Source organism: Oncorhynchus kisutch, linkage group LG5 (assembly GCF_002021735.2).
Source record: "Oncorhynchus kisutch isolate 150728-3 linkage group LG5, Okis_V2, whole genome shotgun sequence".
Classification (NCBI taxonomy): domain Eukaryota; kingdom Metazoa; phylum Chordata; class Actinopteri; order Salmoniformes; family Salmonidae; genus Oncorhynchus; species Oncorhynchus kisutch.
Window position 1 is genome coordinate 20,061,509 of NC_034178.2, and position 144,179 is coordinate 20,205,687.

At 42.3% G+C, this 144,179-nt stretch overlaps 1 protein-coding gene and 1 pseudogene across 1 annotated transcript; one reads left to right on the top strand and one right to left on the bottom strand.

Annotated features, from left to right (window-relative positions):
* Window positions 1-24,906: 24,906 nt before the first annotated feature.
* On the top strand, window positions 24,907-92,853 carry LOC116374082 (zinc finger protein 180-like; annotated as a pseudogene).
* Window positions 92,854-111,851: 18,998 nt separating this feature from the next.
* LOC109890748 (zinc finger protein 568-like) lies at window positions 111,852-115,693 on the bottom strand. Its single transcript, XM_020482760.2, has 2 exons — window positions 114,865-115,693; window positions 111,852-112,758 (listed from the first exon to the last, which is right to left on the bottom strand). Exons 1-2 carry the CDS (start codon window positions 115,406-115,408, stop codon window positions 111,992-111,994), a joined length of 1,311 nt encoding a protein of 436 aa, XP_020338349.2. The 5' UTR covers window positions 115,409-115,693; the 3' UTR covers window positions 111,852-111,991.
* Between the last annotated feature and the right edge of the window lie 28,486 nt (window positions 115,694-144,179).

Genomic DNA, 144,179 nt, shown 5'->3' on the forward strand with positions numbered 1-144,179 from the left:
AACTGTTCTGCCTTATTATTATTCGACCATGCTGGTCATTTATGAACATTTGAACATCTTGGCCATGTTCTGTTATAATCTCCACCCGGCACAGCCAGAAGAGGACTAGCCACCCCACATATGCTCTCTCTAATTCTCTTTCTTTCTCTCTCTCGGAGGACCTGAGCCCTAGGACCATGCCCCAGGACTACCTGACATGATGACTCCTTGCTGTCCCCAGTCCACCTGACCGTGCTGCTGCTCCAGTTTCAACTGTTCTGCCTTATTATTATTCGACCATGCTGGTCATGTATGAACATTTGAACATCTTGGCCATGTTCTGTTATCATCTCCACCCGGCACAGCCAGAAGAGGACTGGCCACCCCACATAGCCTGGTTGCTCTCTAGGTTTCTTCCTAGGTTTTGGCCTTTCTAGGGAGTTTTTCCTAGCCATCGTGCTAGGAAGAAACCTAGAGAGGAACCAGGCTATGTGGGGTGGCCAGTCCTCTTCTGGCTGTGCCGGGTGGAGATTATAACAGAACATGGCCAAGATGTTCAAATGTTCATACATGAACAGCATGGTCAAATAATAATAATCACAGGCAGAACAGTTGAAACTGGAGCACTTCGTGGAAAAACCCTCATTGTCAGGCTGATGGCAAAGCTTGCCAAATAGCGTTTTAAGTGTTTTAAAAAAAAGTATAAAGCAGTTGATTTGCAACAATAACACAAAGATTATATTAAGCAGGACATTCAAACAAGGTTTACAATTATAATCCAAAAGTAGTGTGAAATGCACTCATTAGCAACCTGTAAATGGAGGCTATATTTGCTGTCAGCCTATGAGAACTCCCCTGAGATTTCCCCCACGGTGGTGAATTAGTGAATAGACACAGAGCTTAATGAGTTTCCTTGAGTAGCACTCCTGATCTTGCGCTGATAGTGAGCTGTAATATTCAGAAAACGTGGAAATCTTAAATCTTCGCTCAGCATTTTTACTCCAGGCAGATATACTACATCCATAACTAGAGGTTTCCTCATTAGCATGGAGGAGTTTCTGCAACATAATTGCATGTGCATCGCCCTCATGCTCCAATTTGAGCAAACACAGAAAGGGGCCTATATTGGAGACCAATAGTTGTCTGGCACACTGCTTAGGATTTCAACAACTTTAATAACTTATTTCTAGTTATCACTAATGTGAAAACAAGACAAAATATGACTTGTTGCTAACTTGACTGTCTTAATTGAGAAATAATGTAACAGATGTCAATTGTTGTACAACTTCATGGGTATGATCTGGGCATCACCTTTAACCTCAAATAAACAGTGGATTTCTGCTGTTTTGGCCTTTAACGATCTGTCTGACTTTGGCATTCACACAGGAGAGAGACGCGACGATCGTGGGTCCTCTGTGGAGTCTCAACAACATCATGATGCTGATGAGGCAGAGAAAAGTCTCTCCAGATCAGAACTCAAAAAACACCAGCGAGTACACACAGGAGAGAAATCTTACTGCTGCTCTGACTGTGGGAAAATATTCAACTCTTCAGTAGACCTTAAAATACATAAAATAATTCACACAGGAGAGAAATCTTATAGCTGTAATCAATGTGGGAAGTTTTACTCAGCTAAACAACCTGATAGTACACCAGAGAATGCACACAGGAGAGAAAGGTTATATATCTGTAATCAATGTGGGAAGAGTTTTACTCATTCCACCAGCCTGAATTCACACCAGAGAACACACACAGGAGAGAAACCTTATAGCTGCGATCAATGTAGAAAGAGTTGCGGTACATCTGGCTGTCTGACAAAACACCAGAGAACACACACAGGAGAGAACTCTCTTTGCTGTGATCAATGTGACAAGAGATATTCTGATAAAAGATCTCTGACTAAACATCAGAAAATACATGGAGTTGTTTCATGATATCAATGACATAATGTAGAATGTTTTTAATATTGTGGAAGTATTTTAATAACGTCACAATATAGAATGTTTTAACATTGTAGTATTTTAAGGAATGCCAGAATGTAGAACCCTAAATGTTGGCTCCGAATTGAAAGAGTACTATTTATGAGATTTAGCAAAAAGTGACTAACAAAAATAGAGTTCTGTTACACTTACCCCTTTGGTGACCCACTTGAATCAAAATACAACACTTCAAAATGTTTAGGTTTTCAATATATCCCAAACTGTTTCTACATATTGGTTATTGATTTGGACATGTTAAAACTGTGTTTTGACATTGCACTATTCCCATTTAGCAAAATGTAATTCAAAAGACGTTGAAAAGAAGACTATGTCCGACGTCCAATATATGTTCGGGTGAAATTTGAAAAGATGTATTTTCGGGTCGTTTTTTCAATGGCTTGAAAACAACTTAATTTCAACGTACTTGCAGCCTATACACATGGACTCAGTATAATAAATTGGTCTATAATCAATTTTATTAACAATCTTACATCACTCCAGTATTTATTGACAACATTCAAGTGCTAATTGTCTTTATTCCACTACTGAAGAAGCATGAGTCAAAGCACCTGTTACAGGAATTAAATTCCTATATGTTTTAATACCCAATTAAAATTAAACACTCTGTCAATTCCTAAGAATTTGTAAGACTCTTATTTGCATAAAATGGACAGAGACCAGTCTCAAAATCAACCAGCAGCGTTTATTCTCGAGATTACTGAACATGATACAGTTTACCACAGGTTATAAACTGAAAATGACGTCATTAGTTTTCGAACTGTCCAGTCTCTTCTTGACACTGGTACAAAGGCTGTATAGTTCTCAAGCCTTCCCACATCGTCTATCCTAATTTACGACCCGAGCCAAGGTCTGCCTGTGTAGATAAGCATTCTAGCCATTCTAGCGATAAGTTTATTAATTTCTACCAAGGAACAGGCAGTCATTGTTCTAATTCTTGATTATATTTACACACATTATATTCAGTACTAGGATTAAAAGAAAATTCATACATATACAGTAACATAATAGTATTCTGATTAGTCAGTCCTGATTGAAATGTATACATAATTAGTCATTATTGATAAAAAATCCCTTAACAGCACCTCATATTTCAAACATTCAGCCTGACAAAAGATACATGTTTTATTATTCCATGCCTCACCCTTAAGTGAATTATTGCCAACACATATTAAAAAAGGGGTGTACATTTGCTTTTGATATTTCATATTTACAATTCATGTAACATTTAGTAATCATAATTATTTATGCAACCAACTGTTATGGGATTTTTTTAATCAATAATGACTAAACGAGGTATACTGCACTATAACTGGCAAGAATTCTACCCTGTCTTTCTTGTAGTATTAAATCATGTTTGTCCATTAGGAAGGGGTTTTATGGCATGGACCTAGGAAGAAAGGAATGTATGTGGAGATAAGAGAGGACAGGGAGGGCTCCTCCAGAGTTATGGTGTTTGGGGGAGCCTGGAACGGTCAGTTTAGGGGTTATAAACTGTGGTTAGACTCATGTGAAAATCCTTGTTTGTGTGTATGTATGTGCGTAGTTTAGAAATGAAATAAGAAGGACTGTAATTGTGAAAACTTTGGAGCTCTCGCAAATAAATTGGGACCTGATCAATTGTGAGCTGGGAATTCTGTCTTTTATTTAAGACCAGAACTTTACAAACTCTGGGTATCAGACAGATAAATATAATTGGAGTTTATGAACACTGATTAAATAATTACTTGACACCAACTGACAATTTTTGGGTATAATTCTATTGGAATTGTTATCCTGATTTTAGAATATCAGGGATCATTCTCAGATGTGCCAACCCAAATGTACTAGAGCATGACATTGAGGACTGGGCCCCAATCCAACAACATGCCTATCGAGATATTGCAGGAGTTTGCTCTTGAAATCAGACATGACTAATACAATCTGATTTGATTTTTGTTTGGGTTCGTTCCAAGGGGACGAGAGTTCTAGAAGCTAGTGAATTTTAGGAAGACGAGAGTTCTAGAAGCTAGTGAGTTTTAGGGAGAAGAGAGTTCTAGAAACTAGTGAGTTTTAGGGAGAAGAGAGTTCTAGAAGCGAGTGAGTTTTAGGATTCCATAGAAAGTAAAAGGAGAAAAAAATTATATGATTGTATATTATTATTTAGAAGTATGTGTTTTTTCTTGTTTTTAATTGATGACAGAAAGTTGTTTTCTGTTGGTAGTGAGCAAACTTGTCCAACAAAAATATAGGATATATTTGTTGTCTTAGGGGGGGGAAGGTGTTACAGGCTGGTTTTTCCATTTATGTTTTGAGGTTGGACTCTAGCACGTCTAGCTCGTTAGCACGTCTAGCTCGTTAGCACGTCTAGCTCGTTAGCACGTCTAGCTCGTTAGCACGTCTAGCTCGTTAGCCAGTATGTGTTACACCTGTGGTGGCTTGTCCATCTCGTTAGTGGGAAGGTGTTTCACCTGAGCTGGTCCAGGTTCTATTTAAGAGTGTCTGGCCCAGTGCTCCAGTTGTCTTGATAGATGTGGCGAGTCAACAACTTTAGTTGCTCCACATTTTTGGTTTAAGATGTTTTCTTTTCAGGTTGAAGCTTCTTTCTGAAGAGAGCTTTTTTTTAAAGAAGAAAATGAATACAAACAAGCAAACCTGGTCGGTTCCGGGGATTGGTATAGCAAATACCGTAAGATTTTCATGGACTGAAAAGGAGATGGAACCTTGGGGCAGGGAAACTTTTGGAAGGACCATATTGATGGGATGCCTCAGGATAGAGGTGAAGGAAGTACTCTGCCTTCAAGGCAACCCAAATGAAAAGGGTTTTGATGTGACGTTTCACAAGCAAGAGAAACATGATGATGTATTGAAGATGGCAAAGGAAGCGGAAAGAAAAGGACCCCTGTGCCATTATGCGGTGACCAGCCTGGCAAAGAACAACTTCAGGGTGGTCACCGTAAACATGTACAATCCGCATGTGAAGGATGAAGAAGTGAGGGCCTTTCTGGGGAGATACATGGACAATGTCTCCTCAGCGAGGTACCTCAGGGACTCCCTGGGTTTCTGGAATGGGAGGAGAGGGTTCCAGGTGTTACTCAGGGAGTCCCCGAAGAGTGTGGATGGCTACCTCCATCCTCCGGCGATGTTCTCCCTGGGGGCTGACAGGGGAACACTCTACTATGCACGTCAGCCCCCGTTCTGCAGGCGTTGTATGGCCTACGGTCATATCCTGGCCTCGTGCAGCGCCAAGAAATGTCGTTTTTGTGGGTCGGAAGAGCACGAGGCCAAGGAGTGTGACGAGCCCAAGGCTTGCCACGGGTGTGGCTCGAAAGTACACCTGTGGCGTGATTGCCCGGCTCGTCACAGGTCATACGCGTCTGCAGCTGGGGGGGGAGCGGGGGATGGGGGGAGAAAAGAAAGGACGCGTGCGGATTGCATGGATGGCACAGGGGAAAAGACTGCGCAGGAAGAAGATGGGAAGAAGGATGAGGTGGGAAGAAAGAGGCGAGGAGAAGAAAAGAATGGAACAGAAGGAGAGAAGAAAAAGGGGACGGAAGAAGGTGGAGGAGCTGAGAAGAGGGAGAAGGGGACAGTGGTACGAGAAGGAGTGGAAGAGGGAACGGGGACAGTGACGGAGAAGGAGGGAGTAGTGGAGGTGGGAGGGGAGGGGGTGGGAGGGGGGGGGGGGGGGGGGGGGGGGAGGAGTGGGGGGACAGCCTGCCAGGCTTCCTCGAGGTCGAAATGAGGGATTTGGTGGAGGAGTTAGCGGGGATGGGACGTTGTGTCTCCCCGCTACCTCCTTCACCAAAGAAGAAAGGGATAAAGAGGGGGAGCTTGGCAGGAAGTGAGAGGGAGGGGGGTGTGGAGGGGGAGGGGGGGCTAAGAGAGTGGCGGGGGGGGAGGGGAGGGTAATTTGTCCTCCCGGTTTGCCTCAGCCCCTTGCATTTTAGTGGATGACTCCAGTGAGGGGTCGGTGGGCTGTTTGCTAGAGGGATCCCAACTCCTGTTTGGGGAGATGGGGTCCCCTACATGCAGCCCCGAGGCAAACAGGGAGGGGGGGGTGGTGGGTGGGGAGGGAGGACCCAACACACTGCATGGGTCATGGGTTGGGATGGAGGACGGGGGGGCGTCAGGAGAGGAGAGGACGTCCCCGCCGGTGGAGATGGACCAGGGGAGCATCGGGTGAGTCTCCTGATTTTTCTTTGTTTTTTATTTATTTATTTGTTGTAAATAATTAAATGAATAGTTCTGTTTCTTTTTTTAGTCTAAATGTTAGGGGGTTAAGGGATAATGTTAAAAGGAGGGCGGTTTTTTGTTATTTAGAGGGTGTGGGGTTTGATTTCTGTTTTTTACAGGAGGTTCACCTGAGGGATGGTGGGGATGTGTGTAGATTTAAGAGGGAGTGGGATAAGGGGGAATCTTTTTGGGGCATAGGAGGGGTGCACTCAACAGGAGTAGGGATTTTGTGTGGGCATAGAGAGGTTAAAATAGAGAACACTTTTGTAATAATGCAGGGTAGAGTTTTGAGGATAGATGTTAAGTTTAGAGAAGCTAGATATAGGTTAATTGGGGTGTATGGGCCACAGGTGGCGGCAGACAGGAGGGAGATGGTGGACTGTCTGGCGCCCCTGAGTGTTACAAACAGGCACTTGGTGATAGGAGGAGACTTTAATATAGATTTAGGGGTAGGCGGTGATAGCAGTGCAGGTGCCATCTCTGGGCTAATGGCTTGCCATGGTCTGGTTGATGGTGGCCTGCACACTACTCCGGCAATGGTCGGTCCTACATGGCGCAACTCCAGGGGGGTTGCGCGGAGGCTCGACTACATTTTTGTATCCAGGTCTTTGGGTCAGTTGTCTGGGCGGCTGTTGCCTGTTTTCTTCACGGATCACGACGGGGTGTTCCTGCAGGTGGGGTTGCCAGTCTGCCTCTTCGGTAGGGGGTACTGGAAGTTAGATCGGGATATACTGGAGGAGCAGGCTTTCGTTGACGCATTTTTTTGTTTCTTTCGGAGGCTTGACGGCCTCCGGTCCATGTGCGAGGGGGTGTTAGAGTGGTGGGATTTAGTCAAGGGGAGGATAAGGGCTTTTATAATAGGATATTGTAGAAGGAAAAAAAGGGAGGAAAGGAGGGAGGTGGATCGTATCCAAAGGTTAATTGAACTCGAGTACGAGGCAGGCAACCTCGGCGGGTCGATTGACTGGGAGAGATTCGCAGCCCTAAAGGTGCAGCTCAGGGAACTGCAGGAGCAGAAGGCTCAAGCTTTCCTGGAGCGTGCGCATAGTGGCTTTCTAGAACATAATGAGACTTGTTCCGCTATGTTCTTTAAGTCGGTTAGGGCCAGACAGAGTAGGAAGGTAATGCAGGGAGTTAGGGAAGAAAATGGTAGTATAGTAAGTAAACCAGAGGAAATGGTCAGGGTGACAACTGATCATTTCCAAGGTTTATTTAAGGAAAGGGAAATAGATGTAGAGCAGGGAAACGTGTTTTTAGAACACTTGTCCCGGCGGTTGCCAGAGGACATTAGAGACGTGATGGAGGCCCAGATCTCACTAGAAGAGGTTGAGAGCGCTCTTAGGAGGATGGGAAAAGGGAAGGTGCCTGGGATGGATAGGCTGCCGGCTGAGTTTTACCTCAAGTTTTGGGGTATACTTGGACCAGTGGTTCTCGAAGTCTTGAAGGCCATCCTTGAGATGGGGGTCCCGGGGGGGATCAATGGCTGTTGGTGTGCTGTCACTTCTTTATAAGAAGGGGGAAGCAACTGACCTTGGCAACTGGCGGCCATTGACCATGCTGTGCGTAGATTACAAGATTCTTGCAAAGGTTTAAGCAGACCGGTTGCGCACAGCCCTTCCCTACGTCGTCCATGAGGATCAGACGTGCGGGGTAGAGGGCCGCTCTATAAGATGGAACCTACAGTTGATCAGGGATTCCATCGCTTGGGTTGAAGATAGAGGGCTGCCTTTAATGGTAGCAGCGCTAGATCAGGCGAAAGCTTTTGATCGCGTGAATAGATCTTTTCTATTCAGGGTGTTAGGTAGATTAGGATTTGGGGAGAAGTTTATAGGATGGATCCGTACTTTATATGTCGGAGCGGGGTGTCGAGTTAGTGTAAATAGTCACTTAGGTGACGTTTTTGACCTCTCGTCTGGGGTCAGGCAGGGATGCCCACTCTCGGCTCTCCTCTTCGTTCTGTACATGGAGCCTCTGGGGGCTGCCATTAGGGCAGACACAGGGGTGGAAGGCTTGTTGATCCCTGGAAGCGGTGGGCTGCGTGTTAAGATGACGCAGTACGCCGACGACACTTCCTTTCTGTTGTGCAAGGACTCGTGCCTGACAAGGTCCCTTGCCATCTTTGGGGATTTCACCCGAGCGTCGGGAGCAGTTCTGAACCATGCAAAGTCTTCCGTCAAGTTTTTCGGAAGATGGCGCGGTAGAACGGATGTGCCTGGGGGGTTATCTCTCTGTGAAGGGGCCCTGAGGATTCTCGGGGTTCATTTTGAGACCTCCGGCTCAGCGACGCTAAACTGGAACATGCGTATCGCAGTGGTACAGAGGAAGCTAGCAATGTGGAAGGCTAGGTATTTGTCTTTTATGGGCAAAGTCCTGGTCCTAAAGGTGGATGTGTTGCCATCTCTTTTGTATTTGGCATACATCTACCCATTGCCGGCTTGTCTTAGGAGGCCTCTAGTGAGGCTTGTGTTTCAGTTTATGTGGAGTGGCAGGTGCGAGTGCGTCGCCAGGGCACGCATGATCTGTCCCATCGGGGAGGGAGGTAGGGGGGTACCACATTTCCCCCTCAAGCTGGACGCCATTTTTGTTTCTTTCTTGTTGACGGAGCTTGCTCGTCCGGTTATACACCCGTCCGGTTACCTCCTGCGGGTGTTCTTCTCGTATAAGGCGAGAAGCGTAATGGTGTGGTCTAACGCGGGTCTTCGGGCGGAACAGCTGCCGTGGCACTTTGGCCATGCGGCCAAGTGGCTGCGTGCGCACCCCGAGGTTGAAGTTGCCCGAGTAGGTTTAGACCACAGGCACCTGTACGAGGAGGTCAGGCAGGCAGGGAGTCCTGCGCCTGTAGCGGGCATCTCGTCAGTGGTCTGGGAGGGAGTGCAGGCGCGGGGTACTGGACAACAGGCTCAAGGACCTGAATTGGTTGGGCCTCCATAAGTGCTTGCCGGTACGTGCCATCTTGTACCGGTATAGTTTGGTGCAATCCCCCACCTATCCAAGATCCTCTTGTGGCAGCGAGGAGACTGTGCGCCATGCCTTCTGGGACTGTGCCTTTGCCGGACTAGTCTGGGCTAGGGCACGGGTGATACTAGGTGTGGTTAGGAGTGATTTTGTTTTGACATGGGCTAGGCTAGAGAGAGGCGTAGGGAGAGCAAAGGGAACGGATAGGGACAGGTTTCTGCTCTGGCTTCTCATGAGTCTCTTTAAAAAGGGACTGTGGGAAGCCAGGCAGAATTTAGTCAAGACAGGGAGAGATTGGGGGGTGGAAGGGATAGTGAGAAGGGTGGAAGGTGATTTGAGGGGGAAGATGAAGAGGGAGGAGAGGAAGTGGGGGAAGCATGCGGCACGGGAGAGGTGGAAAGGGGGTTTAGGGCTGGGAGTGTTAGAGTGAGTTTGGTAAGGGGATAGATTAGGGAAGGGGAGATAGGGAAAGGGTTAGGTATGACGGGGAGGGACGATGCTCCCCTGAGGTTTGTTTTTGTTTGATGTTTTTGTAAATAGAAGTAATTAAGAATGAATGAGAATTATGATTTTGTAATAGTATGAATGGTATTGATTGTAATAAATTATTTTAACCACCTTTTAAGTGGAGGTGGTATAGTAAAGTTATATTTTGGGTTGGATATTGCATCCAATTAATATTTTAATCAATGGCATTTCCTTAGAATGTTCATTAGTCTTTCTTCTGTTTTTTATCCTTTTATGTTTGTTGTGTACTAAGTATTTCTGTTTATTTTCATCGTTTTTTCCTGTGAAGCCATTGTTGCATCCATGTCTGAAATGTGCTGTCTAAATAAAGCTTGATTTGATCATATTGCGAAACAAATTAACCCAATGACTGACCAATCAACAGACTCTTGGTCCATCTTTGTATGAAAAACAGTATCAATCCCACTTTTCAAGCCTGCTGAAGGCATGGTAAACACCACCCTGGCTCTACCAGGGGCTTGAGGTGGTCTCCCACAGCTCTGCTTATGTCATGTTCTGTGGCCTTGCTGTTCCATTTCTTGACTGCCCCTGCAACACAGAAACACATTTAGTTATATTATATAAAAATGTCAAAGTAATGGATATGGAGCATCTACAGCCTCAGTTCTCAATCAGGGACAGCTGTCTGTCGTTGTCTCTGATTGAGAACCATACTTAGGCAGCCTGTTTTCCCACTATGGGTAGTTGTTTCCTGTTTTGCCACCTAATAGGACTGTTTCGGTTTTGTCTGTGTTTTCACCATACAGAACTACCCACCACCAACGGACCAAGCAGCGTGGTAACAAGGAGCAGAGGGTTCTGGACTCCTGGACTTGGAAGGAGATACTAAGGGACCCTGGGCACAGGCTGGGGAATATCGCCGCCCTTAGGAAGAACTGGAGGTAGCGAAAGCTGAGCGGTGGCGATATGAGGTAAGGCAGTGCAACAGGCACTAGAGGCAGCCCCCAACATTTTTTGGGGGGGAACACGGGGAGATTGGCGGAGTCAGGCGATAGACCTGAGCCAACTCCCCGTGCTTACTGGAAGAAGCGTAGTACTGGTCAGGCGCTGTGTTATGCGGTCAAGCGCACGGTGTCACCAGTATGTGCTCATAGCCCGGTGCGCTATAGGCCAGCCCCCCGCAAGTGCCATGCGAGAGTGGGCATCCAGCCAGGGCGTATTGTGCCGGCTCAGCGTGTTTGGTCTCCATTACGCCGTTTCGGCCCTTCACTCCGGAGCTGCCAGAGTCGCCCTTCACTCCGGAGCTGCCAGAGTCGCCCTTCACTCCGGAGCTGCCAGAGTCGCAGCCCCTCAGTCCAGAGGCGCCCTCTACGAGGGTCTACAGTCCGGGGCCCGCTGCGAGGCACCACCTAAGTGGGCCAAGACTGAGGTGGAGCACACCAGAGGCGCCGCCCTAAGAAGGCCCACCCGGACCCTCCCCTTTAGAGTCAGGTTTTGCGGCCGGAGTCCGCACCTTTAGGGGGGGGGGTACTGTCACGCCCTGGCCATAGAGAGGCTTTTTATTCTCTGTTTTGGTTAGGCCAGGGTGTGACTAGGGTGGGCGTTCTATGTTCTTTTTTCTATGCTTTTGTATTTGTTTTTGGCCGGGTATGGTTCTCAATCAGGGACAGCTGTCTGTCTCTGATTGAGAACCATACTTAGGCAGCCTGTTTTCCCACTATGGGTTGTGGGTAGTTGTTTCCTGTTTTGTCACCTAATAGGACTGTTTTGGTTTTGTCGTGTTTTCTCCTTTATCTTTGTGTTTAGTTTAATAAATATAACATGAACACTTACCACGCTGCGCATTGGTCCGATCTTTCATACTCCTCGTCAGAAGAGGAAAACCATTACACTGGGAGAACCTATTCAAGTAAGCAAATAGATTTTGAAAATGTAAAAAAAACGATGTATTATTAGCTAACTAGCTACAGTGCAGGCTAACTCAAATGAGCTGCTAAATAAGCTATCTAACCAACTTCAAATACTGTTACGAGAATTTTGTTCTCAATTTTCATCAACTGAACTTCAATTCAAATACTCTCTGTTACCAAGAATTTGTAAGGTACTGGTTGAAATGAAACACAGAGGCCAGTCAGAATGTTTATTCTCGAGAGCTCTGCCAATTATGTCATGTACATTGGTTTCTATACCTCTCATTTCGTCATAAATGTCCCTCTTCCTCTCAGACAATGACAATGCTGCTTTTCACTTTTATTTCTACACATATATTGCTTATCATATGCTACAACATGTTACACAATCTACTGCAAGTCCAACGGTTTCTCCCCTCCCTGGGTGGGGGCGAGGCATCTTTCCTGTTAGTTTCACTGTGGTAACAAGTTGTCTGTCACAAGTTGTCTGTTAACAGTTCCTCTTTGCCTATGTACAAACATTCTTCATCAGACAGGATAGAATTATGTTAGTGTCACGCCCTGGTCAAAGTATTTTGTGTTTATCTTTATTATTTGTTCAGGCCAGGGTGTGACATGGGGTTATTGTATTGTCCTATTGGGGTTTTTGTAGGCATTGGGATTTGTGGTTGATTAGGGGTGTGTCTTGTATAGGCTTGGCTGCCTGAGGCGGTTCTCAATCTGAGTCAGGTGATTCTCGTTGTCTCGGATTGGGAACCGTATTTAGGTAGCCTGAGTTTCACTTTGTATTTCGTGGGTGATTGTCCTATCTGTCCTTAATGTTAGTTTTACACAAGTATAGGCTGTTTCGGTTTTCGTTACGTTCTTTGTTTTGTAGTGTTTGTGTTATTTCGTGTTTCGTTTTGTTCATTAAATATGGATCGCAATCTACACGCTGCAGTTTGGTCCGACTCTCCTTAATCACAACTAGAAAGCCGTAACAGAATCACCCACCGCAAACGGACCAAGCAGCGTGTCAACAGGCAGGAGCAGCCCAAAGAGGAGATGCTCAATAAGGATTTCTGGACATGGGAGGAAATCCTCGACGGGAGAGGACCCTGGGCTAAACCAGGGGAGTGTAGCCGCCCAAAGGAGCAGCAGGAACAGAGGCAACAGAGGCAGCAGGAGCAGCAGCTGCAGTGGGAGAGGCTGCACCACCTGGATAAATGGACATGGGAGGAGGAACTGGACGGTAAAGGACCCTGGGCTCAGCCTGGAGAATATCGCCGCCCCAAAGAAGAACTAGATGCGGCGAAAACTGAGAGGCGCAGATATGAGGAAGCAGCAAGGCGACGCGGATGGAAGCCTGAGAGTCAGCCCCAAAAATGTCTTGGGGGGGGGCTCACAGGGAGTATGGCTATGCCAGGTAGGAGACCTGCGCAAACTCCCTGTGCTTACCGGGGGGCTAGAGAGACCGGGCAGGCACCGTGTTATGCTGTGGAGCGCACGGTGTCTCCAGTGCGGGTGCACAGCCCGGTTCGGTATATTCCAGCTCCGCGTATCGGCCGGGCTAGATTGAGCGTCGAGCCAAATGCCATGAAGCCAGCTCTACGCATCTGGTCTCCAGTGCGTCTCCTTGGGCCGGCTTACATGGCACCAGCCTTGCGCTCGGTGTCTCCGGTTCGCCTGCATAGCCCAGTGCGGGCTATTCCACCTCGCAGCACTGGCAGGGCAACCGAGAGCATTCAACCAGGTAAGGTTGGGCAGGCTTGGTGCTCAAGAGCTCCAGTGTGCCTGCACGGCCCGGTCTATCTGTCACCACCTCCACGCACCAGTCCTCCGGTGGCAGTCCCCCGCACTAGGCTGTCTCTCCGGCCCATCCTTACGGGGGCTCCCTCTTCTCCAGCGCTGCCAGAGCCTTTCTCCTCTACAGCGCTGCTGGAGTCTCCCGCCTGTTCAGCGCAGACAGAGCTGCCAGCCTGCATGGAGCAGCTGGAGCTGCCAGCCTGCATGGAGAGGCCAGAGCTGTCAGTCTGCATGGAGCAGCTGGAGCTGCCAGCCTGCATGGAGAAGCCAGAGCTGCCAGCCTGCATGGAGCAGCCAGAGCTGTCAGTCTGCATGGAGCAGCTGGAGCTGTCAGTCTGCATGGAGCAGCTGGAGCTGCCAGCCTGCATGGAGCAGCCAGAGCTGTCAGTCTGCATGGAGCAGCCAGAGCTGTCAGTCTGCATGGAGCAGCCAGAGCTGTCAGTCTGTATGGAGCAGCCAGAGCTGTCAGTCTGCATGAAGCAGCCCGAGCTGTCAGTCTGCAAGGAGCTGCCAGTCTGCAAGGAGCTGTCAGTCTGCAAGGAGCTGTCAGTCTGCACGGAGCCGTCAGTCTGCACGGAGCTGTCAGTCTGCATGGAGCTGTCAGTCTGCAAGGAGCTGTCAGTCTGTAAGGAGCTGCCAGTCTGCAAGGAGCTGCCAGTCAGCACGAAGCCGCCAGAGCTGTCAGCCTATATGGAGCAGCCAGTGCCGCCAGTCTGTCCAGCGCCGCCAGTGCCCCCAGTCTGCCCAGTCTGCCCAGCGTCGCCAGTCTGCCCAGCGCCGCCAGACTGCCCAGCATCGCCAGTCTGCCCAGCACCGCCAGTCTGCCCAGCGTCGCCAGTCTGCCCAGCGCCGCCAGTCTGCCCAGCGCTGCCAGTCAACCAGATTCTTCCAGATCTGCCAGTCAACCAGACTCTTCCAGATCTGCCAGTCAACCAGACTCTTCCAGATCTGCCAGTCAACCAGACTCTTCCAGATCTGCCAGTCAACCAGACTCTTCCAGATCTGCCAGTCAACCAGACTCTTCCAGATCTGCCAGTCAACCAGACTCTTCCAGATCTGCCAGACTCTTCCAGATCTGCCAGTCAGCCAGACTCTTCCAGATCTGCCAGTCGGCCAGGATCCGCCAGTCGGCCAGGATCTGCCAACCAGCCAGGATCTGGTAGATCTACCTACCTGCCTGAGCTTCCTCTCACTCCTGAGCTTCCTCTCACTCCTGAGCTTCCTCTCACTCCTGAGCTTTCTCTCACTCCCGAGCTGTCCTTCAGTCCCGATCTGCTCCTCAGTCCAGTGGGTTTCTGGGTGAGGACTACTAGGCCATGGTCGGCGGAGAGGGTGGACTATCCAGGGACGAAGGGAGAGGGGATTAAGACGTTGACTAAGTGGGGTCCTCGTCCCGCGCCGGAGCCGCCACCATGGACAGACGCCCACCCGGACCCTCCCTATTGTTTTGAGGTGCGTTCGGGAGTCCGCACCTTAGGGGGGGGGGTTCTGTCACGCCCTGGTCAAAGTATGTTGTGTTTATCTTTATTATTTGTTCAGGCCAGGGTGTGACATGGGGGTATTGTATTGTCCTATTGGGGTTTTTGTAGGCATTGGGATTTGTGGTTGATTAGGGGTGTGTCTTGTATAGGCTTGGCTGCCTGAAGCGGTTCTCAATCTGAGTCAGGTGATTCTCGTTGTCTCGGATTGGGAACCGTATTTAGGTAGCCTGAGTTTCACTTTGTATTTTGTGGGTGATTGTCCTATCTGTCCTTAGTGTCCTCTATGTTAGTTTTACACAAGTATAGGCTGTTTCGGTTTTCGTTACGTTCTTTGTTTTGTAGTGTTTGTGTTATTTCGTGTTTCGTTTTGTTCATTAAATATGGATCGCAATCTACACGCTGCAGTTTGGTCCGACTCTCCTTCACCACACCTAGAAAGCCGTAACAGTTAGTTATAGTTCTACATTAAATGTATACATAATTTAGTCATTATTCATAAAAATCACAACTGTATAGATAGCTAAGTGAATTAAATATCAGCATCTACCTAACTTCATATTAGCTAGCTCCCTATTTATCACTGTAAAAAATCAACTCCAAATGTATTCATTTGTGATGCCATCCTTGATATGATCCTGTTATTGTCACATGCTACACATGCACATATGTGTGCCCATGCATCTATCAATCCAATGTTATCATGATTTGTTATCAGGAATATTATACTTTAGTAATCCACAATGACCTGGTGATGTAACAGTCTAATAATTACATTGTCTTTCATATTCCTACAGATACCTTGTAACTGGAGATTCCTTCAAAACGATTACCTACAGTTACCGTTTAGGGCACTGCAATGTTGGGTAACCTGGGTCATCTGGGACTGCCTCCTGGAGGAATTCAGGTGTGTGAAGGCTACCTGTGTCCTGCGTAACTTCATGAGGATGGACACAAGGACCAGGAGGGGATCTGCAGCTCGCCACCGTGTGCCAGAGGAGAGGTCTGCTGCTCTGCAGGATGTTTCAAGGATTGGGACCAACAACGCAGCAAGAGAGGCAATCCGTGTGCATGAGATCTTCACCTCCTACTTCTTCAAAGAGGGTGCTGTTCCCTGGCAACACCATAGACTACACTATGCACAACCAAAGGCTCTTTTAAGAGCCATTCACATTGCAATAAGAGTATTCTATTTACTTAGCTATGTCAACTGCAGTTATTCAATTCAGTTTCTCTCCCTTTGATTTCTACTTCTCATGTGAGGGTGCTGTTTAGGTAAGGGTGTGATGTCTGTGCAAAAACAAAACAGGCTATTTTAAATCACCCATATTGAAAAAATGTAGATCAATTAGACACCCTATAACCTACACACTCATGTATCAAGCTAATTGATGGATTGTGTTGTGCAGTAAGCAGATTCAGGTGTATAACTGTGGCTCCTTCCACCTTCAAAGAATAGGCAAGAGGGCCAACCATGGAGAATAGTAAGACACTTCATTATTTCTATAACTACGCTATATTGTTTGTCCTTGTGCGTCCGTTCATGTTTTTCAGCATAAAGTACTCTGCAGCTACTAAACGTGGTGTGGATACCAGGTGAGGCCACACACAGATTCCTGTTGAATACTGTCACTTTAACTACCTTATTTTTTTCAATAAGTCTCTCTCCTTCACTTCATCCCTTTCTCCCTAAATCCTCTAGGATATATCAGCTCTGTCGGTGAATCTCTCCCGCATCTGAACTGGCTACATAGAGCGCACAGCATGATCAGAGGTGAGAGGTCACTTGGTCAGGTCAACAGGAAGTATTGTTAAAGATATGCTTTATTGAAATAGAGATGCAGTAGTCCCAGAGTTAGTGATCCAAGGTCAGTTTTGCATTTCACCTCCTGATTGATGACTAACAATGTTAAAATAAAAACTAAACACAAGGCTTAAACTCTCTCTCTCTCCATATGTTTCTAATCTGCAGACATGTTTTGATGTGAGAGGATGCCAACCCCCAGTCCCATCATCGCCACCTCTGGCGACCTTTGGGCCGACGAGAGACACTTATGTAATTGTGATGAACTGAGAGAATATTTACGTAGCACTGTGATTCATTAATCATGTGGTGCCTTCCCTGCTCCTATGTGCTTACCTCTTTCCCTTTCTGTCTTTTACACCTCTTGCCGCCTCCTCTTTCTTCCTCTGTTTTTATAATTCACAACAGATGTGTATTGAAGTACAGATTGAACTTGTAATTATAAGACTTGGATAATGAGCTTTTCAATAAAGCGTTTCACATTCTCTACTGGTTGACATTAAGTGTAATTTGATGAAATACTCCACCTATCCTGTGTTTAACAGATCAAGGCAGATGAAGGGCATTAGATATTGAGATGAAATGGTGTTAAGAGTATTTACATGATGCATAGGAAGTGTAGTGTACTGTTCACATTATATTTCTGTATATATGAATTAACTAGTTAAATCCTATTTCTAGTCTATTAGTTACAATGTGTAACCATTGATGTCCCAGGACCAAGATTGGTAAACACTGAAGTGTATAATTGTGATATATACATGAAGACACAGTCATTCAAAGACTGGAATTTGAAACTCCTGGTATTGGATATGACTGAAAAATAATCTTAGACATTCATACCTAAACTGCACCTTTATTTGCCAAGGTAGAGTACATGATCAGTGAATATATTAAATGTACAGGCTACAATGTGGGAATCTCATGCATGGTAATAACTACATGTATATACGACTTGCAACCTTGGTACAACATTCTACTCACATAAGCGTCATTAATGTCATTCAGGCTGTTCTGAAGTTGATACAACTGGCTATGATAGCTGAGGTTCATAGCTCGGTTCTGAACTAATTTGTATACCAAACTTTTGGGTCCATACACCGATCGGCTAGATAGCTAGCTACACATCCATAGGCATACAGGGATTTTAATCATCCACTGCACAATAAGCAAGAACATAGATTGCTACGTTATTTAATCTATCTGCATGGCAAATATCAGCAAGGCAAGCTTACAAAATTGTACATTCAATTTGCAGTAAATTATTCCGCTAGGTAGATTCTATAGATCCACTGTTTCACAAAACAACCGCCTGGTTTGCTGGTTGTTTCAGGAGTCCCTAAAACAACCAGAATGACAATTTCATACTCATGTCACAACACCCATAAAGCTAGCCCAGCTAGCTGGTTAATATTAGCTTGCCAGCTAGCTTGCTAAATTGCGATTTTCGTAAATTAACTTTATGATAAAAAAATGCATTATCGTTTGTCTCTACATTAACATTCCTGTCAACTATACATGTTTTTGCATGATTCGTTATGACGTTAAAATCCCTTACATTTGCTTCCATTCTAGTATTTCTGTCCGTCATCTTTGGTTCAGTTCAGGTCTGTGTAGTGGTACCCCTCTCTCCTAGTATTTCTGTCCGCCATTTTTTATCCAGTTCAGTTCTGTGTTGGGGTAGCCCTCTCTCCTAGTATTTCTGTCTGCCATCTTTGCTGAAGAAAGTCCAACAGTCACTATTTCAGCAGCAGCCTCCCCGGTCCTAGTGCCGCCCGGTAAGAAGTTTAAGATGCGATGGAAAAAAAAAAATAATAATAATAAATCACAGAAAATATATATTTACTGACATTGATTTATTTAGAGGGGCTAATTAATATTTTAGGACTAGCGTCGTCTCTGATTCCTACCCTTTAACTTTTTGTCTGAAAATTAAATATACATTTTACTTAACTTCTTGCGTCGAGCCATCCCGGATCCGGGATCGTGAATACAGCCTCAAGCTCATTACCATAACGCAACGTTAACTATTCATGAAAATCGCAAATGAAATGAAATTAATATGCTAGCTCTCAAGCTTAGCCTTTTGTTAACAACACTGTCATCTTAGATTTTCAAAATATGCTTCTCAACCATAGCAAAACAAGCATTTGTGTAACAGCTAGCGCACCTAGCGTAGCATTTAGCGTTAGCATTAGCAGGCAACATTTTCACAAAAACGAGAAAATCATTCAAATAAAATCATTACCTTTGAAGAACTTCAAATGTTTTCAATGAGGAGACTCTCAGTTAGATAGCAAATGCTTAGTTTTTCCTGAAAGATTATTTGTTTAGGAGAAATCGCTCCGTTTGGTGCGTCACGTTTAGCTACGAAAAAAAACTGTATCCAGGAGTGTAATTATCCCCGCAGCTCATTAGCATAACACAACGTTAACTATTCATGAAAATCACAAATGAAATGAAATTAATATGCTAGCTCTCAAGCTTAGCCTTTTGTTAACAACACTGTCATCTTAGATTTTCAAAATATGCTTCTCAACCATAGCAAAACAAGCATTTGTGTAACAGCTAGCGTACCTAGCGTAGCATTTAGCGTTAGCATTAGCAGGCAACATTTTCACAAAAAACAGAAAATCATTCAAATAAAATCATTACCTTTGAAGAACTCCACCAAACGGAGGAGAAATTGCTCCGTTTGGTGCGTCACGTTTGGCTACCAAAAAAAAACGAAAATTCAGTCTTCAAAACGCATAACTTTTTCCCAAATTAACTCCATAATATCGACTGAAACATGGTAGACGTTGTTTAGAATCAATCCTCAAGGTGTTTTTCACATATCTCTTCATGATATATCGTTCGTTGAAAGCCTCCTCTCTCCTCTCAATCACTGGATGACTGCGTGCAGCTTGTAGATTACGCACCAATTTAGACAAAGGACACCGGGCGGACCCCTGGTAACTGTAGTCTCTTATGGCCAATCTTCCAATGATATGCCTACAAATACGTCACAATGCTGCAGACACCTTGGAGAAACGATAGGAAGGGCAGGCTCATTCCCGGCGCATTCACAGCCATATAAGGAGACAATGGAAAACAGAGCTTCAAAAATTCTGCCCATTTCCTGGTTGAAGTTTTATCTTGGTTTTGCCTGTAGCATGAGTTCTGTGGCACTCACAGATAATATCTTTGCAGTTTTGGAAACCTTAGAGTGTTCTCTTTCCAAAGCTGCCAATTATATGCATAGTCGAGCATCTTTTCGTGACAAAATATTGCGCTTAAAACGGGCACGTTTTTTTATCCATAAATTAAAAGAGCGCCCCCTATATCCAAGAAGTTAACTGCGTTACCCACTCCAGTCAGCTGATGGCGGTATGAGACTTTAAGGCAATGCTCCTAGTGTGATGTGTAATCTAGTGGACGGAAAGCTTCTTTCAACAGCAGCGACAGTTAGTCAGACACCTCGGTAGCTTGCTCGACAAAATAGTCAAACCAATTAAGCTCTTCAGATGCTTTTGTGTATATTAGCCACTGTGTTTTAAACCCACTTCTGTCATCTAGTTAGTTATCCGATTTAATTTCATATATACGGTGTTGTAGTTATTAGTCAGCTAGCGGGCTGGTTAAGTTAGCATTAGCCTAACTAGATAACATCCCCGACCATGAGTTCACTAAGCTACTCACCTGTTAAAGAAGAGGGGGTCTGCTGGACAGAGACATAAGTTATCGTGAAAGAGGAGGAGGAAGAGGATGATGGTACATTACAAAAACAAGTAGAGGGTGAGGCTGTTACAGTGAAAGAAGAGAGAGGTTTCAGTGAAAGAATAGGAAGACGCGTAAGAGGAGGAGGATGTTACTGTAAAAGAAGAGGTGGATGCTGTTTTTGAAGTGAAAGAGGAGGATGGGGAGACTGGATATCTGGGCCCGGTTTCCCAAACGCATCTTAAGGCATCCAATGGTTCTAACGATGAACAGGCCCTGATTAACACTAGTAAGTACTGTCTTAAAGACAGAGGCACAAACTCTGCAGTTGTTAAACTGATGCTTGGTGTTAAAGGGGAAACTGTAATTACAACATCCATATTTGGACTTTTAAATGATTTATTTATAGCCATGGATTCTTGAAGAATATAACACATGCCTCATGAGCTTAGTTCAACTGTTGTACCCCATCAGAACCCCAAATAAGATTTTTTTTACTCTGTTTTGAAACAATGTAAATCAACACTATGTAGCCTCAATATGGTTAAAACTATAATGTTGATATCATGGATGGTCAGTCCTTGCATCCATAGGTCTGTCTATGAATTTGAGACCAGTTACATTTCTCCAGCCCCATTATCATCTCATTACTAGAGGTCGACCGATTATGATCTTTCAACGCCGATACCGATACCGATTATTGGAGGACCAAAAAAACGATGCCGATGAATTTTTGTATTTTTTTAAATTTGTAATAATGACAATTACAACAATACTGAACTAACACTTATTTGAACTTAATATAAAACATCAATAAAATCAATTTCGCCTCAATTAAATAATTAAACATGTTCAATTTGGTTTAAATAATGCAAAAACAAAGTGTTGGAGAAGAACGTAATATGTGCCATGTAAAAAAGCTAACGTTTAAGTTCCTTGCTCAGAACATGAGAACATATGAAAGTTGGTGGTTCCTTTTAACATGAGACCTCAATATTCCAAGGTAAGAGGTTTTAGGTTGCAGTTAATATAGTATTTATAGGACTATTTCTCTATACCATTTGTATTTCATATACCTTTGACTATTGGATGTTCTTGTAGGCACTATAGTATTGCCAGTGTAACAGTATAGCTTCCGTCCCCCTCCTCGCCCCTACCTGGGCTCGAACCAGGAACACATCGACAACAGCCACACTCGAAGCATCGTTACCCATCGCTCCACAAAAGCCGCAGCCCTTGCAGCGCAAGGGGAATAACTACTCCAAATCTAAAAGCGAGTGACGTTTGAAACAGTATTAGCGCACACCCAGCTAACTAGCTAGCCATTTCACATTGGTTACACCAGCCATTAGGCTGATAGGCTTGAAGTCATAAACAGCTCTGTGCTTGCGAAGAGCTGCTGGCAAAAGTGCTGTTTGAATGAATGATTACGGGCCTGCTGACTTAATTATAACATAATAACACACAGAAATACGAGCCTTTGTTCATTAATATGATAGAATCCGGAAACTATCATTTCGAAAACAAAACGTTTATTATTTCAGTGAAATACGGAACCGTTCGGTATTTTATCTAACGGGTGGCATCCCTAAGTCTAAATATTCTTGTTACATTGCACAACCTTCAATCTATGTCATAATTATGTAAAATTATGGAAAATTAGTTCGCAATGAGCAAGGCAGCCCAAACTTGCATATACCCTGACTCTGCGTGCAATGAACGCAAGAGAAATGAAACAATTTCACCTGGTTAATATTGCCTGCTAAACTGGATTAGTAGTTATAACTAGTGATTATGATTGATTGTTTTTTATAAGATAAGTTTACTGCTAGCTAGCAATTTACCTTGGCTTCTACTGCATTCGAGTAACAGGCAGATTACTCGTGGAGTGCAATGGTTAGAGCGTTGGACTAGTTAACTGTGCGGTTGCAAGATTGGAACCCTGAGCTGACAAGGTGAAATCTGTCATTCTGCCCCTGAACAAGGCAGTTAACCCACAGTTCCTAGGCAGTCATTGAAAATAAGAATGTGTTATTAACTGACTTGTCTCGTTAAATAAAAGGTATAAAAATTTAATTAAATTTAAAAAATAATCAGAAATCGGCGCCCAAAACTACTGATTTCCGATTGTTATGAAAACTTGAAATCGGCCCCAATTAATCGGCCATTACGATTAATCGGTCGACCTCTACTTATTACCTTAACAGTGGTGGAATGACAGCTTTGTTATTGTTTCATCTGCCGATTGATTGTTGTGTGGATTTTTTTAAAGCAACAACCTAGTATTTAAACAGAAACAAAATGGCTGCCCAGACACTTGGGACTGGAGAAATGTAACCAATCTCAAATTCATAGAGAAAGCTATTGTAGCAACCTTAACCCAAAACCAAGGGACCTCGTCAAGAAGTTCATACATGTTGGCATAACAGTTATAAGGTGTTTGCTTGACACTCAGTGGACCCAGGTTTGAGTTCAGCTCAGTGCTACCCCTGAATTCACTACACTATGAATACAAGGACTGGCCATCCATGATGTCATAATGATAGTTTAACCAGGTTTCTAGGCTATATTGTATATTCTAGATTTATCCATGATGTCATAATGATAGTTTAACCAGGTTTCTAGGCTATATAGTATATTCTAGAATTGCCAATGTATAATATTCAGTCATTTATTTTTTCATGCCATTAAATTAAAGGCAAAACATACCTAGATTCAATTACTTTAAAGGTTAAACATGCCTAGATTCCATTACATTAAAGGTGAAACATACCTAGATTCCATTAAAATTAAAGGCGAAAAATACCTAGATTCCAATACATTAAAGGTGAATCATGCCTATATTGAATAACATTCATGAATTGGTTTGAAACCTTTGTTTTAGAACCTTCTCAAAGTTGATGCCTTGACAGATTTGTAGAAAACGGTGTATCATAAAACACTATTTATAAAAATAAAATAAAAACCTTCATTTAACGAGAAGTTTTTAACAGCTTAAAAAAATTACATTAACATGAATTACCCTCCGTGAACAAGAAGCACCACATTACAAATATTTTCAGAGATGTGAGATAATTGACTTCTCTGCAATTTAGCTTTTCAATCGTGACATTTCGTACTTTCAAGGAAAATAGGCATGTTTCTCAACTCATACCCTAACTTTAAAAAGGGATTTTTGTGACAATTAGCTTAAGAACTGCATGTCAGAGCATTACAATGTGAACATGATTGGTCAACAGTATCTTGGATGGGCATTAAACATTTGAATAAGGCTCTAACTAACCAGGTTTCTAGGATATATAGTATATTCTATAATTGATCCATGAGGTCATAATAATAGTTTAACCAGGTTTCTAGGATATATAGTATATTCTAGAATCCATCCATGATGTCATAATGATAGTTTAACCAGGTTTCTAGGCTATATAGTATATTCTAGAATTCATCCATGATGTCATAATGATAGTTTAACCAGGTTTCTAGGATATAGAGTATATTCTAGAATTGCCAGTGAAGATTTCCTGTGGAGGTAATTAAACATTTGAATAAGGCTGTAAAGGGGAAGGGGTCTGAACTTTCTGAGTGTTCTTTTTGTTTTATCACATTTTTTCAAATGTAACCTTTATTTATCTAGGCAGGTCAGTTCAGAACAAATTCTTATTTACAATGATGGCCTACACTGGCCAAAACCGGACGATGCCGGGCCAATTGTGCTCCTCCCAATCACTGCCGGTTGGGATACAGCCTGGATTCGAACCAGGGTCTGTAGTGACGCCTCAAGCACTGAAATGCAGTGCCTTAGACCGTTGCACCACTCAAGAGCCCCAAAATCATGTTCTAGTGCTGTCCCCAATTAAAATAAATCTTGGCCAACCAAGAGTCTTCTGTAGTTTCTACCAATCAATTGGTTGAACATTTTTAACGTGTATTTTTCCATATATAGACACAAATTGCGCTGTAATATTCAGAATACATTGTGAAAAACTAAAATCGATATTGGTAAATAGTGGTTTCCTCATTAGCATGGAGGAGTTTCTACAACCAAATTGTACGTGCATCGCCATCGTGTCGCAATTTCAGTAAACACAGAAAGGGGCCTATTTTGGAGACCAAAAGTTATCTGGCACACTGCTTAGGATTTCAACAACTTTAATAACTGTCTTCTAGCCTACAATCATCGATGTTACTACTAATATGAAAACAAGACGAAATTTGACTATTCTTTCTGACTTGACTGTCTTAAGACGATTGTCAAATCATTTTAACATTCAATACAGATGTCAATTGTTGTACCAAATCATGGTTATGCTCTGGGCATCACCTTTTTACAGTGGATTTCCGCTGTTGTGGGCCTTAAACCATCTATCTGACTTTGTTGCTCACACAAGAGAGAGACGTGACTATAGTGGATCCTCTGGGGAGCCTCAACAGCATCATGATGCTGACGAGGCAGAGAAAAGTCTGTCCAGATCAAAACACCCCAAGAAACTCCAGCAGAGACCCACAGGGAAGAAAACTCACCGCTGCTTTGACTGTGGAAAGTGTTTTGTTTCTTCAGGACGTTTAAAATCGACCATAGAACACACACAGGAGAGAAACATTATAGCTGAAAACAATGTGGGAAGAGTTTTACTCAGTCATCCAGTCTGATATTATACCAGAGAACACACACAGGAGAGAAACCTTTTTGCTGTACTCAATGTGGGAAGAGTTTTACTCAGTCATTCAGCCTGATATTACACAAGAGAACACACACAGGAGAGAAACCCTATATCTGTGCGCAAAGTGGGAAGGGATTTGCCTCCTCAGCAGACATAAAAATTCACCAGAAAATCCACACAGGAGAAAGACCTTTTAGCTGCTCTGACTGTGGAAAGAGTTTTGTTCGTTCAGGACAAGTAAAATCACACAAGAGAACACACACAGTAGAGCAACCTTTTAGCTGTAATCAATGTAGGAAGAGTTTTACTCAGCCAGGCAACTTGGTATCACACCAGAGAACACACACAGGAAATAAACCTTTTAGCTGTGATGAATGTGGAAAGAGTTTTACTGCATTCTGATTGTTCACCAGCAGACACACACAGGAGAGAAGCCTCATAGCTGTGATCAATGTGACAAGAGATTCTCTGATAAAAGATCTCTTATCAAACATCAGAAAATACATACATGAAGGAGTTGTTTCATGATATCAATGAAATAATGTCATAATGTAGAATGTTTTAACATTGTAGTAGGAGTATTCTAATGATGTCTCAATGTAGAACCCTAAACGTTTGCCCTGTTCTATTGATTGCAGCATGATATGGATATTAGCCTCAGGGGAAAAATCCAGGCTCTGAATTGAAAGAGTACTCTTTATGTTTTTTTCTTTCTTTATGCTTTACATTTATATGATTGAACAAAAAGTGACTAACAAAAAAAGGGTTGCGTTACACTTACCACATTGGCCACTCCCTTAAATCAAAATGTAGCTAGCTGTTTTCTACAAGTCGTCCTCTAACCAGTGATGTACACATTATTCCCAGATTCCATGTGGTTTTTGGTCAGTTAGTGTTAACAGGACGTGCAACCTCATCTCCCTCCTCTCGGCACAATTGATTTCAACATGATATCGATGAGTGATGACAAATAAGTGTTGCGTTCCTTTGTTTAACGACCCCTACATTTAAATGCATCACTCCAAAATGTAGCTGACTGCAGGTTGTCCTCTAACCAGTGAGGTAACATATGTCTCCCATTTCCATGTGTTCTTTTTAGTTGTGTTAGGTACAACCTGATTTTCCCCCCTAATTGATTTCACTGATTTATTGCTACATGCCAAAACAACAGCGTTTCTGGTTCTTGTGCAGTACGTAACATGCTTGTTTAAAAAATACAAGTAATATGTATTATTGTGGCAGATGTTTGTGTTTATATAGCTAAATTTATCACAAACTGTTTCTGCATATTGGTTATTGATTTGGACACATTAAAACTTTGTTTTGACATTGGGCTATCCCACCTAGCAAAATGTCATTGAAAAGAGGTTGAGAAGAAGACTATGCCCGATGTCCAATATACGTTCAGTTTTAGTTTAAGTGAAAGTTGAGATGTCGTTTTTTCAATTCACTTGCAGCCTATACACATGGATGCAGTATAATAACTTGGTCTGTAATCAATTTTATTCGCATTCTTACATCACTCCAGTATTTCTTTGCAACATTCAAATGGTAATTGTCTTTATTCCCACTGTCGAAGAAGCATGTCTCAAATCACCTCATATTTCAAACACATCCATGCCTCACCATGAAGTTAATTATTGCCAATACATATTAACAAAGGGGTGTACATTTGGTTTTCATATGTACATTTAGTAATAATAATTATTTATGCAACCAACTGACTGTTTTTGTTACAATTATATTGACATTGTTATCCTGTTTTTAGAATATCAGGGTTCATTCTCAGATGCCAAACCAAATGTACTAGAGCATGACATTGGGGACTGGGCCCCGATCCAACAACATGCTTATCTAGTGATCCCTGAAACGAGAGAGAAGCTCTGCAGTGAGGTGGAAAGTTACTACGGATATTGCAGGAGTTTCCTCTTGAAATCAGACATGTCCGTGGTAAGGACAACTTGGTTGTTGATTGTATTCTGAGGGGTGTAGTCAAAAAGTTTTGTGTTTAGCCAGTGCGTTGCCATGGATCACAATTTATTTTGACTGCATGTTTTTCCGTATTGGAGATGAGTTTTGTTTGGGCTCGTTCCAAGGGGACGAGAGTTCTAGAAGCTAGTGAGTTTTTCAAAAATAGATTGTAGAAAAATATATATATTTAGAAATGTTTTTTCTTGTTTTTAATTGGTGACAGCCAGTAGACACCATGTTTATATTGTAGAAGGTGAAGCATTGTAGTTGATTTTAATATGAATTGGAAGTTTTCTGTTGGTGGTGAGTAAACCTGTCCAACAAAAGTATAGGATATATTTGTAATCTTAAGGGGGAAGGTGTTACAGGCTTTGGTTTTTCCATTTATGTTTTGAGGTTGGACTTTAGCACATATAGCTCGTTAGCACTGTGAGGGAATTTTCTGTTAAACCTTACTAATGCATGTGTAGTAAAATATAATTATTTAAGCCGAGGCATTGGGCTTGAGATAGGTTCTTTACCAAACTCCTTTAACATAGAAAAGTGTGTTGATAGAGGCCTGTTCTGGGTGTGTAGAATGAAACCATGATGTTCGGACACTCAGCCAAGAATATGACAGAAACTGACTGGTTCCTCTTGATCCTCCACAGAGTAAAGGTTTTTTCCTGCACACCAGTAACAGAGCTATTGTATTGGAGCCTGTTTCTGGGGAAAGATTGTGGTGGAGAAATCAGAATTAGCTAAGTAACAATTAAGATGTCTTATCTTATAATTAAGATGTCTTATCTGTAGAATATGCTGATATGAACTATTGACCTCTTGCTACTAGAATGTCTCCTTTCTGACTCTGGTGTTGGCAGCTGCACTTCCTCCCTCAAATGGGCCTCAGTCACCTTGGGTCCAGAGAGGGGAGAAGTCAGGCTTATCCATCACATGTCCCTGTTGCTAAGCAGAATATCAGCATCTATCACATGTCCCTGTTGCTAGGCAGATTATCAGCATCTATCACATGTCCCTGTTGCTATGCAGAATGTCAGCATCTATCACATGTCCCTGTTGCTAGGCAGAATATCAGCAGGGAGTAAGGCAAAGGAGATCTGAAGGAAACATTGTTTCCATATGTCAACTGCGTGTTTATTGCAAACCATGTGAAGGGAAGGCGTGAGTAATGGGGAACCAATCTCCACAGTGTCTGTGCATCAGTCACCTCCCCCTAGGGGGAGATTGTATTTGGGGCCCAAGGTCTGACACGGGATGTGTGGGGTTGGTGTTTGAAACCATTGTATGTCGTCTCTGAGGTTGCACCTATCCTGAGATAGTATATAACCCAGAAGCAAGCCTCCTTGTTATAACAAGTATTTTAATAAAAGTAAAACCTTGATTGATTATTCATTTTGACTCTCCTTATTATTGATTAAGGGTAGAATTTCCACCACAACACGCAGGGCGAACCAATTGGTATCACCTCGTTAGTCAGAATGTGTTACACCTGTGCTGGCTTGTCCATCTTGTTAGGGTTGGATGTTGCATCCAATTGTTAATATTGTAATCAATGACATTTCCTTAGGGTGCTCATTAGTCTTTCAGTTGTTATTCTTCTGTTTTTTTATCCTATTGTTGTGTAGTAAATATTTCTGTTTATTTTCATTGTTTTTTTAGACATCTTTTCCTGTGAAGTCATTGTGTTGCATCCATGTCTGAAATGTGCTGTATAAATAAAGCTTGATTTGAACATATTGCAAAAGAAATGAACCCGATGACTGACCAATCAACAGCCTCTTGCTAAACCAATTAACAAATATGTGCAAAAGCAACACATATCTTTGTCCATCTTAGTATGAAAAACAGTATAAATTCAGTAAATCTTCCACCATGTCAATATAGTGCATGGCATGTAAGTTTAGTATCACTTTTTAACCAACCCAGTGCATTTGTTGAAAATGAAAAAACGAAGTACGAGTAAAACATGACATTATTTCCTAACCATTGTTGGGGAATAATCAGAATTAGTTGGGTAACCTAGATAAGATGATTTATATTCATTATATGCTTGTGAGTTACTTCTCATCAGAATGTCTATTTTTGGATAATACTGTTGGACGGTTGCAGTTATCTGTTCTCTGACATGGGGTCAGTTACTTGGGCCGCAGAGAGGGGAGGGGTCAAGCTTGTCTTCATATGTAAACATATCTTTTAAATCAATTATCTCTTGGCTCCACAATGTCTGTGTGCCAGTCACTGTGTCTCTGTGATCTTGTCAAGGAGGGGGTATTTGATATATGCCTGTTGATAGGTTTTGTTTTATGGTCCTGAGAGCGAGGAAAGAACATAGTTTAGGAGACAAAGCTGAACGATAATTTATGGCCAATGCTGTCTGGCTATGTGTGTCTTTGCTATAAAGGATCTCAGTTGCAATGTGTAAGGACTCTCAGAGAATTCATTGATAGACACTGAATTGATCTGAGAGTCACAGGGTTGTGATGGAGCTCATATAATTAAATATGGACTTTATGATAACTCTGACTTGTGTGTGGTTTGCTCTCATGATTTGGTAAATACAGGAAATTTCCACGACACCACGACAATGCTGGCTGAGGTATGAGAAAAACATGACATATTATTTCCTAATTGTAAAAAAATCCAGACTCCTTTATCAACTAGTCTTTCACTGTTTAACCAGAATAACATGAGTTGTGTCCTTCATACTGTTAGACTGTTAGTCCATAATCAACTAGTCTCTCACTGTTTAACCAGAATAACATGAGTTGTGTCTTTCAGACTGTTAAACTGTTAGTCCATAAGCATATTCAGCTACTTAGATGTCATGTATTGTCATGTTATGTTCTCTATAATGAAACATCACCAAGTGAAATAAAGTTGATAAGATACTCTTAATAGACATTAAATAAAAAATGGTTGTTCAGAAATCATTAATTTTCATGTTGCTCTCATGAAATCAACGAAATATTTGAATAATTGCAAGGAACATATTTGCATATTGCACACGGACCATAAGAAATTCTGAATGTATTGAAATGCCTGGAGGGGATGTGTTCATTCATAACCCATCATTTATACCTGTTAATTCATAACCCATCATTTATACATGTTAATTCATAACCCATCATTTATACCTGTTAGTTCATAACTGTCACACCCTGACCATAATTTGCTTTGTATGTTTCTATGTTTTGTTTGGTCAGGGTGTGATCTATGTTGGATGTCTAGTTTGTCTGTTTCTGTGTTTGGCCTGATATGGTTCTCAATCAGAGGCAGGTGTTAGTCCTTGTCTCTGATTGGGAACCATATTTAGGTAGCCTGTTTTGTCATTGTGGGTTGTGGGTGATTGTCTATGTTAGTTTGATTGTGTCAGCACAGTTCTTATTATAGCTTCACGGTCGTTATTCGTTTATTGTTTTTTATAGTTTGTTCAAGTGTTCTCTGTTCCTTAAATTCACAATGAGGACATACCACGTTGCATTTTGGTCCTCCGATCCTTCCAACTACTCCTCCTCAGACGAGGAGGACGACGATCGTGACAGAATCACCCACCAACCAAAGACCAAGCGGCGTGGTAACGGGCAGCAGCATCACAAGACTCCTGTCCTGGACACAGGAGGAGATTTTGGACGGCAAAGGACCCTGGGAGCAGCCAGGGGAATATCGCTGCCCCAAAGCAGAGCTAGAGGCAGCGAAAGCAGAGAGGCGGCATTACGAGGAGCTAGCATGGCAGCGCGGCTGGAAGCCCGGGAGGCAGCCCCAAACATTTCTTGGGGGGAGCACAGGGAGAGTGTGGCAGAGTCAGGAGTCAGACCTGAGCTAACTCCCCCTGTTTTCCGTAAGGAGCCAAGGAGGGAACCAGAGCCGGTCAGGGCGGTGTTGGAGGTGAGCGAAGCAAAGACAGTGAATGAGTTCATGGGGAAATTGGAGGAGAGAGTTATGAGGGAGGTGCTGTGTTGGTGCATGAGGCACGACATCCGCCCGATGGAGCGTGTCGGGGATTTGATGTCACCTGGGTCAGCTCTCCATACTCGTCCTGAGGTGCGTGCTAGTCGTCTGGTGAAGACTGTGCCAGCCTCACGCACTAGGCCTCCTGTGTACCTACCTAGCCTTGCACGTCCTGTGCCAGCCCTGCTCTCAGGCTCTCCAGTACATCTTCACGGTCCCGTCCATCCTGTGCCACCTTCACACACCAGTCCTCCGGTGGCAGCTCCCCGCACCAGGCTTCCTGTGCGTGTCCTCGGTCCAGTACCACCAGTTCCAGCACCACGCACCAGGCCTTCTGTGCGCCTCGCCTGTTCAGCGCAGCCAGAGCCTTTCTCCTCTCCAGTGCTGTCGGAGTCTCCCACCTGTTTAGCGCTGCCGGAGTCTCCCGCCTGTTCAGCGCTGCCAGAGCCTTCCTCCTCTACAGCGCTGCTGGAGTCTCCCGCCTGTTCAGCGCATCCAGAGCCTTCCTCCTCTACAGCGCTGCCGGAGCCTCCCGCCTGTTCAGCGCAGCCAGAGCCTTCCTCCTCTACAGCGCTGCCGGAGCCTCCCGCCTGTTCAGCGCAGCCAGAGCCTTCCTCCTCTACAGCGCTGCTGGAGTCTCCTGCATGGAGCTGTCAGTCTGCATGGAGCAGCCAGATCTGCCAGTCAGCCAGACTCTTCCAGATCTGCCAGTCAACCAGACTCTTCCAGATCTGCCAGTCAACCAGACTCTTCCAGATCTGCCAGTCAACCAGACTCTTCCAGATCTGCCAGTCAACCAGACTCTTCCAGATCCGCCAGCCAGCCAGGATCTGCCCGAGCAAACTACCTGCCTGAGCTTCCTCTCAGTGCTGAGCTTCCTCTCAGTGCTGGGCTTTCCTCTCAGTGCTGGGCTTTCCTCTCAGTGCTGGGCTTTCCTCTCAGTGCTGGGCTTTCCTCTCAGTGCTGGGCTTTCCTCTCAGTGCTGGGCTTTCCTCTCAGTGCTGGGCTTTCCTCTCAGTGCTGGGCTTTCCTCTCAGTGCTGGGCTTTCCTCTCAGTGCTGGGCTTTCCTCTCAGTGCTGGGCTTTCCTCTCAGTGCTGGGCTTTCCTCTCAGTGCTGGGCTTTCCTCTCAGTGCTGGGCTTTCCTCTCAGTGCTGGGCTTTCCTCTCAGTGCTGGGCTTTCCTCTCAGTGCTGGGCTTTCCTCTCAGTGCTGGGCTTTCCCCTCAGTGCTGAGCTTCCCCTCAGTGCTGGGCTTCCCCTCAGTCCCGAGCCGGAGCCGCCACCGTGGACAGACGCCCACCCGGACCCTCCCCAATGGGTTTTAGTGTGCGGCCGGGAGTTCGCACCTTGGGGGGGGGGTTCTGTCACGCCCTGGTCTTAGTATTTTGTGTTTATATATTTATTTTGGTCAGGCCAGGGTGTGACATGGGGTTATTTTGTGTTGTGTTGTGGTATTGGGGGTTTTAGTAGGTATTGGGATTGTGGCTGAGTAGGGGTGTCTAGCATAGTCTATGGCTGCCTGAGGTTCTCAGAGTCAGGTGATTCTCGTTGTCTCTGATTGGGAACCATATTTAGGTAGCCTGGGTTTCACTGTGTTTGTGGGTGATTGTTCCTGTCTCTGTGTTAGTTGTCACCAGACAGGCTGTATAGGTTTTCAAATTTTTCCGTTTGTTGTTTTTGTATTGTTCGTGTTTTCGTTTTCATTAAACATGTAATCGAACTAACCACGCTGCATTTTGGTCCGACTCTCCTTCGACGGAAGAAAGCCGTAACAACAAACGCTTGTTATTCTTTCACCGAAAAGCTGTATTGAAATCTGACACGCCAGGTTGATTAACGACAAGCTAAACTGTGTTTTGCTATAATTGTACTTGTGATTTCATGAAAATTAAATATTTGTAGTATCACAAATGACCTTAAATTCATTATCCAAATGGTCCTCCCACAAGGCTGATCAGACCACAAGGGAAAGCCATGATAGAGGTCAAAGGTTATATCACCCCTTTACAGTTGTGTTCCATAGTATATTAGACAAATTGAAGAAAAACCATCAAACATTTTCTACATGTTGTATCCCAAGTTCCCAGTACATTCCCTTTATCAAAATAATGTGTTTAATTAAAACTCAGAAAATAAACCTTCTAATATTCCATATGTGTGTACCCCTTTAGGATATCGTCTCTAGAAAAAGAAATCTCCTCAATTCCAAAGGCTAAAAAGAAACAAAACCTTTCCAGGCCACATCAATTTTGGTATAAACATGCCTCCAGCTTCCTCGCTCCCTTCAAGATTACAACCCCGGAAAACATTTCCACAGAAATACAATGAAGCACTTATTTTTCCCCCCAAAACCCCAGTTTGTCAACATTCTAATTCCATAAATAATCAAACCAAAAATCAATAACCGGGAACTACAACAACACTTTTACGATTGAACTATTCAGACCTCCCTCTCTTTACAGCCAAATATAGCCCAGTGAGCGCCACCAACCAGTGATGCCCACCTAGCAATTTTGTTGCTAGTTTTAGCATCTTTTCAGACTACCCTGACAAATTTAGCTACTTTTAAAAATGTTTTTGGAACTTTTAGCAACTTTTCAAAAGAGACTCAAAGCTATAATGCATGAATTTCCCTCTAAATGACACAAACAATGTTCTCTGTCACACCCTCAGTCACAACATAATTGCCTAGCTGCAAAAGTGCCTTGTTGGTGACGTGAGTAGCAGGCGCTAAGCCCGTGCCCAGGCAGCATTGTTGGCTGACTGCAGCAGTAGTACGGGTTCGACAAGCCAAACCCAATGATTATAGTCGGTCACGAATGTTTGATCTTGAACAGAACTTACAACATCAATCAACATCTCTCAATCAAAATTGTACTGGCAGACGTACAGAAAAGAGTGGGAGTATGTACCCGATCAACTGTCAAATCAATTTGAGTAACGCTATTGTATATTCTGCGTAATGACGCAGTTTTACGTTATCATGCAATGATTTCACAACGTCATTTAGCAACAAATCAACCTGCTTCCAGCAACTTACCCTGAAAATTAGTAGGCATCACTGCAACTAACTCTCTTATTCCTGCCTCTAGGCAAAAATATACCCCTACTCAAACTGAGTTCTGCTTTAAGTCAAACCTAACTTTCTAACTTTCTCTACTCCAAAATTTAAAAGTACCATGTACTTCGCTAAATTTATAACGTATGTCAGTCAATCCATAAGAACTCCATCGTAATTATCTTTCCGTTATTATTTAGAATTCATTAGATTTAGGTAGCTGTCTTTTCTATGATTCAGCATTTTAACCTTTTGTAACTTATTTTCATTTTTGGATAAAAAACTTTCCTGTTTTAAACAAGATATTTTGTCACGAAAAGATGCTCGACTATGCATATAATTGACAGCTTTGGATAGAAAACACTCTGATGTTTCCAAAACTGCAAAGATATTGTCTGTGAGTGCAACAGAACTGATGTTACAGGCGAAACCCAGATAAAAATCCAATCAGGAAGTGCCGCATTTTTTGAAACCGCCTCATGCCAATGCCTCGTAATATGGCTGTGAATAAGCTTTCTACGTTTTCCCCAAGTGTCTACAGCATTGTGATGTCTTTTTACGCATTTATGTTGAAGAATAGCCGTAAGGGACCACATTTAGCAAGGGGTCACATGATGGCACCCGCAGAAAATCTTGCGTAAAGTACACAAGTAGCCATTTTTACAATCGCTTCTTATGAGAAACCAATTGTCCCGACGGATATATTATCGAATTGTTATGTGAAAAACACCTTGAGGATTGATTCTAAACAACGTTTGCCATGTTTCTGTCGATATTATGGAGCTAATTTGGAAAAAAGTTTGGCGCCGCATTTTCCGGTCGATTTCTCAGGCAAAAGTGACGAACAAACGGGAGCTATTTCGCCTACAAAAATAATATATTTGGAAAAAAAGGAACATTTGCTATCTAACTGGGAGTCTCCTGAGTGAAAACATCCGAAGTTCTTCAAAGGTAAATTATTTAATTTGATTGCTTTTCTTATTTTCATGAAAATGTTGCCTGCTGCCAGCAGAGCCTAGCATAGCATTATGCCATGATAAACTTACACAAATGCTTGTCTAGCGTTGGCTGTAAAGCATATTTTGAAAATCTGAGATGACAGTGTGATTAACAAAAGGCTAAGCTGTGTCTCAATATATTTCCTTTGTGATTTTCATGAATAGGAAGATTTTGTAGGAAGATTTATGTCCGCTGTGTTATGCTAATTCGTTTGTGGCTATGATTACGCTCCCGGATCTGGGTTTGATAGTCGCAAGAAGTTTTAAATACGACTCCATTCCCAATACGTTATTCCAGTGGACCCTTTAGGCAAGGCAACGTATTCCATTGAAATCGACTCGTTATTATTTCGAATTAATTAGTCCTTCAATTTAACCTACACAAGCTATTAAAACGTACAGTTTATATATTTAAACAAACACTAACAACAGTATCTCTCCCTGCAAAACATATAAATAGTTGAATTACAATCCAAAGGAATTTTTGTCTATTGGTGCCCAGGCTGAGATGCAAACCCGAGTCTCCCGCGTTGTAGTGAAGAGCTCTACCCCTTGAAATGATTGAGATGAAAATAGCCCTCATTTGAAGGCCCAAGCGTTTCCCCTCCATTTACACTCTCTCTCTTTTTCTCTGTATGTCCCCTTATCTTGTAACCTTCTCTCACCCTTTCTCTATGCTTGCCTTCTTACCTTCTTTTCAGACAGCCCGGTATTTAACCCCCAACCTGCTGTTTCCCTTGACTAGCTACCTCTTTCTTTTGACTGTCTCTATCCATTTTTCTCAACTTTCTCCCTGGAGCCAGTGGATTTGGCGACTAATATGTAGCAAGGGCCAGCCGACGAGAGCATACAGGTCGCAGTGGTGGGTGGAAGGAGGGAGAAACACATATTACCGGAAGGAGAAACACATATTACGCACTGCATTGTTTGGTGAACGCGCAGATTCAGCTGTTTATATATCAATCATTATGGCGACTAAGTCAAGGAAAGCTAAATTTAAGTCTAGATACAGGGGGGCAAAAAAGTATTTAGTCAGCCACCAATTGTGCAAGTTCTCCCACTTAAAAAGATGAGAGAGGCCTGTAATTTTCATCGTAGGTACACTTCAACTATGACAGACAAAATGAGAAAAGAAATCCATTGTACGATTTTTTATGAATTTATTTGCAAATTATGGTGGAAAATAAGTATTTGGTCACCTACAAACAAGCAAGATTTCTGGCTCTCACAGACCTTCTTTAAGAGGCTCCTCTGTCCTCCACTCGTTACCTGTATTAACTCACAAGGGGGCATAACGTTACATGGACAATACTATCCCATTTTGGAAACGTTACATGGACAATACTATCCCAATTTGGAGACGGTACATGGACAATACTGTCACATTTTGGAAACGTTACATGGACAATACTATCCCATTTTGGAAACATTACATGTACGCCCCCTTGTGGAGGGAAATTAATATATTAGATGGAAGCTGTAGACGGGATTCGAATGGGATGGGATTCAAATGCATAATGTTATTATTACAGTGTCTAGACTACCTCTGTTTAAATGCCCTTCAGAATCCAAACACAGTATTGCCACACAGCAAAATGTTGAGTATAATCTTTCAAGTCAGCCTGATGAAATATTGAACAATTTGTGTACAAAGATATCTTGAAATGTGATATCATGCCTGTATGGCAGTACTGTTACTGTATGGCAGTACAGTATTGGCTAGTGTCGTACCCATATCAACGATTAAAACATTCCCAAACCAGAAACCTTGGATTGATGGCAGCATTCGAGTGAAACTGAAAGCTCGAACCACTGCTTTTAACCAGGGCAAGGTGACCGGAAACATGACCGAATACAAACAGTGTAGCTATTCCCTCCGCAAAGCAATCAAACAAGCTAAGCATCAGTATAGAGACAAAGTAGAGTCGCAATTCAACGGCTCAGACACAAAAGGTATGTGGCAGGGTCTACAGTCAATCACGGATTACAAAAAGAAAACCAGACCCGGCGCGGACCAGGACGTCTTGCTCCCAGACAGACTAAATAACTTTTTGCCCACTTTGAGGACAATACAGTGCCACTGACACGCCCGCAACCAAAACATATGGATTCTCCTTCACTGCAGCCGACGTGAGTAAAACATTTAAACGTGTTAACCCTTGCAAGGCTGCAGGCCCAGACGGCATCCCCAGCATTACGGACATATTCAATCAATCCTTATCCCAGTCTGCTGTTCCCACATGCTTCAAGAGGGCCACCATTGTCCCTGTTCCCAATATAGCTAAGGTAACTGAGCTAAACGACTACCGCCCCATTAGCACTCACTTCCGTCATCATGAAGTGCTTTGAGAGACTAGTCAAGGACCATATCACCTCCACCCTACCTGACACACTAGACCCACTCCAATTTGCTTACCGCCAATTTGCTTACCGCCACTGCGTGGCCATGCACGCCTCCAACTCAATCATCAAGTTTGCAGACGACACTACAGTGGTAGGCTTGATTACCAAACAATGACGAGACGGCCTACAGGGAGGAGGTGAGGACCCTCGGAGTGTGGTGTCAGGAAAATAACCTCATAAACTCAACGTCAACAAAACAAAGGAGATGATTGTGGTCTTCAGGAAACAGCAGAGGGAGCACCCCCCTATCCACAAACTGAATTGGTCCACCCACACAGACAGCGTCGTGAAGAATGTGCAGCAGCGCCTCTTCAACCTCAGGAGGCTGAAGAAATTTGGCTTGTCACCAAAAGCACTCACAGACTTCTACAGATGCACAATCGAGAGCATCCTGTCGGGCTGTACCACCGCCTGGTACGGCAACTGCTCCGCCCACAACCGTAAGGCTCTCCAGAGGGTAGTGAGGTCTGCACAACACATCACCGGGGCAAACTACCTGCCCTCCAGGACACCTTCACCACCCGATGTCACAGGAAGGCCATAAAGATCATCAAGGACAACAACAACCCGAGCCACTGCCTGTTCACCCCACTATCATCCAGAAGGCAAGGTCAGTACAGGTGCATCAAAGCAGGGACCGAGAGACTGAAAAACAGCTTCTATCTCAAGGCCATCAGACTCTTAAACAGTCGTGGTGTGGATGCTGCCAACACACTGACTCAACTCCAGCCACTTTAATAATGGAAATGGATGGAAATCAATACAAACTGAAATCTATTAGCATACAACTGTGTGCAAATTATCTTTTCAGATCTTCTCAGAAATGAATCAAGTCCATGGAATGGATATAGACAAAAATATATGTTTGTTGGGGTGAAGTTACCAGGGCCAGTCATAAAGATGGCAAACTTCCTAACATAACTAAGTGTTAAGTAATTTTGTAATCAATATTCATAGATTACAACCTTTACAGAGGTAAAACAGACAGAATTCCCAGCTCACAATTGATCAGATCCAGATTTATTTGCGAGAGCTCTGCAGTTTACACAAATACATTCCTTTTATACCACCCTAACGTACGCACACACACACCAACATAGGGATTTTCTCATGAGTCTCACCACAGTTTATAAAAACACTCAGCTGACGATTCCAGGCTCCCCCAGATACTATAGCTCTGGAGGGTCTTCCCAGATTTACATCCAGGTCAGTTCAAACAGGTTAATTTACCTCTCCGTTCTCGTTCTACCCCCACATACATTCCTTTCTTCCTAGGTACATGCCATATAACCCCTTCCTTATGAACAAACATTATTTAACACTACTAGAAATACAGGGTAGAATTCTTGCCAGTTATAATGCCGTATACATCATTTAGTAATCCCATAACACTAAGTGGATACAATATACACACTAAAGCTGAAAAATCTGTATTTAGCATCAAGTCTACAATATTGTTTGTTTACCTATGATTCATTTTGAATGTATGATTTTATTGTACATCATTATTTGCATTTTTTAAATGTCATGAAAAGCACTATACAAAGTAAATGTATGATTTATTATGGTCTGACATGTCTGCAGAAATGTTGCAATTTTGTAATGTGTTTTGTTTGGTAAATTGTTTTATAAATATGAATTCACATTTGTGGTGCCACTAAATAAACAATTAATTAGTTAAATCAATTTTTTCCATATTATTATTATTATTAAAATATGTTTTTATAATGGAGGGTGGACAGGGAGTAAAAGAAATTTACCCCAAAAGGTTCTTAGAGGAACCATTATAAGGGGTTCCTCAAATAAATTTTAGGGGTTCCCCAACACAGTTTCAATTTGAAGAACCCCTGAAGGATACTCCAGGAACCTTTACTTTTCAGAGTGTATATTGATAAAAGTCACCTTGTCCGAGAGACAGTTACATAGCTATACAGAGCCCAATTTGGGATGACTATTTTGGGGTGAAATAGCGGCCACAACAGACAGACCTGATATCGCCTATAATTCGACGTCCTTGGACGTCACGGGCTGAGTGGGTATGACCAAAGTTATTCTAGCTACACTTTGTAGTACATTTTTACACTATAATACATGTTTCTGATGCCTCATCGCCCGTTTTCAAAGGGAGTCGTTGGTTTTTAAGGGCAGTCGCTTTTTGTCTGAAAGTATTTTCTCAACTGCGATACAAATTCCAGTCAGCAGATATGCGATGTGCGTTATTCAGGTGACTGCCACCCCCCCTTCAGGCCTTAAGGGCAGTTTTATTTCAAATGTAGTACCCGGACAGAGAAATTCCAGTAAGCGTTTTAGAGTTACATCGTTTGGGTAACTTAACCTAAAGTGGACACACTCCCATCAGTTTCTGAGACAACTGCTCAGACTTTGTAGACAGTTTAATAATGCTTAAACCTCATCTTTATCAAATGATCCATTAAAGATATCAACTCAAAACCTACTTTCGTCTACATATGGGTTGTTTAAAATGTATCTAATTATATTCCCAGTATTACTTCATCAAATCTATAGTAATCGATTCACAGAATCCATTTAAAACTAAAGAAATTCTCAGGTAGTCACGATAACCATTCCATTTGCTTTCTCAAGGACTCTCCATAGCTACGAAGCAGCTCTTCAAACATACTCACAGCGGAACCAGAAAAATAAACGTTTGTTTCCGAGACAATGACCGACCCGCCATGGGACCCGTCAACGGTTCTCTAACCTCCCAGAGACCACGGCAAAATCAAGCCTCCCAGGAACTATAGACCTCCCAGCTGCTTTTTAAAATATCATCCCGCTTATTATCTAAATTTCAATCATCTGATTAAGCATATTTCTATATGTTACTATCCAAATGTCAGATTAAGACTCATTTCCAGATTCACACAACTCTCATATCACAGTCACACAATGCTATTCTCAAACATGCCTAATCAATTAGTTGTTTTTCAACAATATTTGAACCTGCAGGAATATTTTCACATTTCTATCTCATGGTTAGTTGAGAGAATAAAGTAGACGGCACACATCAAACATATGATTTATGATCATATGTCAGGATGATGTGTGCATGCCCATATTTGGGCATCTGGTCAGGACATCCTGTTCCTGTTGTCACGCCCTAGAGGGTAAATTATGTATATTCCTTTGAAGTAGTCATGATGATTGATGTGTAGGGACCTGGTTGAACTGGGGGGGTCTGTGTTTGAACATTTGAAAGAGAATGGCCCCACACCCCCTATTTTATTGCCCTTAGGGTTGTTGTCTATGAAGCAGGAATGTCTGGGAGGGGGAGTGTGTGTGTGTGTGTGTGTGTGTCTCTGCATGGGGTGTAAGAAACAAGGTCCCTTCGCATTGTGTACATTTCAAGCTTTCAACAACAATAAAACAACCATCTAAATAATGTTTCTCAGCCTAACACATTTTTAAAAAACAAACATTTTATTTCACCTTTATTTAACCAGGTAGGCTAGTTGAGAACAAGCTCTCATTTACAACTGCGACCTGGCCAAGATAAAGCATAGCAGTGTGAACAGACAACAACACAGAGTTACACATGGAGTAAACAATAAACAAGTCAATAACACAGGACAACAAAAAAGAACAAAAAAAGAGTCTATATACATTGTGTGCAAAAGGCATGAGGAGGTAGGCGAATAAATACAATTTAGCAGATTAAGACTGGAGTGATAAAAGATCAGATGGTCATGTGCAGGTGGAGATACTGGTGTGCAAAAGAGCAGAAAAGTAAATAAATAAAAACAGTATGGGGATGAGGTAGGTAAATTGGGTGGGCTATTTACTGATGGACTATGTACAGCTGCAGCGATCGGTTAGCTGCTCAGATAGCAGATGTTTAAAGTTGGTGAGGGAGATAAAAGTTTTCAGTGATTTTTGCAATTCGTTCCAGTCACAGGCAGCAGAGAACTGGAAGGAAAGGCGGCCAAATTAGGTGTTGGCTTTAGGGATGATCAGTGAGATACACCTGCTGGAGCGCGTGCTACGGGTGGGTGTTGCCATCGTGACCAGTGAACTGAGATAAGGTGGAGCTTTACCTAGCATGGACTTGTAGATTACCTGGAGCCAGTGGGTCTGGCGACGAATATGTAGCGAGGGCCAGCCGACTAGAGCATACAGGTCGCAGTGGTGGGTGGTATAAGGTGCTTTAGTAACAAAACGGATGGCACTGTGATAAACTGCATCCAGTTTGCAGAGTATTGGAAGATATTTTGTAGATGACATCGCCGAAGTCGAGGATCGGTAGGATAGTCAGTTTTACTAGGGTAGGTTTGGCGGCGTGAGTGAAGGAGGCTTTGTTGCGAAAAAGAAAGACAACTCTAGATTTTATTTTAGATTGGAGATGTTTGATAGGAGAGTTTACAGTCTAGCCAGACACCTAGGTACTTATCGATGTCCACATATTCTACGTCGGAAGCATCCAGGGTGGTGATGCTAGTCGGGCGTGCGGGTGCAGGCAGCGAACGGCTGAAAAGCATGCATTTGGTTTTACTAGCGTTTAAGAGCAGTTGGAGGCCACGGAAGGAGTGTTGTATGGCATTGAAGCTCGTTTGGAGGTTAGATAGCACGGTGTCCAAGGAAGTGCCAGAAGTATACAGAATGGTGTCGTCTGCGTAAAGGTGGATCAGGGAATTGCCGCAGCAAGAGCAACATCTTTGATATATATACAGAGAAAAGAGTCGGCCCGAGAATTGAACCCTGTGGCACCCCCATAGAGACTGCCAGAGGACCGGACAACATGTCCTCCGATTTGACACACTGAACTCCATCTGAGAAGTAGTTGGTGAACCAGGCAAGGCAGTCATTAGAAAAACAGAGGCTACTGAGTCTGCCGATAAGAATATGGTGATTGACAAAGTCGAAAGCCTTGGCCAGGTCGATGAACACGGCTGCACAGTACTGTCTTTTATCGATGGCGGTTATGATATCGTTTAGTACCTTGAGCGTGGCTGAGGTGCACCCGTTACCGGCTCGGAAACCAGATTCCACACCGGAGAAAGTACTGTGGGATTCGAGATGGTCAGTGATCTGTTTGTTGACTTGGCTTTCGAAGACCTTAGATAGGCAGGGCAGGATGGATATAGGTCTGTAACAGTTTGGGTCCAGGGTGTCTCCCCCTTTGAAGAGGGGGATGACCGCGGCAGCTTTCCAATCCATGGGGATCTCAGACGATATGAAAGAGACGTTGAACAGGCTGGTAATAGGGGTTGCGTCAATGGAGGCGGATAGTTTCAGAAATAGAGGGTCCAGATTGTCAAGCCCAGCTGATTTGTACGGGTCCAGGTTTTGCAGCTCTTTCAGAACATCTGCTATCTGGATTTGGGTAAAGGAGAAGCTGGGGAGGCTTGGGCGAGTAGCTGCGGGGGGAGCGGAGCTGTTGGCCGAGGTTGGAGTAGCCAGGAGGAAGGCATGGCCAGCCAGCCGTTGAGAAATGCTGGTTGAAGTTTTCGAATATCATGGATTTATCGGTGGTGACAGTGTTGCCTAGCCTCAGTGCAGTGGGCATCTGGGAGGAGGTGCTCTTGTTCTCCATGGACTTGTTCTCTACAGTGTCCCAGAACATTTTGGAGTTAGAGCTACAGGATGCAAATATCTGCTTGAAAAAGCTGGCCTTTGCTTTCCTGACTGACTGAGTGTATTGGTTCCTGACTTCCCTATTCGATGCTATTGCAGTCCACCACAGGATGTTTTTGTGCTGGTCGAGGGCAGTCTGGAGAACCAAGCGATATATTTGTTCTTAGTTCTGCATTTTTTGAACGGAGCATGCTTATCTAAGATGGTGAGGAAGTCACTTTTAAAGAATGACCAGGCATCCTCAACTGACGGGATGAGGTCAATATCCTTCCAGGAAACCCAGGCCAAGTCGATTAGAAATGCCTGCTCACAGAAGTGTTTTAGGGAGCGTTTGACAGTGATGAGGGGTGGTCGTTTGACCGCGGACCCGTAGCGGATACAGGCAATGAGGCAGTGATCGCTGAGATCCTGATTGAAGACAGCGGAGGTGTATTTGGGGGGCCAGTTGGTCAGGATAATGTCTATGAGGGTGCCCTTGTTTCCAGATTTAGGGTTGATGATTTGTGTGAGATTGAGGGCATCTAGCTTAGATTGTAGGACTGCCGGGGTAGCATATCCCAGTTTTGGTCACCTAACAGAACAAACTCTGAAGCTAGATGGGGGGCGATCAATTCACAAATGGTGTCCCGGGCACAGCTGGGAGCTGAGGGGGGTCGGTAGCAGGCGGCAACAGTGAGATACTTATTTCTGGAGAGATTAATTTTTAAAATTAGAAGTTCGAACTGTTTGGGTATGGACCTGGAAAGTATGACATTACTTTGCAGGCTATCTCTGCAGTAGACTACAACTCCTCCCCCTTTGGCAGTTCTATCTTGATGGAAAATGTTATAGTTGGGTATGAAAATCTCCACATTTTTGGTGGCCTTCCTAAACCAGGATTCAGACACGGCAAGGACATCAGGGTTGGCAGAGTGTGCTAAAGCAGTGAGTAAAACAAACTTAGGGAGGAGGCTTCTGATGTTGATATGCATAAAACCAAGGCTTTTTCGATCACAGAAGTCAACAAATGAGGGTGCCTGGGGACATGCAGGGCCTGGGTTTACCTCCACATCACCCGCGGAACAGAGGAGGAGTATGATGAGGGTGCGGCTAAAGGCTATCAAAACTGGTCGCCTAAAGCGTTGGGGACAAAGAATAAAAGGAGCAGATATCTGGGCATGGTAGAATATATTCAGGGCATAATGCGCAGACAGGGGTATGGTGGGTTGCGGGTATAGCGGAGGTAAGCCCAGGCACTGGGTGATAAGAGAGGTTGTATCTCTGGACATGCTGGTTGTAATGGGTGAGGTCACCGCATGTGTGGGAGGTGGGACAAAGGAGGTATCAGAGGTATGAAGAGTGGAACTAGGGGATCCATTGTAAACTAAAACAATGATAACTAACCCGAACAACAGTATACAAGGCATATTGACATTTGAGAGAGACATACAGTGAGGCATAAAGTAATCGCAGGTGTTGATTGGGAGAGCTAGCTAAAACAACAGGTGGGACAACAACAGCTAATCAGCTAACACAACAACAGCAGGTAAAACGGCGATGACTAGGCAGAGAGGGTTGGCTTAACTACACACAGAGCCTGAGTTCGCTGCTGGGGCCGACAGATAAAAAATGAATCAACAGAATGGAGTACCATGATTAATGGATAGTCCAGCAGGCATCAGCTATGTAGCCAAGTGATCATAGTGTCCGGGGGGCAGCAGTAGATGGAACAGGGAAGCCGCTACTACGCTAGCACGCGGGCGACACAGCATTTAAAGTTAGTAGGCCGGGGCTAGAAGTAGTGATTTCTTTTTAGCCCCCACATCCTCTGGGGGGTGAGATAAATTAGGATTTGAAAGGGCATATGTGTTAATGAATCGAAAGTCCCCATTTTAAAAGACACCAACACACTTTTTGATGGGGGTAGGCAGATATCTGTACATGCCGTTTGCATGATAGTGCAAACCTTGGTTTCAAACGACCCCTGCAGAGAGAGAGAGAGAGGGCCTTGAGTGCAGATACCTGGGCATTGTTGAACACACACACCCTACCCTTTTTGTTTTTGAAACACACACGCATGCACATGGCTTTTCTGTAAGTATTTTTCTTCGGGACAGACCGGGGTGAGAGAGAAAACAAGAGCTTCCCTTTCGTTAAAGGGTGAGATACAATTTTAAAACCATTTATTTAATTCAAAATATTTAGTACATACAGTTTAAAACATGTTATAATTAAACCTTTTTACTATTCCTTTCTTACAGATATAGGGCCTTGTTTTCCCTGACCTGCATCCATTTCCAATTCACCATCACCAAGACAGGCTCTCATGCACGCTCAATCAAAGCTCTGTAAGTTTTCACTCCAGGGAAAGATCCGCAGTCGGGCATGTGGGTCCTAGGTATGTCTTAAGGATAGACACGGCCAGCGCCGTAATTGTTCACGATTTTGAAAAAGACTGTCCAGCTTATTCATAAGGGTTATGAATATGGGATAATCAATCCATTTAAAGCTAAACACTGTCATAAAAAAGTTTACATCCTTGCATGCTTTGGAAAATACATGAGAACTGACAGACTTTGTCGCATCTCCACTATATCTGTCATGTTACTGTGGTCTTTTTAAAAGTCAATAAATATGTGTGTAGATTGTACACTTTTGTTTCACAGTAGATTTGTTTAAGCCCACCAAGAAACACCTGATGTATTCCACAGCATTAATGAATAAGATGGGTAGAAAATGAATATTTTTAAGTCATAAGTAAAGGCCTTTCAAAAAGAGGCTGTCATGATTGACTGTGGCACTTATTTAACACGTATTGCTTGTTACAGAAGACTACTGTTGTACATTGAATATCCATTCATCCCTGTTACACCTTTGTGTTGGCTCTCTATGTCTGTACATAGTGTGAAATGTGGTTTCCCTAAAGTTATTATACCCTAAACCTGAATCTGAAATTACCTTTAGGATCTTTCTTACCCCCTATTACTTTGGGGTTCTAATCTCTCTCTTTCAAAATCCCCCCGGTGTACATGCACCGAACATCCATAGGCTGGAGCCACCTGGAAGCTCAGGCATGTACACATAAAGACAACTAAATAGGAAACTCAACAATGTGTTAGGCCGAGAAACATAATTTTTATGCTTGTTTTATTGTTGTTCAAAGCTTGAAATGAACACAATGTGAAGGGACCTTGTTTCTAACACCCTATGCAGAGACACACACACACACACACACACACACACACACACACACACACAACCCTAAGGGCAATAAAATAGGGGGTGTGGGGCCATTCTCTTTCAAATTTACAAACACAGACCCCCCCCCCCCCCCCCCAGTTCAACCAGGGCCCTACACATCAATCATCATGACTACTTCAAAGGAATATACATAATTTCACACACCCTCTAAGGAGTGACAACAGGAACAGGATGTCCTTACCGGATGCCCAAATATGGGCACTCACTAGAGCACGTGATCACTTCCCGGAATTATATACATAAATGTGCCCATTTGGGGATGTCTGATAGTATTTCTGATTGTCTTAACGCACCACCACTAATGAGTTGTGGAGCTTCTCAAATAATTTCTCTCTTCACCTCAAACAGCAAGTAAACAAAGTCTAATCAAAATCATTTGCAAATGAGAATAGTTCTTTAAAGTATTTGAAAAATATGTCTAGCTCTCGCCTTTTCGATAACTTGGCAGGAAAGGGAAAAATGTAATGCGCTGATCCATTGGAAACTTCATAAAATACCTGATTACTTCTTATCCCTTTCACAAATAGCCTACAGCTGTGTCTGTCGCAAACTCACTGGCGAGGGAAACTGAGAGCCCAGAATATTTTATACAATGTTTCAAGTTCATTGTAGACAGGCCATGTGATTTATAGGATATTTATTGTAATGTTTTTATTTGTTGGCTTTATGTAGGCAGTTTTTTACATAGTTAGCAATGGCTTTTACATTTGTATAATTTTCATTTAGATTTAGATAGAATCACAGACAATGATTTTGAGATAATATTATCAATGAAATTAAACTGTTCCATGAAAATGTGCATATGAAAATCATAACTGTCACACAGATTGGTAGAAGTGGTAAGATACATTTGCACTCCAAATGTAGGTTGCCGACTGCTTGTGTAGCCTATTACCAGCAACGTCAGAATTAATTTTTTCTTACTCTGGTTAGGCTATATTGATGTAATGGCATGAGAAAAAAAATACTGAAAATTATACAATGACTTATCAACAGCTCTACAATTTGACCCCCAAAGGAAATCTTCACTGGCGATTATAAAATATACCATATATCCTAGAAACCGGGTTAAACTATCATTATGACATCATGGATGAATTCTAGAATATACTATATATCCTAGAAACCTGGTTAAACTATCATTATGACATCATGGATGAATTCTAGAATATACTATATATCATAGAAACCTGGTTAAACTATCATTATGACATCATGGATGGATTCTAGAATAAACTATATAGCCTGGAAACCTGGTTAAACTATCATTATGACATCATGGATGGATTCTGGAATATACTATATAGCCTAGAAACCTGGTTAAACTATCATTATGACATCATGGATTGCCAGTCCATGTATTCATAGTGTAGTGAATTCAGGGGGTAGCCCTGAGCTGAACTCAAACCTGGGTCCAGCAACTGTCAAGCTTCTTCTTGATGAGGTTGCTCGGTGTTGGGTTACAGATACTACAATAGCTTTCTCTATGAATTTGAGAGTGGTTACATTTCTCCAGCCCCCATCCTTCAGCTGTTTACCAAACCAAGTCTCTGGGCAGCCATTGTGTTGCTGTTTAAAGAACCCACACAACCAATCTACAGTTGAAACAATAACAAAGCTGCCATTCCACCACTGTTTTGGTAATAAGATGATGGATGGGGCTGGAGAAATGGAACTACTCTCAAATTCATAGACAGAGCTATGGATACAAGGACTGACCATCCATGATATCAACATTATAGCTTTAACCAAGTTGAGGCTATACAGTGTTTATTTACATTGTTTCTAAACATTGGAGTAAAAAAAAAAAGCTTATTTGGGGTTCTGATGGGGTACAACAGTTGAACTAAGCTCATGAGGCATGTGTTATATTCTTCAAGAATCAATGGCTATAAATAAATGTTTTAAAAGTCAAAAATTGGATATAGCATTAGCAGATTTCCCCTTTAACACCACACATCAGTTCAACATCTGCAGAGTTTGTGCCTTTGTTTTTAAGAAAGTACTTACTAGTGTTAATCAGGGCCCGGTTTCTCAAAACCACCTTATGGCTAAGTTCATCGTTAGAACCATTGGATGCCTTAAGATGCGTTTGGGAAACCGGGCTCAGATATCCAGTTTCCTCCTCCTCCTTTTTTGATGTAACAGTCATCTCACACTTCTCCTCTTTCACAGAATCCTCCTCTTATTTTACAGTAACATCCTCTTGTTTTACAGTAACATTCTCCTCTTCTTTCACTCTGAACGCGTCTTTTTCTTCTTTAACTGTAACAGCCTCACCCTCTACTTCTTGCTTTATTGTGACTTCCTCCTCTTCTTGTTCTTTAGCTGGAGAGTAGCTTAGTGACCGCATAGTTGGAGATGTTAGCTAGGCTAATGCTAACTAACCAGCCCGCTAGCTGACTAATAACAACACCATATATATTAAATAAAATAGGATAACTAACTAGACGACAGACGTGGGTTTAAAACACAGTGGCTAATATACACTAAAGCGTCTGAAGAGCTTTATTGGTTCGGCTATTTTGTCTTGCAAACTACCGAGGTGGCTGACCAACTGTTGCTGGCGCCGACAGAGATGGCCGCCTCGCTTCGCGTTCCTAGGAAACTATGCAGTTTTTAGTTTTCTTACGTGTTATTTCTTACATTAGTACCCCAGGTCATCTTAGGTTTCATTACATACAGTCGAGAAGAACTACTGAACATAAGAGCAGCGTCAACTCACCATCAGTACGACCAAGAATATGACTTTCTCAAAGCGGATCCTGTGTTCTTCCTTTCACCCAGGACAACGGAATGGATCCCAGCCAGCGACCCAAAACAACGACGTCGTAAAAGGGGGAAACGGAGCGGTCTTCTGGTCAGACTCCGGAGACGGAGCACCACTCCCTAGCATTCTTCTCGCCAATGTCCAGTCTCTTGACAACAAGGTTGATGAAATCCGAGCAAGGGTAGCATTCCAGAGGGACATCAGAGACTGTAACGTTCTTTGCTTCACGGAAACATGGCTCACTGGAGAGACGCTATCGGAATCGGTGCAGCCAGCTGGTTTCTCCACGCATCGCGCAGACAGAAACAAACATCTTTCTGGTAAGAAGAGGGGCGGGGGCGTATGCTTCATGGTTAACGTGACGTGGTGTGATCATAACAACATACAGGTACTCAAGTCCTTCTGTTCACCTGATTTAGAATTCCTCACAATCAAATGTCGACCGCATTATCTACCAAGAGAATTCTCTTCGATTATAATCACAGCCGTATATATTCCCCCCCAAGCAGACACATCGATGGCTCTGAACGAACTTTATTTGACTCTTTGCAAACTGGAATCCATTTATCCGAAGGCTGCATTCATTGTAGCTGGGGATTTTAAGGCTAATCTGAAAACAAGACTCCCTAAATTTGATCAGCATATCGATTGCGCAACCAGGGCTGGAAAAACCTTGGATCACTGCTATTCTAACTTCCGCGACGCATATAAGACCCTGCCCCGCCCTCCTTTCGGAAAAGCTGACCACGACTCCATTTTGTTGATCCCTGCCTACAGACAGAAACTAAAACAAGAAGCTCCCGCGCTGAGGTCTGTTCAACGCCGGTCCGACCAATCTGATTCCACACTCCAAGACTGCTTCCATCACGTGGACTGGGATATGTTTCGTATTGCGTCAGACAACAACATTGACGAATACGCTGATTCGGTGAGCGAGTTCATTAGAACGTGCGTTGAAGATGTCGTTCCCATAGCAACGATTAAAACATTCCCAAACCAGAAACCGTGGATTGATGGCAGCATTCGTGTGAAACTGAAAGCCCGAACCACTGCTTTTAATCAGGGCAAGGTGACCGGAAACATGACCGAATACAAACAGTGTAACTATTCCCTCCGCAAGGCAATCAAACAAGCTAAGCGTCAGTATAGAGACAAAGTAGAATCTCAATTCAACCGCTCAGACACAAGAGGTATGTGACAGGGTCTACGGTCAATCACGGGTTACAAAAAGAAAACCAGCCCAGTCACGGACAAGGATGTCTTGCTCCCAGGCAGACTAAATAACTTTTTTGCCCGCTTTGAGGACAATACAGTGCCACTGACACGGCCCGCAACTAAAACATGCGGACTCTCCTTCACTGCAGCCGACATGAGGAAAACATTTAAACGTGTCAACCCTCGCAAGGCTGCAGGCCCAGACGGCATCCCCAGCCGCGCCCTCAGAGTATGCGCAGACCAGCTGGCTGGTGTGTTTACGGACATATTCAATCAATCCCTATCCCAGTCTGTTGTTCCCACATGCTTCAAGAGGGCCACCATTGTTCCTGTTACCAAGAAAGCTAAGGTAACTGAGCTAAACCACTACCGCCCCGTAGCACTCACTTCCGTCATCATGAAGTGCTTTGAGAGACTAGTCAAGGACCATATCACCTCCACCCTACCTGACACCCTAGACCCACTCCAATTTGCTTACCGCACAAATAGGTCCACAGACGATGCAATCTCAACCACACTGCACACTGTCCTAACCCATCTGGACAAGAGGAATACCTACGTGAGAATGCTGTTCATCGACTACAGCTCGGCTGGGTCTCGACCCCGCCCTGTGCAACTGGGTACTGGACTTCCTGACGGGCCGCCCCCAGGTGGTGAGGGTAGGCAACAACATTTCCACCCTGCTGATCCTCAACACGGGGGCCCACAAGGGTGCGTTCTGAGCCCTCTCCTGTACTCCCTGTTCACCCACAACTGCGTGGCCACGCACGCCTCCAACTCAATCATTAAGTTTGTGGACGACACAACAGTGGTAGGCTTGATTACCAACAACGACGAGACGGCCTACAGGGAGGAGGTGAGGGCCCTCGGAGTGTGGTGTCAGGAAAATAACCTCACACTCAACGTCAACAAAACTAAGGAGATGATTGTGGACTTCAGGAAACAGCAGAGGGAACACCCCCCTATCCACATTGATGGAACAGTAGTGGAGAGGGTAGTAAGTTTTAAGTTCCTCGGCGTACACATCACAGACAAACTGAATTGGTCCACCCACACAGACAGCATCGTGAAGAAGGCGCAGCAGCGCCTCTTCAACCTCAGGAGGCTGAAGAAATTCGGCTTGTCACCAAAAGCACTCACAAACTTCTACAAATGCAAAATCGAGAGCATCCTGTCGGGCTGTATCACCGCCTGGTACGGCAACTGCTCCGCCCACAACCGTAAGGCTCTCCAGAGGGTAGTGAGGTCTGCACAACGCATCACCGGGGGCAAACTACCTGCCCTCCAGGACACCTACACCACCCGATGTCACAGGAAGGCCATAAAGATCATCAAGGACAACAACCACCCGAGCCACTGCCTGTTCACCCCGCTATCATCCAGAAGGCGAGGTCAGTACAGGTGTATCAAAACTGAGACCGAGAGACTGAAAAACAGCTTCTATCTCAAGGCCATCAAACTGTTAAACAGCCACCACTAACATTGAGTGGCTTCTGCCAACACACTGACTCAACTCCAGCCACTTTAATAATGGGAATTGATGGGAAATGATGTAAAGTATATCACTAGCCACTTTAAACAATGCTACCTAATATAATGTTTACATACCCTACATTATTCATCTCATATGTATATGTATATACTGCACTCTATATCATCTACTGCATCTTTATGTAATACATGTATCACTAGCCACTTTAACTATGCCACTTTGTTTACATACTCATCTCATATGTATATTCTGCACTCAATACCATCTACTGTATCTTGCCTATGCCGCTCTGTACCATCACTCATTCATATATCTTTATGTACATATTCTTTATCCCTTTACACTTGTGTCTATAAGGTAGTAGTTTTGGAATTGTTAGCTAGATTACTTGTTGGTTATTACTGCATTGTCAGAACTAGAAGCACAAGCATTTTGCTACACTCGCATTAACATTTGCTAACCATGTGTATGTGACAAATAAAATTTGATTTGATTTGATTTGTTGAAAGAGTGTTCCATCCACTAGATTATACGTCACACGAGCAGCATTGCCTTAAGGTCGCAGACCGCCATCTGCTGAATGGAGTGGGTAACGCAGTTGAGTAAAATGTATATTTTCAGACAAAAAGATAAAGGGCAGGAATCATGAGTTTTTACTCACCAGTGTAACAATACAGTGTGGTTAAAGACTTAGTAAGCTAGTTGTAGTCACGATATGGTTACCTATAAATACAAACAGTTAATAAATATTTAATAACTAACTTATTTCCGGATATCTTCTAAACTACCCACAATGCAGTATTTCTTCACGTCATATGGATGATCAACTCTGTGCTACTGAGTTTGTATGCCAGTGTAACGGTGTAATGAAGTTAAAATTTTAAATATATGTATCCTTTATTTAACTAGGCAAGTCAGTTAAGAACAAACTCTTATTTACAATGACTGCCTACCCCGGCCAAACCCTAACCCAGACGATGCTGGGCCAATTGTGTGCTGCCCTATGCGACTCCAAATCACAGCTTGTTATGATACAGCCTGGATTTCAACCAGGTTCTGTAGTGACGCCTCTAGCACTGTGGGTTTTATGCTATAATGTTCCTTCTTTCAAGTTGGAAACTAATTGGAAAATGCATCTTCTATAGGAGTGCTATTTTTATCCTGTCGACCACTGATCATTCATCCAAACTGTGTCCCATCAATGCAGGTAATTTATGACAGATGTATAAAGTATATGTTTTATTAATTCATGAACACCAGCCAGTTTATTAGCCGGTTTTGTTGGTTTAGGTGTATTACACTCCTTCACCACCAGGGGGGGGCATTGAGTAATTTTTCAGGTTAATTTGATATATTTTGATACTAAAATGGATGACAGTTTATTCTGATGTCGTGAATATGAGACACACAGAAACAATGTATTACTTTATTATAGTCAATTAGGAATTAGTAGGAATTGTTAAATCCACTATACGATCACAATAACTTTGATAAACATTTCAACAGTTTTTTTGTTGTATATTATAGGGCAGATTTATGGAGAATTGCTGTGTGAGTGCTATTTATATCCCGTCACTACTGATCCTTCATCCAAACTGTGTGTGTCCCATCATTGCAGCTTTGGAAATAAATGAACTATCCATCCATTGCTCCTTTCTGTGTTGACTCACTGACTTGAGAGACAGGAAGAGGAAGGTCGCACTAGCTCGATATCTAGCTCAAGCTTGCAAAAGTTTATAAATTATTTTATTTATTGAATATTTATTGAATATTTTAAACATACAATATACTTGCAGTGAAGCCGCTCAACAACTACATAATACCAGTCACCCAACAGATTCCCATTCAGAGCGACACACAGAAGCATGCATCCAGGGTCAAAGCCCTGCTCAAGGGCACGTTGACCGATCTACCACCAGAACAAAAAACGTGAACCCGAACCCTCCAAGATCCCCCCACAGTTCCCCAATAGCTGTCCCTCAACCATTCGAAACCCCTCCCACAGTCCCCCCTCGGGAAGAAAAAACAATTAATTCCATTCCCCACCCCCAAGAACCCCCCAATGCACCAACAACCAAGAGAATGAACAAAAGAGAAAAAAGGAAAAGACAGAAGAAAACAGCAAACAACAATGCAAAAAAAGTAATAAATGTAAAACAAAGGACATCAATGACAACTAAAATCATAACAGCAATGCCAACTGTATATGTTTGTGTGCTTGTCTGGCACTATTGCATGTGTGTGTGTGTTCTTGTATGTGTTTATTTGAGTGAGTGTGTGTATATGCATGTGTACCAACACCTGCACGGCATCAGCCTCAGGCAAACCGGCGTTAGTTGTAAAAACACTGCCACTTAGTGTCATTCAAATTAACTTTTTATTATGTTTTATTTGGACTTTTATCATCTATCTATCTATCATGAGGTAGTCACCTGGAATGCATTTCAATTTACAGGTGTGCCTTGTTAAATGGTAATTTGCGGAACTTCTTTCTTTCTTAAATGCATTTGAGCCAATCAGTTGTGTTGTGACAAGGTAGGGGTGGTATACAGAAGATAGCCCTATTTGCTGAAAGACCAAGTCCATATTATGGCAAGAACAGCTCAAATAAGCAAAAAGAAATGACAGTCCATCATTAATTTAACACATGAAGGTCAGTCAATGCGGAAACTTTCAAGAACTTGGAAAGATTCTTCAAGTGCAGTTGCAAAAACCATAAATCGCTATGATGAAGCTGGCTCTCATGAGGATTGCCACAGGAAAGGAAGACCCAGAGTTACCTCTGCTGCAGAAGATAAGTTCATTAGAGTTAACTGTGAAGACAACACAACTATGCCTATGAGACGGTTTGGGATGAATCGGAACGGAAGGAAATGCAGCCAACAAATGCTCAGCATATGTGGGAACTCCTTCAAGACTGTTGGAAAAGCATTCCAGGTGAAGCTGGTTGAGAGAATGCACGGAGTGTGCAAAGCTGTCAGCAAGACAAAGGGTGGCTACTTTGAAGAATTTCAATTATAAAATATATTTTGATTTGTTTAACACTTTTTTGGTTACTACATGATTCCATATGTAATTTCATAGTTGCGTTGTCTTCACTATTATTCTACAATGTAGAAAATAGTTAAAATAAAGAAAAAACATTGAATTTGTAGGTGTGTCCAAACAATTGACCGGTATTGACTATGCATTGTGGAGGAGAACTGATCCTAGATCTGTATCTACAGCAGGAACAACTGTCTGTGTTAAAAAGGCCCAGCTGGATTGAATTGAGATATTTAAAATGACATATTTGAATGTCAAAAAATGTGTTCTGTTAGTCAAAACAAGACAGGGTCTGTGGAGGCTTGGCATATTAGTGGTAGATTTGGGGGAATAGTGATAGATTTTTGGAGGGACCCTTGTCCCTACAGCCAATCAGTGAGCAGCTTCCCTTCCCCCACATCTCAGGCAGTTATGTTACTCACAACACTTCCCCTGCTTTCATCAACAATGGAGTAGCCCACTGAACTAAAGCCTTGCAATTTCATATCTGGTGTCCTTTTTACCCCAGCCAGCATTGTGAATGGTGTCTGTGGCGGTGATATACTAGACCATGGCAGTAAATCCAATACTTAGGTGTTTTTAGACAAGGGCTGTGGTGGTTCTGTTGTTATAAGTTACTGACCTTGTAATTCATTTCTGGCCATGCTGGCAGGGTCTGAATCAAACCTAATGTCCACCTGTCACACTGGCAGGGTCTGAATCAAACCCAATGTCCACCTGGCACACTAGCAGGGTCTGAATCAAACCCAAACTTAGCGGTCTCTTTCCATGAAACATGGGCACCAAATTAATGTGTTTGGGAACCTAACAAGTCTTCAGGCAAAGTTACTCATGTGGTCAACCAAACCACCTCTATTAGACCTCACCTCTTTGGACCTCATCTCAGTGAGTTTAGGTTGGGTAAACTGTGGAGGAGAGGGCTTTGGACCTCATCTCAGTGAGTTTAGGTTGGGGAAACCGTGGAGGAGATGGCTTTGGACCTCATCTCAGTGGGTTTAGGTTGGGGAAACCATGGAGTAGAGGGCTTTGGACCTCATCTCAGTGAGTTTAGGTTGGGGAAACCATGGAGTAGAGGGCTTTGGACCTCATCTCAGTGAGTTTAGGTTGGGGAAACCGTGGAGGAGAGGGCTTTGGACCTCATCTCAGTGAGTTTGGGTTAGGGAAACCACAGAGGAGAGGGCTTTGGATCTCATCTCAGTGGGTTTAGGTTGGGGAAACGGTGGAGGAGAGAGCTTTGGACATCATCTCAGTGAGTTTAGGTTGGGGAAACCGTGGAGGAGAGGGCTTTGGACCTCATCTCAGTGAGTTTAGGTTGGGTAAACCGTGGAGGAGATGGCTTTGGACCTAGTTCATAGCATTGAGGAGGAGAGAGCAGCTGTAACACAGTACCTGGTCTAGTTCATGGCATTGAGGAGGAGAGAGCAGCTGTAACACAGTACCTGGTCTAGTTCATGGCATTGAGGAGGAGAGAGCAGCTGTAACAGTATCTGGTATAGTTCATGACATTGAGGACAGAGCAGCTGTAACACAGTACCAGTGGTGTAAAGTACTTGAGTAAAAGTTTAATTTTGACAACTTTTACTTTTACTTCACTAGATTTCTAAATGAAAAGAATCTACTTTTTAAGACATTTTCGCTGACACCCAAAAGTACTAGTTACATTTTGAATGCTTAGCAGGACATAAAAATGGTCCAATTCAGCACTTATCAAGAGAACATCCCCGGTCATCCCTAATGCCTCTGATCTGACGGACTCACTAAACAGAGAACATCCCTGGTCGTCTCTACTGCCTCTGGTTGGGACTCACTAAACAGAGAACATCTCTGGTCGTCCCTACTGCCTCTGGTCTGACGGACTCACTAAACACAAATGCTTCGTCTGTAAATGATGAAGTGTTGGAGTGTGCCCCTGGCTATCCAAAAATAAAAAAACATGAAAATGGTGCCGTCTGGTTTATTTAATATAAGGAATTTGAAATGATTCATACTTTTACTTTAGATACTTAAGTATATTTAAAACCTAATACTTTTCATATTTTACTCAAATAGTATTTTACTGGCTAACTTTCTATTAAAGGTATCTATACTTTTACTCAAGTATGACAATTGGGTACTTTTTCCACCACTGATCATGAGTCTAATCTGGTCTCCTTCAACATGGTCAGTCTCATTATGAGTCTAATCTGGCCTCCTTCGACATGGTGAGCCTCATTATGAGCCTCATTAATTGTCTGATGAAAAAGAAAACCAACACACTGATCAGTATCAATCAGCCTTTTGTTTTCTTTCAAGTTATTAACTAATGATGAACACACACAAGTTCTCAGATGTGTGAGTGTTTTACCTATTTCTAACAGTATCATTTCAAATGGAGAAAACATCTCAGCAAAATGGAAACAGTGTGGGAGGATTAGCAAATCCTGTTTCAGTATCTAAATTACAAACTTCATGTACAAGTGCATTGGACACGCCTATGAAGCCAATACTACTCCCATCATGTCTGCATTGGACACGCCTTTGAAGCCAATACAAATCTTATCATGTCTGCATTGGACACGCCAATGAAGCCAAACTAATCCCATCATGTCTGCATTGGTACATGCCTATGAAGCCAAGACTACTCCCACCATGTCTGCATTGGGACACACCTATGAAGCCAATACTAATCCCATCATGTCTGCATTGGACACGCCTATGAAGCCAATACTACTCCCACCTTGTCTGCATTGGACACACCTATGACGCCAATACTAATCCCATCATGTCTGCGTTGGACACACCTATGATCTTAACCTTGTGACCCGTTCTATACATCTGTTGTTCATCATGTAGGTTGAAAGGGGTGTATCTTGGCTGTAAAAGACCTGTGTCTTGTGGCTCTCAACTAATCATCTGGGGCTGATTCATCGACCAGCCATCATTATCACAGAGCACTCAATTGATTCACTTAAAATGTGTGTGTTGTATTGACCTGCTCCCTTATTAATAAGTGAATAAAGATGTTGTTTAAGTATAACTCTGACTTGTGTGATAAGTTTGACTCCTCATTTGATGTTAAAGAAATTAACCACATTTGGCGATGGAGATGTTAATCTTCACTTGGTGACCGCTCCTGACGACCTGGGTAAATGGTGTACGAGGGATCCCTTAACTTGCAATTACAGGGAGACCACACTTCATCAACGGAGCAGATGGACCCACCTTTGATCTGAGAGGCAGCGAGCCGAGTGGATACCACATCTCAAACATAGTTAAAAAAATAAAAAATATGAGTGAAACAGGTGGAGTTTTTAGAAAAGCCTCGTAGGCTCTGAGTGTGTATTCCTGTGTGAGGGGGGCACCTAGGAGGCGTAAACAGGGCCGAGGCAGTAGGCTCCGAGTGTGTAGTCCTGTGTGAGGGGGGCACCTTGGGAGTGTAAACAGGGCCGAAGCAGCGATCTGTGTGAGCTGGATGAAAACTAGAATCTGTGTTAACTAGTTAAGACTATTTATGATATAGTATAAGCTAGTAAGGTGCGCCTGTAATTATTTTAAACTTGTAATTGTTTTAAACCTGTACTTGTTTCAAACCTGTAATTGTTTTAAACCTGTAATTGTTTAAACCTGGACCCCATTTTAGAAGTATTGAAAGATGTAAAATGTACGAGTTGCATTATCATAGGAACTAGCCATGAGATAGAAATGTGGAAATATTCCTGCAGGTTAAAATATTGTTGCAAAAAAAAACAAATTGATTAGGTATGTTTGAGAATAGCATTGTGTGACTGTGATATGAGAGTTGTGGAAATGAGTCTTAATCTGACGTTTGGATAGTAACATATAGAAATATGCTTAATCAGATTATTGATATTTGGATAATAAGTGGGATGATATTTTAGAAAGCAGCATAAGGCCCATAGTTCCTGGGAGGTTTTATTTTGCCGAGGTCTCTGGGAGGTTAGAGAACCGTTGACGATCCGGTCATTGTCCGGGAAACATACAAACTTATCTTTTTTGTTCTGTTGGGAGTATGTTTGGAGAGCTGCTTCGTAGCTATGGAGAGTCCTTGAAAAAGCAAATAGAATGGTTGTTGTGAGTACCTGAGAATTTCTTATGTTTTATATGGATTCTGTGAATATATGAAATATGACCAATTGTATGTGTGTAAAATCGATTACTAGAGATTTGATAAAGTAATACTGGGAATATAATTAGATGTAGACGAACATAGGTTTTGAGTTGGTATCTTTAAAGATGAGGTTTATGCATTATTAAACAGTCTACAAAGTCTTGGCAGTTGTCTCAGAAACTGGTGGGAGTGTGTCCACTTTAGGGTAAGTTACCCTAAGGATGAAAACTATAAAACGTCCGGGTACTACAAATATTGTAGTACCCACCTTGTCCGAGAGACATTTGCATTGTTATACACAGCCCAATTTGGGATGACTATTTCGCCCCAACATAGTCATCCCAAATTGGGCTGTGGAGAACAATTTAAATGTCTCTCGGACAAGGTGACTTTTATCAATATACACTCTAAAAGGTAAAGGTTCCTGGAGTATCCTTTAGGGGTTCTTCAAATTGAAACTGTGGGGGAACCCCTAAAGGTTATTTGAATAACCTTTTGTGCGAAACCCTATAAGTTCTTTGAAGAACCCCTTATCATGGTTCCAACGAAGAACCTTTCGGGGTTCTTTTTTTTTTTACTCCCTGTCCACCCTCCCTCCATTACAAAAAAAGATTTTAATAATAATAACAATATTGATTTAAATAATTAATTGTTTATTTAGTGACACCACAAATGTGAATTAATATTTACAGTAAAGGAGTGAAAAGCGGTGAAATCTCTGTCAATAAAAGTAAGAAAAGATTAATAAACAAACAATTAACAAAGAACATAACAAATGTTCAGCTGTAGCTTTAGATAAGCATCCACACCTATGTTTATGAAGAAACAGATGATTTGTGCATAGGCTTACCTTGTCACGGACATAAATCCATCTCGGGTTCTCATTGAAGAGGTTGGGCAAGAGCAGGATAGCTGCTGTGGTCTCCAGTCCTAGTAAAGTAAAGCAATGACCTTACTACACTTGCTAATTTGATTACAAAATACATTAGAGAAAGGGAAGGAATAAGAGCAAATACTTCTTCTGTATTGTCCTTCAGGGACTATCAAAATAGCAGGATGATGTCCTCGCCTCTCTACCTCTGATAGACCTTGAATTATCTGTATTTTCCATTCCATGGACTTGATTCATTTCTGAGAAGATAATTTGCACACATTTGTATGCTAATAGATTTCAGTTTGTATTGACTGCTATGTAGGTTAGATGTACACTTCAAATGCAGCTGTCCTACAACATATCTGTACCTTCTTCTTTATCCCAATTGCATTGTGTCCATGTTCTGTCCTATAAGAATGTCAAAGGAAGAGAAAATGTGTCAAAGAATAGTCTTACAAGCATTAAAAGATATATATAAAAAAAAAAAATATATATATATATATATATATATATATTAGGTTCTTTATCGACCCACTGAAAAGACACCTGTCCACACACTCAATCAAATAGACTCCAACCTATCCACAATGGCCAAAACCAGAGAGCTGTGTAAGGACATCAGGGATAAAATTGTAGACCTGCACAAGGCTGGGATGGGCTACAGGACAATAGGCAACCAGCTTGGTGAGAAGGAAACAACTGTTGGCGCAATTATTAGAAAATGGAAGAAGTTCAAGATGACGGTCAATCCCCCTCGGTCTGGGGCTCCATGCAAGATCTCACCTCGTGGGGCATCATGATCATGAGGAAGGTGAGGGATCAGCCCAGAACTACACGGCAGGACCTGGTCAATGACCTGAAGAGAGCTGGGACCACAGTCTCAAAGAAAACCATTAGTAACACACTACGCCGTCATGGATTCAAAATCCTGCAGCACACGCAAGGTCCCCCTGTTCAAGCCAGCGCATGTCCAGGCCCATCTGAAGTTTGCCAATGACCATCTGGATGATCCAGAGGAGGAATGGGAGAAGGTCATGTGGTCTGATGTGACAAAAATAGAGCTTTTGGTCTAAACTCCACTCGCCGTGTTTGGAGGAAGAAGAAGGATGAGTACAACCCCAAGAACACCATCCCAACCGTGAAGCATGGAGGTGGAAACATAATTCTTTGGGGATGCTTTTCTGCAAAGGGGACAGGACGACTGCACCGTATTGAGGGGAGGATGGATGGGGCCATGTATCACGAGATCTTGGCCAACAACCTCCTTCCCTCAGTAAGAGCATTGAAGATGGGTTGTGGCTGGGTCTTCCAGCATGACAACGACCCGAAACACAAGACCAGGGCAACTAAGGAGTGGGTCCGTCAGAAGCATCTCAAGGTCCTGGAGTGGCCTAGCCAGTCTCCTGACCTGAACCCAAAATAAAATGTTGGGAGGGAGCTGAAAGTCCATATTGCCCAGCGACAGCCCCGAAACCTGAAGGATCTGGAGAAGGTCTGTATGGAGGAGTGGGCCAAAATCCCTGCTGCAGTGCGTGCAAACCTGGTCAAGAACTACAGGAAACGTATGATGTCTGTAATTGTAAACAAAGGTTTCTGTACCAAATATTAAGTTCTGCTTTTCTGATGTATCAAATACTTATGTCATGCAATAAAATGCAAATTAATTACTTAAAAATCATACAATGTGATTTTCTGGATGTTTACAAAAAAATCCGTCTGTCACAGTTGAAGTGTACCTATGATAAAAATTACAGACCTCTACATGCTTTGTAAGTAGGAAAACATGCAAAATCGGCAGTGTATTAAATATTTCTCCCCACTGCATCTGCCTGGATCAAAAATGGTGAGCAAAGATTTTAGTTTTTCACAATGTATTCTGAATGTGAATGGGGGAAAACTCAGGGGAGTAACCTCCATTTCCAGGTGGGTTATGAGTACATTTCACACTACTTTGGATTATAATTGTAAGGCTCGTTTGAATGTCCTGTTTAATATAATGTTTGCTACAGTATTAAGAATTATGTGTAATTGTTGAAGAACCGTGTTAATGACAGTATCCACTTGGGTGTTGTCAATAAAGTTAAGATTTTATTTTTTATTTCACCTTTATTTAACCAGGTAGGCCAGTCGAGAACAAGTTCTCATTTACAACGGTGACCTGGCCAAGATAAAGCAAAGCAGTGTGACAACATTTTTTTACATACACGTGGGGTAAACAAACGTACAGTCAATAACACAATAGACAGTCTATATACAGTGTGTGCAAATGGAGTAAGGAGGTAAGGCAATAAATAGGCCATAGTAGCAAAGTAATTACAAATTAACACTGCAGTGATGGATGTGCAGATGATGATGTGCAAGTAGAAACATTGGTGTGCAAAAGAGCAAAAAAAGTAAATAAAAACATGGGGATGAGGTAGGCAGTTGGATGGGCTATTTACAGATGGGCTGTGTACAGCTGCAGCAATCGGTAAGCTGCTCAGATAGCTGATGCTTAAAGTTAGTGAGGGAGAGTCTAGCTTCAGTGATTTTTGCAATTCGTTCCAGTCATTGGCAGCAGAGAACTGGAAGGAAAGGCGGCCAAAGTAGATGTTGGCTTTGGGGATGACCCGTGAGATATACTTTCTGGAGCACGTGCTATGGGTGGGTGTTGCTATGGTGACCAGTGAGCTGAGTTAAGGCAGCCTAGCAAAGACTTATAGATGACCTGGAGCCAGTGGGTTTAGAGACGAATATGTAGCGAGAGCCAGCCGACGAGAGCAGTGGTGTATGGGGCTTTGGTGACAAAACGGATAGCACAGTGACAGACTGCATCCAGTTTGCTGTGTAGAGTGTTGGAGGCTATTTTGAAAATGACATCACTGAAGTCAAGGATCGGTAGGATAGTCAGTATTACGAGGGTATGTTCGGCAGCGTGAGTGAAGGAGGCTTTGTTGCAAAATAGGAAGCCGATTCTAGATGTAATTTTGGATTGGAAATGCTTAATATTAGTCTGGAAGGAGAGTTTACAGTCTAGCAAGACACCTAGGTATTTATAGTTGTCCACATATTCTAAGTCAGAACCAGAGTAATGATGCTGGACAGGCGGGTATGGGCAGCGATCAGTTGAAAAGCATACATTTTGTTTTACTAGCTTTCAAGAGAAGTTGGAGGCCACGGAAGGAGTGTTGTATGGCATTGAAGCTCGTTTGGAGGTTTGTTAACCTCTGTGAGATCGTTCGGGACGCTAGCGTCCCACCTCACCAACAGCCAGTGTAAGTGCAGGGCGCCAAATTCAAAACAACAGAAATCTCATAATTAAAATTCCTCAACCATACAAGTATTTTACACCATTTTAAAGATACACTTCTCGATAATCCAACCACAGTGTCCGATTTCAAAAAGGCTTTTCGGTGAAAGCAGAACATATCATTATGTTAGGTCAGCAACTAGTCACAGAAAGCATTCAGTCATTTTCCAACCAAAGAGAGGTGTCACAAAAAGCAGAAATATAGATACATTAATCACTAACCTTTGACGATCTTCATCAGATGACACTCCCAGGACTCAATGTTACACAATACATGTATGTTTTGTTTGATCAAGTTCATATTTATATCCAAAAACCTCAGTTTACATTGGCGCCATGTTCAGAAATGCCTCCAAAAAATCTGGAGAAATTGCAGAGCCACGTCAAATAACAGAAATACTCATCATAAACTTTGATGAAAGATACATCTTGCACATATAATTAAAGATAAACTTGTTCTTAATGCAACTGCTGTGTCAGATTACAAAAAAGCTTTACGGCAAAAGCACAATATTCAATAGTCTGAGACCAGCGTTCAGCCACAAAAGCAAGCCATACAGTTACCTCCATATTGTGGAGTCAACAAAAGTCATAAGTAGCATTATAAATCTTCACTTGCCTTTGCTGATCTTCGTCAGGATACATTTCCAGGACTCCCAATTCCACAAGAAATATTTATGTCCAAATACCTCCGTTTTGTTCGTGTGTTTAGTTCACTATTCCAAAGGCACAATGCGTGAGTGCAAAATCCAGACGAAAAGTCAAAAGAGTTCCATTACAGTTTGTAGAAACATGTCAAATGATGTTTATAATCAACCCCTAGGGTCTTTTTATAATGAATCTTCAATAATATTCCAACCAGACAATAGCGTATTCATTACAGAGGAAAAAGAAGGAATGACGTGACTGCACAGTAAACAAGTGATTGGCCACAGCCTAGTCCATTTGTTGAAATAGCTCTTATTGACCCCCTTCCACAATAGAAGCCTCAAACAACTTTCTAAAGACTGTTGACATCTGCTGGAAGCCTTGGGAAGTGCAATCTGGCCCCATAGACACAGCATATTGGATAGGCAATCACTTAAATGAAACTACAGACCTCAGACAAATCCAACCAGGAAGTGGGAAATCTAAGGTTTTCGCCTGCCATCTGAGTTCTGTTCTACTCACAGACATCATTCAAACAGTTTTAGAAACGTCAGAGTGTTTTCTATAATATGTATATATTAGCATCTGGGACAGAGTAGCAGGCAGTTTACTCTGGGCACCTTATTCATCCAAGCTACTCAATACTGCCCCCCTATCACCAAGAAGTTAACAGTGTCCAAAGAAGGGCCAGATGTATACAGAATGGTGTCGTCTGCATAAAGATGGATCAAGGAACATTGCAACATTGTTGGTATATACAGAGAAAAGAGTCGGCCCGAGAATTGAACCCTGTGGTACCCCCATAGAGACCGCCAGAGGTCCGTACAACAGGCCCTCCGATATGACACACTGAACTCTGTCTGACCAGGCGAGTCAGTCATTTGAGAAACCAAGGCTGTTGAGTCTGCCGATTAGAATACGGTGATTGACAGAGTCGAAAGCCCTGGCTAGGTTGATGAAGACATTGACACAGTATTGTCTCTTATCGATGGTAGTTATGATATCATTTAGGACCTTGAGCGTGGCTGAGGTGCACCCGTGACCAGCTCAGAAACCGGATTGCACAGCAGAAAAGGTATGTTGGGATTCAAAATGGTCAGTGATCTGTTTGTTAACTTGGCTTTTGAAGACTTTAGAAAGGCAGGGCAGGATGGATATAGGTCTGTAACAGTTTGGGTCTAGAGTGTCACCCCCTTTGAAGAGGGGGATGACCGCGGAAGTGTTCCAATCTTTAGGAATCTTGGATGATACGAAAGAGAGGTTGAACAGACTAGTAATAGGGGTTGCCACATTGGCTGTGGATATTTTGAGAAAGAGAGGGTCCAGATTGCCTAGCCCAGCTGATTTGTACAGGTCCAGGTTTTGCAACTCTTTCAGAACATCAGCTATCTGGATTTGGGTGAAGGAGAAGCTGGGGAGGCTTGGGCAAGTAGCTGCGGGGGGTGGGGAGCTGTGGCCAGGGTTGGGGTAGCCAGGAGGAAAACATGGCCAGCCGTAGAGAAATGCTTATTGAAATTCTCAATTATCGTGGATTTATCGGTGGTGACAGTGTTTCCTAGCCTCAGTGCAGTGGGCAGCTGGGATGAGGTGCTCTTATTCTCCATGGACTTTACAGTGTCCCAAAACATTTCGGAGTTAGAGCTACAGGATGCAAATCTCTGTTTGAAAAAGCTAGCCTTTGCTTTCCTAACTGACTGTGTGTATTGGTTCATGACTTCTCTGAAAAGTTGCATATCGTAGGGACTATTCGATGCTAGTACGCCACAGGATGTTTTTGTACTGGTCGAGGGCAGTCAGGTCTGGAGAGAACCAAGGGCCATATCTGTTCTTAGTTTTATATTTTTTGAAAGGGGAATGCTTATTTAAGGTGGTGAGGAAATTACTTTTAAAGAACAACCAGGCATCCCAGTTTAGGTCACATAACAGAACGAACTCTGAAGACAGATGGGGGGTAATCAATTCACATATGGTGTCCAGGGCACAGCTGGGAGCTGAAGGGGGTCTGTAACAGGCGGCAACAGTGCAAGACTTTTTTCTGGAGAGGTGATTTTTTTAAATTAGAAGCTCGAACTGTTTGGGCTTAGATCTGGAAAGTATGAAAGAACTTTGCAGGCCATCTCTGCAGTAGATTGCAACTCCTCCCCCTTTGGCAGTTCTATCTTGACGGAAAATGTTGTAGTTGGGGGTGGACATTTCTGAATTTTTGGTGACCTTCCAAAGCCAGGATTCAGACACGGCAAGGACATGGCGGAGTGTGCTAAAGCATTGAGTAAAACAAACTTAGGGAGGAGGCTTCTGATGTTAACATGCATTAAACCAAGGCTTTTACAGTTACAGAAGTCAACAAATGAGAGCGCCTGGGGACATGCAGGGCCTGGGTTAACCTCTACATCAACAGAGGAGTAGGATGAGGGTACGGCTAAAGGATATCAGCACTGGTCGTCTAGTGCGTTGGGAACAGAGAATAAAAGGAGCAGATTTCTGGGCGTGGTAGGATAGATTCAAGGCATAATGTACAGACGGTATGGTAGGGTGCGGGTACAGTGGAGGTAAACCTAGGCATTGAGTGACAATAAGAGAGGTTGCATCTCTGGAGGCACTAGTTATGCTAGGTGAGGTCACCTCATGTGTGGGAGGTGGGACAAAAGAGTTCTCTGAGGCATGTTGAGTGGGACTAGGGGCTCCGCAGTAAAATAAAACAATGATAACTACACTAAACAACAGTATGCAAGGCATATTGCCATTAGAGAGACATAAAGCGAGGCATAAAGCAATCACAGGTGTTGACTGGGAGAGCTAGCTAAGACAACAATGGGTAAGACAACAGTTAATCAGCTAAGAAAACAACAGGTAAAATGGCGATGAATGGGCAGAGGGGGTCAGTTAACTACACACAGGGTCTGAGTTCGAGGCTGGGGCCGACAGATAAACAAAATAAACAAAATGGAGTACCGTGATTAATGAACAGTCCAGCAGGCATCAGCTATGTAGCCAAGTGATCATAGGGTCCAGTGAACAGCAATATATGAACCAGGGAAGACGTTAGGTAGTCATTACTACGCTAGCCGGGAGATACGCCTGGCTCGAGGCTAACTGGTGCTATCGTCGGGACACGGGCATTAGCCACTATAGCCACTCCGGTGCATCCGGTGCAAAGGTCCAGAGCTTACGGCAGGAATCCGGTGATGTAGTGGCTTCTAGTCGTCTTAGTGAAGAGTCTGGGAGGCATCAGCTGTGATCATAGGGTCCACTAAGCAGGCCGGGAGATGGGCTTGGCTCAAGGCTAGCTTCAAGGCTATGCCACTCGGTGGCAGCTTACAGCAGGAATACGGTGATGTAGTGGAGAAAAACAGTCCGATATGCTCAGGGTTGATATCGCGCTGTGCAGACTGGCAGGTATTATCCAGGCTAAAAGCGGCTGGTGTCTGAGCTAAAAAGGTAATGGCCGCTAGCAGCGGCTAACAATGACTAAATAGCTAGTAGCTAATTAGCTAGTTAGCTTCTGATTGAAGTACTAGCTATAAGGTCTAAAAAAATAGCAGATCCGTATCACATTGGGTGAGGCGTGTTGCCGAAAGGTATATTTAATATAAAAATTGAAAAAGATTGCAATATATACAAAAAAATATGGAGAAAACATACCATTTACAACAAACACGTCTTAATGCTATGCCATCTTCGATTACAAGATGACTGTTAAAAACCATTCGATTTAGCAAATTATTGAGTATTTCTGTGCCCACGACAACTGTTTTCCCAGCATAACATAAGGAGCCACTAAATTATACATAGTTCGAGTGCATTTCAGAATACAAAAAAACTGTCCGACAGCAAGATCCCTTATTTAAGTTGAAGTTCATCATATGACAAGCGTAACATTATGAATATAACTACTGTTCCCTGAAGGAGGGAAACTAGGGACAACACACTATTAAATCCACATGTTATGACTATAACTACTGTTCCCTGAAGGAGGGAAACTAGGTACAACAAACTATTAAATCTGCACCTCGCTAGAAGCCCTGCTTTCCATAGGTGGTGAGCGTGAGGCTCGGATTTAATCCTTCAATTTAATATCGCTCTTCACCGACCCAGGAAGGGGAGGGGCCAAACAGGTGTTGTACCTCGTTTCCCTCCTTCAGGGAACAGTAATTATCGTCAAAGTTACACTCCCTTTCAGACGGTCAATTTCGGTACAACATATTAAAGGGAAATACAATCATTCCCCATGCCGACCCAAACGGATACTAAACGAAACGGCCCATGGCAGACCACCCAGACCTGACCCCGCAAGATGCGTAAATTTTGTCAATTGATTCAATGTCTTTTGTCTGAAACACTCCTGTCAATGTTGAGTAAGGATGCACACCTAATTACGCATATAGAAGTAGGACTAGTCTACCTGACCTGAGTGCAAATGTAGGCCTATAAATGGGCCCATTTGGGGATGTCTGATAGTATTTCTGATTGTCTTAATGCACCACCACTAATGAGTTGTGGAGCTTCTCAAAAAAAAAAAAAAATCGCCTCGAACAGCAAGCAAAACAAAGACTAATCATAATCAATTGCATATGACAATAGTTCCTCAAAGTATTTTCGTAAAATATTTCCAGCTCTTGCCCTTTTGATAACCACTCAGCATAAAAGGGAAAAATGTAACACTCTGATCCAGTGGAAATGTCATAAAATACATGATTACTTCTTATTCTTTGCACAAATAGCCAACAGCTGTGTCTGTCCCATACTCACTGGCGCTAGAAACTGAGGGCCCAGAATATTTTATACAATGTTGCAAGCTTGCTATCTCGAGTTTTGGGCCGACCCAGTTGATAGTTGATACAATGTTTCAAGTTCGTTGTAGACAGGCCATGTGCAGAAAATGTGATTTATAGGATATTTTCTACCTGCAGGCTGCAATGTTTTTATTTGTTGGCTTTATGTAGGCTAATTAAAAAAGTAACTTTCATGGCAATGGCGATGAAAGTTACTTTTAGACAATGATTTTGAGATACTGTTAAAAATTAAATGAAACTATTCCACAAAAATGTGAATATGAAAATCCTAACGGGCACACAAATTGGTAGAAATGGTAAGATAACTTGGTACTCCAAATGGAAAATGTTGCCGACCGCTGGTGTAGCCCATTACCGGAAACTTCAGGAGCATAATGGCAGAATCTCTCTCTCTTCTGGTTAGGTTATCTTGATATCTGGCTCCCTCAAGTAATTTGTGTGTGTTAATTATTTGATCAAACAGCATGCTTAAAGCATCAGACCAGTTCCATACATATAATTGATTTTATTAAAACACATAAAGGTGTGTCTATATATGGAAAAATACACGTAACATTTCAAACAATCGATTGGTAGAAAGAACAGACGACTCTTGGTTGACCACGATTTATTTTAGGTGTGGACAGCAATAGAACACGATTTTGGGGCTCCTGAGTGGCGCAGCGGGCTGAGACACTGCATCTCAATGCTTGAGGCGTCACTACAGACACCCCGGTTCGAGTCCAGGCTGTGTTACAACCGGCCATGATTGGGAGTAAAATAAAAGGTTCCATTTTAAATTAAATAAAACATAGTTAATTCAGAAAGTTCAGACCCCTTCACTTTTTCCACATTTTGTTACGTTACAACTTTATCTTAAAATGGATTTAAAAAATAGAATCCTAATTAATCTACACACAATAATGAAAAAGTGGGGTAAAAAACAGAAATACCTTATTTACATAAGAATTCAGGCCCTTTGCTATGATACTCAAAATTGCTTTCAGTTGCACCCTGTTTCCATGAATCATCCTTGAGATGTATCTACAACTTGTTCGGAGTCCGCCTGTGGTAAATGTAATTGATTGGATATGATTTGGAAGGCACATACCTGTCTGTCTATGTAAGGTCCCACAGTTGACAGTGCATGTCAGAGCAAAAACCAAGCAATGAGGTTGAAGGAATTGTCTGTAGAGCTCCGAGACAGGATTGTGTCGAGGCACAGATCTGGGGAAGGGAACAAAAAAAACTCCTGCAGCATTGAAGGTCCCTAAGAACACAGTGGCCTCCATCATTCTTAGATGGAATACTCTTCCTAGAGCTGGTCACCGGGCCAAACTGAGCGCTTGGGGGAGAAGGCCCTTGGTCAGGGAGGTGACCAAAAACCTGATGGTCACTCTGACAGAGCTCCAAAGTTCCTCTGTGGAGATGGGAGAACCTTCCAGAAGGACAATCATCTCTGCAGCACTCCACCAATCAGACCTTTATGGTAGAGTGGCCAGACGGAAGCCACTCCTCAGTAAAAGGCACATGACAGCCTGCTTGGAGTTTGACCAAAGGCACCTTAAGGACTCTAAAACCATGCGAAACAAGATTCTCTGGCTTGATGAAACCAAGATTGAACTCATTGGCCTGAATGCCAAGAGTCACGTCTGGACGAAACCTAGCACCATCCCTACGGTGAAGCATGGTGGTGGCAGCACCATGCTGTAGGGATGTTTTTCAGCAGCAGGGACTGGGATACTAGTCAGGATTGAGGGGAATATTAACAGAGCAAAGTGCAGCGAGATCCTTGATGAAAGACCTGCTTCAGAGCGCTCAGGACCTCAGACTGGGGAAAAGGTTCACCATCCAACAGGACAACGACCTTAAGCACACAACTAAGGCAACACAGTGGCTTCGGGACAAGTCTCTGAATGTCTTTCAGTGGCCCAGCCAGAGCCCAGACTTGAGCCCGATCTAACATCATTGGATAACATTCACAACATCAAATCAAATCAAATTTTATTTGTCACATACACATGGTTAGCAGATGTTAATGCGAGTGTAGCGAAATGCTTGTGCTTCTAGTTCCGACAATGCAGTAATAACCAACAAGTAATCTAACTAACAATTCCAAAACTACTGTCTTATACACACAAGTGTAAGGGGATAAAGAATATGTACATAAAGATATATGAATGAGTGATGGTAAAGAGCGGCATAGGCAAGATACAGTAGATGGTATCGAGTACAGTATATACATATGAGATGAGTATGTAAACAAAGTGGCATAGTTAAAGTGGCTAGTGATACATGTATTACATAAAGATGCAGTAGATGATAGAGCACAGTATATACGTATACATATGAGATGAATAATGTAGGGTATGTAAACATTATATTAGGTAGCATTGTTTAAAGTGGCTAGTGATATATTTTACATCATTTCCCATCAATTCCCATTATTAAAGTGGCTGGAGTTGAGTCAGTGTGTTGGCAGCAGCCACTCAATGTTAGTGGTGGCTGTTTAACAGTCTGATGGCCTTGAGATAGAAGCTGTTTTTCAGTCTCTCGGTCCCAGGTTTGATGCACCTGTACTGACCTCGCCTTCTGGATGATAGCAGGGTGAACAGGCAGTGGCTCGGGTGGTTGTTGTCCTTGATGATCTTTATGGCCTTCCTGTAACATCGGGTGGTGTAGGTGTCCTGGAGGGCAGGTAGTTTGCCCCCGGTGATGCGTTGTGCAGACCTCACTACCCTCTGGAGAGCCTTACGGTTGTGGGCGGAGCAGTTGCCGTACCAGGCGGTGATACAGCCCGCCAGGATGCTCTCGATTGTGCATCTGTAGAAGTTTGTGAGTGCTTTTGGTGACAAGCCGAATTTCTTCAGCCTCCTGAGGTTGAAGAGGCGCTGCTGCGCCTTCTTCACGATGCTGTCTGTGTGAGTGGACCAATTCAGTTTGTCTGTGATGTGTATGCTCTGGTCGGACCGTTTGAATGGACCCATGTGTGGGGCCAGACTGGTGTGTTTGTTTGCTCTCTCTGGCTGAACTGCCTGGCCTGGTGTGGGGCTGCTGCTGCCTGCCCATATGGTCAGAAACAAATCAATAAGTAGGTAGAAAAGTCCACGAATACCGCCCTTTAAAAAAGAAGATTAGAAAGGGTTCTGCTTGGGTGGCATTCATGGTTACCGCCCCAACAAAGAGGGGTCTGCTCGGATGAATAAATAGTGCGGAAGAACGTTGACCCGATTTGGCGGGGTTCAACTGCAAAGAACATATCCTGCGGATAGAACGCTCCGACTGTCTGAACGGGGGTCTCTAAATGAGCAGGTCACGCCATAATACAGCTCTGAGAAAAAATAAATAATAATAAATTAAAGCAAAACAATGCTGCATTGGATGGGTGAATAGGGTATGAAGACAGGCTGACCCGATTAGGCAGTAGTCTCGTCATACCGTGAATCATAGGTCGTTTTAGGTAAAACAGAGTGTGTGAATGAACAAATGTGAATAAACGCCTGAATGGAGGTTTCTCTGTTTTATCAGAGCAAGCTAGAATTGTGAAGTAAGCAAGGAGGAAAAATAGTGTGTGTGTGCCAACTGGTCAGGGAAAGGAATGCGCAAGCCCCTCTGTGACAGTTGACTGAGTATAATTTGAGAATGAGAGTGCATTTAACTCTCACTGAGAGGAGGGGATATAATCAATAGATGTTGGACAGAAAAAGCTATGTAAAGATAGAACATTGACATAATAAATGTGTTAATAACTATTCTGGAATGCATAGAACTTGTTACAAAGTATTAAACAAGGCACATATAGTATATAACAGTGTGTGAGAGATAAAATATACAGATAAGCACAAATAGTGATAACAAGAGACATTACAGCACCGTGAAGGACGGTAACAGCACTCTGTAGCAGCAGAGCCACAGGATAATTATAGCCTGAAGGAAGTAAGAGGTGTAAGATTTCAGAAACTAGGACAGAGAGTGAGTATGAAAAACTAGAGAAAGGATATATTAGAAATAAAAACAATAAGTAACAATAAAATAGGATATAGTAAGTAAATAAATAAAGAGATAAGTGTAGATATTATAGATAGCTGAATTAGAAGAAAAAAATGTATTAAATAGGATATAATACACTGAATAAAGTTAAAGTAATAGAATAAGTAAACTGATCAAATGAATAGAACACATAGTATAACCCCTATGCAGAGAAAAAATAATAATGATATCTGTGAATGGGATAAACGCACAGTGATATTTGAGGTACTGTACTAGAATAAGACATTAAGTCTTTTATAGTATTCAGTAATACAGTTGCAGACATTATAGAGTGGGCTTTAATAGGAGGTATTAACTGCTGTAACTAATGAATTATTATCTGGGAAAGTGGGTAGCCCTACCTTGGGAAATAGTTAATAAAAGGTGTGTATTATAGACGGGAGTGAAGAAATCTAAATACCCTGAACACCGTTGGGAGTGTTTAGGAAAACATAAATAGTGGCATGGCGACAAACAGACTATATTCCAGGGAGAAACAGAGATAGTAGAATTTAATAAAGTCATGGAGTCGCTGAAAGAAGCGCACGTTAATTCTACCATATTCGGCTTGAATATGAAAGAGCAAACTGGATAATGTAGGGCAACATTACCCGGTAAACAGGATAAATAAAATAAACGATTAAGGGAGGAAATAATGAATTGGAGCAATCACATAAAACCATAACAAGAAGCTCAAATTACCAGCGTTTTGATGTCAACATTCTATCATCAGAAAATACATTACGATGGGGTTAGGGTTAGTGGCTAATAAAGCCTTAGAGAATATCTAAGCGTAAGGAGATAGAGTTAGGAGATAGTCCCACATCTAAAACAGGGAGCTATCGGGTATGGGAAAAATGAGTGTACGGTGACACTGGAACTTAGTGCGGTAGCAGGAAATGCCGCTATACAAGAGTTTGCATCTTTTTCAAAAGAGCAACAACTAATTGTTTTTGAGGTTAGTAAGAATGAAATTTTCACCTGGCGGTGTATAGTCTCTGATCGATCAATAAGTGGTTCATAGAGATTACAGTTTATATGTGATAAAATACGTACTAGATCACGTTTTACCTAACTTCTAGTAAAGTACCGATGGGATTTAGTAATAGTCCCACTTGGTATCATTTTGCATTGAAACAATACGTGGATGATTTGTTATTAGTGTCGAAAGACGGGAAAATAAATGTATATGAGAAATCACCACCTTGGTAAAATAGTTGGAGGAAAAGCTAAATGAAACATATTGAGTGTTTTCAATTTCTACGGGCAAGATACAGATAACCTGGGATCGGGTAGAAACTATGCGTTCTGTGGCATGGCTAAAACTTTTATCGCATGCTCAGGAAAACGTAAAAGGGGATTTTACTTTTGTTAGACATTCTATATCATCATTCTCTGAAACTGCTAAGACGCGTATAGAATGAAATCAATATATACAGTGGGGATAACAAGTATTTGATACACTGCTGATTTAGCAGGTTTTCCTACTTACAAAGCATGTAGAGGTCTGTAATTTTAATCATAGGTACACTTCAACTGTGAGAGACGGAATCTAAAACAAAAATCCAGAAAATCACATTATATGATTTTTAAGTAATTCATTTGCATTTTATTGCATGACATAATTATTTGATACATCAGAAAAGCAGAACTTAATATTTGGTACAGAAACCTTTGTTTACAATTACAGAGATCATACGTTTCCTGTAGTTCTTGACCAGGTTTGCACACACTGCAGCAGGGATTTTGGCCCATTTAAAAAATACAAGTAATATGATTATTGTGGCAGATGTTTGTGTATATAGCACATGTTATGTTTAGGTTTTCAATTGGTTATTTATTTGGAAATGTTAAATCTATGTTTTGACATTGGGCTATCCCACCTAGCAAAATGTAATTGAAAAGACATTGAAAATAAGACTATGCAATCAAATATTTCATATTTACATTTCATGAAACATTTAGTAATGATAATTATTTATGCAACCAACTGACCGGTACAATTATATTGACATTGTTGCCCTGCTTTTAGAATATCAGGGTTAATTCTCACATGTGCCAAACCAAATGTACTAGAGCATGACATTGGGGACTGGGCCCCGATCCAACAAGATGCCTATCTAGTGAACCCTGAAAAGTGAGAGAAGCTTCGCGGTGAGGTGGAAAGTTACTACAGATATTGCAGGAGTATCCTCTTGAAATCAGACATGTCTGTGGTAAGGACAACTTGGTTGCTGATTGTCTCAAGGGTGGGCAGTTAAAAAGTGTTGTGTTTTGCGTTTAGCCAGTGCGTTGCCATGGATCACAATTTATTTTGAATGCATGTTTTTGTTTGGGCTCGTTCCAACGGGACGAGAGTTCTAGAAGCTAGTGAGTTTTAGGAAGACGAGAGTTCTAGAAGCTAGTGGAGTTTTTCCCCCAAAATGTATTATTTAGGAATGTGATTTTCTTGTTTTTAATTGGTGACAGCCAGGAGACACCATGTTCATAATGGTGAAGCATTGTAGTTGATTATAATGTGAAATGGAAGTTGTTTTCTGTTGGTGGTAAGCAAAATTGTCCAACAGAAATATAGGATATATTTATTGTCTGAAAGGGAAGGTGTTCCAAGCTTTGGTTTTTCCATTTATGTTTTGAGGTTGGACTTTAGCACGTTGAGCTCGTCAGCACGTAGGACGCACTGATTGGTGTCACCTCGTTAGTCAGTATGTGTTACACCTGTGCTGGCTTATCCATCTCGTTAGTGGTAAGGTGTTTCACCTGAGCTGGTCCAGGATCTATTTAAGAGTGTCTGGCCCAATGCTCCAGTTGTCTTGATAGATGTGGAAAGTCAAGACCTTTAGTTGTTCCACCTTTTGGGTTAAAGATGTTTTCATTTCAGGTTGAAGCTTCTTTCTGAAGAGAGCTTATTTTTTTAAATGAATCAATACAAGCAAACAAGATCGGTTCCGGGGATTGGTATGGCAAATACCTTACGATTTGCCTGGACTGAAAAGGAGATGGAGCCGTGGAGTAGAGAGACATTTGGAAGGACCATTTTGATGGGAATACTCAGGATAGAGGTGAAGGAAGTGCTCTGCCTTCAAGGGAACCCGAATGAGAAGGCTTTCGATGTGACATTTCACAAAGAAGAAAAACATGACGAAGTAATGAAGATGGCAAAGGAAGCGGAGAAAACGGGACCCCTGTGCCATTATGCAGTGACCAGCCTGGCGAAGAACAACTTCAGGGTGGTCACCGTAACCATGTACAATCCGCATGTGAAAGATGAAGAGGTGAGGGCCTTTCTGGGGAGGTACATGGACAATGTCTCCTCAGCGAGGTACCTCAGGGACTCCCTGGGTTTCTGGAACGGGAGGAGAGGGTTCCAGGCGTTACTCAGGGAGTCCCCGAAGAGTGTGGATGGCTACCTCCATCCTCCGGCGATGTTCTCCCTGGGGGCTGACAGGGGAACACTCTACTATGCCCGTCAGCCCCCATTCTGCAGGCGTTGTATGGCCTACGGCCATATCCTGGCCTCGTGCAGCGCCAAGAGGTGTCGAGTTTGTGGGTCGGAAGAGCACGAGGCCAAGGAATGTGACGAGCCCAAGGCTTGCCACGGGTGTGGCTCAAGAGCACACCTGTGGCGTGATTGCCCGGCTCGTCACAGGTCATACGCGTCTGCAGCTGGGGGGGGAGCGGGGGATGGGGGGAGGCAAGAGAGGACGCATGCGGATTGTACGAATGGCACAGGGGAAAGGACGGAGAAGGACAAAGAAGGGAAGAAGGAAGAGGCGAAAAGAAAGAGGAGAGAAGATGGAAAGAAGGAAAAAGAAGGAGAGATTAAAAAGAAGGTGGAAGAACGTGGAGGAGCAGAGAAGAGGGAGAAGGGGACAGTGGTACGAGAAGGAGTGGAAGAGGGAACGGGGACAGTGACGGAGAAGGAGGGAGGAGTGGAGGTGGGAGGGGAGGGGGTGGGGGGGAGATGGTGGAAGGAGTGGGGGGACAGCCTGCCAGGCTTCCTCGAGGTCGAAATGAGGGATTTGGTGGAGGAGTTAGCGGGGATGGGACGTTGTGTCTCCCCGCTACCTCCTTCACAAAAGAATAAAGGGATAAGGAGGGGGAGCTTGGCAGGAAGTGAGAGGGAGGGGGGTGTGGAGGGGGAGGGGGGGCTAAGAGTGGCGGGGGGGGGGTAATTTGTCCTCCCGGTTTGCCTCAGCCCCTTGCATTTTAGTGGATGACTCCAGTGAGGGGTCGGTGGGCTGTTTGCTAGAGGGATCCCAACTCCTGTTTGGGGAGGTGGGGTCCCCTACATGCAGCCCCGAGGCAAACAGGGAGGGGGGGATGGTGGGTGGGGAGGGAGGGAGGACCCAACACACTGCCTGGGTCATGGGTTGGGATGGAGGACGGGGGGGCGTCAGGAGAGGAGAGGACGTCCCCGCCGGTGGAGATGGACCAGGGGAGCATCGGGTGAGTCTCCTGGTTTTTCTTTGGGTTTTTTTTTTTTTATTTGTTGTAAATAATTAAATGAAGAGTTCTGTTTCTTTTTTTAGTCTAAATGTTAGGGGGTTAAGGGATAATGTTAAAAGGAGGGTGGTTTTTGTTATTTAGAGGGTGTGGGGTTTGATTTCTGTTTTATACAGGAGGTTCACATGAGGGATGGTGGGGATGTGTGTAGATTTAAGAGGGAGTGGGATAAGGGGGAATCTTTTTGGGGCATAGGAGGGGTGCACTCAACAGGAGTAGGGATTTTGTGTGGGCATAGAGAGGTTAAAATAGAGAACACTTTTGTAATAATGCAGGGTAGAGTTTTGGGGATAGATGTTAAGTTTAGAGAAGCTAGATATAGGTTAATTGGGGTGTATGGGCCACAGGTGGCGGCAGACAGGAGGGAGATGGTGGACTGTCTGGCGCCCCTGTGTGTTACAAACAGGCACTTGGTGATTGGAGGAGACTTTAATATAGATTTAGGGGTAGGCGGTGATAGCAGTGCAGGTGCCATCTCTGGGCTAATGGCTTGCCATGGTCTGGTTGATGGTGGCCTGCACACTACTCCGGCAATGGTCGGTCCTACATGGCGCAACTCCAGGGGGGTTGCGCGGAGGCTCGACTACATTTTTGTATCCAGGTCTTTGGGTCAGTTGTCTGGGCGGCTGTTGCCTGTTTTCTTCACGGATCACGACGGGGTGTTCCTGCAGGTGGGGTCGCCAGTCTGCCTCTTCGGTAGGGGGTATTGGAAGTTAGATCGGGATATACTGGAGGAGCAGGCTTTCGTTGACGCATTTTTTTGTTTCTTTCGGAGGCTTGACGGCCTCCGGTCCATGTGCGAGGGGGTGTTAGAGTGGTGGGATTTAGTCAAGGGGAGGATAAGGGCTTTTATAATAGGATATTGTAGAAGGAAAAAAAGGGAGGAAAGGAGGGAGGTGGATCGTATCCAAAGGTTAATTGAACTCGAGTACGAGGCAGGCAACCTCGGCGGGTCGATTGACTGGGAGAGATTCGCAGCCCTAAAGGAAGGCTCGAGAAGGCTCGAGCTTTCCTGGAGCGTGCGCATAGTGGCTTTCTAGAACATAATGAGACTTGTTCCGCTATGTTCTTTAAGTCGGTTAGGGCCAGACAGAGTAGGAAGGTAATGCAGGGAGTTAGGGAAGAAAATGGTAGTATAGTAAGTAAACCAGAGGAAATGGTCAGGGTGACAACTGATCATTTCCAAGGTTTATTTAAGGAAAGGGAAATAGATGTAGAGCAGGGAAACGTGTTTTTAGAACACTTGTCCCGGCGGTTGCCAGAGGACATTAGAGACGTGATGGAGGCCCAGATCTCACTAGAAGAGGTTGAGAGCGCTCTTAGGAGGATGGGAAAAGGGAAGGTGCCTGGGATGGATGGGCTGCCGGCTGAGTTTTACCTCAAGTTTTGGGGTATACTTGGACCAGTGGTTCTCGAAGTCTTGAAGGCCATCCTTGAGACGGGGGTCCCGGGGGGATCAATGGCTGTTGGTCTGCTGTCACTTCTTTATAAGAAGGGGGAAGCAACTGACCTTGGCAACTGGCGGCCATTGACCATGCTGTGCGTAGATTACAAGATTCTTGCAAAGGTTTTAGCAGACCGGTTGCGCACAGCCCTTCCCTACGTTTCTTTTGTTTGCCTCTTCTTGGGCAGATTTAGTGGGTCTCATGGTGGGTGTCTTTTAGGTCCCAGTTGTTGTTACTAGTCAACTTTCAGTGGACACTCCTTCAGTCTTTCTGAGCCCCTCCTAAAAAAAAACAAGCTTGTATTTTGGGTTGGATATTGCATCCAATTAATATTTTAATCAATGGCATTTCCTTAGGGTGCCCATTGGTCTTTCAGTTGTTAGTCTTCTGTTGTGTACTAAATATTTCTGTTTCTTTTCATTTATTATTATTTTTTTCCTGTGAAGCCATTGTGTTGCATCCATGTCTGAAATGTGTTGTATAAATAAAGCTTGATTTGATTTCAACAAATGATCCCAATGACTGACCAATCAACAGACTCTTGGTCCCTCTTAGTATGAAAATCAGTATCAATCCCACGTTTCAAGCCTGCTGACGGTGTGGTGGAGTGGTAAACACCACCCCCGGCTCTACCAGGGGATTGAGGTGGTCTCCCACAGCTCTGCTTCTCTTGACTGCCCCTGCAACACAGAAACACATTTAGTAATATTATATAAAACACTCAAACTAATGGATAAAGAGCATCAATGGCCTCAGTTACACCTGGCACCTAAATGTAACGTCTGTCATCCGATCACTCCAAGCTGCATTTGGTTCAGATCTACCAGGATGGGCTTTTGACATAGTCTGGATGCAGTCAGGCCACTGAATATGCATCAGCAATGTGAAGAGATGGGGTGAATGAGTATGGAAAAGTACATTCTACACAAATTACCTTCATAATATAAAATAACAAATGTGTGTGCCTGAGAGGAAATTAACTTTCATACAGCCAAAAGGGGTGAGAAATTTATCCACTGATATTGGTGTATTTGCACTAATGTAAATTAACATGGATGATGGATCATATTACCTTTTGCTGACGTGATGAACCGCGAAGGAGACAAAAATATTTACCATCTAAACCATGTGTGACCTCTCACCTCTCTGGCTGTAGAAGTGTTCTTCCTAACCAGTCCCTCAACAGCTCTCTGACTGAGCTCCACCCTCACTGGGTCTTCAGAGGAGAGGAAGGCTGAGGAGGGATGGAAGGATGAATGGGTCAGTAAAGTGTAGAGCTGCTGTCTACTTCTCCAAGGAGGCATTGCAGTTCAGACGTCTTTTGTCCTCGTCTTGTCGTGTCCTGTATATATATATATTTACAACTTTTTCACATACATTTTATTTTTATTTTCCATCAACTCATCTTCAAAACACTCTCCTGCAACCCGCCTCACCAATGTATATTTATAAAAAAGTATTATTTACCTCAGATCTGTAATCCTCCAAGAAGCTAGCCAGAAACTCCAAGAAGCTAGCCTGAAACTAGCCAGAAGCTAATCCAGAAGCTAGTTCAGAAGCTAGTTGGCTCCTTTACTGGTAAGTCGTTGGTGTTCAGCTAACCACGGTTTGTGGTCATCGGCTATCCTTTGGCTCGAAAGTCTATCGCCAGTTCTGTACGGCGCAGCGCGGCTCGGAGCGGAGCATACCGGACCAATTTTTCTCTCCATGTCCCTGGATTTCGACTGCTCTCTGGACATTCATGCCCGGATCTCACAGCTAGCTAGCTGCTATCCGTGTGACTATCGGCCTTCGTCGATTCCGGAGCAAACATCAATTGTTCCGGAGCTAGCAAGCTCCGTCAATCACTCCTGAGTTCCATCAATCGCACCTGGGCTGCAGTCGCCTATCCGGACCCGTTTTGCTGCCTTCGCGGAGCCCCACCGGGCCTTCACAACTGGACTGCCGACGTTATCTACCCGAAGGGGTTATTCGGCTGGCTCCTCCGTCGCGACGTTACCTGAACGCCCATCTGCGGCCTGCTAACCGTTAGCTGTCTTACCGGCTGCTATCTGAATAGACAATCGGACAATTTTAATTTTTTTATTTTTTTTATTTTTTTTATTTTTTATTATTATTATTATGTTTTCTTCTTGGGCCTCTATAACTATATCTATTGTTTTTATTTTTGTTGTTGTTGTGTGATCTGGATTGATCCCCTCTACCACACGGAACCCCACTAATCTACTGACGGAGCGCAGGAGGTGGCTAACAACAGACCTCCATCCTATGCTAGCTTGCTACCGATGCCCTGGCTAGCTGTCTAAATCACCAACCAACCTCTCCACTCACCGGACCCTTTTGATCACTCGACTAAGCATGCCTCTCCTTAATGTCAATATGTCTTGTCCATTTCTGTTCTGGTTAGTGTTTATTGGCTTATTTCACTGTAGAGCCTCTAGTCCTGCTCACTATACCTTATCCAACCTATTAGTTCCACCACCCACACATGCAATGACATCTCCTGGTTTCAACGATGTTTCTAGAGACAATATCTCTCTCTTCATCACTCAATACCTAGGTTTACCTCCACTGTATTCACATCCTACCATACATTTGTCTGTACATTATACCTTGATGCTATTTTATCGCCCCCAGAAACCTCCTTTTACTCTATGTTCCAGACGTTCTAGACGACCAATTCTCATAGCTTTTAGCCGTACCCTTATTCTACTCCTCCTATGTTCCTCTGGCGATGTAGAGGTGAATCCAGGCCCTGCAGTGCCTAGCTCCACTCCTATTCCCCAGGCGCTCTCTTTTGACGACTTCTGTAACCGTAATAGCCTTGGTTTCATGCATGTTAACATTAGAAGCCTCCTCCCTAAGTTTGTTCTATTCACTGCTTTAGCACACTCTGCCAACCCGGATGTTCTAGCTGTGTCTGAATCCTGGCTTAGGAAGACCACCAAAAACTCTGACATTTTAATTCCAAACTACAACATTTTCAGACAAGATAGAACTGCCAAAGGGGGCGGTGTTGCAATCTACTGCAAAGATAGCCTGCAGAGTTCTGTCCTACTATCCAGGTCTGTACCCAAACAATTCGAACTTCTACTTTTAAAAATCCACCTCTCTAAAAACAAGTCTCTCACCGTTGCCGCCTGCTATAGACCACCCTCTGCCCCCAGCTGTGCTCTGGACACCATATGTGAACTGATTGCCCCCCATCTATCTTCAGAGTTCGTGCTGCTAGGCGACCTAAACTGGAACATGCTTAACACCCCAGCCATCCTACAATCTAAACTTGATGCCCTCAATCTCACACAAATAATCAATGAACCTACCAGGTACCTCCCCAAAACCTTAAACACGGGCACCCTCATAGATATCATCCTAACCAACTTCCCCTCTAAATACACCTCTGCTGTCTTCAACCAAGATCTCAGCGATCACTGCCTCATTGCCTGCATCCGTAATGGGTCAGCGGTCAAACGACCTCCACTCATCACTGTAAAACGCTCCCTGAAACACTTCTGCGAGCAGGCCTTTCTAATCGACCTGGCCGGGGTATCCTGGAAGGATATTGATCTCATCCCGTCAGTAGAGGATGCCTGGATATTTTTTAAAAATTGCCTTCCTAACCATCTTAAATAAACATGCCCCATTTAAGAAATTTAGAACCAGGAACAGATATAGCCCTTGGTTCTCCCCAGACCTGACTGCCCTTAACCAACACAAAAACATCCTATGGCGTTCTGCATTAGCATCGAACAGCCCCCGTGATATGCAGCTGTTCAGGGAAGCTAGAAATCATTATACACAGGCAGTTAGAAAAGCCAAGGCTAGCTTTTTCAAGCAGAAATTTGCTTCCTGCAACACTAACTCAAAAAAGTTCTGGGACACTGTAAAGTCCATGGAGAATAAGAACACCTCCTCCCAGCTGCCCACTGCACTGAAGATAGGAAACACTGTCACCACTGATAAATCCACCATAATTGAGAATTTCAATAAGCATTTTTCTACGGCTGGCCATGCTTTCCACCTGGCTACTCCTACCCCGGACAACAGCACTGCACCCCCAACAGCAACTCGCCCAAGCCTTCCCCATTTCTCCTTCTCCCAAATCCATTCAGCTGATGTTCTGAAAGAGCTGCAAAATCTGGACCCCTACAAATCAGCCGGGCTAGACAATCTGGACCCTTTCTTCCTAAAATTATCTGCCGAAATTGTTGCCACCCCTATTACTAGCCTGTTCAACCTCTCTTTCGTGTCGTCTGAGATTCCCAAAGATTGGAAAGCAGCTGCGGTCATCCCCCTCTTCAAAGGGGGGGACACTCTTGACCCAAACTGCTACAGACCTATATCTATCCTACCGTGCCTTTCTAAGGTCTTCGAAAGCCAAGTCAACAAACAGATTACCGACCATTTCGAATCTCACCATACCTTCTCTGCTATGCAATCCGGTTTCAGAGCTGGTCATGGGTGCACCTCAGCCACGCTCAAGGTCCTAAACGATATCTTAACCGCCATCGATAAGAAACATTACTGTGCAGCCGTATTCATTGATCTGGCCAAGGCTTTCGACTCTGTCAATCACCATATCCTCATCGGCAGACTCGACAGCCTTGGTTTCTCAAATGATTGCCTCGCCTGGTTCACCAACTACTTCTCTGATAGAGTTCAGTGTGTCAAATCGGAGGGTCTGCTGTCCGGACCTCTGGCAGTCTCTATGGGGGTGCCACAGGGTTCAATTCTTGGACCGACTCTCTTCTCTGTATACATCAATGAGGTCGCTCTTGCTGCTGGTGAGTCCCTGATCCACCTCTACGCAGACGACACCATTCTGTATACTTCCGGCCCTTCTTTGGACACTGTGTTAACAACCCTCCAGGCAAGCTTCAATGCCATACAACTCTCCTTCCGTGGCCTCCAATTGCTCTTAAATACAAGTAAAACTAAATGCATGCTCTTCAACCGATCGCTACCTGCACCTACCCGCCTGTCCAACATCACTACTCTGGACGGCTCTGACTTAGAATACGTGGACAACTACAAATACTTAGGTGTCTGGTTAGACTGTAAACTCTCCTTCCAGACCCATATCAAACATCTCCAATCCAAAGTTAAATCTAGAATTGGCTTCCTATTTCGCAACAAAGCATCCTTCACTCATGCTGCCAAACATACCCTTGTAAAACTGACCATCCTACCAATCCTCGACTTTGGCGATGTCATTTACAAAATAGCCTCCAATACCCTACTCAACAAATTGGATGCAGTCTATCACAGTGCAATCCGTTTTATCACCAAAGCCCCATATACTACCCACCATTGCGACCTGTACGCTCTCGTTGGCTGGCCCTCGCTTCATACTCGTCGCCAAACCCACTGGCTCCATGTCATCTACAAGACCCTGCTAGGTAAAGTCCCCCCTTATCTCAGCTCGCTGGTCACCATAGCATCTCCCACCTGTAGCACACGCTCCAGCAGGTATATCTCTCTAGTCACCCCCAAAACCAATTCTTTCTTTGGCCGCCTCTCCTTCCAGTTCTCTGCTGCCAATGACTGGAACGAACTACAAAAATCTCTGAAACTGGAAACACTTATCTCCCTCACTAGCTTTAAGCACCAACTGTCAGAGCAGCTCACAGATTACTGCACCTGTACATAGCCCACCTATAATTTAGCCCAAACAACTACCTCTTTCCCAACTGTATTTAATTTTAATTTATTTATTTATTTTGCTCCTTTGCACCCCATTATTTTTTATTTCTACTTTGCACATTCTTCCATTGCAAAACTACCATTCCAGTATTTTACTTGCTATATTGTATTTACTTTGCCATCATGGCCTTTTTTGCCTTTACCTCCCTTCTCACCTCACATTGTATATAGACTTGTTTATACTGCATTATTGACTGTATGTTTGTTTTTACTCCATGTGTAACTCTGTGTCGTTTTATCTGTCGAACTGCTTTGCTTTATCTTGGCCAGGTCGCAATTGTAAATGAGAACTTGTTCTCAACTTGCCTACCTGGTTAAATAAAGGTAAAATAAAATAAATAAATAAATGCTGTCTGACAAAATCACTATTTTAGTAGTTCGTTGAAGTAAATTAGGCTATATGACTGCAGAATACCAACTATCAATCACTTAGATCATGTATAATCAGGTAGAGACACATCCTTGGGACGTCCCTAGCCCGTTGAAGTTGAGATTTAAAATGGTTAAGGTTAGGGTTTAGGGTAGGGATGTCCCAAGGATCCCAGATAGCATTGACCATCGTGCATTCTTCTGTCTCATTTACATAGCAGGTGGAAAATAAACAGACAAGACAAGCAGGCACGCAGTGCATTGTGGTCATTGTAGTTCAATTATACCAATGGCTGATGGAACATATTCCCTTTTTTTTCTTCCTTTATTTAAATTGACAAGTCAGTTAAGAACAAATTCTTATTTACGATGACGGCCTTGGAACAGTACCTTCTTAGACAATGTGCTGGACTGTAATTATTTATGTGGCCCATGTACCCAGTGTAACTTTACGAGAAAAAAAATAAACTTTTCTTCACAGACTGCAGGGGACAGGCTCAGGACACGGTTGATTGGCTATCAGACAAGGTTCATTACGCTGCTAGCTTGTAGGACTGCTTTGCTGGATTATACTATAGCTGAGATCCCAATGCCCATGTAGACATAGCGTACTGACAGATCAATGAGGTCAGATCCCAATACCCATGTAGACATAGCTTACTGACTGATCAATGAGGTCAGATCCCAATACCCATGTAAACATAGCTTACTGACAGATCTATAAGGTCAGATCCCATGTAAACATAGCTTACTGACAGATCAATGAGGTCAGATCCAAATAACCATGGAAACATAGCTTACTGACAGATCAATGAGGTCAGATCCGAATACCCATGTAGACATAGCTTACTGACAGATCAATGAGGTTAGATCCCAATACTCATGTATTGCGAACAGGTCGATTGTAGCGGTAGTCGTTTCGATGGTGATGTACTTTACAGTTATTTAGACCGTGGTGGTTATTGGAGTCGTTGTTTCCTCGAAGAAACCGTTGTTGTGCATCATCTTTCAATGCTCCAATACCTGATAATGACCAAACCTGTATAGGCTATTTGGGAATTAAACTTTAATTAACCTGAAAGTGTTGCTGCAGTAGTAGAAATAGCTGTTGGGTTGGTAGAATGTGGAAAGACCCATCTCATTGGTTAATATTCCCTGTAGCAGAAACATCTGTTGGGTTGGTAGAATGTGTAAAGACCCACCTCATTGGTTAATATTCTCTGTGGTAGAAACATCTGTTGGGTTGGTAGAATTTAGAAGTAGATTTTAAATTCGTACTTATTACAAATCTGCAGCAGTTGTCTGACTATTATATTATTATTTAATGAAAGAAATGTAAAATGTAGAAATAAAATGAAAATGTATCTGCATTAACCACACTAGTCTTCAGTCACCTTGGTAGCTTCCTAGCGGAAACATTCAAGCTTCTCAGACTGCTTCGGTGTGTATTTGCCTCTGTATTTGAAACATCATTCAGTCACTAGTTTCCCCATTTAATGTCATATTTCCGTTTAGTCAGGTAACGGTAGCTGGCTTGATAAATTAGCCTATCACTAGGCTAGTCGCTAACTAGCTAGGTTAGCTGGCTAACATCACTGACCATGAGTTTACTAAGCTATTCCTCCTGCTGAAGAAGAGGAGGTCTGCTGGACGGAGAAAGAAGGTCTGTGGTTGAACATTGTCGTGAAAGAGGAGAAGGAAGAAGAGGATGTCACAGTAAAACAAGTAGATGGTGAGTCTGTTACAGTGAAAGAAGAATAGAAAGACGTTTCAGTGAAAGAAGAGGAAGACGCTTTCAGAGTGAAAGAGGAGGAGGATGTTACAGTAAAAGGAGAGGAGGAAGAGAAAGAGGAGGATGCAGTTTTTGGAGTGAAGGAGGGAGATATAACTGTCACATTGAAGGAGGAGAAGGAAGAACAAGAACAGGAGGAGGAGACAGGTGATCTGATTAAAACCAGTAAGTACTGTCTTAAAAACAGGAGCACAAACTATTGTTGAACTGATGCGTATTTTTAAAGCAGCATTCTACTGAATGTTTATGTTTGAATATGTTATTATTTAATGTAGGAATTGATAACTACACTACACTGTAAGATGTGTATACCACCAAAGAGCAGGTCACCAACAAAACCTTAACAATGGATTAGCAAATTCACAACTTTAATGTCACTCAGAATTGACAAACAAGTTATAAATGTCACGGGATGTGTGTTGCTATAGTAACCCATGGGGGTGAGGTGTGTTGCTATAGTAACCCGTGAGGGGGGGGGGGGGGTGATATGTGTTGCTATAGTAACCCGTGAGGGGTGCTGTGTGTTGCTATAGTAATCTGTGGGGGGTGATGTGTGTTGCTATAGTAACCTGTGGGGGGAGTGAACACCCAGACAGTGGACATCTTTGAAAACAAAACCAGGAAGCTACTTTATCGTTACCCAGAAAGGATTTGATGTTGAGATTAAAAACGGCTGCATTGGCCCTTTAATGTAAGATACATACGACTTCTTATGTTTTATTTATCCAACATAACTACCTTACTGTGAATGATTTCAATTAAAATAGTCAACAAGAAACAAAAATAATTATAATAACTTTGACTACATACACCCTTCTAGCTAGCTGACCACCGGTTTTGTATTGCAATTCATGTAAGTTAAGTTAGGTTTTAGTTAAGTTGGTTATGAGAGATTTCAAAAAGTAATATGTACACATTTTGTGCGACATTCTGTATATTGTAAAATTCGACTGCGTGACACATTTAATTGAATATACAACTTTTAACCTCTGAAATATAGACAACAATTTGCTAATGTTGCTAGTTTAACGTAGTTGCTAAATGTTGATATACCTGCTTAGTAACCAAAAGGGAAAGAAATTGTAAGTGTTAGATAATACATTTCAAGAACACAGCTGAAAGTTGTCAAGCTATAGATAGATAGAGTTCAGCCTATAAACATGAAATTACATGAAATTATGTATTATAGAGCTCTGATCAGCATATAAACATGACATTATCTGTTATTATAGAAATTTGCTCAGCCTATAAACATGACATGATCTATTATTAAAGAACTCTGATCAGCCTATAAACATGACATTATTGATTTATTATAGGGCTCTGATCAGCCTATAAACATGACATTATCTAGTATTATAGAGCTCTTATTATGACATCAAGACATTCCCTGAGAAATTAGATTTGGAGCTCCACATTTCTTTTTAAATCTCACCATCACCAAGTTTATTTTTAGTGATGTATTGTTGTGAAAACTGACCTCAGGTTATTGATGGATCTAGTATAGATTAAACCTCATAGGAAGACAATTTTATTTAATGCAGGTGTCATTCAGGTATCTCTGTTTAACTAAATAATCAGTTTGTCTTTGGCAGGAGAGAGACCTGACTCTGACAGCGGGAAGAGTTCCTCAGAGGGAAAAAAAAATGTATTTATATAGCCCTTCGTACATCAGCTGATATCTCAAAGTGCTGTACAGAAACCCAGCCTAAAACCCCAAACAGCAAGCAATGCAGGTGTAGAAGCAAGGAAAAAGACCCAGAGACACCTAACCAACACCACTGCTCCCACTGTGGAAAGAGTTTTAGGTGGTTAGGGAGCGTGGAAAATGCATGAGAGAATACATACAGGAGAAAAGCCCTACCACTGTTCCCACTGTGGAAATAATTTTACTCAGTTAGGGGCCCTGGTTGGGCATGAGAGAACACACACAGGTGAGAAGCCTTACCACTGCTCCCACGGTGGAAAGAGTTTTAGGTGGTTATGGGTCCTGAAAATGCATGAGAGAATACACACTGGAGAGAAGCCTTATCACAGTTCTCACTGTGGAAACAGTTTTAGGTGGTCAGGGAGTCTGAAAAAGCATGAGAGAACACACACAGGAGTAAAGCCTTTCCAACATACTAATATACAGGAGGAGACAACATACCACTGCTCTCAATGTGAAAAGACATTTTCCCAGTCAAAGGACCTGAAATCACATGAGAGAATAGAGAAGCTGTGTTCTGACTTATGTTTTTAACTGAGAATTTGTCCACGGCCAGGTTGTCGGCCAGATCCATTCATAGGGCCAGGTTGTCCGCCATGGACACCTGGGAAAAAATCAGCAGCGGACATTTCTGAACGTTTATCCAACAGACCTGTACATCCATGAATGGATCTCTATAATGTGTAACTATTTCTGATGTATGTATTGTGATGTATTGTTTAATTGTACTATGTTAGGTATATTTATCTGTGGTTTTATTTCAACAGATTTTACTGATGCTATTAGATTGCTGGGTGGAGAGTTTTATATATACAGTACCTTCAGAAAGTATTCACACCCCATGACATGTCCCAAATGTTGTTGTGTTACAGCCTGAATTTAAAATGGATTCAATAATTTCAAACACAGATTCATCCACAAAGACCAGGGAGGTTTTTCAACGCCTCGTAAAGAAGGGCACCGATTGGTAGATAGGTTAAAAAAAAGCAGACATTGAACATCCCTTTGAGCATTGTGAAGTTATTAATTACACTTTAGATGATGCATCAATTCACCCAGTCACGACAAAGATACAGGCGTCCTTCCTAACTCAGTTGCTGGAGACGAAGGAAACCGCTCCGGGATTTCACCATGAAGCCAATGGTGACTTTAAAATAGTTACAATGTTTAATTGTTGTGATATGAGACAACTGAGGATGGATCAACAACATTGTAGTTACTCCACAATACTAACCTAAATGACAAAGAAAAGAAAGAAGCCTATACAGAAAAAAATATTCCAAAACATGCATCCTGTTTGCAATGAGGCACTAAAGTAAAACTGCAACACACATTCCCAGTCAGAGGACCTGAAATCACATGAGAGAATAGAGAGGCTGTTATAAATTTACTTTATATCCTGAATACAAAGCTTTATGTTTGGGGCAAATCCAATACATCACTGACTACCACTCTTCATATTTTCAAGCATGGTGGTGGCTGCATCATTTTATGGGTAGCTTGTCATTGGCGTCACTTGAGGCATACCTACAGTCCCTGGTTCTAATCCAGGCTGTATCACAACCGGCTGTGATCGGGAGTCTCATAGGGAGGAGCACAATTGGCCCAGCATCGTCCAGGTTAGGGGAGTGTTTGGCCGGCCGGGATGTCCTTGTCCCATCGCGCACTAGCAACTCCTTATGGCGGCCGAGCGCATGCACGCTGACTTCGGTCGCCAGCGGGACGGTGTTTCCTCTGACACGTGTCGTGGAAATTTCCTCTATTTACCAAATCAGTGGAGCAAAAGACATGTTTAACAAATTCTGATTATTCCCTAACACACGCTTCCAGGTTAAGCGAGCAGTGTTTCAAGAAGTGCAGTGAGGCTAGGCAGGGTCATGTTTCGGAGGATGCATGGCTCTCGACCTTCGCCTCTCCCCCGAGTCAGTAGGGGAGTTGCAATTGGATTTCACGAAAAAGGGGTAAAAGTACAAGAAAATAATAATAATACGGTGGTACTGATTTTTCGATGACCTAACAGATGTGTCAAACCATGTAAACACCTGCAAGACTTCGGTTAGAAGTGAATCACCTGCCTGGACATCCTAAGAACCACACAGAGACCGGCATTTTGAAGTTGGTTTAGTAATACTTGTGAAAACTGAAAAAAATCAGGTGATTGAGGGATCTAGTCTAGATTAAATGTCATAGGAAGTTTTATCATGTGGAGGTTTCATTCATGTCCCTGTTTAATTAAATAATCTGTTTGTCTTTGACAGCAGAGAGACCAGACTCTCACTCTGACAGCAAGAAGAGTCCTTCAGGGAAACCAGATCCTGAGATGTCCAAACCAGCAGGACGACATCACTGCTCCCAGTGTGGAAAGAGTTTTACTCAGTTAGGGACTCTGAAAACACATAAGAGAATACACACTGGAGAGAAGCCTTACCACTGCTCCTTGTGCACAAAGAGTTTTAGGTTGTTAGGGAGCGTGGAAAGGCATGCGAGGACACACACAGGAGAAAAGCCTTTCCGATGTTCAAATTGTGGAAAGAGTTGTACCCAGTTAGGTAGCCTGAAGGAGCATGAGAGAATACACACAGGAGAAAAGCCTTACCAATGTTCCCATTGTGGAAAGCATTTTGCCCAATTAGGAAACCTGAACCAGCATGAGAGTACACACACAGGAAAAAAGATGCACCACTGCTCCCACTGTGGAAAGAGATTTACCCCGGTTAAGGTACCTGAAAGAGCATGAAAGAATACATACAAATACACAGGAGGAGAAGACATACCACTGCTCTCATTGTGGAAAGACATTTTCCCAGTCAGAGGACCTGAAAACACATGAGAGAATCGAGAGGCTGTGTTCTGACTTGTGTTTATGACTGAGAATTTTTTGTTGTTGTTGTTTTTTTTTTTTAAGGGGTGGATAAGCTTATCAATGTAACCTATTGTGACCCGCCATAGAGGTTAAATAAAGTGTGCTTTATCAATGTAACATATTGTGACCCATCCACTGTGGGGTTCTGTAGAGTCATAATATCCATAACAACTAGAGGTCAAAGAGGGAAATGGTTCACATCGTTTTTCAACCATTCATTTTTCCCACAGGGCTATGTTTTGTTTAGGCTCAACCTGGTGTGATGTTTTGATAACAATGTACATCTCTCTAGGACAAGGTGACTGAGGGTGAATGTACACTAGATAAATAGCGGTAAATTGCTGTGTGCCGCTTAGGCCGCCCGTTGTGACTCCGTTAAGAATTCAGCAGAGCAAGTTTGTATGAAGGTCTGGTTATTAAATGGCTACATAGTTCAATAGTAATATCCTCAAAAACTCTCTGGTGACAAACTTCGCTGCCCTGTTTCTAAGTGTCCACATGGCTGGGAGAACCTATTCAAGTAAGTAAGTATGTTAATAGATTTTGAAAATGTAAAAAAAAAAAAGAACATGTATTATTAGCTAACTAGCTACAGTGCAGGCTAACTCAAATGAGCTGCTAAATGAGCTAGCTATCTAGCAAACTTCAAATACTGTATAGATAGCTAGCTAAGTGAATTAAATATCATCAGCTACCTAACTTCATATTAGCTAGCTATCTTGATGTATTTATCACTGTAAAAAACTAACTCCAAATGCATTTGTAGGTAGCTAGCTAGCTAACAGCCATGGAGGAGGGTGAAAGGATAGCAGCCCCAACTGTCAGTGAGAGAGGAGGCTATTCTGGAAAGGGCAGGTAATTTGTGGAGTTCCTGTTCCTAGAAGTGAGGACGGAGATAAGAGTATCATAATATTCAGTGTGGTGTAATTTGACTATAATGAAGTTTGTTTCTTGTGAGGTTTTCTGTCCTCAGATAAAGAGCGCTATGAAAGCCAGTCTACATATGAAGAGGTCCCAATGCAGAGCAGTGGTTCTCAGCCCTGGGGACTCAAAGAGGGGCACATTTTTGTTTTTGCCCTAGCACTGCACAGCTGATTCAAATGATCAACTCATTATCAAGCTTCGAGTGGTATTTATGTATTAATTTGTGATGCCATCCTTGATATGATCCTGTTATTGTCACATGCTACACATGCACATATGTGTGCCCATGCATCTATCAATGATTTGTTATCAGGGATATTATACTTTAGTAATCCACAATGACCTGGTGATGTAACAGTCTAATAATTACTTTGTCTTCCATATTCCTACAGATACCCTGTATCTGGAGATTCCTTCAAAGCGACTGCCTAGAGTTAAAGTGTAGGGCACTGCAAGGTTGGGTGACCAGGGTCATCTGGGACTGCCTCCTGGAGGATTTCAGGTGTGTGAAGGCTACCTGTGTCATGCGTAACTTCATGAGGATGGACACGAGGACCAGGAGGGGATCTGCAGCTCGCCACCGTGTGCCAGAGGAGGATGTTTCAAGGATGGAGTTCAACAACTCAGCAAGAGAGGCAATCAGTGTGCAGGAGATCTTCACCTCCTACTTCTTCAAAGAGGGTGCTGTTCCCTGGCAACACCATAGACTACACTATGCACAACCAAACCATTTAAGAGCCATTCACATTGCAATAAGAGTATTCTTCCATTTACTTAGCTATGTCAACTGCAGTTATTCAATTTCCAGTTTCCCTTTGATTTCTACTTCTCCGGTGAGGGTGCTGTTTAGGTAAGGGTGTGATGCCTGTGCAAAAACAAAACAGGCTATTTCAAATCACCCATATTAAAAAAATGTAGAACAATTAGACACCCTATAACCCACACCTACACACTCATGTATCAATCTGATTGATGGATTGTGTTATGCAGTAAGCAGGTTCAAGTGTATAACTGTGGCTCCTTCCACCTTCAAAGAATAGGCAAGAGGGCTAACCATAGAGAATAGTAAGACACTTCATTATTTATATAACTACGCTGTATTGTTTGTCCTCGTGTGTCCGTTCATGTTTTTCAGCATGAAGTACTCTGCAGCCACTTAGTTTGGTGTGGACACTAGGTGAGGCCACACACAGATTCCTGTTGAACACTGTCGCTTTAACGACCTTATTTTCTCAATAACAGTCTCCTTCACTACATCCCTCTCTCCCCTTCTCCCTAAATCCTCTAGGTTATATCAGCTGTGTCAGTGAACCCCTCCTGCATCTGAACTGGCTACATAGAGGGCACAGCATGTTCAGAGGTGAGAGGTCACTTGGTCAGGTCAACAGGAAGTGTTGTTAAAGATATGCTTTACATTGAAATACAGATAGAGATGCAGTAGTCCCAGAGTTAATGATCCAAGGTCAGTTTATATTATACAGGAAGTATTATTAAAGAGATGCTTTACATTGAAATACAGATAGAGATGCAGTAGTCCCAGAGTTAATGATCCAAGGTCAGTTTTGCATTTCACCTCCTGATTGATGACTAACAATGTTAGAATAAAAAATTAAAACCGAAGGCTTAAACATACTCTCTCTCTACATCTGTCTCTCATCTGCAGATATGTTTTGATGTGAGAGGATGCCAACCCCCAGTCCCATCATCTCCACCACACCTGCTTTTAAGATAACCTTTGGGCCGACGAGAGACACCATTATATAATTGTGATGAACTGAGAGAATATTTAGGTAGCACTGTTATTCATTAATCATGTGCTGCCTTCCCTGCTCCTATGTGCTTACCTCTTTCCCTTTCTGTCTTTTACACCTCTCTCACCGCCTCCTCTTTCTTCCTCTGTTTTGATAATTCACAACAGATATGCATTTAAGTACAGATTGAACTTCTATTTATAACACTGGGATAATGGGTTTTTCAATAAAGCGTTTCACATTCTCTACTGGTTGAAATACTACACCTATACTCTGTTTACCAGATCAAGGGCATTAGATGTTGAGATGAACCTGTGTTAGAGTATTTACATGATGCATAGGAAGTGTAGTGTACTGTTTTTTATATTCTATTTCAGTATAAATGAATTAACTAGTTAAATCCTGTTTCTAGTCTATTAGTTACAATGTGTAACCATTGATGTCCCAGGATCAAGACTGGTAAACACTGTTGAAGTGTATAATTGTAATACATACATGCAGACACAGCGTCATTCAAAGACTGGAATTTGATACTCCTGGTATTGGATATGACTGAAAAATAATGTAAAGATATAAAGACATTCATAAAGACATTCATACCTGAACTGCACCTTTATTTGCCAAGGTAGAGTACATAATCAGTGAATATATTAAATGTACAGGCTACAATGTGGGGATCTCATGCATGGTAATAACTAATAACTAATAACTATGACTTGCATCCTTGGTACATGATATTATATTCTACTCAATCCATAGGCTTCATTATTGTCATTCAGGCTGTTTTGAAGTTGATACAACTGGCTATGATAGCTGAGGTTCATAGCTAGGTTCTGATGTCACGCCCTGACCTTAGTTATCTCTGTTTTCTTTATTATTTTGGGTTGGTCAGGGTGTGACTAGGGTGGGTATGTTAGTTTAGTCTTGTCTAGGGATTTTGTTTATCTAGGGGTTTTGTAAGTCTAGGTTTATTGTATGTCTATGGTGGCCTGAATTGGTTCCCAATCAGAGGCAGCTGTTTATCATTGTCTCTGATTGGGGACCATATTTACGTAGCCATTTCCATGGAGTATTTGTGGGTTCTTGTTCTATGTTTAGTTGCCTGTCTGCCCTATACATATTAGCTTCACGGTCAGTTTTGTTAGTTTTTTCAGTGTTCTTTCTTTAAATAAAGAAGTATGTACGCATACCACGCTGAACCTTGGTCTCCTCCTTACGACGGACATGACATCTGAACTAATATGTATACCAAACGTTTGTGTCCATACACAGATCGGCTAGATAGATAGCTACACATCCATAGGCATACAGGTATTTTAATAATCCACTGCACAATAAGCAAGAACATAGCTAGCTACGTTATTTCATCTATCTGCATGGCAAATATCAGCAAGGCAAGTTTACAAAATTGTACATTCAATTTGCAGCAAATTCTTCAGCTAGCTAGATTCTATACATCCACTGTTTCCCAAAACGACCGCCTGGTTTGCTGGTTGATTCAGGAGTCCCTAAAACAACCAGAATGACAATTTTATACTCATGTCACAACACCCATAAAGCTAGCCAGCTAGCAGGCTACTGTTATTAAAGCCGGATTTGGATACAAAAATATTTCCCAAGCTTTAAACATCCCAAGGAGCACTGTGCAAGCGATAATATTGAAATGGAAGGAGTATCAGACCACTGCAAATCTACCAAGACCTGGCCGTCCCTCTAAACTTTCAGCTCATACAAGGAGAAGACTGATCAGAGATGCAGCCAAGAGGCCCATGATCACTCTGGATGAACTGCAGAGATCTACAGCTGAGGTGGGAGACTCTGTCCATAGGACAACAATCAGTCGTATATTGCACAAATCTGGCCTTTATGGCAGAGTGGCAATAAGAAAGCCATTTCTTAAAGATATCCATAAAAAGTGTTGTTTAAAGTTTGCCACAAGCCACCTGGGAGACACACCAAACATGTGGAAGAAGGTGCTCTGGTCAGATGAAACCAAAATTGAACTTTTTGGCAACAATGCAAAACGTTATGTTTGGCGTAAAAGCAACACAGCTCATCACCCTGAACACAACATCCCCACTGTCAAACATGGTGGTGGCGGCATCATGGTTTGGGCCTGCTTTTCTTCAGCAGGGACAGGGAAGATGGTAAAAATTTATGGAAAGATGGATGGAGCCAAATACAGGACCATTCTGGAAGAAAACCTGATGGAGTCTGCAAAAGACCTGAGACTGGGACGGAGATTTGTCTTCCAACAAGACAATGATCCAAAACATAAAGCAAAATCTACAATGGAATGGTTCAAAAATAAACATATCCAGGTGTTAGAATGGCCAAGTCAAAGTCCAGACCTGAATCCAATCGAGAATCTGTGGAAAGAACTGAAAACTGCTGTTCACAAATGCTCTCCATCCAACCTCACTGAGCTCGAGCTGTTTTGCAAGGAGGAATGGGAAAAAATGTCAGTCTCTCGATGTGCAAAACTGATAGAGACATACCCCAAGCGACTTACAGCTGTAATCGCAGCAAAAGGTGGCGCTACAAAGTATTAACTTAAGGGGGCTGAATAATTTTGCACGCCCAATTTTTCAGTTTTTGATTTGTTAAAAAGTTTGAAATATCCAATAAATGTCGTTCCACTTCATGATTGTGTCCCACTTGTTGTTGATTCTTCACAAAAAAATACAGTTTTATATCTTTATGTTTGAAGCCTGAAATGTGGCAAAAGGTCGCAAAGTTCAAGGGGGCCGAATACTTTCGCAAGGCACTGTAAAAGCAGGCCAACAATGTCAATATAATTGTACCAAAAAAGTGTCCGTTGGTTGCATAAAAAAAATATTACTAAATGTTACATGAATTGTAAATATGAAATATTTGATTGCATAGTCATATTTTCAACTGCTTTTCAATTACATTTTGCTAGTTGGGATAGCCCAATGTCAAAACACAGTTTTAACGTGTCCAAATCAATAACCAATATGCAGAATCAGTTTGGGATAAATTCAAAACCGAAAATAAAATGTGCTATATAGACAAACATTTGCCACAATAATCATATTACTTGTATTTTTTTAAACAAGCACCTTATAAATTGCACAAGTAGCAATAAATCACTGATATTGATTAGGGGGGAAAATCAGGTTGTACATGCTGTTGAAACTAACACAACTAAAAAAAACACATGGAAATGGGAGATATCTTTTAGCTCACTGGTTAGAGGACAACCTGCAGAAGACAGTCAGCTACATTTGGGAGTGATGCATTTAAATTTAGGGGTCGCTAAACAAAGGAATGCAACACTTATTTGTCATCATTCATCGATATCATGCTAAAATCAATTGTGCGAGAGGAGGTGAGGTTGAGGTGAGGTTGCACGTCCTGTTAAAACTAACCGCTGAAAAACCACACGGAATCTGGGAATAATGTGTACATCACTGGTTAGAGGACAACTTGTATAAAACAGATCGCTACATTTGAGTGTTGCATTTTGATTCAAGTGTGTGGTGTCGTGGAAATTGAGTCGAGAGAGAGACTTGGTCAAACAATCATCTTTATTTAATATTGATTAATTATTGCAATAATGAAACCGTCAGCCCAACTGTTTTAACTGACTGTTAATCTGAGAGTCTACCCTTTACAGACAATGCACAGTTTATATAGCTAATACCCAGAATGCTTGGTTCCATCCCTCCCATATGAATTGCAGGGCACCATAAGCCATTTTTGGCTGTTTTTCCTGTCTTTATCTGTATACAGTGGTCACAACTTGCAGACTTATTTACGTGTTGCTGTGCGTTTTGTTGCCAACCTATTTTGCTACCTGACAACTTTACGGTTTTTACTTTTTAATTACCGTTTATATTTTGTTTTTTTCCCTCAACTTTTTCACTCCGGACGCTTTATCTGGACATGGTTCGTCAGGACCTCCAACAGCCGAAGCTAAGTAGTAACATTAACATGATGCCTTCTAATTGCAGTCGCTGTACTCATAATATACAGGAGAACGATCGCCTTACGGCGAGGATAGCTGTGCTACAAGCCCAGCTTCAGACCCAATCGTTAGGCAAGCGTAATTTCAGTGTAGGAAAGGATGAAACAGCGTCTGTGCCACCAGTAAGTACAGATAGTAATGTTAGTATAAATCCCCTCGCACGGTCCCCGCAGCCGGACAACTTTCTCACGGTTTCTGGAAGGAAATGCTGTAGGAATGCTCAACCGGTGTCGCTCATTCAGCCGACAGAAACTTTCAACCGGTTTTCCCCATTAAGCAGTGAGTCAGTCAGAGCCTTCTCTTGTCTCTACTCCTCCCGTTACGGGGTCTGAGACGCCGAAGCTTCCCACCATGAGCTCTGACAAATTTAAAACTCTAGTCATTGGCGACTCCATTACCCGCAGTATTAGACTTAAAACTAATCATCCAGCGATCATACACTGTTTACCAGGGGGCAGGGCTACCGACGTTAAGGCTAATCTGAAGATGGTGCTGGCTAAAGCTAAAACTGGCGAGTGTAGAGAGTATAGAGATAATGTTATCCACGTCGGCACCAACGATGTTAGGATGAAACAGTCAGAGATCACCAAGCGAAACATAACTTCAGCGTGTAAATCAGCTAGAAAGATGTGTCGGCATCGAGTTATTGTCTCTGGCCCCCTCCCAGTTAGGGGGAGTGATGAGCTCTACAGCAGAGTCTCACAACTCAATCGCTGGTTGAAAACTGTTTTCTGCCCCTCCCAAAAGATAGAATTTGTAGATAATTGGCCCTCTTTCTGGGACTCACCCACAAACCGGACCAAGCCTGACCTGCTGAGGAGTGACGGACTCCATCCTAGCTGGAAGGATGCTCTCATCTTATCTACCAACATAGACAGGGTTCTAACTCCTCTAGCTCCACAATGAAATAGGGTGCAGGCCAGGCAGCAGGCTGTTAGCCAGCCTGCCAGCATAGTCTGCCACTAGCACAGTCAGTGTAGTCAGCTCAGCTATCCCCATTGAGACCGTGTCTGTGCCTCGACCTAGGTTGGGCAAAACTAAACATGGCGGTGTTCGCCTTAGCAATCTCACTAGGATAAAGACCTCCTTCATTCCTGTCATTATTGAAAGAGATCATGATACCTCATGTAGTGTCTTAACACTTAGTACTTATTTATGTAATAAGAAAGACTCTGAATACAAGCAATTGAACTGGAGCTTCACATTTACTCAAACTAGTTAGTACCAGAATAACATAGAACAACACTGCGCATGCCCAAGGGTGCTCCCACCTTAAAGGGGACATCAGTAATTAACAGAACATAACATTCCTCCTCTTATACAATCAGAGTTACTTTTACCAAACCACAACTGAAACATTTCCCAGAACTTGTTGTAGTTATTTTGCATCTTTTAATTTGAACTTGAACAGTTAGTTTTTGTTTATAAGTCTAGTCTGTCTGGTGGGCGGTGCCTTCGTTCTGGGTAGCGCTTCAGATTGTCTGGAGGCTCCTGAACATCCTCAGTGTGTGCTTGTTCCATTATAGCAGCACCTTCATCAAGACGTTCCCTTCTTTCAGCCTGGGGTCTCTTTACTGCCCCACCTTCCTCTACAGTTCCCTGTGTGTCACTCTCAGGATCTCTCTGTGCCTGTTCTCTCTCGATTGTTGTGCTGTTTTCCGTGGAATGCATTTGGTTAATGTGACGCCGCCACATTATGTCTGGGCTCACTTGAACCTGGTAAGTTCTGGGTCCCGTTTGTGTGTGTACGGTCCCTCTTGTCCATTTCCCTCTTCTGTAGTCTCTCACCATCACTTCCTGTCCTGTTTGCAGATGGCGCTCCCGGCCACCGGAGAGCATCTTGGCTTGTTTGTTCAACACTTCATTACGCCTGTTTGGCTTCATGATGTCCAGCTGTGTGCGGAGAGGCCTCACGAACATCAGTGCGGCCGGGCTTTCATTTGTCGTGGCATGTGGGGTGTTTCGGTAGAAGGCCAGGAACTTGGCCAGTTTTGTTTGCAAAGTCCCTTCGTCTTGTTATGCTGCACGGAGTCCTTGCTTTAGGGTTTGCACAAAGCGTTCTGCCAACCCATTGGTGGCAGGGTGGTACGGAGCTGAGGTTGAGTGTTTGATTCCATTTACTGACATGAATTTTGTAAACTTGTCACTTACAAATGCTTGCGCGTTGTCACTTAACAGCTGCAGTGGCAAACCGAAGCGTGCAAACGTTGTTCTGAGACACTCTATCGTCTGAGCGGAGGTGGAGGAGTCAGTGCAAAACACCTCTGGCCATTTGGAATGGGCATCAACTATAACCAGAAACATGTGCTTTTCAAAGGGACCAGCGTAGTCCACATGAATTCTCTGCCATGGCTCTGCGGGCCATTCCCATGGGTGGACTGGGACAGGAGCAGGCATGTGAAGGGTTTCCAAACATCCGCTACAGTTCTTCGCCATGTTTTCGATCTGTTGATCCAGACCTGGCCACCAGAAGTGGCTCCTTGCGAGCAGCTTCATTTTGACAATTCCAACATGACCTTCATGTAATTGCTGCAAAACTAGATGTTGGCATTTCTGGGGTATCATGACTCTCATTCCCCACATCAAACATCCTTGGTACGTTGTAATTTCGTTTCTCCGCTGGAAATACGGAGTCAGCTCCTTTCTGCCAGTAGCTGGCCATCCTGACATGGTGTAGGTGTACACTTTTGACAAGGTCACATCTTTCCTTGTCTCCTGTTTGATAACTGTGCTTGTGACTGGTAGGGCCTCGAGCTGAGCGGTATGGAACATGTCCACTGCATCCACCCTCCTTTGTCTTTCTCTTGTACACGGCAGTCTGGATAAAATCCCCATCTGCATTTGTGTGGAGGGATGACGGCTTAAACTCAATGTCATACATTTGACTGGCAAGGAACAGGGCATATCGCTGTAACCTGGCTGCTGTCATTGCCGGAATGCCTTTCTATGGACTGAAATTGGAAAAAAACGGCTGGTGATCTGTAACCAGTGTGAAACGCTTGCCAATATAGGTATGGGTTGAATTTCTTGACGCCCCACACTAGTGCCAATGCTTCTTTGTCGATTTGTGAGTAGTTTTCCTCTGCATCATTCAATGTTCGTGACGCGAATGCAACTGGCCTCTCTGACCCATCTTTCAGTGTGTGTGAAAGGACGGCACCTAAGCCATAAGGGGAAGCATCACAAGACAACTTCACTGGCATTTCAGGGTCGTAATGCATCAGGACCTGTTCAGATGTTATGAGCCGTTTTGCCTCCAAAAATGTATTTTCACACTGCTCTGTCCACCGCCATGTCCTATTATTTTCCAGGAGTTGATTTAGAGGCTGGAGTACTGCTGAAAGGTTTGGGAGGAATCTTCTGTAGTAATTGATCAGTCCCGTGAAAGATCTCACTTCTGTGATATTTTGTGGTCGTGGTGCCTGTACCACTGCCTCAATTTTGTCCTGTGTTTTGTGCAATCCATTGCAGTCAATCTCATGTCCACAGAAGACAATCTTGTCTTTGAAGAACTCACACTTCTTTAAGTTTGCCTGTAGACCATACTCTTTCAGTCTTTTCAGGACCTCTTCCAGGTTAGCCAGGTGATCTTTGTCGGTGCGTCCTGCTATGATCATGTCATCCAGGATACACTGGGTTCCTGGGATTCCTTGCAAAATCTGGTCAATAGTGCGTTGCCAAATGGCTGGGGCTGATGCAATGCCAAAAACCAGGCGGTTATACCTGTATAGACCTTTGTGTGTGTTTATTGTCAGGTACTGTTTGGAACTCTTCAACTGGTAGCTGCAGGTATGCCTGTTTCAGATCGATTTTACTGAAGTGTTTCCCCCCAGCTAGTGCAGCAAAGATGTCATCCAGGCGTGGTAGGGGGTATTTGTCCACATGCAACATTGAATTCACAGTTACCTTGAAGTCCCCACACATTCTAACCGACCCGTCTTTCTTCACAATAGGAACTATGGGTGTGGCCCATTCGCTTCTGTCCACTTTCGTCAGGATCCCTGTATCCTGCAAGCGATCAATTTCCGCTTCCACCTTTGGTCTCAGGGAGTATGGAACAGATCTGGCTTTGCAGAATTTGGGGGTTGTATCATCTCTTAGTACAAGTTTTGCTGTGAAGCCTTTTACTGTTCCCATCTGATCACTGAAAACTGTGTTGTATTTCTTCCGCAAGTGTTCCAGTGTTTGGTCTGTACCATTCTCTTTGGACTGGAACGTGTGGAGCATTTTCAAGTCACACCAGTTCAGCTTTATTTTTGAAAGCCATTCCCTGCCAAATAATGGGGGGGCAGTTCCAGGCACCACATACAGCTGTAACTGCTGTGTTTGCCCCCCATAATGCACTTTGACCTGCAACGCCCCCATTGGGCTCAATCTCTCTCCTGAGTATGTCTTCAGCAACACATTTGTGTTCTTCAGCTTGATAGCCTTAAAGTGCTCATTGTAGACGGTAGTGGAAATTATAGACACTGCAGATCCTGTGTCCAGCTCCATTTTGAGGGGTTTGCCTTCAATATCTGGTGTCACCCATATTATGCTACTGCTGGGAGAAGTCACTGTGTTTAACTCCATTGTACCAATTAATCGTTCATCTGAATCACTGCCACTGTTCTCTGCTAGTGCATTCACAGACCCTTTAATTTTATCAGTTTTCCTGTTGTGACTGAATTTTGCTTTGCATGCTCTTTGAATGTGCCCCCTTCTACTGCATTTGTAACAAATTTCATCTTTGAAAAGGCAGTCCTCTGCTCTGTGACCATCTCTGTCACACATGTTGCATTTGTCGGCCACACGGGGGCGCTGTCGACTGCGTGAAAACTTGTGCAGGGAAATTTGTGACAGGTCAGTACTTCTTTTACTTTGCAACTCAAATGCATCTTTAGTCGCGATTTCCATAACCACAGCAATTTCAACAGCCTTTGCAAACGTGAGCTCTGATTCTGTGAGCAAACGTTTTTGAATGTGTTCATGTTTCAGTCCACAAACAAATCTATCCCTTAAATGTGTCATTTAGGTTCTCTCCAAACTGTCAATGTTCAGACAGTTTCTTCAACACTGCTACATATGTCCTAACACCCTCCCCATCATTCTGATCTCTCTTGTGGAAACGAAAACGTTCCGCGATGAGGAGTGGTTTAGGTGATAGGTGATTTTGCAATATCTCCACAATCTCTGTGAATGTTTTATTTGAGGGCTTCAGAGGGGCAGTCAGATCTCTTAGCAAACTGTATGTTTTTGGGCCAATTAAACTCAACAACGCTGGTACTCTTTTGTTATCAGCAATGTCGTTTGCAATGAAGTACTGTTCCAGTCGTTCAATGTAAGTTGCCCAGTTTTCTTGCGTGTCATCAAACACATCTATTTTCCCGATGCTAGCCATTCTCTTTACCTCCGGCTCCACGGGTCTGATCTGCCGCCTCGTTCTCGTCAGCTCTCCCCTCGTCTTCACTGCTTGCTAGCTGTTGTGCTACAGGGTCAAAATCTTCCTCTCTTCCTACGAACTCCATCTGTATTCGTGATGCACACTGCAGGTAATCATCCTCGTCGCCATTGTAGTGTCTTAACACTTAGTACTTATTTATGTAATAAGAAAGACTCTGAATACAAGCAATTGAACTGGAGCTTCACATTTACTCAAACTAGTTAGTACCAGAATAACATAGAACAACACTGCACATGACCAAGGGTGCTCCCGCCTTAAAGGGGACATCAGTAATTAACAGAACATAACACCTCACGTCTCAAAATAGGGCTACTTAATGTTAGATCCCTTACTTCAAAGGCAATTATAGTCAATTAACTCATCACTGATCATAATCTTGATGTGATTGGCCTGACTGAAACATGGTTTAAGCCTGATGAATTTACTGTGTTAAATGAGGCCTCACCTCCTGGCTACACTAGTGACCATATCCCCCATGCATCCCGCAAAGGCGGAGGTGTTGCTAACATTTACGATAGCAAATTTCAATTTACAAAAAAAATGACGTTTTCGTCTTTTGAGCTTCTAGTCATGAAATCTATGCAGCCTACTCAATCACTTTTTATAGCTACTGTTTACAGGCCTCCTGGGCCATATACAGCGTTCCTCATTGAGTTCCCTGAATTCCTATCGGACCTTGTAGTCATAACAGATAATATTCTAATCTTTGGTGGCTTTAATATTCACATGGAAAAGTCCACAGACCCACTCCAAAAGGCTTTCGGAGCCATCATCGATTCAGTGGGTTTTGTCCAACATGTCTCTGGACCCACTCACTGTCACAGTCATACTCTGGACCTAGTTTTGTCCCATGGAATAAATGTTGTGGATCTTAATGTTTTTCCTCATAATCCTGGACTATCGGACCACCATTTTATTAAGTTTGCAATTGCAACAAATAATCTGCTCAGACCCCAACCAAGGAACATCAAAAGTCATGCTATAAATTCACAGACAACACAAAGATTCCTTGATGTCCTTCCAGATTCCCTCTGTCTACCCAAGGACGCCAGAGGACAAAAATCAGTTAACCACCTAACTGAGGAACTCAATTTAACCTTGCGCAATACCCTAGATGCAGTTGCACCCCTAAAAACATTTCTCATAAGAAACTAGCTCCCTGGTACACAGAAAATACCCGAGCTCTGAAGCAAGCTTCCAGAAAATTGGAACCGAAATGGCGCCACACCAAACTGGAAGTCTTCTGACTAGCTTGGAAAGGCAGTAGCGAAGAGCCCTTACTGCTGCTCGATCATCCTATTTTTCTAACTTAATTGAGGAAAATAAGAACAATCCGAAATTCCTTTTTGATACTGTCGCAAAGCTAACTAAAAAGTAGCACTCCCCAAGAGAGGATGACTTTCACTTTAGCAGTGATAAATTCATAAACTTCTTTGAGGAAAAGATCATGACTATTAGAAAGCAAATTACGGACTCCTCTTTAAATCGGCGTATTCCTTCAAAGCTCAGTTGTCCTGAGTCCGCACAACTCTGCCAGGAACTAGGATCAAGAGAGATGCTCAAGTGTTTTAGTACTATATCTCTTGACACAATGATGAAAATAATCATGGCCTCTAAACCTTCAAGCTGCATACTGGACCCTATTCCAACTAAACTACTGAAAGAGCTGCTTCCTGTGCTTGGCCCTCCTATTTTGAACATAGTAAACGGCTCTCTATCCACCGGATGTGTACCAAACTCACTGAAAGTGGCAGTAATAAAGCCTCTCTTGAAAAAGCCAAACCTTGACCCAGAAATTTTAGAAAAGGCTGTTGCGCAGCAACTCACTGCCTTCCTGAAGACAAACAATGTATACGAAATGCTTCAGTCTGGTTTTAGACCCCATCATAGCACTGAGACGGCACTTGTGAAGGTGGTAAATTACATTTTAATGGCATCGGACCGAGGCTCTGCATCTGTCCTCGTGCTCCTAGACCTTAGTGCCTCTTTTGATACTATCGATCACCACATTCTTTTGGAGAGATTGGAAACCCAAATTGGTCTACACGGACAAGTTCTGGCCTGGTTTAGATCTTATCTGTCGGAAAGATATCAGTTTGTCTCTGTGAATGGTTTGTCCTCTGACAAATCATCTGTAAATTTCGGTGTTCCTCAAGGTTCCGTTTTAGGACCACTATTGTTTTCACTATATATTTTACCTCTTGGGGATGTCATTCGAAAACATAATGTTAACTTTCACTGCTATGCGGATGACACACAGCTGTACATTTCAATGAAACATGGTGAAGCCCCAAAATTTCCCTCGCTAGAAGCATGTGTTTCAGACATAAGGAAGTGGATGGCTGCAAACTTTCTACTTTTAAACTCGGACAAAACAGAGATGCTTGTTCTAGGTCCCAAGAAACAAAGAGATCTTCTGATGAATCTGACAATTAATCTTAATGGTTGTACAGTCATCCCAAATAAAACTGAAGGACCTCGGCGTTACTCTGGACCCTGATCTCTCTTTTGAAGAACATATCAAGACCATTTCAAGGACAGCTTTTTTCCATCTACGTAACATTGCAAAAATCAGAAACTTTGTCGAAAAATGTATCCATGCTTTTGTCACTTCTAGGCTAGACTACTGCAATGCGAGGCATAAAGCAATCACAGGTGTTGATTGGGAGAGCTAGCTAAGACAACAACAGTTAATCAGCTAGGACGACAGGTAAAATGGCAGAGAGGGTCAGTTAACTACACCCAGGGCCTGAGTTCGAGGCTGTGGCCGACAGATAAACAAAATAAACCAAATGGAGACCCGTGATTAATGAACAATCCAGCGGGCATCAGCTATGTAGCCAAGTGATCATAGGGTCCAGTGACCAGCAATATATGAACCAGGGAAGCCGTTAGGTAGTCATTACTACGCTAGCTGGGAGATGCGCCTGGCTCGAGGCAAACTGGTACTAGCTTCGGGACAAGTGCGTTAGCCACTATAGCCACTCCGGTGCAAAGATCCAGAGCTTACGGCAGGAATCCGGTGATGTCGTGGCTTCTAGTCGTCTTAGTGAAGAGTCTGGGAGGCATCAGCTGTGTAGCCGAGTGATCATAGGGTCCACTGAGCAGGCCGGGAGATGGGCCTGGCTCAAGGCTAGCTTCGGGGCTGGGCCACTCAGTAGCAGCTAGCTAGCTGCGAATATCCGGTGTAATGATCCAGAGCTTACGGCAGGAATATGGTGATGTAGTGGAGAAAAATAGTCCGATATGCTCAGGGTTGATTTTGCGCTGTGCAGACTGGCAGTTATTATCCAGGCTAAAAGCGGCTGGTGTCTGAGCTAAAAAAGTTAAAGGCCACTAGCAGTGGCTAACAATGACTAAATAGCTAGTAGCTGATTAGCTGGTTAGCTTCTGATGGCTAGCTGCTGATGGAGGTTCTAGCTATAAGGTCTAAAAAATTGCAGATCCGTATCACATTGGGTGAGGCGGGTTGCCGGAAGGTATATTTAATTTAAACACAGAAAAATAAATTGAAATATTTTGCAATATATACAAAAAAATGACGAAAAAAAACAACATTTACAACAGCAAACACGTCATAATGCTACTCCATCTTGGATTGCAAGATGACTCAATTAAAAAACATTGGATATAGCAAACTCTGAAATTATTTATTATTTCTGTGCCCATGAAAACTGTTTTCCCAGCGTAACATAAGGAGCCACTAAATGATAGGTAGTTTGAGTGCATTTCAGAATACAAAAAAATTGTCAAACAGCAAGATCCCTTATTTATGTTGAAGTTCATCATATGCCAAGCGTAACGTTGATGCCATGACTATAACTACTGTTCCCTGAAGGAATAAAACTATGGACAACATACTATTAAATTCACGCCTCGCTGGAAGCCCCGCCTTCGACAGGTGATGAGAGTGAGGCTCGGGTGTATTCCTTAAATTTAATACCGCTCTTCACCGACCCAGGAAGGAGTGGGGCCAAACAGGCGTTGAACCTCGTTTACCTCCTTCAGGGAACAGCAATTATAGTGTTAGGTTCTAATTTTTCAGAGTAAATAACTCACGGACACTAGAGAAGCTAAACCAAGTTCAATTCTTCCCAAAGGGTCGTTACAGCCGTAGTTCAGACAAAAACACGTTCTCACCATCACAAGTATATATACCCCACTTTGGACACTCCTTCTCCTCCAATCCTTACATCTTCTGGGTCGACAAGAAGAGGATAACAGGACACTAAACCCTTATTACTCCCTTCAGGGGATCTGACCTCAAACCCTCCTGCGCCTAATCCACAGATGTCAATCCGCTTCCCCTATAGCAATCCTGTGATCTCCTCCCGTCCACCCAGCACATTCCACAGCCACTCTGTCTTTCTACAGATCTCACTCCTTTATATACTCTGCATCTGATCTATCATGTCTTTAATATCTCAATGTTCAAAGTTTAGCCCGAATCCAACAGTCATAAAATTACACTCCATTTCAGTCGGTCAACTTCGGTAAAACATACTATGGGAAAATACAATCATTCCCCATGCCGAACCAAACGGATACTAAATGAAAAGACCCCTGGCAGACCACTCAGACCTTACCCCGCAAGATGCGTCAGTTGTCAATTTATTAATTGTCTTTTGTTTGAAACACTCCTGTCAACGTTGAGTAAGGACACACACCCAATTACGCATATAGGACTAGTCTACCTGGCCTGAGCGCAAATGTAGGCCTATAAATGTGCCCATTTGGGGATGTCTGATAGTATTTCTGAGTGTCTTAACGCACCACCACTAATGAGTTCTGGAGCTTCTCAAAGTAATGTTTTATTTACCTCAAACCGCAAATAAACAAAGTCTAATTAAAATCAATTGCAAATGAGAATAGTTCCTCAAAGTATTTAAAAAATATTTCCAGCTCTCGCCCTTTCGATAACCACTCGGCACAAAAGGGAACAATCCAATGCGCTGATCCAGTGGAAATATCAAAATACCTGATTACTTCTTCTTTCACAAATAGCCTACAGCTGTGTTGGCAGGGGAAACTGAGGGCCCAGAATATTTTATACAATGTTGCAAGCTTGCTATCTCGAGTTTTGGGCCGACCCAGTTGATCGTTGATCCAATGTTTCCAGTTCGTTGCAGACAGGCCATGCGTAGCCAATGAGATTTATATGATGTTTATTTATTAGAATATTTTATACATGCAGGCTGCAATGTTAGCATTTTTTAGCTTCATGTAGTTTTTTTTTTTTTTACTTAGCAATGGCAGTGTTTCTTTACAATTTTCATTTAAATGGAATGTAGATTAACCAGAGAATGATGTTGAGACTGTAATAATAATTATTACTACTACAAATTAAATGAAACTGTTCCAATAAAATGTGAATATGAAAATCATAACTGGCACCAGATCAGTAGAAATGGTCAGATAACTCTGCACCAAATGGAAAAGGTTGCTGACTGCTGGTGTAGCCTATTACCAGAAACTATAGGAGCATAACGACTGCTGGTGTAGTCTATTATCAGAAACTTCAGGAGCGTAACATCAGAATTTACGAAGGCAAGCAGCAGCGGGAGGAGTAGGCTAAGGAAGAGGTTTTTTCTGATGGTTGGGCTGTCTTGTTTCAGAGGGGTGTCATCATTAGCCCATAATGACAAAGTGAAAACAGGTTAAAAAAAAACAGAAAAACCTTATTTACGTATTTAAGTATTCAGACCCTTTTCTATGAGACTCGAAATTGCTTTCAGGTGCATCTTGTTTATCATCCTTGAGCTGTATCTACAACTTGTTCAGAGTCCACCTGTGGTAAATTCAATTGATTGAATATGATTTGGAAGGCACACACCTGTAAATATAAGGTCCCACAGTTGACAATGCATGTCAGAGAAAAAACCAAGCAATGAGGTCGAAGAAATTGTCCGTAGAGCTCCAAGACAGGATTATGTCGAGGGCACAGATCTGGGGAAGGGAAGAAATATTCTGCAGCATTGAAGGTCCCCAAGAACACAGAGACCTCCATTTTTAAATGGAATACTCTTCCTAGAGCTGGTCACCCGGCCAAACTGAGCGATTGGGGGAGAAGGGCCTTGGTCAGGGAGGTGACCAAAAACCTGATGGTCACTCTGACAGCGCTCCAGAGTTCCTCTGTGGAGATGGGAGAACTTTTCAGAAGGACAACCATCTCTGCAGCACTCCAACAATCAGGCCTTTATGGTAGAGTGGCCAGACGGAAGCCACTCCTCAGTAAAAGAAACATGACAGCCTGCTTGGAGTTTGCCAAAAGGAACCCAAAGGATGGGTGGAATGGAAAAGGTTGCCGACTGCTGGTGTAGCCTATTACCAGAAACTATAGGACCATAACATCAGAATTTACAAAGGCCAGCAGCAGTGGGAGGAGGAACAGTTTTTTTCTGATGGTTAGGCTATCTTGATCTCTGGCTCCCTCTAGTCGTTTGTGTGTCTTAATTATTTCATCAAACAGCGTGCTTAAATCATCAGACTAGTTCAGTACATGTAGTTGATTTTATTAAAACACATGGGGTGTGTCTATATATGGAAAAATACACATTATAACATTTCTACCAATCGGTTGGTAGAAAGAAAAGACGACTCTAGGTTGACCCAATATTTTTTTCAGTCGGGGCCCTAGTGCATTCAAGTTCAGACCGCTTCCCTTTTTACACATTTTGTTACGTTACTTATTCGAAATTAGATTTTTTTTTAAAGAATTAAATGAAAATGTTACATGTTTTAGAAATGCTTGAGACTGAATTAAATCAATTAACCATGTTAAGGATATACCGTGCTTGTTTACATTTACTGATAAACATTTGCGTAAAAAACGCTTAAATTGTGGGTTCTGATGAGGTACAACAGTTGAACTAAGCGCATGAGGCATTTATAAGTGATTTCTTCAAGAAACAATGGGTACATATCATTCATGTATAAGTCCCAAAATTACTACATCTTGGGCTAATCCAATAAGAGATATTGAGGACTACAGTATTTCAGGCATTGTCATTGGATGCATTTGATCAATTGTTAACGTTTTGTTGATGTTCTACACATTACAGTGTAGCTTCGGACATTCCTACAGAACAACATTAAAGTGTAGAAGCCCTTTACTGCATATTGGTTCAACGACTGCAGAGACGGTACTTACTGGCGTTAAACAGATCTCCAACCTCTTTTTCACACCAAAAACGACATCCTCTTCTTTCACTGTAACGTCTTTCTCTTCTTTCACTGTAACAGCCTCACCCTCTACTTGTTTTACTGTGACATCCTCCTCTTCCTTCTCCTCTTTCACGACAATGTTCAGCCCCAGAGCTTCTTTCTCCGTCCAGCAGACCTCCTCTTCTTTAGCAGGAGAGTAGTTTAGGGAGCTCATGTTCTGGGATGTTAGCTAGCTATCATTAGCGACTAGGCTAGTGCTAACTTAACCAGCCAGCTACTATATCTGACTAATACAAAATAACGTCATATTAAATTAAATAGGTTAACGAGTAGATACGATATAAGTGTGTATAAAACACAGTAGCTAATATACAACGAAAGCGTATAAATAGCTTGAATCTTTCGGCTATGTTCGCTAGCAAGCTACGGAGTTGCTTGACGAGCTGTTTCTGAAGAACCGTCCACTAGATTACACGTCACGCTGGCAGCATCGCCTGAAAGATGCACATCGCGTCTGCTGACTGGAGGGGAAACGTAGTTGAGGATCATATTTTATTTTCAGACAAAGATTATTTTAAATAATACTATTATATTGAGACATACAAAGACAGACAGTATGGTGCCAGGACAACAACCTCTACCTCAATGTAAGCAAGACTAAGGACTGATCGTGGACTACAGGAAAAGGCAGGCCGAACAGGCCCCATTACCATCGACAGGGCTGTAGTGGAGTGGGTCGAGAGTTTCAAGTTCCACATCACCAAAAAACTAGAATGGCCCAAACATACCAAGACAGTTGTGAAGAGGGCACAACAAAACATTTCCCCCCTCATGAGACTGAAAAGATTTGGCATGGGGTCCCCAGATCCTCAAAAGGATCTTCAGCTGCACCATAGAGAGCTACCTGAGGTTGCATCACTGCCTGGTATGGCAACTGCTCGGCATCTGACCGTAAGGCGTTACAGAGGGTAGTTTGAACGGCCCAGTATATCACTGGGGCCAAGCTTCCTGCCATACAGGACCTATATAATAGGTGGTGTCAGAGGAAAGCCCATAAAATTGTCAGAGACTCCAGTCACCCAAGTAATAGACTGTTGTCTCTGTTACCGCACTGCAAGTGGTACCAGAGCACCAAGTCTAGGACCAAAAGGCTCCTCATCAGCTTCTACCCCAAGCCATAAGACTGCTGAACAATTCATAAAATCGCCACAGGACAATTTACATTGACTCCCCCCTTTTGTACACTGCTGCTACTCGTTGTTTGTTACCTATGCATAGTCACTTTGCCCCCACCCACATGTAGATTACCTCAACTAGCCTGTTCCCCCGAACACTGACTCGGTACCGGTGCCCCCTGTATATAGCCTCGTTATTGTTTTTCTCATTGTGTTACTTTGTATTTTAGTCTACTTGGTAAATATTGTCTTCTTGAATGGCACTGTTGGTTTAAGGGCTTGTAAGTAAGCATTTCACGGTAAAGTCTACACTTGTATTCCGCGCATGTGACAAATAAAGTTTGATTTGAACACTTATTTGTCATTCCCACATGGAATCTGGGAATAATGTGTACATCACTGGTTAGAGGACAATTTGTAGAAAACCGCTAGCTACATTTTGAAGTGTTTCATTTTGATTCATGTGGGTCTCCAACACAGTAAGTGTAACAGAACTCTGGATTTTTTCCCCTGATGAGGCTAATATTCATATCATGCTGAAATCAATAGAACAGGGGGTAAACATTTAGAATTCTACACTGTGACATCATTCAAATACTCCAACTACAATGTTAAAACATTCTACATTGTGACATTTTATTGATATCAGGAAACTCCTTCATGTATATTTTCTGATGTTTAATCAGAGATATTTAACCAGAGTATCTATTCCCACATTGATCACAGCTATAAGAATTGTTTCTCTGGTGTCTAGTCAGACTGCTATGTGTAACAAATCTCCTCCCACATTGATCACAGCTATAAAAGATTTCTCTCCAGTGTGTGTTCTCTGATGTACCTTCAGCAAGCTTGAGCGATTAAAACTCTTCCTACATTGATTACAGCTATAAACTTTCTCTCCAGTGTGAATTCTCTGGTGTAATTGTAATGTATATAATTTTGAAAAGGTCTTCCCACAGTCAGAGCAACTAAACAGTTTCTCCCCTGTGTGTGTTCTCTGGTGTATAGTCAGGCGGCTAGATGAAACAAATCTCTTCCCACATTGATCACAACCAAAAGGTTTCTCTCCTGTATGTGTTCTCTGGTGTACAGTCAGACTACTAGATGTGACAAATCTCTTCACACATTGATCACAGCTATAAGGTTTCTCTCCAGTGTGTGTTCTCTGATGTACCTTCAGGCAGCTTGAGTGAGTAAAACTCTTCCCACATTGATCACAGCTATAAGGTTTCTCTCCTGTATGGATTCTCTGATGTATTTTAAGGTTTGCTATAGTGGTGAATCTCTTCCCACAGTCAGAGCAGTGAGCTGTATCGCCTGTGTGAATTCTCTGGTGTACTTTTAGTGAATCTAATCTTGAGTAACTCTTCCCACATTCAGAGCAGTAGTGAGAATTCTTCCCTGTGGGTTTCCGTTGGTGTTTCTTGAGGTGTTCTGATGTGGAGAGACTCTTCTCTGCCTGGTCAGCGTCATGATGTAGCTGAGGCTCCCCAGAGGATCCACAATAGTCACCTCTCTCTCCTGTGTGAACAACAAAGTCAGACGGATGGTTAAAGGCCCACAACAGCAAAAATCCACTCTTTATTTTGAGCTAAAAGGTGCTTCCATGACGTTGTACAACCATTTACGTCTGTAATGAATGTTTAAATGCTTTTACAAACTTATTTGACAATTGTCTTAACATGACACAACAGTAATATTTAGTCTTATTTTTTTCACTTCAGTAGTAACATTGATGACTCTAGGTTAGAATGTGGTCCCCTTTCTGTTTTTGCTCAAATTGTCGCTCGAGGGCGATGTGCACGCAATTTGGTTGCAGAAACTCGTCCCTGCTAATACAGAAACCATTTGTTAAGTATGTAGTAAATCTGCATGGAGCAAAAATGTTTGCAATCGTCTCAAATCAACTGCTTTATACTTAAAAAACACTTCAACCAGTAAAATGCTCTGTGGCTAGCTTTACTACCAGCTTGTCAATGAGCATTAGCATTCAAGTGCTGCATCCAAAACAGGTATTTTGCAACTATCACAACCAAATATTATCTTAGCGACTGTTCAAGCAATAATCAAAACAACAATTGTAAGCATTTTGAGAACCCTAAAAAGTGTTTTTGGTTAGAAGTATAAACCTGGTAAATCTAGGCTGTTGAATGGCCCCAGATGGCCAACAGTTTATTTAGAAGTAATAACCTGGTAAATCTACTGTTGAATGGTGGCAGTTGTACTTGTTTATGACGTGACTCTGAGTCATCAGGTTGCCATGGGCTGCATGGGGTGTTTTGGTTTCTCTCTGGGTTGAGTAGACAAACAGAGGGGACAAAGACTCTCCTATTTCAGTGGCTGATAATAAGGGGGATCCAGGATTGGTCCATTTTAGTTTTAAACTAAGGTTATACTGTCTATGAGTCTTTATGTTAATAAAGAGGACAATGTGGGACATTGGGATCACATTTCTAAATGATTGGAAACAAAAACACATACAAATGCAGTTCCACATGTGAACTTACAGAAATAAATATATAAATACATTTGATTTGACTATATAACCATTGATACTTGAAGAATATTACTTATAAATGCCACAAATGTTTCAACTGTATTACTCCACCAGAAACCAAAACATAAGCTTGTATAACGCCACTGTTTGTAAACAAACACTGTATAACCTCTCAATCTGGTCAAAACTATCATTATGACCTCATGGATCGCCAGTCGTATTCATAGTGTAGTGAATACAGGGGGTAGCCCTGAGCCGAACTCAAACCTGGGTCCAGCGACTGTCAAGCCAACACCTTATAACTGTTATGCCAAGATGTTTGAACTTCTTGACGAGGTCGCTAGGTGTTGGGTTACAGTTGCTACAATAGCTTTCTCTATGAATTTGAGTAGTTACATTTCTCCAGAACCCATCCCTCGGCTGTTTACAAAACCTAGTCTCAGGGTTAGCATTTTGTTACTTTTTAAAAAGTAAGTTGCCCCTTTAAAAAAGCCACACATCAATTAACAAATCTGCAGTTGAAACAATAACAAAGCTGCCATTCCGCCACTGTTTTGGTTATAAGATGATGTTATTTAACTTGGCAAGTCAGTTAAGAACAAATTCTTATTTACAATGACGGCCTACACCGGCCAAGCCCGGACGATGCTGGGCCAATTGTGCGCCGCCCTATGGGACTCCAAACCACAGCCGGTTGTGATACAGCCCGGATTCGAACCAGGGTGTCTGTAGTGACGCCTCAAGCACTGTGATGCAGTGCCTTAGAACGCTGCGCCTCTTGGGGGCTGGAGAAATATAACTACTCTCAAATTCATAGACAGACCTATGGATGCAAGGACTGACCATCCATGATACCAACATTATAGTTTTAACCATGTTGAGGATATACCGTGTTGATTTATATTGTTTCTAAACATTGGAGTAAAAAAAAGCTTATTTGGGGTTCTGATGGGTACAACATTTGAACTAAGCTCATGAGGCATGTGTTATATTCTTCAATAATCAATAGCTATAAATAAATAATTTAAAAGTCCAAATATGGATGTGGCATTTGCAGATTTCCCCTTTAACACCACACATCAGTTCAACAACTGCATAGTTTGTGCCTCTTTTTTTAAGACAGTACTTACTAGTGTTAATCAGGGCCAGGTTTCCTAAAAGCATCTTATGGCTAAGTTCATTGTTAGAAACATTGGATGCCTTAAGTTGCCTTTGGGAAACCGGCCCCAGATATCCATTGTCCTCCTCCTTTTTCGATGTGACAGTCATCTCTCCCTCCTCCTCTTTCACTCCAAAAACGGAATCCTCCTCTTTCTCTTCCTCCTCTTCTTTTACTGTAACACCCCCCTCTTTCACTCTGAACGCGTCTTCCTCTTCTTTCACCGTAATGTCTCTCTCTTCTTCTTTTACAGTAACATCCTCCTCTTTCACTCCGAACGAGTCTTCCTCTTCTTTCACTGTAACAGCCTCACCCTCTACTTCTTGTTTTATTGTAACATCCTCCTGTTCTTTCACTGTAATGTATTTATCTTCTTCTTTCGCGGTAACAGCCTCAACCTCTACTTGTTTTTGTAATGTAACATCCTCCTCTTCCTCCTCCTCTTTCACGAGAGTTTCTTTCTTCGTCCAGCAGACCGCCTCTTCTTTAGCAGTAGAGTAGATTAGTGACCTCATGGTCAGAGATGTTAGCTAGCTAGGCTAATGCTAACTTAACCAGCCCGCCAGCTGACCAACAACAACGTAAATATGAAAGTGAATGGAATAACTTACTAGACGACAGAAACTGGTGTAAAAAACAGGAGCTAATATACACCAAAAGCATATAAATAGCTCGAATCTGTCGGCTATGTTCGCTAGCAAGCTACGGATGTGGTTGACGAGCTGATTCTGAAGAACCGTCCACTAGATTAGACGTCACGCTGGCAGCATCGCCTGAAAGAAGCACATCGCGGTCTGCTGACTGGAGGGGAAACGCAGTTGAGGATCATATTTTATTTTCAGACAAAGATTATTTTAAATGGATTTAATGAAATAATACTATTACATTGAGACATACAAAGACAGGAATGCGTTGATTGATTAGTGCGAATAAAAAAAGTTTACTACAGCTAATTTTAAGGCAGTTTCATTCTGTCATACTAAATCTAAATAAGTAGCTAGATATTGTAGGTCTATACTGCTCCTACATGGTGTAACAATACATCATGTAGATGTATATAATGAACAGACTAGGTCTATACTGCTCCTACATGGTGTAACAATACATCATGTGGGACTTTAAGGAAATGCTGTTGTTTCACTGGTGAGTAAAAACTCATGCTTCCAACACTTTAACTTGTCTGAAAATTAAATATACGTTATACTCAACTGTATTACCCACTCCAGCTAGCAGATGGCGGTCTTCGACTTTAAGGCAATGCTGCTAGTGTGACGTATATTCTAGTGGACGGAACGCTTCTTTCAACAGCAGCAACAGTTAGTCAGCCACCTCGGAAGCTTGCTTGACAACATAGCTGAACCAATAAAGCTTGTTAGACGCTTTAGTGTATATTAGCCACTGTGTTTTAAATCCACTCGGTCGTCTAGTTGGTTATCCGATTTCATTTCATATCTACGATGTCAGCTAGCGGGCTGGTTAAGTTAGCATTAGACTAGTTAGCTAACATCCCCGACCCTGCGGTCACAAAGCTACTCTCCTGCTAAAGAAGAAAAGGTCTGCTGGATGAAGGAAGAGGAGGATGTCACAGTAAAACAAGAAGTAGAGGGTGAGGCTGTTACAGTGAAAGAAGAAGAGAAAGACGTTACAGTTAAATACGAAAAAGACGCGTTCGAAGTGAAAGAAGAGGATGTTGTTACTGTAAAAGAAGAAGAGGATGTTGCTACTGTAAAAGAAGAAGAGGATGTTGTTACTGTAAAAGAGGAGGAGGATGTTACTGTAAAAGGAGAGGTGGATTCCGTTTTTGGAGTGAAAGAGGAGGAGGGAGAGATGACTGTTACATCGAAAAAGGAAGAGGAGGAAACTGGATATCTGGGCCCGGTTTCCCAGACGCATCTTAAGTTATCCAATGGTTCTAATGATGAACTTAGCCATAAGGTGGTTTTGAGAAACCTGGCCCTGATTAACACTAGTAAGTACTGTCTTAAAAACGGAGGCACAAACTCTGCAGATGTTAAACTGATGTTTGGTGTTAAAGGGGAAATCTGCAAATGTATATCCAATTTTTGACTTTTTAATTTTTTATTTATAGCCATTGATTATTGAAGAATATAACACATGAGCTTAGTTCAACTATTGTGCCCCATCAGGATTGTACCCCAATCCTGGACCTAGGATTGAGTTCAGCTCAGGGCTACCCCCTGAATTCACTCCACTATGGATACAAAGACTGTCCATCCACAATGTCATAATGATAGTTTAACCAGGTTTCTAGGATATATAGTATATTCTAGAATTCATCCATGATGTCATAATGATAGTTTAACCAGGTTTCTAGGCTATATAGTATATTCTAGAATTGCCAGTGAAGATTTCATGTAGGGGCAAATTATTAGAGCTGTTGATAAGTCCTTGTATAATATTCAGACCATTTTTTTTTCATGTTATTACATTAAGGCAAGACATACCTAGATTCAATTACATTCATGAATTGGTTTGAAACCTTTGTTTTAAAACCTTCTTAAAGTTGGTGCCTTGACGGATTTGTATAAAATGGTTTGTCATAAAACACTTTTTATTTATTTAAATGTAAACTTTATTTAACTAGGCAAGTCAGTTAAGAATTGTGTGCCTCCCTATGGGACTCCCAGTCACGACCAGTTGTGATACAGCCTGGATATGAACCAGGGTGTCTGACGCCTCAAGCACTGAGGTGCAGTGTCCGCTGCGCCACTCGGAAGCCCCAAAATCATGTTCTAGTGCTGACCCCAACTAAAATACATCTTGGTCAACGAAGACTCATCTGTTCTTTCTACCAATCTAAAATCAACTGTATGTACTGAACTGGAATGATGCTTTAAGCTGTTTGATTAAATAAGACACAAATGACTGGAGGGAGCCAGAGATCAAGATAACCTAACCAGAAGAGAAAGAAATTATGCCATTATGCTCCTGAAGTTTCCAGTAATGGGCTACACCAGCAGTCGGCAATCTTTTCCAGTTGGAGTGCCAATGTATCTTACCATTTCTACCGATCTGTGTGTAGTTATGATTTTCATATGCACATTTTCGTGGAACAGTTTAATTTAATTTATAATCGTATCTCAAAATTATTGTCTGTGATTAATCTACATACTATCTAGATTAAAATTATACAAATCTAAAAGTAACTTTTATTGCCATTGCCAACTATGTAAAAAAAAATGCCAACATATAAAAACAGTGCAGCCTGCAGGTAGAAAATATCCCGATAAAAATGTATATCCTATAAATCACATTGGCTGCACATGGCCTGTCTACAATGATCTTTAAAAACTGTTTCAACTATCAACTGGGTCGGCCCAAAACCTCGAGATAGCAAGCTTGCGACATTGTCTTACAGGATAAGAAGTAATCAGGTATTTAATGACATTTCCACTGGAAATGTAATTTCCACATTTTCCCTTTAATTCCGAGTGGTTATCGAAAGGGCGAGAGCTGGAAATATCTGACAAATACTTTGAGGAACTATTGTCATACGCAATTGATTCTAATAAGATTTTGTTTACTTGCTGTTTGAGGTGAAGAAAAAATTAGTTGGAGAAGCTGAATAATTTTTATTTTTTTGAGAAGCTCCACAACTCATTAGTGGTTGTGCATTAAGACAATCAGAAATACTATCAGACATCCCCAAATGACCACATTTATAGGTCTACATTTGCACGCAGGTCAGGTAGATTAATCTTACTTCTATATGTGTGTGTTCTATCTATGTTCTATCAGGTGTGCTTCCTTACTCAACATTCTAGAAGAAAAAGAAACGCACACCTATTAAGACGAGGTGCTGGCTAGCGGAGTAGAAACTTGAAAATAAAAGAAAGCCGCACACTCTTGGAGCTCGGATGCAAAAATGTAATACCAACGTTTCGACAGCCAAACTGTCTTCATCAGGGTATAATCACAAACACTGCGGGATGACTCGTTTATATAGTGTCAAAAGACACAGGTGTCTGTAATCATGGCCAGGAGTGGCCTAATATCATTGGTTAATAATCAAATATTAAAATGTCATACAAAGAACAGCATACAAACAAATGGATAGCATACGATTATAGATTAATTTGACTATACAAGTTTACACACAATTACAATGGCAAAGTCACAATAATCACAAGAATGGCTTCAGATCAAAGTCTACATTGAGACCGAAGGGCGCAAGGGTCTTTAGATTAAAGATCCAGGCAGCCTCTCGTTTTAACAATAAATTATCAAGGTCACCCCCTCTCCTAGGGAGGGCGACATGTTCGATGCCAATATAACGCAGAGACGAGATCGAGTGGCCTGCCTCCAAGAAGTGGGCCGCAACTGGATAAGTAAAGGTTTTACACCTAATGGTGCTACGATGCTCTGAGATACGTACTTTTAGTTCGCGCTTTGTTTTACCTACATAATTTTTACCACAAGGACAAGTTCTAAGATAAATATCTGCCTTAGTGGAGCACGTAATAACACCTTTTATTGGGATCGATTTCCCTGTTTGTGGGTGTTTGAAGGATCTACATTTATAAGTGCCATTGCATTGAGCACAGCCATTACATTTGTAATTTCCATCCAGTAGGGGCGGAAATAGACGTTGTTCAGGAATATCTTGGGGTGGTAAATCAGAGTTTACCAATTGGTCTCTGAGATTTCTGCCCCGCGAGAATACGACCAAGGGAAGGTCCGAAAACACATTACCGAGACTATCATCGGATTTTAGGAAGTGCCAATGTTTGTGAACAATTCCCTTAATTTGTTCAGAGCACTTTGAATAGCGGGTAGTTAGAACGCAAGAATGCGTCTTTTTACGAGACTGACCTTGAAAAAGGTCATGTCTCGTTTTGTTTTGAATTTTCTCAATGGCAATATTAATCTGATCATTCTTGTAGCCACTCTCCTTGAACTTTCTTTGCGTCTCAGCCATATTTCTGTCGAAATCGGACTGTTTTTTGCAAATTCTTTTGATTCGACAGAATTGGCTGTAGGGCAAACTATTTTTTAAGGGAAGTGGGTGACAACTATCAGCCCTCAACAAACTGTTACGATCAGTAGGTTTCCTGTAAAGATCAGTGTATAGAACATTATCTTCACACAAGATCAGAAGATCAAGAAAACTGATTCCACGTGTATCAGATTGCATAGTAAATCTCAGATGCTCAGAACAGGAGTTAAGAAAAGCATGGAACGCCTGGAGCTGTTTTGCATCACCCCTCCATAGAACAAAAATATCATCAATATACCGTTTCCAAATAATGATGTGAGGCAAGAAAACATTTTTGAGAGGATTGAAAATAGACTGTTTCTCCATGTAACCCACATACAAATGAGCATAGTTAGGAGCCATGGGGGATCCCATAGCAGTCCCTTTAGTCTGAATAAAGAAATCATTTAGAAACATGAAATAGTTATGCGTGAGTACTATTTCAGCCAATGTTACAATGCATGCACTGGAAGGGAGTTCATTAGGGTCACGTTGCAGAAGAAAATGTTCCATAGCTTCAATACTGCCCTCGTGTGGAATATTAGTGTATAATGACTCAACATCAAAAGTAACTAACAAGGTATTCTCAGGGAGAGGATCAAGAGATTCAATGATAGAGATCATACTGCTGGTGTCCTTTACAAAGGAGGGTAGCTGTTCTGCGAGTGGTCTAATAAAAAAGTCAACAAAAGTAGATAGAGGGTCCGTTACTGCATCAATGCCCGCTACAATAGGGGGGCAAAGAGGTTGTGTAACATTCTTGTGTAATTTCGGCAAATTATAGAAAGTGGCAATTTTAGGGTGTTGAATAGCCAAAAAAGCATGTTCTTTTTTGGTTATCTGACCAGAACTTAAATACCCATCTAGGACAGACAAGATCGTATTCTGAAATTGGGAAGTGGGGTCACTTCTGAGTTTCTTGTAAAAGGTGTTGTCAAGCAGCTGTCTATGACACTCATGTACATAAGCCTTACTCAACATTGACAGGAGTGTTTCAGACAAAAGACAATGAATAAATAGACAAAACTGACCCATCTTGCTGGGTCAGGTCAAATCAAATGTTATTGGTCGTGTCTTTGGCATCATTAAAGTGAAGACTTGTTTTATCAAATCAATTCTCTTGTCATTATTATTACGTGATTAAATAATCATGAAAATTTTGTGCCACTTTGGCAAACACTTAGTGTACAAACCCTCATTGTCAGGCTGATGTTAAAGCTAGCCAAAGAGCATTTTACTGGTTGAAGTGTTTTTAAGAAAGTATAAAGCAGTTGATTTGTGATGCTGACACAAACATTATATTAAGCAGGAAATTCAAACGAGCCTTACAATTATAATCCAAAGTAGTGTGAAATGCACTCATAAGCAACCTGGAAATGGAGGTTACTTCCCTGAGTTGTCCCCCATTTACATTCAGAATACATTGTAAGAAACTAAAATCTTTGCTCACCATTTTTGCTCCAGGCAGATATAGTACATCCATAACTATCGGCTTCCTCATTAAAAGGGAGGAGTTTCTACAACCAAATTGCGTGTACATCGTGGATCCTCTGGGGAGCCTCAACAACCTCATGATGCTGACAAGGCAGAGAAGAGTCTCTCCACATTAGAACACCTCAAGAAACACCAGCAGAAACCCACAGGGAAGAGAACTCACCGCTGCTCTGACTGTGGGAAGAGATTCACCTCATGAGCGGGCATTAAAATTCATCAGAGAATCCACACAGGAGAGAAACCTTTTAGCTGTACTCAATGTGGGAAGAGTTTTACTCATCAGCCAGCCTGATATCACACCAGAGAACACATACAGGAGAGAAACCTCAGCTGTGATCAGTGTGACCAGAGATAATCTGATATAATACCTCTGATCAAACATCAGAAAATACATACATGAAGGCGTTGTTTCATGATATCAATGAATTAATGTCACAGTGTAGAATGTTTAAACATTGTAGTAGGAGTAATTTAATGATGTCACAATGTAGAATGTTTTAACATTGTAGTAGGAGTATGCTAATTGTCTTTATTCCACTACTGAAGAAGCATGACTCAAATCACCTCATATTTCAAACATTCAGCCTGACAAAAGATACATGTTTTATTATTCCATGCCTCACATTAAGTTAATTATTGCCAATACATATTAACAAAGGGGTGTACATTTGCTTTTGATATTTCATATTTACAATTCATGTAACATTTAGTAATCATAATTATTTATGCAACCTGCTGACAATTTCTGGGTACAATTATATTGACATTGTTGCCCTGCTTTTAGAATATCAGGGTTCATTCTCAGAAGTGCCAACCCAAATGTACTAGAACATGATATTGGGAACTGGGCCCCGATCCAACAACATGCCTATTGAGTGAACACTGAGAAGAGAGAGAAGCTCCGCAGTGAGGTGAAAAGTTACTAGGGATGTTGCAGGAGTTTCCTCTTGAAATCAGAAACGTTTGTGGTAAGGACAACTTGGTTGCTGATTGTCTCAAGGGTTGGCAGTCAAAAATATTTGTGTTTAGCATTTTCCCATGTAGTTCAAAAGATCTCAATTTATTTTGACACATTTTTCCGTATTGGAGATTAGTTTTATCTTATTATTTTCCGTATTTTTTTTATTTGGTTAGGGGCTCCCAAGTAAGAATTTCCCTGTTGTATTTGGCGCATGTGAGTTTTGTTTGGGCTCTTTCCAAGGGGACGAGAGTTCTAGAAGCTAGTGAGTTTTAGGAAGATGAGAGTTATAGAAGCTAGTGAGTTTTAGGATTCTTTAGAAAGAAAAAGGAGAAAAGATACAATTGTATATTATTATTTAGAAATAGGTGTTTTTTTCTTGTTTTTAATTGTTGACAGCCAGTAGACACAATGTTTATATTGTAGTTGATTATATTGTGAAATGGACCTTGTTTTCTGTTGGTGGTGAGCAAACTGGTCCAACAAAAATATAGGATATACAGTGCCTTGCGAAACTTTGCGACCTTTTGCCACATTTCAGGCTTCAAACATAAAGATATAAAACTGTATTTTTTTGTGAAGAATCAACAACAAGTGGGACACAATCATGAAGTGGAACGACATTTATTGGATATTTCAAACTTTTTTAACAAATCAAAAACTGAAAAATTGGGCGTGCAAAATTATTCAGCCCCTTTACTGTAAGTGCAGCAAACGCTCTCCAGAAGTTCAGTGAGGATCTCTGAATGATCCAATGTTGACCTAAATGACTAATGATGATAAATACAAACCACCTGTGTGTAATCAAGTCTCCGTATAAATGCACCTGCACTGTGATAGTCTCAGAGGTCCGTTAAAAGCGCAGAGAGCATCATGAAGAACAAGGAACACACCAGGCAGGTCCGAGATACTGTTGTGAAGAAGTTTAAAGCCGGATTTGGATACAAAAGATTTCCCAAGCTTTAAACATCCCAAGGAGCACTGTGCAAGCGATAATATTGAAATGGAAGGAGTATCAGACCACTGCAAATCTACCAAGACCTGGCCGTCCCTCTAAACTTTCAGCTCATACAAGGAGAAGACTGATCAGAGATGCAGCCAAGAGGCCCATGATCACTCTGGATGAACTGCAGAAATCTACAGCTGAGGTGGGAGACTGTCCATAGGACAACAATCAGTCGTATATTGCAGAAATCTGGCCTTTATGTTAGAGTGGCAAGAAGAAAGCCATTTCTTAAAGATATCCATAAAAAGTGTTGTTTAAAGTTTGCCACAAGCCACCTGGGAGACACACGAAACATGTGGAAGAAGGTGCTCTGGTCAGATGAAACCAAAATTGAACTTTTTGGCAACAATGCAAAACGTTATGTTTGGCGTAAAAGCAACACAGCTCATCACCCTGAACACACCATCCCCACTGTCAAACATGGTGGTGGCAGCATCATGGTTTGGGCCTGCTTTTCTTCAGCAGGGACAGGGAAGATGGTTAAAATTGATGGGAAGATGGATGGAGCCAAATACAGGACCATTCTGGAAGAACACCTGATGGAGTCTGCAAAAGACCTGAGACTGGGACGGAGATTTGTCTTCCAACAAGACAATGATCCAAAACATAAAGCAAAATCTACAATGGAATGGTTCAAAAATAAACATATCCAGGTGTTAAAATGATTCTACTTTGTCTCTATACTGACGCTTAGCTTGTTTGATTGCCTTGCGGAGGGAATAGCTACACTGTTTGTATTCGGTCATGTTTCCGGTCACCTTGCCCTGATTAAAAGCAGTGGTTCCCGCTTTCAGTTTCACGCGAATGCTGCCATCAATCCACGGTTTCTGGTTTGGGAATGTTTTAATCGTTGCTATGGGAACGACATCTTCAACGCACGTTCTAATGAACTCGCTCACCGAATCAGCGTATTCGTCAATGTTGTTGTTTGACGCAATACGAAACATATCCCAGTCCACGTGATGGAAGCAGTCTTGGAGCGTGGAATCAGATTGGTCGGACCAGCATTGAACAGACCTCAGCGCGGGAGCTTCTTGTTTTAGCTTCTGTCTGTAGGCAGGGAGCAACAAAATGGAGTTGTGGTCAGCTTTTCCGAAAGGAGGGCAGGGGAGGGCCTTATATGCGTCGCGGAAGTTAGAATAACAATGATCCAAGGTTTTACCAGCCCTGGTTGCGCAATCGATATGCTGATACAATTTAGGGAGTATTGTTTTCAGATTAGCCTTGTTAAAATCCCCAGCTACAATGAATGCAGCCTCAGGATATGTGGTTTCCAGTTTGCAAAGAGTCAAATAAAGTTCATTCAGAGCCATCGATGTGTCTGCTTGGGGGGGAATATATACGGCTGTGATTATAATCGAAGAGAATTCCCTTGGTAGATAATGCGGTCGACATTTGATTGTGAGGAATTCTAAATCAGGTGAACAGAAGGACTTGAGTTCCTGTATGTTGTTGTGACCACACCACGTCTCGTTAACCATAAAGCATCCAAGACAGCTTCAATTGCCAGTGGCTTATTCGAGCACTTCAGCAAAGGCAAGACTGTGTTGGGCCTCACACTTGCCTCTGCTGTTCTTGGAGAGCTTGAATGTCTAAACATTTCACTGCAGAAGAAAACTCAGACTGTCTCATCTCTTAGGGTCACGAGAAATGACGAAAGCTACCTTGCACTGTATGAGAAAGCAACAACATTGATTGACTCTATTGAATCCATTGAGAATTGAGAATTTTTTAAAGTATTGGATGGTGTGGAGGTTCAGTTTGGCGACCGTTTTGACCAGGACACTCTAAACGTCCTGCAAAAGTTGGAAGGAGCACTTCTCACGGGGGAGTCTCTAGATCAGTACCCAGAACTGAACATAGATTCTCTTTCAGTGCAGATCCCTTTCTTTCACAACAAATACCCCTGTAGCAGCAGTGGAGAGGCAGCAGAGGTCCTCAGGAGGCTTCCAGTGGAGGTGCGGGGGGGTTGTTTGACCAAGTTGAGGTGCTGATCAGAATTTTGTTTGTGGTGCCAGTATCTTCATGTGAGGCTGAGAGGAGTTTCAGTGCACTCCGCAGGTTAAAGACTTGGCTACAGGCTTGCATGGGCCAAGAGAGACTGAACGGTGTAGTTGTCTGTAATGTACATAAAGACAGGCTGGACAGTCTCAAGAGGAAAAATATCTGCCAGCAATTTGTTGGATCCATTGAAACCCGTAAACATCTGTTCGGTTCTTTTGTTCAGTAGTGTGTATAGCAGTGGTTCTCAACCTTTTTTGGGTACTGGAACCCCTGCATATTTTGAGGCAAGGCAGGCAAGGTTTTGAGCGGTCCTCAGGGACCTCCACCCTCTCTATATTATGACTACATTCTTCATTGCACTTTTTTATTTCACGGACCCCTTGCAATTAGTCCATGGACCCCTGTTTGAGAACCCCTGGTGTAATTGATATTTGTTCTTTTGTTTAGTAGTTTTTAGTACATGACAGTACACTTACAAATGATTTATTTCATGTTATTTTATTTAAAATTGCATACTTTGTGCGGCATACTTGTCCATAGCTGCTGTTTGAAGAGTTGAGACACTGACTGAAGGATATTTTGTTTGATTTATTTGGGTTTTTCATTGAAGTAGTTATTTTGCTTTTAGAACTGTACTTATTTTGAGCTTTTTGTTCTTGTAAATCTATTGTAGTAGACTCAGGTCAGTGGCACATATTTAATGACTATATAAATGTATCAGAAAAAGGTAAATTCAATACGGAGACCAACTTTGTGATGGTTCTCAATGGAGATTCTTTTAGATGTGATCACACCATGTTCATTGTATTTATGAAAACTACACCCATACAGTGTACAGTACCATTGCCACCTACTGGCCTTTCTTGATATTGCCGGTTGTAAGTACAAATACCTGCATACATACTGGACTGGTAAGGAGCACTGCTATAACTATTCTTATTAGTAGTATTATAATGATTTAAACATTTGAACAAGTTGGGAAAACCTTCAGTTAACTACTGTACCTATCAATTATCCAGTTGTAGGAATTATGGTTCCTCAATATACATTTAACATATTACAACGTAGGCTATGTGTTACAGCACTACTTTTGGTGTCCCCCTCAGGAATTGCTCTTGAGAAAAGGAAATGTAATTGTCCCCTCCAAGGTTGATATCAGATTTTCGCCCCTGTAGTGACCACTTGATTCCATGTGACCAAACATTCCTGAGGCTGTGTCTCAAATAGTCGCCTGTCCCTTTTAATAGCCGGGCAATGGCACACATTATAGCAAATACATTTGGGGTCTAAATTAAAGGAGCTACAAATAACATTTTATTACATGTTTTAAATAAAAAATTCCATAATATCTGCATTAATAGTGGAATGATTGTGTTTCACAATATTCCTAAACAAAAAATGTATCTCGATCTTCTATTGTGTTATTGACTGTGTGTTTGTTTATTCCATGTGTAACTCTGTGTTGTTGTTTTTGTCGCACTGCTTTTCTTTATCTTGGCCAGGTCACAGTTGTTCTCACTTGTTCTCAACTGGCCACCAGGTTAAATAAAGGAGAAATAAATAACACATAATAATACATAAAAATGTAGGAGCAGTATAGACCTAGTCTGTTCATTATATACATCTATATGATGTATTGTTACACCATGTAGGAGCAGTATAGACCTAGTCTGTTCATTATATACATCTATATGATGTATTGTTACACCATGTAGGAGCAGTATAGACCTAGTCTGTTCATTATATACATCTATATGATGTATTGTTACACCATGTAGGAGCAGTATAGACCTAGTCTGTTCATTATATACATCTACATGATGTATTGTTACACCATGTAGGAGCAGTATAGACCTAGTCTGTTCATTATATACATCTACATGATGTATTGTTACACCATGTAGGAGCAGTATAGACCTAGTCTGTTCATTATATACATCTACATGATGTATTGTTACACCATGCAGGAGCAGTATAGACCTAGTCTGTTCATTATATACATCTACATGATGTATTGTTACACCATGTAGGAGCAGTATAGACCTAGTCTGTTCATTATATACATCTACATGATGTATTGTCAAACCATGTAGGAGCAGTATAGACCTAGTCTGTTCATTATATACATCTATATGATGTATTGTTACACCATGTAGGAGCAGTATAGACCTAGTCTGTTCATTATATACATCTACATGATGTATTGTTACACCATGTAGGAGCAGTATAGACCTAGTCTGTTCATTATATACATCTACATGATGTATTATTACACCATGTAGGAGCAGTATAGACCTAGTCTGTTCATTATATACATCTACATGATGTATTGTTACACCATGTAGGAGCAGTATAGACCTAGTCTGTTCATTATATACATCTACATGATGTATTGTTACACCATGTAGGAGCAGTATAGACCTAGTCTGTTCATTATATACATCTACATGATGTATTGTTACACCATGTAGGAGCAGTATAGACCTAGTCTGTTCATTATATACATCTACATGATGTATTGTTACACCATGTAGGAGCAGTATAGACCTAGTCTGTTCATTATATACATCTACATGATGTATTGTTACACCATGTAGGAGCAGTATAGACCTAGTCTGTTCATTATATACATCTACATGATGTATTGTTACACCATGTAGGAGCAGTATAGACCTAGTCTGTTCATTATATACATCTACATGATGTATTGTTACACCATGTAGGAGCAGTATAGACCTAGTCTGTTCATTATATACATCTACATGATGTATTGTTACACCATGTAGGAGCAGTATAGACCTAGTCTGTTCATTATATACATCTATATGATGTATTGTTACACCATGTAGGAGCAGTATAGACCTAGTCTGTTCATTATATACATCTATATGATGTATTGTTACACCATGTAGGAGCAGTATAGACCTAGTCTGTTCATTATATACATCTATATGATGTATTGTTACACCATGTAGGAGCAGTATAGACCTAGCCTGTTCATTATATACATCTACATGATGTATTGTTACACCATGTAGGAGCAGTATAGACCTAGTCTGTTCATTATATACATCTACATGATGTATTGTTACACCATGTAGGAGCAGTATAGACCTAGTCTGTTCATTATATACATCTACATGATGTATTGTTACACCATGTAGGAGCAGTATAGACCTAGTCTGTTCATTATATACATCTACATGATGTATTGTTACACCATGTAGGAGCAGTATAGACCTAGTCTGTTCATTATATACATCTACATGATGTATTGTTACACCATGTAGGAGCAGTATAGACCTAGTCTGTTCATTATATACATCTACATTATGTATTGTTACACCATGTAGGAGCAGTATAGACCTACAGTGCCTTGCGAAAGTATTCGGCCCCCTTGAACTTTGCGACCTTTTGCCACATTTCAGGCTTCAAACATAAAGATATAAAACTGTATTTTTTTGTGAAGAATCAACAACAAGTGGGACACAATCATGAAGTGGAACGACATTTATTGGATATTTCAAACTTTTTTAACAAATCAAAAACTGAAAAATTGGGCGTGCAAAATTATTCAGCCCCCTTAAGTTAATACTTTGTAGCGCCACCTTTTGCTGCGTTTACAGCTGTAAGTCGCTTGGGGTATGTCTCTATCAGTTTTTCACATCGAGAGACCGAATTTTTTTCCCATTCCTCCTTGCAAAACAGCTCGAGCTCAGTGAGGTTGGATGGAGAGCATTTGTGAACAGCAGTTTTCAGTTCTTTCCACTGATTCTCGATTGGATTCAGGTCTGGACTTTGACTTGGCCATTCTAACACCTGGATATGTTTATTTTTGAACCATTCCATTGTAGATTTTGCTTTATGTTTTGGATCATTGTCTTGTTGAAAGACAAATCTCCGTCCCAGTCTCGGGTCTTTTGCAGACTCCATCAGGTTTTCTTCCAGAATGGTCCTGTATTTGGCTCCATCCATCTTCCCTGCTGGTCCCCCACCTCCGTAGCTTGCTAGCCAACATAGCCGAAAGATTCAAGCTATTTATACGCTTTCGGTGTATATTAGCTACTGTGTTTTAGACACACTTCTGTCGTATCTACTTGTTTACCTATTTAATTTAATATGACATTATTTTGTATTAGTCAGCTATAGTAGCTGGCTGGTTAAGTTAGCACTAGCCTAGTCGCTAATGATAGCTAGCTAACATCCCCGAATATGAGCTCCTTAAACTACTCCCCTCCTGTTAAAGAAGAGTAGGTCTGCTGGACGGAGAAAGTAGCTCTGGGGCTGAACATTGTCGTGAAAGAGGAGAAGGAAGAGGAGGATGTCACAGTAAAACAAGAAGTAGAGGGTGATTCTGTTACATTGAAAGAAGAAGAGAAAGACGATTCAGTGAAAGAAGAAGAATCGTTCAGAGTGAAAGGAAGTTACCGTGAAAGAAGAGGAGGCTGCAGTTTTTGAAGTGAAGAAGAGATTACTGTCACATTGAAAGATGAAGAGGAGATAGGAGATCTGATTTACACCAGTAAATTCCACCTTAAATTTGTTTTTAGCTTTGGATATTCAGAGTTGGCTCGTTAGTACTTAGGACTTAACATATATATTTGAGAAGGGTCTATCTGCTGACGGCAGACTGGGGGGCACGGCATGTAGTGATTTTTGTGTAGTGATGTTTTACTACACACCGTGCCCCCCAATAGTGCCATGCGAGAGTTGGGTTGGCTACACCAAAGATTATGGATATACTGACAAGATGTCTCTCTACCCTAACAAGGGGAGTCGTTGTCCACAAAGCGGCACTGCGGGTTGTCTAGCTCCCACCTATCCTTTCTTTGGATTGGTGGATAATTATTATTTATTTTTTATGAGGGTTGTTGACGTCAACCGCCTGTATTCAATGGAGAGAGATGCTAAGCTACTAGCCTTGTGTACAGGTTGTTGGTTGTGTACAGGTTGTTGGGGATGAATCAGAAATAGTTGGGTAACATAGATAAATAAGATGTTTTATTTATTTTCATAATATGCTTATGTGAGATACTTGTCATTAGCCTTTCAAAGATCTTGGTTCCCAATTGGGGATCAGCCCTCCCACCGTCAGCTGGAACGGTGGCGCACGGAATGCAAAAATATTCTTAGAAATATTTAACCTCCACACATTAACAAGTCCAATAGCTCAAATGAAAGATAAACAACTTGTTTATCTAGCCAGCAAGTCAGATTTCTAAAATGTTTTACGGCGAAAACATAGCACATATTTATGTCAAACCACCACCGAAGACACACCGAAGACACAGCTAATTTCCATAGCCAAATTGAACAAAATATGCAATCACCAAACGCAGGATTAAAAGAAAAATAATTTCACTAACCTTTTGAAATCTTCATCAGATGACAGTAATATAACATGTTACACAGTACATTTATGTTTTTTTCAATAATATGCTATAAATATCCATAAATCTCTGTTTACAATGACGCCATGTTAAAAAAATGCTACTCAAATGTCCGGAGAAATGACGATAGCTTCGGCAGATGCCGTCAGCTAACATGGAATACACAACATAAACTTTGACTAAATATGCATGTTCTACATATTCGCTGTGTTACATTTATTTTTAACGTTACAGATTTCGTTCACTAGGCTATAATATGAGTCGGCGCTCAGGAATTAGCATTTTGGCTCCTCTATCTCGGAGTCCACAGAAACCCAAATTTAACACATAAATATTCCCTTACCTTTGCTGTTCTTCCATCAGAAGACCTGGAAGGGTTTATACTTACCAAAAACAGCTTTAGTTTTGAAGTCTGTGTCTTTCGGTTATCAAACACGACATATTTCGGTTGAAATGCAGCCAAAAAGTCAAGTGGGTGCGCACCAAAACGTCGAAATTACATATTATATGTCGACTAAACTTGTCAAACTATGTTCAGAACACAGCGTTAGCATGTTATATAGCTTCACAGCAATTCTGAGGACGAACAGAAACACACGCATCGTTTAATCAATCTTGGAAGAAAGACATCACCGGAGCAGAACGCGCATGAGAGTAACCTGTTTTCTCGCGTGACCGAAAGGTTTCGGCCCGCCAAACGCGCGATTCTCACAATGAGAAGCCCCATTGAAAGCGGACATCGCGCTGAAGGCATAGAAACTGTTCCCAGGACTGTAGGTGCTTGGGAAGGGTGGGGGCGATGACGTCAAAGTTGGGCCAACTTTGATGATGACAAGAGAGAGTTTGGGAGAATGAGTGCCCTGAGAGTTCTGCTTTACATACAGACATAATTTAAACGGTTTTAGAAGCTTTAGAGTGTTTTATTGCATATATTAGCAATTTTTGACAGATTTCTTTTCTGTTTACTATGGGCACGCAATCACCCCAAAGGGGGCAGCAATCAGCCCTATCCCCAACAGGATTAGAATGTCTATTTTTGGACAATACTGTTGGCAGTTGCACTTTTCCCTTCTCAGCTAGGGAAAAGTCACTTGGGGCCCAGAGAGGGGAGAGGTCAGGCGTGTCTTCATATGTGAATGTATCTGTTAAACCATGTGAAGGGATGATTAAGGGGGAACCAATTATCTCTTGGCTCCACAATGTCTGTGCACAAGTCACTCTCCCCAGTAAGCTTGTCCAGGAGTGAGGAGAAGAAGGGGTGTATTTGAGATGGGAGTATCTAGAGTTGACAATTGATATATGCCATTGGATGAGGTAATGTTTTGGTACTATGAAGTACCAAGAACGAGATTAGAACCTCGTCTTAGAGACCAAACTGTACGATAATTTATAGCTAATTATATCTGGCTATGGGATACTCCTCTCTCAAGTAAAATGCCCTTTGTGAAGTTCCTGAGGGTTGGTTCGTCATGTGAGTTGAGAGGGGTGTATCTTGGGGTGTATCTTGGCTCTAAATGATAATAGTATTCTTTTGTAAGCACTCTCAGAATTAATTTATAGACACTGAATTGATCTGAGAGTCAAAGGGCTATGGTGAAGCTCATTTGATTAAAGATTAAGTTTAAATAGAACTCTGACTTGTGTGTGGTTTGTAAACTCTCCTCAATAATACAGGAAATTACCACAACAAGGTACAGGGGTTCATCATGTAAACAAAAGGGAATATGTTCCATCTATGTTCCATCTATTTTTGTATTATTATTTTTATTTTATTTTTTACATTTGTGCAAATTGTCCACTGGTATTGGTGTAATTTCACACCCCTTTTGGCTGTATTAAAGTTAATTTCCCCTCAGGCACACACATGTTTTTTGATATTATGGTCATTTGTGTCAAATGTACTTTCCCACACTCATTCACCCCATCTCTTTACATTGCTTATGAATATTTGGTGGCCAGACTTAAATTGCGAACACAATGCCCATCCTGGTAGATCTGAACCTAATGCAGCTTGGAGTGATCAGATGTATCAGGTGTAACTGAGGCCATAGATGCTTCATATCCATTACTTTGAGAGTTTTATATGACTAAATGTGTTTCTGTGTTCCAGGGTCAGTCAAGAAATGGAACAGCAAGGCCACAGAACATGACATAAGCAGAGCTGTGGGAGACCACCTCAAGCCCCTGGTAGAGCCGGGGGTGGTGTTTACCACTCCACCACGCCTTCAGCAGGCAGGAAAAGTGGGATTGATTTGTTTGATCCATTTGTTTGTTTCAATTTTCAGAAGTTGAATCCTTTGACATGGGATTGATACTGATTTTCATACTAAGAGGGACCAGGAGTCAGTTGACTGGTCAGTAATTTGTTTAAATCAAATCAAGCTTTATTTATACAGCACATTTCAGACATGGATGCAACACAACAGCTTCACAGGAAAAAACTATGAAAATAAACAGAAATATTTAGTACACAAACATAACAGAATAAAAAAACAGAAGATTAACAACTGAAAGACCAATGAGCATTCTAAGGAAATGCCATTGATTAAAATACTAATTGGATGCAATATCCAACAAAAAATATAAGCTTGTTTTTTAGGAGGGGTTCTGAAAGACACTATGGGGTTGTCCACTGAAAGTAGACTAGTAACAACAACTGGGACATAAAAGACACCCACCATGATACCCACTAAATCTGCCCAAGAAGAGGAAAACAAAAGAAAAACCCACAGCAAACTTAAAGACAGGAAGTCAACCAAAAAGGTGTTGACTCTCCACATCTACCAAAACAACTAGAGCATTAGGCCAGACACTCTTAAATAGAACCTGGACCAGCTCAGGTGAAACACCTTCCCACTAACGAGGTGGACAAGCCAGCACAGGTGTAACACATACTGACTAACGAGGTGACACCAATCAGTGCGCCCTACATGCTAACTAGCTATAGGTGCTAAAGTACACCCCTTTGTTAATATGTATTGGCAATAATTCACTTAATGGTGAGGCATGGAATAATAAAACATGTATATTTTGTCAGGCTGAATGTTTGAAATTATGAGGTGACTTGAGTCATGCTTCTTCAGTAGTGGAATAAAGACAATTAGCACTTGAATGTTGTCAAGAAATGCTGGAGTGATGTAGGATTGTTAATCAAATTGATTATAGACCAATTTATTATACTGCGTCCATGTGTATAGGCTACAAGAACATTGAATTTAAGTTGTTTTCAAGTAATTGAAATAACTAATGCCAAAATACATCTTCAACATAACGTATATTGGACGTCGGGCATAGTCTTCTTTTCAATTACATTTTGCTAAATTGGAATAGCGCAATGTAAAAACACAGTTTTAACGTGTCCAAATCAATAACCAATATGCAGAAACAGTTTGGGATATTTTTGTTTTTTCCTTTATTTTACTAGGCAAGTCAGTTAAGAAAAAATTCTTATTTTCAATGACAGCCTAGGAACAGTGGGTTAACTGCCTGTTCAGGTGCAGAACGACAGATTTGTACCTTGTCAGCTCGGGGATTTGAACTTCCAACCTTTCGGTTACTAATCCAACACTCTAACCACTAGGCTACCCTGCCGCCCCATATATTGAAAACCTAAACATTTGGAAGTGTTGCATTTTGATTCAAGTGGGTCACCAACCTGTTTAGTGTAACACAACTCACTTTTTGTTAAATCACATAAATAGTAGTCTTTCAATTCAGAGCTGGATTTTTTCCCTGAGGCTAATATCCATATCATGTTGATATCAATAGAACAGGGGGCAAACGATTAGGGTTCTACATTGTGACATCATTAAAATACTCCTACTACAATGTTAAAACATTCTACATTGTTACATCATTTCATTGATATCATGAAACATCTCTTTCATGTTTTTTCTGATGTTTAATCAGAGATCTTTTATCAGTGTCTCTCTTCCCAAATTGATTTTTGCTAAGAGATGTGTCTCCTGTGTGTGTTCTCTGGTGTGACACCAGGCTGTTAAGCAAAGTAAAACTCTTCCCACATCGAGTACAGCTATAAGGATTCTGTCCTGTGTGTGACAGGAGAAGTACTCCAGATATAACAAACGGACCCTAGCCCCTATTGCACTACTGCAGCATAAATACTGGAGGCTGAGACAAGAGGGGTCAGGAGACACTGTGCCCCCATCCGATGACACCCCCGGACAGGGCCAAACAGGAAGGATATAACCCCACCCACTTTGCCAAAACACAGCCCCCACACCACTAGAGGGATTTCTTCAACCACCAACTTACCATCCTGAGACAAGGCCGAGTATAGCCCACAAAGATCTCCGCCACGGCACAACCCAAGGGGGGGCGCCAACCCAGACAGGAAGATCACATCAGTGACTCAACCCACTCAAGTGACGCACCCCTCCTAGGGATGGTATGAAAGAGCCCTAGTAAGCCAGTGACTCATCCCCTGTAATAGGGTTAGAGGCAGAGAATCCCTGTGGAAAGAGGGGAACCGGCCAGGCAGAGACAGCAAGGGCGGTTCGTTGCTCCAGAGCCTTTCCGTTCACCTTCACACTCCTGGGCCAGACTACACTCAATCATATGACCCACTGAAGAGATGAGTCTTCAGTAAAGACTTAAAGATTGAGACCGAGTTTGCATCTCTCACATGGGTAGGCAGACCATTCCATAAAGATGGAGCTGTATAGGAGAAAGCCCTGCCTCCAGCTGTTTGCTTTGAAATTCTAGGGACAATTAGGAGGCTTGCGTCTTGTGACCGTAGCGTACGTGTAGGTATGTACGGCATGACCAAATCAGAGAGATAGGTAGGAGCAAGCCCATGTAATGCTTTGTAGGTTAGCAGTAAAACCTTGAAATCAGCCCTTGCCTTGACAGGAAGCCAGTGTAGGGAGGCTAGCACTGGAGTAATATGATCAAATGTTTTGGTTCTAGTCAGGATTCTAGCAGGCGTATTTACCACTAACTGAAGTTTATTTAGTGTTTTATCCAGGTAGCCAGAAAGTAGAGCATTGCAGTAGTCTAACCTAGAAGTGACAAAAGCATGGGTTAATTTTCTGCATCATTTTAGGGCAGAACGTTTCTGATTTTTGCAATGTTACGTAGATGAGAAACAGGCTGTCTTGATATGTTCTTCAAAAGAGAGATCAGGTTCCAGAGTAACGCCGAGGTCCTTCACAGTTTTTTTTGAGAGTACTGTACAACCATTAAGATTAATTGTCAGATTCAACAGAAGATCTCTTTGTTTCTTGGGACCTAGAACAAGCATCTCTGTTTTGTCCGAGTTTAAAAGTAGTAAGTTTGCAGCCATCCACTTCCTTATGTCTGAAACACATGCTTCTAGCGCGGGCAATTTTGGGGCTTCACCATGTTTCATTGAAATGTACAGCTGTGTGTCATCCGCATAGCAGTGAAAGTTAACATTATGTTTTCAAATGACATCCCCAAGAGGTAAAATATATAGTGAAAACAATAGTGGTCCTAAAACGGAACCTTGAGGAACACCAAAATTTACAGTTGATTTGTCAGAGGACAAACCATTCACAGAGACAAACTGATATCTTTTCGACAGATAAGATCTAAACCAGGCCAGAACTTGTCCGTGTAGACCAATTTGGGTTTCCAATCTCTCCAAAATAATGTGGTGATCGATGGTATCAAAAGCAGCACTAAGGTCTAGGAGCACGAGGACAGATGCAGGGCCTCGGTCTGATGCCATTAAAAGGTCATTTACCACCTTCACAAGTGCAGTCTCAGTGCTATGATGGGGTCTAAAACCAGACTGAAGCATTTCGTATACATTGTTTGCCTTCAGGAAGGCAGTGAGTTGCTGTGCAACAGATTTTTCAAAAAAATTAGAGAGGAATGGAAGATTCGATATAGGTCGATAGTTTCTTAGATTTTCTGGGTCAAGGTTTGGCTTTTCAAGAGAGGCTTTATTACTGCCACTTTTAGTGAGTTTGGTACACATCCGGTGGATAGAGAGCCGTTTATTATGTTCAACATAGGAGGGCCAAGCACAGGAAGCAGCTCTTTCATTAGTTTAGTTGGAATAGGGTCCAGTATGCAGCTTGAAGGTTTAGAGGCCATGATTATTTTCATCATTGTGTCGAGATATAGTACTAAAACACTTGTGTCTCTCTTGATCCTAGGTCCTGTCAGAGTTGTGCAGACTCAGGACAACTGAGCTTTGAAGGAATACGCCGATTTAAAGAGGAGTCCGTAATTTGCTTTCTAATAAACATGATCTTTTCCTCAAAGAAGTTCATGAATTTATTACTTCTGAAGTGAAAGCCATCCTCACTTGTGGAATGCTGCTTTTTAGTTAGCTTTGCGACAGTATCAAAAAGACATTTTGGATTGTTCTTATTTTCCTCAATTAAGTTGGAAAAATAGGATGATCGAGCAGCAGTAAGTGCTCTTCGATACCGCACGGTACTGTCTTTCCAAGCTAGTCGGAAGACTTCCAGTTTGGTGTGGCGCCATTTCCATTCCAATTTTCTGGAAGCTTGCTTCAGAGCTCGGGTATTTTCTGTATACCAGGGAGCTAGTTTCTTATGAGAAATGTTTTTAGTTTTTAGGGGTGCAACTACATCTAGGATATTGCGCAAGGTTAAATTGAGTTCCTCAGTCAGGTGGTTAACTGATTTTTGTCCTCTGACGACCTTGGGTAGGCAGAGGGAGTCTGGAAGGGCATCAAGGAATCTTTGTGTTGTCTGTGAATTTATAGCACGACTTTTGATGCTCCTTGGTTGGGGTCTGAGCAGATTATTTGCTGCAATTGCAAATGTAATAAAATGGTGGTCCGATAGTCCAGGATTATGAGGAAAAACATTAAGATCCACAACATTTATTCCATGGGACAAAACTAGGTCCAGAGTATGACTGTGACAGTGAGTAAGTCCAGAGAAATGTTGGACAAAACCCACTGAGTCGATGATGGCTCCGAAAGCCTTTTGGAGTGGGTTTGTTGACTTTTCCATGTGAATATTGAAGTCATCAAAAATTAGAATATTATCTGCTATGACTACAAGGTCCGATAGGAATTCAGAGAACTCAATGAGGAACTCTGTTTATGGCCCAGGAGGCCTGTAAAAAGTAGCCATAAAAAGTGATTGAGTAGGCTGCATAGATTTCATGGCTAGAAGCTCAAAAGACGAAAACATTTTTCTTTTTGTAAATTTAAATTTGCTATCGTAAATGGCAGACTCCACTAAGCTGCCTGGTCTGCACCCTATTTCATTGTGGAGCTAGAGGAGCCCTGTCTATGTTGGTAGATAAGATGAGAGCACCCTTCCAGCTAGGATGGAGTCCGTCACTCCTCAGCAGGCCAGGTCCTGTTTGTGGGTGAGTCCCAGAAAGAGGGCCAATTATCTACAAATTCTATCTTTTGGGAGGGGCAGAAAACGGTTTTCAACCAGCGATTGAGTTGTGAGACTCTGCTGTAGAGCTCATCACTCCCCCTAACTGGGAGGGGGCCAGAGACAATTACCCGATGCCGACACATCTTTCTAGCTGATTTACACGCTGAAGCTATGTTGCGCTTGGTGATCTCTGACTGTTTCATCCTAACATCGTTGGTGCCGACGTGGATATCAATATCTCTATACTCTCTACACTCGCCAGTTTTAGCTTTAGCAACACCGTCTTCAGTTTAGCCTTAACGTCGGTAGCCCTGCCCCCTGGTAAACAGTGTATTATCGCTGGATGATTATTTTTAAGTCTAATACTGCGAGTCGCCAATGACTAGGGTTTTCAATTTGTCAGAGCTAATGGTGGGAAGCTTCGGTGTCTCAGACCCCGGAACGGGAGGAGGAGAGACCAGAGAAGACTCGGCCTCAGACTCCGACTCGCTGCTTAATGGGGAAAACCGGTTGAAAGTTTCTGTCGGCTGAATGAGCGACACCGGTTGAGCATTCCTACAGCATTTCCCTCCAGAAACTATGAGAAAGTTGTTCGGCTGCGGGGACCGTGCGAGGAGATTTATACTATCGTTACTATCTGTACTTATTGATGGCACAGACGCTGTTTCATCCACCAAAAAAGTGGTGTAACTAAAGGTGTTGACTCTCCACATCGATCAAGACAACTGGAGGACTGGGCCAGACGTTCTTAAAAATAGAACCTGGACCAGCTCAGGTGAAACACCTTCCCACTAACGAGATGGACAAGCCAGCACAGGTGTAACACATACGGACTGAGGAGACACCAATCGGTGCGCCCTAAGTGCTAAGGAGCTATACGTGCTAGAGTCAAACGTCAAAATATAAAATGGAAAAACCAAAGACTAACTAACACCTTAAGAGAATGCTTACCATCAACAGAAAACAACTTACATTTCACATTATAATCAACTACAATGCTTCACCACCCTAATATAAACATGGTGTCAATTGCCTGCCAACAATTAAAAACAAGAAGAAAAAAAATTCCCCACATAATTATTTTTTATTTTTAACTCATTAGCTACTCATTAGCCCAAACAAAACTCAAATCCAAAACGGAAAAACGTGCAGTCAAAATAAATTGTGATCCATGGCAGCTCACTGGTTAAATGCAAAACGTTTTGACAGCCAACACTTGAGACAATCAGAAACCAAGTTGTCCTCACCACGGACATGTCTGATTTCAAGAGGAAAATCCTGCAATATCCGTAGTAACTTTCCACCTCACTGCGGAGCTTCTTGCTCTTTCAGGGTTCACTAGATAGGCATGTTGTTGGATCGGGGCCCAGTCCCCAATGTCATGCACTAGTACATTTGAGTTGGCACATGTGAGAATTAATCCTGATCTTCTAAATGCAGTGCAAGAATGTCAATATAATTGTACAAATCAATTGTCAGTTGGTTGCATAAATAATTATTACTAAATGTTACAAACTGTAAAAAATGAAATATTTGGTTCACAGTAGAAGCATCAAACAAGGTTCTAAAGACTGTTGACATCTAGTGGAAGCCTTAGGGGGTGCAATATGAAGGTAGTCAATGGAAAACTACAAAAGTAAAAAAATACCACTTTCTGGATGGATTTTCTCAGGTTTTCGCCTGTCATATCAGTTCTGTTATACTCACAGACATTGTTTTAACAGTTTTGGAAACTTTTGTGTGTTCTATCCAAATCTACCAAGTTTACTCTGGGCACGCTTTTCATCCAAAAGTGAAAATGCTGCCCCTTAGCCCAAACAGGTTAACCTCTATTTTCACCTCCGGATGAAAAGCGTGCCCAAAGTAAACTTGGTAGATTTGGATAGAAAACACAAAAGTTTCCAAAACTGTTAAAATAATGTCTGTGAGTATAACAGAACTGATATGACAGGCGAAAACCTGATAAAATCCATCCAGAAAGTGGGATTTTTTTACGTTTGTAGTTTTCCATTGACTGCCTACACGGATTCCATTGACTTAGGACTCAAATTGCACTTGTATTGGCTTCCGTAGATGTCAACAGTCTTTAGAAATAGTTTCAGGCTTGTATTCTGAAAAATGAGACTGTAAGACCACTGAATGAGTGGACTTACTTGTTTACCTTATATATATTGACAACGTTATTGTCCGGTTGAAATGTTATCTATTATTTAGGCTAAAAACAACCTGAGGATTGATTATAAATATCTTTTGATATGTTTCTATGAATATTACTGATACTTTTTGTATTTTTCCTTTTGGTTGGTTTGATTGCCTTTGGATTACTGAACAAAACACGTGAACAAAACAGAAGGTTTTTGGATATAAAGAGAGACTTTATCGAACAAAACAAACATTTATTGAGTAAATGGGAGTCTTGTGAGTGCAACGATATGAAGATCATCAAAGGTAAGTGATACATTTTATTGCTATTTCTGACTTGTGTAACTCCTCTACTTGGCTGGTAACTGTTTGTAATGATTTGTCTGCTGGGTGCTGTTCTCAGATAATCGCATGGTATGCTTTCGCCGTAAAGCCTTTTTGAAATCTGACACGTGGTTGGATTAACAAGAAGTTCATATTTAAACCGATGAATAACACTTGTATGTTTTGTTAATTTTTATAATGAGTATTTCTGTTTTTGAATTTGGCACTCTGCAATATCACTGGATGTTGGCCATGTGGGACGGAAGCGTCCCACACCCCCTAGAGTGGTTAAGTATATCCCAGTTTAGGTTACCTAACAGAATAAACTCTGAAGATAGATGGTGGGCAATCAATTCACATATGGTGTACAGGGCACAGCTGTGAGCTGAGGGGGGTCTGTAACAGGCGGCAACAGTGAGAGACTTATTTCTGGAGAGATTCATTTTTAAAATTAGAAGCTCGAACTGTTTGGGCTTAGACCTGGAAAGTATAATAGAACTTTGCAGGCCATCTCTGCAGTAGATTGCTACTCATCCCCCTTTGGCAGTTCTATCTTGACGGTAAATGTTGTAGATGGGATGGAAATTTCAGAATTTTTGGTGGCCTTCCAAAGCCAGGATTCAGACACGGCAAGGACATCAAGGTTGGCGGAGTGTGCTAGCAGTGAGTAAAACAAACTTAGGGAGGAGGCTTCTGATGTTAACATGCATGAAATAAAGGCTTTTATGGTTACAGAAGTCAACAAATGAGAGCGCCTGGGGACACACAGGGCCTGGGTTAACCTCTACATCACCCGAGGAACAGAGGAGTAGGATGAGGGTACGGCTAAAGGCTATCAGAACTGGTCGTCTAGTGCGTTGGGAACAGAGAATAAAAGGAGCAGATTTCTGGGCGTGGTAGGATAGATTCAAGGCATAATGTACAGACAGGGGTATGGTAGGGGGCGAGTACAGTGGAGGTAAACCTGGTCATTGAGTGACGATAAGAAAGGTGTGGGAGGTGGGACAAAATAGTTTTCTGAGGCATGAGTAGGACAAGGGGCTCCGCAGTAAAATAAAACAATGCTAACTACCATAAACAACAGTATACAAGGCATATTGACATTAGAGAGAGGCAAGGTGAGGCATAAAACAATCACAGGTGTTGATTGGGAGGAGGAATCAGTGACGTCGCTAGGCCTAAAATATTCATTAGCCCCCCCCCCCTAAATAAATCAAAATCAGTCAATATATTTTTTTCTGTGTTTTTTTTTTTTTTGTCAACCGTTCCATAGCACTTTAAACTTCCTATCAGGCCGGCACTAGGACCGGGGGAGGAACTTTCTTCAGCAAAGATGGTAGACAAAAATACTAGGAGAGAGGGGTACCCCTACACAGAACAAATCAAATCAAATTTTATTTGTCACATACACATGGTTAGAAGATGTTAATGCGAGTGTAGCGAAATGCTTGTGCTTCTAGTTCCGACAATGCAATAATAACCAACCAGTAATGCAGTAATAACCAAGTAATCTAACATAACAATTCCACAACAACTACCTTATAGACACAAGTGTAAAGGGATAAAGAATATGTACATAAAGATATATGAATGAGTGATGGTACAAGATGGCATAGGCAAGATGCAGTAGATGGTATCGAGAACAGGATATACATATGAGATGAGTAATGTAGGGTATGTAAACATTATATTAAGTGGCATTGTTTAAAGTGGCTAGTGATACATTTATTACATACATTTTCCATTATTAAAGTGGCTGGAGTTGAGTCAGTATGTTTGCAGCAGCCACTCAATGTTAGTGGTGGCTGTTTAACAGTCTGATGGCCTTGATGTAGAAGCTGTTTTTCAGTCTCTCGGTCCCTGCTTTGGTGCACCTGTACTGACCTCGCCTTCTGGATGATAGTGGGGCGAACATGCAGTGGCTCGGGTAGTTGTTGTCCTTGATGATCTTTATGGCATTCCTGTGACATCGGGTGGTGTAGGTGCCCTGGAGGGCAGGTAGTTTGCCCCTGGTGATGCGTTGTGCAAACCTCACTACCCTCTGGAGAGCCTTACGGTTGTGGGCGGAGCAGTTGCCGTACCAGGCGGTGATACAGCCCGACAGGATGCTCTCGATTTTGCATTTGTAGAAGTTTGTGAGTGCTTTTGGTGACAAGCCGAATTTCTTCAGCCTCCTGAAGAAGCGCCTGCTTCACCACGCTGTCTGTGTGGGTGGACCAATTCAGTTTGTCCGTAATGTGTACGCCAAGGAACTTGAAACTTACTACCCTCTCCACTACTGTCCCATCGATGTGGATAAGGGGGTGCTCCCTCTGCTGTTTCCTGAAGTCCACGATCATCTCCTTTGTTTTGTTGACGTTGAGTGTGAGGTTATTTCCTGACACCACACTCCGAGGGCCCTCACCTCCTCCCTGTAGGCCGTCTCTTCGTTGTTGGTAATCAAGCCTACCACTGTAGTGTCGTCCGCAAACTTGATGATTGAGTTGGAGGCGTGCGTGGCCACACAGTCATGGGTGAACAGGGAGTACAGAAGAGGGCTCAGATCGCACCCTTGTGGGGCCCCAGTGTTGAGGATCAGCGGGGTGGAGATGTTATTACCTACCCTCACCACCTGGGGGCGGCCCGTCAGGAAGTCCAGTACCCAGTTGCACAGGGCGGGGTCGAGTCTACACAGGGAAGCCGACCAGTGGAGGCCCGGAGAAGAACCAGGGGATGCGGGTTGTGCTTGATGTGACAGATGGACTGAGGGGGCACAATGTGTGACAATTTCTTCACCTCTTATGAACTTAGCCAGCAGCTCCTGAAGAGGAAGATCACCATGGTTGGCACAGTTAGAAAGCACAAGCCTTAGCTTGATTGACGAGTTTGGAGGGTACTATGGTGTTAAATGCTGAGCTGTAGTCGATGAACAGCATTCTCACATAGGTATTCCTCTTGTCCAGATGGGTTAGGGCAGTGTGCAGTGTGGTTGCGATTGCGTCGTCTGTGGACCTATTGGGGCGGTAAGCAAATTGGAGTGGGTCTAGGGTGTCAGGTAGGCTGGAGGTGATATGGTCCCTGACTAGTCTCTCAAAGCACTTCATGATGACGGAAGTGAGTGCTACGGGGTGGTAGTCGTTTAGCTCAGTTACCTTAGCTTTCTTGGGAACAGGAACAATGGTGGCCCTCTTGAAGCATGTGGGGACAGCAGACATATGTCCGTAAACACACCAGCCAGCTGGTCTGCGCATGCTCTGAGGACGCGACTGGGGATGCCGTCTGGGCCTGCAGCCCTGCGAGGGTTAACACGTTTAAATGTTTTACTCACATTGGCTGCAGTGAAGGAGAGTCCGCAGGTTTTGGTAGTGGGCAGTGTCAGTGGCACTGTATTGTCCTCAAAGCGAGCAAAGAAGTTATTTAGTCTGTATGGGAGCAAGACATCCTGTTCCCGCGATGAGGCTGGTTTTCATTTTGTAATCCGTGATTGACTGTAGACCCTGCCACATACCTCTTGTGTCTGAGCCATTGAATTGCGACGCTACTTTGTCTCTATACTGACGCTTAGCTTGTTTGATTGCCTTGCGGAGGGAATAGCTACACTGTTTGTATTCGGTCACATAGAACTGAACTGGATC

Bases quoted from the DNA above. Each gene is read 5' to 3' on its own strand.
- LOC109890748 (XM_020482760.2), bottom strand. From the start codon at position 115,408: ATGAGGTCACTAATCTACTCTACTGCTAAAGAAGAGGCGGTCTGCTGG. The intron at 112,759-114,864 runs GTAAGTACTGTC...TTGTTCACACAG, and splicing joins CCTGGCCCTGATTAACACTA to GAGAGAGAGGTGACTATTGT.